This window comes from Cherax quadricarinatus, chromosome 51 (assembly GCF_038502225.1).
Source record: "Cherax quadricarinatus isolate ZL_2023a chromosome 51, ASM3850222v1, whole genome shotgun sequence".
NCBI lineage: Eukaryota > Metazoa > Arthropoda > Malacostraca > Decapoda > Parastacidae > Cherax > Cherax quadricarinatus.
Genome location: NC_091342.1, coordinates 10,725,149 through 10,838,752, shown reverse-complemented (window position 1 = coordinate 10,838,752; position 113,604 = coordinate 10,725,149). Strand labels below are relative to the sequence as shown.

General features: G+C 42.2%; 2 protein-coding genes across 2 annotated transcripts; one reads left to right on the top strand and one right to left on the bottom strand.

Annotated features, from left to right (window-relative positions):
• Positions 1-14,565: 14,565 nt before the first annotated feature.
• On the bottom strand, positions 14,566-41,429 carry LOC128694656 (uncharacterized). The gene is made up of 7 exons (XM_053784842.2): positions 41,281-41,429; positions 19,690-19,772; positions 19,428-19,548; positions 17,492-17,701; positions 17,111-17,308; positions 16,376-16,524; positions 14,566-14,694 (listed from the first exon to the last, which is right to left on the bottom strand). The coding sequence occupies exons 1-7, from the start codon at positions 41,282-41,284 to the stop codon at positions 14,632-14,634; spliced, it is 828 nt and encodes a 275-aa protein (XP_053640817.2). The 5' UTR covers positions 41,285-41,429; the 3' UTR covers positions 14,566-14,631.
• Positions 41,430-42,433: 1,004 nt separating this feature from the next.
• LOC128694654 (reticulon-4-interacting protein 1 homolog, mitochondrial) lies at positions 42,434-106,137 on the top strand. Its single transcript, XM_070095831.1, is given in 15 exon segments — positions 42,434-42,564; positions 92,669-92,861; positions 93,260-93,428; positions 93,774-93,869; positions 95,410-95,549; positions 98,317-98,329; positions 98,332-98,438; positions 98,440-98,514; positions 99,226-99,335; positions 99,880-99,965; positions 99,968-100,023; positions 100,528-100,601; positions 100,603-100,647; position 100,828; positions 105,931-106,137. Coding segments are annotated over 15 exon segments (1,299 nt in total). The 5' UTR covers positions 42,434-42,541; the 3' UTR covers positions 106,042-106,137.
• Positions 106,138-113,604: the final 7,467 nt, after the last annotated feature.

Genomic DNA, 113,604 nt, shown 5'->3' with positions numbered 1-113,604 from the left:
ATTTTGTATAGTAACATATTACGTACATAGATTCTCGAAAACTAAAACCTCCTGACAATGTTTTCGATGAGACTAAATCGTACTCCCCACACCCCATATAACCCAAATACACATCATATTGAACTTTGCATACTCTAGAATAAATGATAAATAAGAAAAAATTTTCTAAGATGTGTGCCTCCTCCCATCACCCACCAGGTACACAGTATGAACAGGTGAAATATACCCTTAATCCGTGTGTATGTTCCTACCTCATTAACTTCCCAACAGGAAGGAATACTGAATAGGGCAATGTACAATGCCCACTCTTGTACACAGAACATCTAACATTGACAAAGTTAAATATACAGGAAATACATGAGCCTGATGCACGCAGGCACCTCGCCCGTACTGCAGTTGTTAAATAGGATAGGAATCCTAACAATAGTCTCTGGGGCAACAAAAACAAACCCCGCATCTTTTACAACACAAATAATTCTTCGCTCATTATTTCCTAAAAAATTTTGTTTGGTTCGTCTTTGAAAAGTATCGAAAGGACGCCTTGGCAAACCCACAGAATCAAGAATATCTTACCAAAAACCTCCACCTCTCTCACAGAAGCCCCATTTCAATAACCGATCACCCCACTCACACACACAGACTCTCACACAGACACGCACACAGACACACACCACACACACACACCACACGCAACAACACACACACTCAACACACACACTCAACACACACACTCAACACACACATACACACACACACACACACACACACACACACACACACACACACACACACACACACAAAGGCCTTCACACAGACAGGCCTTACATCATGTTATCTCACATACACCACTGGAGCATCCACCATCTCTTCTCTTCCTTACTACAATCATCTCCAAGTACTCATCACTCACCTCCGGAAGCCAACCCCTTGCTACCTTTCCCCGGCACCAACTGTAGTAGTCGTGCCACAGTCAGTCCCCGATAACTCTCCGGAAAAAGAGCAACCCACTGACCCCCATATAAGCTCCTATTCCTACCCACCGACCTATAAAAACTCGCCGCTAAGGCCTTGATCCTGACATTACCCCCCACCTCCCTCATTCCCCAAGAAACATACAAAAAATCAACCATTATATACCTTAATGCCCTCGCTACCTCATTAGACACTCCTCCCACGTTTAAAAGTAAAGCCCTAAGGACCCCCACCCTTCCCCCTTCCAATAATCCAAAAACACCCCTCAACCACACCCTTACATTTTCCAAAAAAGGACAAAAGTACACCACATGGAAAGCATTTTCCACGTCGCCACAATGCACACACGAAGCATCACTCACATATCCCATCTGCCTCAACACCTGTTTTGACGCCAATGTCCCCATGAGGAATCTGTAGACCACTTCTCTCACCCTTGCTGGCATTCTTAGCTTTCGAAATTTCTCCCATATTACCCTCCAATTATATGTGGGGAAGACAGCCACCCCTTGCAGCGTCTCCCGATGATACTCTACTCCCACCAGCCTCCCTATTCGCAAATGACGCACATCGCGCACTCTTAACATATACCTCAACATCTCCTCACACACCTCCAGGTCCCTCCCACTCCACCAACAACGTAAGTCCCGCATCACCTCCCCCAACCGCCGCCCCCCGACCCCCCCCCGCACTGAGGTATCTCACCTTGACGTATATTGCCCTCACCCTGGGCCCCAATGCCAACAAACCCAATCCCCCCTGACGCACCCCAGTCATTACTACATCACGTCCCAACCACGCCCTCCCATAACCCCATATATACCTTAATGCCCTCCTCTGTATGTCTGTTACATCACAATTTCTCAAGGGATATACTGCCGCCGCTCCCCAAACCTTACTGTATACCAACGAATTCACAATCACAGCCCTTTGGTGCAACGTAACATCTCTGGCCCGAAGGCCACGTAGCCTACCCACTGCCCTGTCCCTAACTGCCTCTGAATTAATCTTTCTACTTTCCTGCCTGTCCACTGTGTACCAAATCCCACAAATCTTAATCTGTTCTACTACATTCCATCCAAACCCCTGGCCCAATCTCCCGCCTACCCAGGTGCCCACCTCTAACAACATCGACTTGCTTTTGTTTACCCTCATTCCTGTTACGGCCCCAAACTTCTCGATGACTCTACCCACCCTTGAAAAATCCTCCCTTCCACTAAGTAAGATCGTCGTATCATCAACGTAACCCACAACCCCCCTGTCATTCCCCTCAACCCCCTCCCCACACAACTCTCGGTCTACAAACTCATAAAATGGGTTCTGAACGCAAGCAAATAATAGCTGTGAAAGTGGGCAACCCTGCCGCAAACCCCTCTCCATACGAATCCCAGAACCCAACCTACCGTTCACCTGCACATGCATGATCGCCTCCGCATACAATGCATCCACCCACCCTACCACCCTGACACCAAAACCCAAATCACACAAACTCTCACGCAAAAACACCCTGTCCACACAATCATACACATTCTCCCCATCAACCCCTAGAACCCCCCCCCTCCACAGCCCTCTAAGAAAACCCTTATGCGCCCGTGTCCATCCCGCATACTCCTCCCTGGAATCCCAAACTGACCTCTGTGTAAAAGCGCTCCGAGAACTGCCTTCATTCTATTCCCTAGAATCTTTGCGAATACCTTATAGTCTGCGCACATTAAGGAAATTGCCCGGAAAGCACTCAGTGCCCGCGCCCCTTCCTTCTTCGGTACTAATACTACTATGCCTGTACGTTGTGACTCGCCCATTCTCTTTCCATCTAGCATATTTTTCAAAACCCCAACTAAACAATGCCTCATGCACCCCCAATGAGCCCTATAAAAGTCAATAGGCAAACCATCAATGCCTGGTGCCTTACCCGTATTCATGCTGAAGACCACATCTGCCACCTCTGCCTCACTAATATCAGCCTCCAACCCCACCCTATCCTTTTCTCCTATAGCCTTATGAACCCCCCTACCGAAAGACGCCTGCCAGGCGCCCCGCCTCCCACCCTCTCTTCATTTTCTCCTGAGCCATCCACCTGCATAAATGCTCATACTCTCAGTGGAGATGAGGACCTCACCTTCCGGGTAATCCCCCACTCCCGCACTAGTCTCTAACTGCAATAACGTGGTCACTCTCCTACGCTCCCTAAACTTACGCAGCACATACCCAGTCGGTTTATCCCCCCACAACACATCGTCCAATCCTGAACGAAAACGTATCGCGTCAAAACGTTCATTATGAATCTCCTCAATCCTACCTCGAAGCAGTGCTATATCTTCCCCCTCCCCATCTCCCCTCCCATAACATGCCTGCAACTGTCCCTCCAAATAATTCTGCAAACCATATCTCCATCTCGCTTCCTCACGGCCCTTGACTCTATAAAAATTCGCGATCCCAGGTTTCGCCCGCAACTCCCACCATTCTACAAGCTCCATAGCCCGATCCCTATCTCCCCAAAACCCATTCCACCACTCATCAAATCCCATTCCCCCCTTCCCCCCGAGCAGCTGCACATTCAACTTCCAATAGCCAGGGTAAATATGCACGGCACCTTCTCACGACAGATCCACTATCACTGCCCTATGGTCCGAGAAACCCACAACAAAAGTCTGCACCCTCCCGACCTCCAAACCCTTCATGACGTAAATCCTGTCTAGTCTTGCAGCATACCCCTTGTGAATGAACGTGTGCTCCACCATATAACCTCCTCCCCCTGCAACATCTACGACACCCACGTCCCTCAACACATCCCTCAGAACACGTAATACACAACCCGCCCCCCTCGGTTCAACATCCTGGCCCCGAATTACACAATTCCAATCCCCACCAATAATCGTGATGGCAGGCAATCCCCGCAGATGGTACAATAAGTCTTCCCTCACAAAATCCGCTTTTACTCGTGTATTGCTCGACGCCGGCACATACACTCCTATGAAACATGCGTTTCTATCACCCCATACACCATCTACCCACACAACCCTCCCCCCTGCCTCCTCCCAACCCGTGACACGCAAGGGGCTGGTCTCCTTTATCGCTATCACCACCCCCCCCCCTTTCAACTGCCAAGCACAACTAACGTACAACTTATACCCATGCAACAACAACTCACTACCAATCTTATGATTGTGTTCCTGCAAGAAACACACATCCACCTGGAACCTACGTAAGAACCATACTAACCACACAGTTTTGATCTCAGCCTTGAGACCGTTCACATTTAGAGTGACACCTGAAATTTATAAGAACGGCGGCTTCCCTCTATGCCTCTGTGGCTTGCCTACCATCCCTTTTCCTGTGCGTCGACCCGACGCCTCGCCAGACTTTTCCCTGGCTCCCTCCCCACCTTTTACCCTTTCACTACAGAAATCAGGATCCACTAGATCCTTTTGGTCCAGCAACTCCTCATCCTTTGCCCAAGCTTTTTTGCCCGGCCTCTGCCCCGGCGTAAGTACCTCCTCGGCCTCAACCGTGCCAGCAGGCCTTTTCCTGGAGCCACTACCCACACACGTCTTCATCCGACAAATGCTCCTGATGGACCTCCACCTCCACCACTTGCTCTAAGCGAGTTCCACACAATGTTTGTACCACAGACTGCTGTTCCTCCCTCACATCAGCCTCGGCAGCACTTAAGGTGGAGGTCCCCGACCCGTCCAAAAAACCTCTCAACACGTCCTCCAGTAAATCTTCCTGAGGACCATCTTTCCTTCCTGATGGAGTGTAGTGATACTGGTCCTGTGGGGAGCAGCAGCAGGATAATACTGCACCACCTCTTGGGGCCCTTAACAACAACAACAGTTTGGTGTATGTCATGGGCGCCAACACATGGTGTGTGATTCTTTCCTACTATATCCATTTATCAGTGATGCAGATTACATGGTGAGTTTAAATATGTGGCCTGTAGTTATAACTTTTCTCTTGACATATGCAAGACATCACCATCCCTGTAGAAGCCATTATTAGATGTACTAGTCATTATATTTTGTTGTTGCAGAAGTACTATGAAGATTCTATGTTCAATAAAGCCTAGAGATAAGGCCTGTGTTTCTATCACAACAATTTATTGAACATAGAATCCTGGGCTACCTGGTGGTGATCCTGCGCTAGATTACATCACAACATGGAGCGTTTACTGAAACCTGAGAGGCTAGACTGTGACCCCAGCTTATCAACGGCTGTTCAGGAATGGAAGCACTGGTTTAAGACTTTCGAAAACTTCTTGGGAGCCCTTCCTAAAGAAGATCTAGATAAACTAAGTCTGCTCATCAATTTTGTGTCACCTAAGATATACGAGGCTATTTCTGAGTGTAATACCTACGAAGATGCTATCAAAACCCTCAAGTCTCAGTATATTAAACCTACAAATGAAATCTTTGCACGCTATCGCCTTGCAACTCGCCGCCAGCAGATTGATGAATCCTTAGAGGAATACTTTCAAGCACTGAAAATTTTAGGTAAGGACTGTCACTTCCAAGCAGTGACAGCTGCTCAGTATTGTGAAGAGTCCATCAGGGATGCTTTTATCAGTGGCCTGCAATCACCAATAATAAGGCAGCGTTTATTGGAGAATAAAACTCTCGACTTAGCCGCTGCCTTTGACCAGGCAAGAGCTCTAGATTCAGCCCAGAAGAATTCTGAAGTATACAGTACCACTCAGCCTTCTCGAGTGGTAAGTGCTGCAATTCCTCACCAAGACTCTTGCAATGAAGTTACTGTGGAACCTGCCTCAGTGACAGCAGCAGCAGGTACGGTGTGTTTCTTTTGTGGTTTTTCAAGACATCCACGTCCAAAGTGTCCTGCTCGTGAAGCAATGTGCCATAAATGCCACAAGAAAGGTCACTTTGCTAAAGTATGTCGTGCTAATGCATCAACAAGAGCTAGTGCCTCCACACATTCCAGTGATCATGCGACTCTAGCAACAGTGACTTCTGCGGCTACTCCAAATTCACTGTCAAAGGCAGTTGTGAAAGTATTCATCAAAGGAACAGAAGTAGATGGTCTTATTGATAGTGGCAGCTCAGAGAGTTTCATCAACCTTGACTTAGTTAAACGGCTCTCCTTGACTCTACATCACTCATCAGGTACCGTTTCCATGGCATCAACATCTCTCTCTATTCAGACCTTAGGGTTTTGTAAGGTAAATCTCAGAGTTAATGGAAAGGATTATCAAGATGTACATTTAGCTATTCTGCCACAACTGTGCTCTGATGTTATCCTTGGTCAGGACTTTCAGAAGCTGCATGGTAGTGTCACCTTAACATATGGAGGTGAACTGCCTCCTCTCGTTGTCTGTGGACTTAGCACTTTAAGGGTAGACCCACCAAAGCTGTTTGCAAATCTTACCGCGGATTGCCATCCTATATCAGCTAAGTCACGCCGCTATTCTTATGAGGATCGGATGTTCATTGAGAAAGAAACTCAGAGGCTGCTGAAGGAGGGTATTATAGAACCGAGTGATTCCCCTTGGCGTGCACAGGTTGTTGTTGTTAAAGATGGTTATAGGAAACGGAGACTGGCTATCGATTACTCTGAGACAATCAACAAATTTACACTTCTTGATGGGTACCCTCTACCTCGAATTGATGATACAGTGAACAAAATTGCTCAGTACTATGTGTTTAGCACAATCGATCTACAGAGTGCCTATCATCAAGTCCCTATAAGGAATGAAGATAAACCATACACAGCGTTTCAGGCTAGTGATGGCCTGTATCAGTTTACCAGAGTCCCTTTTGGAGTCACCAATGGGGTAGCCTGCTTCCAACGAATTATGGATTCACTCATTCAGGAAGAGCAACTCATGGGAACTTACGCGTATTTAGATAATGTTACCATTTGTGGCAAGACCCAGGAGGAACATGATGCAAACCTTGATAAGTTTTTGGAAGCCGCCAAGAAGAAAAATATCAGTTACAATGAGGAAAAGTGCACTTTTTCAACTAAAAGGCTTAGCATCCTTGGTTATGTAGTGGAAGGAGGTTCAATATTCCCAGACCCTGAACGACTACGACCTCTACGGGAACTTCCAATGCCTCAAGACAAAAAGTCACTCCGAAGAACTCTTGGTCTCTTTGCTTATTACTCACAATGGATCTACAACTATTCAAGTAAAGTCCGCCCATTGAGTGCTACCACATTTCCTGTGACAAAGGAAGCAGAAGCCGCTTTCCATACTCTCAAACAGGACATTGAAAACTCAGTAGTTCAAGCCATTGATGAGTCCCTACCATTCGAAGTGGAAACGGATGCATCTGACATTGCCATTGCTGCAGTCTTATCTCAGGCAGGACGACCAGTAGCCTTCTTTTCGAGAACTTTTCAAGGATCAGAGAAATGTTATGCTGCTGTAGAAAAGGAAGCCCAGGCCATCATAGAAGCAGTTCGCCACTGGAGGCATTATTTAACTGGTAGACATTTCACCATAAGGACTGACCAACGGTCCGTGATGTATATGTTCGACAAGAAGCACAAAAGTAGGATAAAGAATGACAAGATATTACGCTGGAGGATGGAACTATCGTGTTATGACTTTGATATTCTGTACCGACCGGGTCAAGAGAACATCTCACCTGATGCATTCTCTAGGTCCCACTGTGGAGCAGCATGTCATGATTTGCAATCACTCTCAGCTCTCCACAAGGCTTTGTGTCACTCAGGAGTTACACGCCTGTACCATTTTGTCAAATCAAAGAACATGCCCTACTCAGTGGAAGATGTGCGACAAGTGATCAGAGCATGCAGAGTATGTGCAGAGTGCAAGCCAAACTTTCATCAGCCAGAGAAGACTCATCTCATAAAATCCACCCAGCCTTTCGAAAGATTGAATATAGATTTCAAAGGACCTCTACCAAGCACAAATCAGAATAGGTATTTCCTTAACATAGTAGATGAATATTCAAGGTTTCCCTTTGTATTCCCCTGTGCAAATATGGCTGCTTCAACTGTTATTAGTTGTCTTTCACAGTTGTTCTCTATTTTTGGTATGCCAGCTTATATCCATTCAGACAGGGGATCCTCGTTCATGAGTAACGAACTTCAGGAGTTTTTGGCTAGCAAAGGTATTGCCTGCAGCAGAACAACAAGCTACAACCCTCAAGGCAATGGTCAAGTGGAGCGGTTCAATGGTACTATATGGAAGGCAGTTACAATGACATTGAAGTCGCGCAATCTACCTGTTCAACACTGGCAAACTGTCCTTCCTGATGCTCTTCACTCTATTAGATCACTGCTGTGCACAGCTACTAATGCAACCCCTCATGAAAGACTCCTCAACTATTCACGTCGTTCCTCTACGGGAGCCTCCGTGCCCACTTGGTTATGTCATCCTGGACCCGTTCTCCTGAAGAGTCACCGTAGGATGAACAAGACGGATCCTTTAGTGGAAGAGGTAGAGCTCCTGCAAGCTAATCCACATTACGCCCACATTCGCTACCAAAATGGTGAAGAGACTACAGTATCTACAAGACATTTAGCCCCAGTTGAAATCCCTATTAGTGTGGAATCTCAAGATACACCAATAGATGTGAAAGATGCTTCGTTTTCTCCTGGAAAGCCCCTTGAGACTACCCCTATGGAAATAGAGGATTCTGCTCCAGCAGTTAATCAAACCCCGCTGGAAAATATCGAACCTGGTGAAGAGGCTCAAGGGCTACGAAGGTCGGGACGTGTACGTCGCCCACCTAACAGTTTGGGAGATTACTGTCTCTGATATTTTAGAAGGGGGAGATTGTAGTGATACTGGACCTGTGGGGAGCAGCAGCAGGATAATACTGCACCACCTCTTGGGGCCCTTAACAACAACAACAGTTTGGTGTATGTCATGGGCGCCAACACATGGTGTGTGATTCTTTCCTACTATATCCATTTATCAGTGATGCAGATTACATGGTGAGTTTAAATATGTGGCCTGTAGTTATAACTTTTCTCTTGACATATGCAAGACATCACCATCCCTGTAGAAGCCATTATTAGATGTACTAGTCATTATATTTTGTTGTTGCAGAAGTACTATGAAGATTCTATGTTCAATAAAGCCTAGAGATAAGGCCTGTGTTTCTATCACAACATGGAGCCCCCGACGGTCCTGTCTGCTCCCCCGAGCCTACCGGGAGTGTAACACAGGTACCGACCGTCGGTACTTCCCGATCAACCTCTTCACTCCAACGACCACTCGTCCCTGCTTCCTCCTCTCCCAACTCAGGCATCAACTCACAAGGCCGCTGCTCCACTGCCAATGTACCAGGAGCCCTGGTAGGCTGCCTCCTAGGACACTGTGCTACCATATTGTCGTAGGAGCTACATAATCGACAGGTCCTTCTCTGGCCGGCATAGTGTACAAAGACCTGCGTCCTGGAATCCACTAGCATGACGTAGGATGGTATAGGCCTAGCCAACGTCATTTTGAGGGTATAAGAACCCTCAGGTCGTCCCTCATATGGCCCATCTTTCCATACTCCCATCGTAGCTGAATGAACTTTACCATAACTGTTGAAGACCTCCTGTATACTATATGCAGTCGCCTCGAAAGGGACGTTTCTCACCTTCACCCACGTATAGTACCTAGATACGTCGTGCAAGACGACGTCCACTGCCGAATTCACAGTCACCTTCCTCTCCTGGTACTCGTCAACAAGTTTGTCGTAGACGCCGGTACGATTCAGTTTCAGGAATACTCTGGTCATCCCATTTAAGGCAACACCATATACTTCCTCGTTGGGGACACCATAGACGTCTCTGATGATAGCGGGTAGCAATGTATTCATCGTTTCACCAGTAAGCGTGCCACGTACCAGCTGTATACAAACAGTGTTGATCCGCTGACCCACTCGATACGCCATTTTGCCTTCCAGTTGCTAAAGGTCACCACCAGAGGGCAGGTGTAGCTACTAGGCGTGCGTCCTCTCTCCCCGGAGGTCGAGAGACGAAATGATTTCCAGGTTTGCAATTTCGCCTGCCTTCAAAGGGGCCATTAGTGAATACCTGGAGAGGGTTTCGGGGGCCAGCGCCCCTGCGGCCTGGTCTGTGACCAGACCTCATGGTAGATCAGGGCCAGATCAACCAGGCTTTTTCTGTTGGTCGCACGTAAACCGACGTACGAACCACAGCCCGGCTGATCAGGTACTGTCTTTTGGTGTACAGCAATATTCCATTATTATTATTATTATTATAATCAAGGGGGAAGCGCTAAACCCGGAAGATTATACAGCGCCTCGGGGGGGGGGGATGTGGAAGGCATTCAGGCTTAATTCGGGGAACTGGAGCACAGATCCAATTCCCTAAATCAAGAGCCCCTCACCAACATCAAGGAGCCTTCCTTGAGGGGAGCAATATTCCAGCCTAGAGAGAACAAGCGATTTAAAAAGAATCATTGGCCTGGCATCCCTAGTTTTGAATGTTCTCATTATCCATCCTATCATTTTCTTAACAATGCAGTAGAGACGTTGTTGTGATCTTTGAAAGTGAGATTCTCTGATATAATCACTCCCAGGACCTTCACATTAATTTTGTCGCTCTAATGTGGCTGGAATTCGTTTTACATTCTGATTCAGTTTTTATTTCCTCGAGTTTTCTATAGGGCAGTAATTGAAATTTGTCTTCATTGACCTTCATATTATTTTCCGAGGCCTGGCTGAGCTAATATCTTAGAGCTAGGCTTTAAATAAAATATTACAAGGACCCCAATGGAAATTAAGTCACTTCGTCTGACTTTTTTTTTTTTTTTTTTGGGGGGGGGGGGGGGTTATTTACACGTTATGATGTATGATAATTGAAGTCACGTAAATTTGTGTAACTATATGTTCCTGTATCTAAATAAACTTATAGATACCTAGGATAACCCAAAAAAAAAGTCAATGTGGAAATAAGTTACTTTTTATTAAGTTATTCTTGGTAATGTACACACAATACTAAGTCTGATAGTTTGTGTAACTATTTGTGTGTACCTGTACTTAAATAGACTTACTTTAGTTAGGCTCGCAATGTGAAGGACCAGGGTTCTTTGAACCCTGGTCCTTCAACCCTCCCAACCAGGGTTCAAAGAACCCTGGTTGGGGGGTACTTTTTTTTATTCTTTCCACCTAGCGGTAAGATTAGGTAGCTGAACGTTATCTAAATGTTGTGGGTCCCATCTGAATAAAAATTGTTATATGCGAATGTGTTAGAAACTCCAGTCATTTTGGAAATCTCATCTCGGCATAAATGACAATGTTTATCAAAAAGACATTTGAGCAACACAAGTGGAAAATTTTTACTATTTTTTCTAAAGTAGAACATATAAATGAATAACATAATTGCGTATTAAAATGTAATGCTGTTTGGACCCTTCGAGAAACTTTGAGTGACGGGTGTAGAAGAACATTGGAGGGATGCCAGGAGAAACATTTGTAATTTGTGAACATTGGCTGCCGTAGGAAATTCAACTAATTCGGCATCTTCCAAGCCAAATTGGAGTTTTTTGGCCTGAATTTGTAATTGGAACCTGTGTTAATGTCCCATGCAGAAGAATTGGGACAGGAAATTTGTGGTACCTCAAGAATTGTGTAGATGGTGGAAGAAAAGGGATAACCATCACTCACAGGGAAGTGTACCATTAGTCTTGCATTTAGATCTCTAGCTGGCCAGCGTGTTGTGATCCATCTACAGTAATTAAATGGTAAGTGTTAATGCCAATTATATTTTGTGTACCCAGCAAGCCTAATCCTATACAGTCCACAGCTTTAATTACCAGAGTAGCTGGTTTTAATATTATAATTATTTAATGTCAGGTTTAGCTTTTTGAGAGTGGTAGGGAGTGGGCTTCGAAGGAGTGACTATTATTAATATAATCATAAAGCGCTAAACCACAAGGGCTCGAAAGAGTGACAGTTTGGCGACCTACTGTGACAGTCTCTCTTACCTCACCCAAATTACTTGCAGGTAATAATTCAGGTAATGTCCTGTAAATCTCATGCAGGTGATTTGCTCATGATGATTCCCAAGTATTTCTATTCTGGAAACATTTCGCCAGTCAGTGGCTTCATCAGTTTAATGTGCAAGTTCAGCACATGCTGTAGGTATTCAAGCGCTCTAAGAACGTAGTCACACTGCGCTCATCCTCAGATGCTGTGTAACCCTTTTGGGTTTAATGCTTCTCCATAGCTTTCAACACAGGCTGTCTCCCACCAAGGTAGAGGAGGGATGTGCAGCATGGGAAGTAAAGAGCAGGAGTGTACAAAGACGGGTTAGTGGGGCCTAGGGCAGTGTGTAAGAGTAAGAATCTACATCAAAGTTGGCGAAATATATTTTGTTAAAGAGAAGTCTCTGGAAATGAAGAGTAGCTCTAATTTTTAGTCCTTCGCAGGCTTCAAAGCAACTGAAGAATCATAATCAGGTATTTTTTAATGAGGGGGAAAGCACTAAACCCACTGAGGTCATATAACACTTGGAAATGGGAGGCATTCAGGTTCGACTGTCCCAGCCAAGGGGAGGACAGATCCAGTTCCAGATCAAAACCACCTCACTGGCAGAGGGAACAGACTGAGGGGAAACAGCACAGCTTGGTGGAAAAAAAAAATAAAAACAAGATAAAACAATACCAACAAATGTGAAACACTAGATCCAGTATTAGGATGATTAATGAAAATAGTCACCATGAATGGTTTCAGTTCTAGAGTGGTAAAGGTGAAGCATTAAGAGACCAGTATTGCAGAGGCAGGGGAGTGGGGGACCAAGAGGCATGGGGTCTAGGTGATAACTCCCCGTTTATGACGAATTCATCCGACTAAGGATTAATAAAATTGGCCAACAGGGTTGGTAGTTTCAATCAAAATCACTTTCCAGACAGTTCCTTAACGAGTTTGGCCTTTTAAAGGTCACGAGTTGGTCGAGTATTGCAAATGACTGGTATTGTACGAGCCACTTCTGCTCTATGCGTCCGGTGCTCTTACACTTTTCAAAGCCTGTAGATGTTTCTCAAGTTCTGGCAACCTCTGCAAGACATCACGTACACCTAATTTACAATTGGTTGGTCTAACAGTTCTTAGTTTTATTATGGTGAATGCCTTTTTTGCTTTCTTAAAGTCGCTCTTGGCAAACGTTGACGTTGGTAGCTACCCGACTAGCAGAACAATTATCAGAAGATCATTCCTGCCTACTTTAGTTAATAACCAGAAGTGCCTTCCTGAGTGCATTGATAAAAGTGGGACGTGAACTGGAGCTGTGCGGGACTTGGTACTTTACGGTATGAGATGTAAAAATCCTTTATCATACCTCTTGGGCCTGCCATCGTGGTGCAATAAATACAGAAAGCCTTTATGTAGACCTGAAATTTTATCCGTTCCCGAATAGTACATACAGGAATGTTAGCTAGTCTCTTCTTTACGCCAAAATTTTACTCCCGAGGAATAAGATAAACCCTTTATAGATATATTCGGGTGGAGGATAGCTTTCCTTAGTAGCGTCCTCTGCTCTCAAATCGAGGGGTCTAGAATCTATCCATGGCTTGGGCGAAACTGGGCAGCTGTTGCCCCTGTTCAAAAAGCAACAAGTAGGTACCTGGGTGTTAGACGACTGTGGTGGGTTGCACCCTGGGGGATAAAGATTAACCAAAGTTTCCCAAAAAGCTCTGCATAACCCTGGGCTGTATGTATGATGCCACTTTCTGCTAGGTCTAATTTATGCATCTTTACTCTTAGAAATAATTACATTAAATGAAGATTTTTAATCTGGTGTTGCATAACTGGCCTATCACATTGTGATAGGCCAGTTATGCAACACTTCCAGTGAGCAATAGTACTAAAAAATTCAACCGATCACAAGAATTATTACAGAAATCTTTAATCTTTTAGCAGGTGTAGGCCATGACAACTAAAAATCAGGGTCCATACAATGTGGCAGACCGTGGAGGCAGTAAAATTTTAGGCTTTCAAAAAGCATTGAACCATCTATCAATCATTGCAACAATCACAAAGATGGGCAAAACTGCATAAACTAATTCATCATAGAAATGTTAGGATGTGCCAAAGCAGTCTAGATCATACAGCACACAAGTACCAAGGAAAGGGTAGCTCCTATTCCTCTGATTAAGAGGGAGGCATCAAGGAACCTATATAGGGTCAAAACCTGTGGAACAGGGATGAAGTGACTATTTAAACATTTTGCTTCTACTTTTAGTAGAAGTCTATATTATGCACTTTTCCCCAAAAGCGAGCTTCTGTAACTTTTAGAAATGTGCCAAAGTTTCGTGGAAATCTGCTAGTTTTTATACAGGCATCAAGCTAAAGTATCAGTAGAAGTAAATGTGTTTTCCCCGTCACTAGTAACTTCTAAGCTTAACTTAATGAAATCTGGAGGGTATATTAAATGGTAATTATGAAATTTCCTTCCGTTTGGCATTTTAGATACCAATCGTAAATAAAATATAAAAATATACAGCACTTTCCAAACCGAACTAAAGGTTATAGACACCTGCATTTTTTTTTTTACTTTATTACGAAAATGGTATACAATACCCACAAGTAATGCATTGCTAAATTAATGATTTTAATATTTGTTAGGTAAACCATCACAAGCAGAAAATTGCCATTTATTCTTTTATTAAGCTAACGAGACAGATGTGGAGGAAGTTTAATTTCCACTATGGACCTAGTATTCAAACTGCCACTTCCCTGTGGCACCCCAGCCTGTGCAGTAGCCAATGTGAGTCACCTGAAAAAAAAAAAAGTTAAATTTTAAATTTAAAGCAAAAAATTCAGACACCAATACAATATCCTGTAAAATATTACATTGTCAGGCAAGTGCAGTATGTTGCAGAACATTAAATCAATGTGTAAACAAGCTAAAGTATTCCAAAAAATGTTTCAGAGAATCATTAAAAGGCAGTTTATGAAGTTATCTATAACCATTTTCAGTATTAGGCATCTATAGCTGTAGAACTATTTTAGTGCTTTTATTTAAAAGTTTACAAGTCTCTGGCATGGGGATAGAACCCGCGATCAGAGATCGTGGGTTCTATCCCCACCCGTGGTATGGTTTGTTTGCAATATTTAGAGTCATTTAATTTTGTACTTTGGTTCCCAGGCATAAATTTCCAAACAGTAGCAAGAATATTTTCAGGCAGCCATTCAAGAGTGACCAAGAGTTTTGGAAACTGATTAGAGGCACTACTAGGAAGTGATTTTAATGCCATTATTGGAAAAGACTAGGGGTGGTTTTGATAAGGACTTCAGGTTGTTCAACTATATATCTTTGGTTAGACCTCGTTTAGATTATGCTGCACAGTTTTGGTCACCATATTACAGAATGGATATAAATGCGATGGAAAACTTACAAATGAGGATGACAAAGTTGATCCCATGCATCAGAAATCTTCCCTATGAGGATAGGCTGAGGGCCCTGAATCTGCACTCTCGAAGAGGCGTAGAATTAGGGGGGATATGATCGAGGTGTATAAATGGAAAACAGGAATTAATAAAGGGGATGTAAATAGTGTCCTAAAAATATCTAGCATAGACAGGACTCTCAGCAATAGTGTTAGTTTGAAAAATTCAGATTTAGGAAGGATACAGGAAAGTGCTGGTTTGGTAATGGAGTTTTGGACGAGTGGAACAAACTCCCGAGTATCGTCATAGAAGCTAAGACGTCATGTAGTTTTAAAAACAGGTTGGATAAATACACGAGTGGGTGTAGGTGGGAGTTGGACCTGACGAGCTTGTGCTACTAGGTCAGATGCCGTGCTTCTCTAAGTGAATGTAACTGACCTGACTAGGCTAAGGCATTGGCTTAAGCCGGTGGGAGAATTGGACCTGCCTCGCATGGGCCAGTAGCCTGCTGCAGTATTCCTTCACATGTTAACATTTTTGCTCTGATTTTACTTTGCATTTATATTTACAGTGTACAGATAGTGCATCTTCAGCATTCATGAAAATAAAACTTTTCATAAATAAATTTTACTGTATTTTAACCACTGTCTAGTTAAGATTTTTTTTTAAGGGATGTTTTTAAGATACTGGGAAAGGGGAGAGAAGGTTGACAAGACCCATCATGCTGGTAGTCTGGTACTATGGCCTTGGTACTGAATTTCAGTAGTTGAATCTCTAGTTCACTAGCAAAATTCTTGCTAACATGGGTATCCAATGACTAAAGATTCCATTCCGGTAAACTAAACCTTGCTAAATGTATTAGAAATTTATACTTTTAAAAACTTTTTAAAAGTATAAATTCCCAAGTGAAATTAACTTTCAAATTCAATTACAAACAGGTTAAAAAATTATTTAAGCAGTCATTTTCAGTTCCATCAGCTAAATATGAAGTTTTCTCGACCAAGCCAGCATAAAAATAGGAATTAAGGATAAATTCTAATGAAATTCTTTAGTCAAGGAGGTATTACCTTCCAAGGTTCTGGATCTGTCCACTCCATGAAGGGATCCGTGTCCTTGTAGCCAACCCTGATACGACCATTCTTGAAGGACACCCAGAACTTCCGGGCTTCTTCAGCACATACTACGTCAGGGGTATCTGCTTTAATCATGTCTTCTCCTATGGGAAAAGATTACACCAGTTAAACAAGATACTTTAAAAGTTCAATCTTTTATTCAAAACTTCAGTGAAGTTACAAGTAGCAGCTGTCCCAAATTCACGTTCATACTTTTCTTTACCCGCAAATACTAAGTATACTAGAAATCTACCCAAGAAAATTACATTAGCCAGTCTTCAAATAAACATCTTTTAAAATTCAATCACTCGCTGGGTAAAATTTATGGAGAAAAAAAAAAAAAAACCTTGCTGAACCAAACAATATTACAGTTATGTGAACAAATGGGCAAACCAAGAAAATAGCGAGGCAATTTTCGAACCAAGACAATAGGAAGTTATTGGGTGAAAGTCGATAGCTGAAGGTATTTTAACCATCTATATATATAACATTAGTACGAGATAACATCCACTTAAAACTTGGTACCTATAGTGTACCCAACCCTCGTTCTTCTGTAGTATGCATTCAAGAGAGCAAGTTTCCCCTACTTAAATTATTTAGCTACTATACATACTACCCTAGTTATTTTAGCAGGGATGTTAAGAGAAATGCACTTCAGTAGCTTTACAAACAAGAATTCTCAAAATTTACCCTTATTGAGGCGGATGGCAGAGTGTTGGTTCTCCCAGCCACCAATGAATACTTCGTACATGGGTGTAGTATCTTCTGGTCCAGATGTTAATGCTAAATGGGCATCGTTGCTACAGGAAACACTAAATTCAAACGTGTCGCCATATACTGGTATATAGTTGTAGGTAAGGCAATCTTCGGTGGCAAATTTTCTTTCACCTGTGGGCAATTTCAAAAATAAATTTTATGCAACTAGTATAAACTTTCCTGCATACTTCTGTTAATGTACAATATAGTGAATGAAACTCAGTAACTTTAGAACCAAGATGTTATGAGCTGACATGCAATACACTGCTATCTGTAGGAGAAAGTTATACATTAAGAAATAAAGTGGACCCTTACCATGGAACTGCCACCAGCCAATAGCACCCCAGCCAGTGGAGTAGCCATAGTGAGTGATTGAGAAAGGCTCAGGAATAGGGGCCTGCATGAATGGCTCCCACTCACCACCCTTGCCAACACGAACCTCATCGTGGTCAAAAGCAATCCAGAATTCTCTGAATTCCTCCTCGCTCAAGATGTCTGGTGTGTCCACCTTCACCAAGTCGTCAGCTGTGAGGGTCATCAAAATTTAGTATTTCGTGCAACTTATGCCTACAAGAATTTAAATTAATTTTCATCCGTCCGAGTCAAAGATTCCACTTTGGAAGTTATATTTAACTTTCTTTACCAAGGTAAATTTGAATTAAGAATCAGGATTATACCAGATACTGCAAGGTTATTGAAACCTCAAAATACTGTGCCTTAAAAGAACTTATTAAATAAAACAAAAATATTTTCTAGAGCTTAAACTGTCTACCAGTTCACATTAACTATCGATTCAAATATTTTTCACACTATGCAGTCTTATCCACAATTGTGTAATTAAAGTGTTTGCATATGTAAGAAGAACTATTCAAAAGTGTTGTGTCCTGTGGAGTGGCTCCTGCCATGGATACCTCTAAGAAACAACAGTTAAGGTGACCCAATTTGAGGGGTTGGAGAGGTGGGGGGGGGTGAAGGCCTAGATAAACTGATTTAGCAAGTAACCTTTGTAAATATGGCAATTGGTGTTTGTTTTACAAAGCCGAGAGCTTTGACATGTAATATGAGAAGTTTTAAAGCATTTGACTAACACTGTCAAGGCATTTTTTTAATCTAAAGTAAATAGTGTAGTGCTGTATCCGTCTCCGATTAAAAAAAAAAAAGCACTACAATGACTAATTTTATTATGTCAGCGTTAATAATACGAGTCCTGTTAATGCATTCCTCCTGCATTATTTTAGCTTTCTTAATATTGCTCTTCCCAACAGTCACCATCGGAACTTCCATGATAACCTTTGTTTCTGCCAGACTCTGCCATTAATTAGTGACCATATTCCTTCTCAAACCTCTTTCAACTATACCACCACCATCCTCTCAGCTTTCCACCAGACTCCCACCATTATCTTGTATACCGTCTTAGGACTGAAGCCATTTATGGCGAACTTTCCTTATTCGCCTATCATGGCATACATGTGCGCCTACAACTTTTTGGCATCACCATACCACTTCCACCCTAATTACAAACCATTTGACCGACTAGCGTTGGTTGGCCCAGTTCAATAAACAAATTATGAAAGTTACGTTAATATTAGTCTCCTTTATGCCATCAACGATCACCGGCAGTTATTACCGAAATCTCATGTCACCCCTTTTCAATACAACCATATACGGCACATTAAATAAGCTTTTCTTGTACATTTATATTTGAATAACAAGTCAGGTTAGGTTCAGGTGAGGACAGGAAAGTTTTGTCAGGTCACTAACCGAGAACGCCACCTGTATTTACAGTCAGGCTGAGTAACTCGCAGATGGCACGACAATTTACATTTTTTCATCGCCGAATAATTTGCCTACGAGTCTTTCTTGCTGTACAAAAGTTTCACATGATGAAGTGTGCAAAATTCTATCTAGCAGTTGGCAGTTATTACCCAAACCTGCCTGACATTGGCTAGTCTTAATATACGTGTAATTTTTTTTTTTTTTTTTTTTTTTTTTTTTTTAGCTGCTTATGCATTAAGGTAAATGGAATTTTGTTTCATACTTACAGCTATCCACTAGGTTGCATGGAATATTAATGAAAGTGTTAAGGTACATTAATATTTTAATGTATGGCTCAATTTTTTTTTCCAAGCTTAGCCGACTAGTATAAAGGGAAAGTTTTCAACTGCAAAGTGAAACAAAGGATAATAGTACAAGAGTTTCATTAAGAATCTGTCAAAGTTTACATATTTTTGGAGAAAAAAAAAAGGCTCACTTTTCTTGAATCTGATGGCAGAAGCTGCACCTTCCCAGCCACCAATGAACACTTCCAGCATGGGGTCAGTCTCCTCGCTGGCAGAGGTGAAAGCAATGTGGGCATCATGGGCGGCCTTCACCTGTAATAAATGATAGAGCTTCAACAATTTGTAAAAAAAAATGACCAATAGCTACAAAAGTTGCAATTAAGAGTCAAAGTTACATTTAAGAGGTACATTAACCATGTATGCCACGGCACTATTTAAAATAAAACTACTTGCCTGGAAGTGTAGTGTCTTTCCAGAGATGTTCCTGTAGCGGTACTCCTTGTTTTCATCAGTACCATATGAGGGCCAGTCGTCAGCTGTAATTAATGAAATTTGTACATAAATATCAGCAGTCATGTTTAGAGTCGGATAGTTCGAAAGATATTATGAAGGTGATCAATAAAAGTCCAGAAAAATCTGCTGTGGGTATTTGAACATTAGGTTAGTATTAATGTTTTGACCCACCTATTTCAAGTGTTCTTGCTTAAGGGTTATCTTTTAAATAGTTATTACACGTGAATCACTACACTGAATATGCTAGTATGTACCAAATTGTTTAAGCTATCCTGATCATTTGGATTCAATCTAAAAGCTGTAGTTACTGAAAAGTCTGCTAGAATTAGTGTGAAGACAACATTCAGCCCGCCTTCCCTCCTAGTCAAAGGTTTAAAAATATGTATAACCCTGGTAGGTTTAGCGCTTCCTTTTGATTAAAAATATCTATACCTTCCATGCACACTGTGTAGGGCATTTTGTACAAATATTAAACCTAGACCTGAACAAGGAGAGTAGCAAGAGAAAAAATTACAAGTATTCTTTTTGCACCTATCCTGCTCAACCCAAGCAGAATCCCCCTGTACAGAAAAAAAAAAAAAAAAAAAAAAAAGGAACAGTTTTACCTCGTCAATATTAAACACCCAAATATGACGCGAATGTTTGTAAATTGTCATGCATTATTACTCAACCACTATAATTAGACCCAAAATTAATTACCGTTAATTACCCTTCATATTACAAGTATTCTAGTACTTTATTACCTAAGTAATGTAAAAGAGTATTTAAGACCAGGTATTATGCAACTGGTCTAAACTAATTTGGTATACTTTTAAGCCTACTCTTAAGTTTGACTGAAAGGCTATAGTCTTAATTACCGTATTTATATTTCAGTTCTATTATGAAGTCCACAAGGGGACACTGTTTAAACTATTGTACCCATCTCTGCTCTAATTTCCCCTCACGGAAGGTTCCTTGATGTTGGTGAGGAGCTCTTGATTTAGGGAATTGGATCTGTGCTCCAGTTCCCCGAATTAAGCCTGAATGCCTTCCACATCCCCCTAGGCGCTGTATAATCCTACGGGTTTAGCGCTTCCCCCTTCATTATAATAATCTGCTCTAATTCAACTCCATTTTCCTTGGCAGACAGACAGGCCTGTAGAGTAGCGCTCCATGGGTTGAAATTGCGAGTCAAGGCAAAAACCATACACGTATACATTAAAACGAGAACCTAAAATGTCTGAATAGCATTAAAATTAGCAAAACCGACATGGGTAATACATCTCTAAAGTAAATAAATTGAGTGAAGACTAGCAGGCTGACTAACATACAAGGACCAGCCTACATATGTTGATCTTTATAACAAGAGCCTTGATGCATTACATTTAATATACTTTCATGATCTTTGCATTTAATGTGTAACCGCTACTACATTCAAGAGCTCTAAACCCGAAGTCATCGTCGTACAACGTCCTGGAAGAAAAGGCAGGTCCAGTTAGAATTGGACAGCATGTACAATGAAGTTTATTTTTAAACCAGTTACTGGAAGCTTTAAATTAAAAGTTACAAGAAAAATAAAGACTAGAATTTACTATGCAAAATCATGGGAACAAACTAGCTGGATTTATCTAGTGCCAAGGGAACTAGAAGCAAGCGGGTTCAACCCGGTACAAGAGCTCAAATTCCTTTAACAAAAGGACCGTCAGCATAATGTCTATCACTCAAAACTTTCCTTAAAAATCTTAAGTGAATACCTGGTTCAGTCTTAAATCCCTACAAACATTTAGATACCTCAGCGAGAGATTTTTATTTTTTTTTTTTTTTGGGGGGGGGGGGGGCAGTAGTGCACGCGTGAGCGGCTGGGTGTAGCCAGTTAGGGGCGTGGTTTAAGTTTTTATAAAAGACAAGAGGGCACAACATTAACCTCCATTCACTATATATAAAGTACAGAAAAAAAACTACAAACAAGCTTACATTTACGTTGTGAAGAACTGGGCAAAACCTATGACCCTCAAACTAGGGCTCGAGGCTACTGTTTACATGTAGAGTTCTGAAATATTTATTAGCTGCACGATAGTGTCTTGTGGCAATTGAAAACTCATTCAGGTTGCATGCAGAGAGTACGTGGTTAAATCTCCAGCACGAGTGGAAACGTTGGGCAAGTTTTCTTACACTTGTTGCCTTTGTTCACCTAGCAGTAAGTCGGTACCTAGGTGTTAGTAGACTGGTGTAGGTCGCATCCTGGGGGACAAGATCAAAGGACCCCGTTTCAGTCCTATGACAATTGTGGATTTTTTTTTTTTTTTTTTTTTACAATTTCCTAAATATAGAACATGTGAATAATACAAATTATAAAATATGATGCTGTTTGGACTGAGAAATTTCGAGAGGGTGGGTGGAGAATAGCCAGTCGGGACGCTGGGGAGACGCCATTTTGAATAACAAAAAAAGGCACAATACCGTGACTGGAACGATACACAAATAACCCGCACATAAAAGAGAAGCTTACGACGACGTTTCGGTCCGACTTGGACCATTGAACTTGTGAACGCCTGTTGTCGTGGGAACTTTTTAATAAACTGGCGTTCTCCAAGGCCTAATGGGGTGTATCGGCATTAATTCTTAATTTAGAAATTGCTGACTATGTTCCTGCTGAAGAACTGAAACGGGAAATTTATGGAACCTCAAGAATTGTGTGGCGAGGACGGAAAAATAGAGGACTTCAATGAATCCTTCCCAACAATACACCGAAGTGCCTACCCATAATGTACAGTAGTTTTTGTATTGGCCATCGTAAATTCTAGCTGCCAAAGGTTAGGGAGTTTCATAAGCATTAAGTTTTCCAGTAATTAAATGGTAAGCGGTAGTTTTTTTTTTTTTTTTTTTTTTTTTTTTAAACAATAATTTATGTAGGAGAATGCCGGGAACAATGGGTTAGTAACCCCTGTGGAAAATACTGTATATATTTTTCGGAAGTACGGTAATTTATAGGTAAATAGATGCCCTATATTGTATTTTTAATAGTAGTATGTTATCAAAAATGGGAAATCTGCGGCTAGGCAGGACAGTCGCCATTTTGGTTTGAATGAGCCAAGTAAACGTTAGTGTAATGGGAAGAATTTTTCGTGCTCTAGAGGTTAAAATTGGGTTGACATCTCTCAAATAGCAGGCAAAATTGTTGGATGTGCAGTCCTGCATAACTTGAGATATCAGGCGACTGAACAAGACAGCTCCAGGAACCTCAGATAAGTCTTGTTATAACTCTGGCCAGTTATTTTCATGTATAGACAGTGAGGTTTTCCCGAGTACCATACAACTTAATCTCCAGTCAAATTGGCGAGTGTTATGATTAAGATATATTCTCCTTCTGTTATATAAATGTGCGTATATACTATAATCCTTTTTTCATTTTAATATACAGTCCACAAATTTATATATTTACCAGCATTCCTGGTGATGTACATTTCATTTAATTAATAGGTCCAGAGCAACTTGTGGATATGACAGGGGTAGGTATCAAAGGGGGACATTTTTTGCGACCTAGGTGTCCCAAATTCCTACTTGTCTAACTGATAAATAATTATCTATGTTCATTTACTGTTATGTATATAATGATACATTCAGATAAATGCAATTTTCCACAACCCCTTCTGTATAAACTACTAAAAACAAGGAAAAGAAAAAGATTGGGATGTTTTAATGCGTGCAGATAAGAAATGACTGCTAATGTTATGAATGGCAAAACAGTGATGGAGTGAACGATGGACGTTTCTTTTTTGAGCCACCCTGCCTTGGTGGGAAACTGCCGACGTGTTAATAAAAATTGTATTTAGTGTTCCCAGCCGACCTAATCCTATACATGTAGTCCACTAAACTTCAGTGTACCAGAGTAGCAAGTTTTAATTTTATAATCATTAAATTTATGTCAGGTCTAGTTTTCTGTGAAAGTGGTGAAGTGGAGAGTCGAAGGAGTAACAGTTTAGTGACCTACTGTGACAAATCCCACGTGCCTTAACCAAATTACTTTCAGACAATAATTCAGGCAACACCCTGTAAACCTCCTGCAGGTGATTTGGTGGTAATTTTTCACAACACATCCTTGATGCTTAAACCTCAGGGTTAAAAATCAGAATAAAATTCTACCCCCTTTATTAAAACTTCACAACCAGTGATTACCTAGACCCTCTTAACATATCAACGTGCCCAAAATACGGCAAACAAGATTAAATTCTTAAAAATTAAATTTTATATTCATGGGGAGCGCTGTCTAGCATTAGGAACAACATTAGGAGAGAAGTAAATAATGAAAATTGTTATAGGAATGCAGTTAGAAGCCTGAGTAGACCTATAATCCACTATAACATGTACATAGATAAGTATGTTTATGGAGCAACTTGCAATGTGAACAGACTGATTGATGTTGTAGTGACCAGGCTTAGGCTTGGTTACAAGTACTTCTGGCAGTTTGGGAGACACATGATCAAACTAAATGCAAATTGTGATCAGGCATATGGTCAGTATTTAACAATGACTAATTGTCCCCTTATTGAGGAATATAGAGGCAGTATAATAACCTATGTGAAATGTCAAGATCCTGTTACTGAAAATAAGATACCAGATATACTAAGCAAATTTCCTAAATTTGCTTTTAACAAATGAACTGTAGATATGCATGTAGATATAAACCCATATGTACACCTGTTAACTCTTTCGGGGTCTAGTTCCTAGGCCTTTTGTGTATCCATACACTCTTGCACTACCGTCCACAGGATGGATATGGGGGTGCACAAACTAGCCTCTTCGGTGGCAAAATCTAAGATTTAACTCGAAACCCTTAGACGCAGTGGTTCCCAAACTGGGGGTAAATTACCCCCTGGGGGTAATTTAACCATTTCTGGGGGGTAATGGAGGGGTGACAAAAAAAAAGTTATGAATTCTGAAAATCAAGAAAACAATGCGGTACCCGGTATGAGGATTATTGTTAACTTTGTCTTAGTGTATAAAGTTGTAAAGTAAACCTATTATAAGTAAGTAATAAAGTTAAACCAAATAAACATCAAAAACTAATATACAGTATTAGAAAAGAAGAAATATATAGCTAAGTGTGTGGAAACCCAAAAGTATTTTGACAAGTATGCCTCAGGACAAAAGTCCCTCAGTAGCCCAGATCGACCTGTCCAGTATGCGTCACTCACTTCCTGAGGCTGCCTCTATTTCACACTGTCAGTTTGTTGTGAGCATCAGCCGAGGTAGACATAAGCTGGTATGTATGTGTACTGCCCTGTGCAGTATATAGTTAGTATTTACCCACTGTTACTGTGAATTTGTAGCTATTATTAATTTTATATATAATGTATGTGTGGTTCTTACGTTTTCAATGGTTTTGCTAGGATTAGCAGAGTATGCAAGGCTGTATACGTTCACGTTTAGCCATATATATCAATAACAACATTTTGTGAAAGGGGTAACATGCTTTATGTGGCATGTTAAATTGGGTAACAAGCTGAAAAAGTTTGGGAACCACTGCCTTAGAGTATCATACAGCAGTAAGGGTAATGGGAGCCCTTCAGATTCCATCCAAGGAATGGAAACCAGGTCGAATTCCTTAAATAAAGTGTTTTACCGGAACAAAGGATCATCAAGTGGTTAAAAGATTTTTAATTAGAAAATTTAGAGTATCTAGCATCTCGTCTGCGGTAAGGCAGTGTGTAGGAGGCAAGGTCACTCAAGAGTCTTACCATCTGTTCTGGTGAGCTTACCTCATACCTTCACTCCTTCCCTTACCTACTTTTCCTGCCCTGCACGCCTGTACCTAAACACCTAAAGGCCTGCTTCTTACCTCTACTCTCCCCTTCCCTAAAGTAAACAAACACGAGACTTAAGACAGAAATACAGGCTTTACCCCCTCATCAGTAACCCTAAGCGCTCTCCCACTTGGTCTTGTCCCTCCCACAACATCTAAAGTGTTCTAGTGGGTGACGTCAGCAGCATATACACGATAAGTGGTGTAGTGGGTGTGGAGATCTTCACTGGAAGAAATTGGGATATTTGTCAAATCGTACAAGTCTCCACGCCTACATAAAATCCAATCCAATAAATGAACTTTCTAGTGAAGCAACTAAGCTAGACTGGACCAATAATGCACAATAAATTCATGAACACTTAAGGGGTCTTCACTAAAGTAAGAAATTAGACTAATCCTGAACAAACTACTTCCACTTCGTGCTAATATCCATGCAGCATCATTAATATCAATTTATCAAACTTTAATATACAGTATTAGACGAAAGAGGATTGCAAATATGCAGCCATCAATTTTTGCTTTATGTAACTTAATTATAGTTTTAGAAAGTTGAAATTTAAATGCGCAAATATATTCGGGGTTAGTCGAAGAAACCAAGCGAAATGGAGGAGCGTATAAGCGCTAATGCCATAAATACTAGGTTGTCAACTCTACAGATGAACCAAGAAACTTAGGAAACTAACTAAAAAGAAAAACCAAGCCTCCAAGCCTGACATTTAAGAACTTGCAACGCAAGAGACTTGCGTATATGATAATCCTACATCAACATTTTTGGAGGGTGAAGTCATACCTTACCAACACTAGCCTCCCAATCTTGTCCCGCCTCTGGCGGGTTTTGATCATCTCGGGAAGATTGTTTTTCCTTACGCAATTTTTATATACACTTAGAACGCCTGGTCAGATCGACTCAAGTTTCCAAAGTTGGTGCACTAACTTGGGAAAGATTCTCGTGTGCTAGGGGTGGTTAATTGTATGTATACCATCAGACTTTCAAGGCATTAGAGCAACATGGAGGCGGTAAACCAGTAGAGTCTTGTAGCGCATGAGATAAGAGGCATTCAGGTTAGATTTAAGGAAAGGGAGGCTGTCCTGTTCCTTGAACCTAATCCATCAGCATCAAAGCACCAACCTTGAGGGTGTAATATCTAGAGCGTCTTCGCAGAAGCTTGCAATTTTCAGATGTGAATCTTCAGAAGATTGAGATGCAAGTGTAGGCGGCAATTTGCCATTTTTTTTTTAAATGGCCATTTCTTTTATAAGCTTTAACCCGCTTTAACCTTTAAATAGGCGATTACTATGCTGGAATCTGCATTCCGAGCAATAAAGCGCAAGCTCTTCTGATCTACTCCCAAACTAAAGGCTAGTATAGCAGAATTTATATTTTTTTAGCAGTATTAGTATAGAATACCGACAGTGAGACACTTTGAATACCTAGGAATCTATAATGACGCTTCGCCAGCCAGTGGCTTCATTAATTCAGTACAGAAGTTATTTGATGGTGTTGAAACTAGAGACCTCTGTACAGAATTTATAAGCAATTGGCTGGCGAAACTTCATAAAGATACCCAGGTGTTGCTCCCGCGCGTCTTTTATACCATTACTGCTACTATACCTGTGACAATATCGTGGAGTCTATACAGAAGATACCGCCAATTGTTTTTGATACTCTGGTCAAACTTTGTAAGCTACCACATGCTTGCCTATACTTCATTTAAAGACTACGGTGAGCACAGACTTATTATCTCTCCTACTTTGTTTCAGACTTTCATAACCTTTATTTAAATTATAAAACCACTGGCTAGCCTAATTTTATAAGAACGGGTATTGCACACATCCTTTAAATTTTATGTAAATTTGGAACTTTAACACTTGTGATAATTTCAGACTATCATCCAACGTGCTTCAAGCATTAAAGTCAATTTTGAAGTGAAATTTCTGGAGCCGCTTCAAGAAGTGCTGTTGTAGGTAGGCAGATCCATATACGATAACTAAAGAATGCCTCTGGCGGTAGCTTTGAAGCTTCCAAAGCGAATGTCTTAGTGCAATATTCACTTTGTGCAAGTGCCAGTTTCCAATTATGTAAACCAGGATAATCTTTACGGGATAACTTTCAGGTCTTCAGCACTTTTTCCTCTCGTGTCCACTGAAATACAGGCGGGGGGCTGGCATATGGGATACGGATACTTTCAATTGAACAATCACCCAAATATGAAGTTTCCCACAACCTCTGCAGGTAAATTATGGAAAACAGACAAGATTCTTCACACTAAAAGCTAAACTGGTAGGATAAGGGTAGTCAAGTATAGCGTTTACTGTTGTTCATTTAAGTAATGTTAACACTAATACGTAAAGAAAAATAAGCAAAGAAAAAAAAAAAAGAGCCATATATAAAAAAGTATCTGGTGCTATTACCTGGAGAGGATTTCGGGGGTCAGCGCCCCCGCGGCCCGGTCTGAGACCAGACCTCATGGTAGATCAGGGTCTGATCAAGCAGGCTGTTACTGCTGGCTGCACGCAAGCTGACTTACAAACCACAGCCTGTTTGGTCAGGTGCTTACGTGCTTGTCCAGTGCCTGCTTGAAGACAACCAGGGGTCTATTGGTAATCTCCCTTATGTATGCTGGGAGGCAATTGAACAGTCGGGGGCCCCGGACACTTGTGTTATCTCTATGTACTCGTGGCGCCCCTGCTTTTCATCGGGGGAATGTTGCATTTTTTGCCAAGTCTTTAGCTTTCATAGGGAGTGATTTTCGTGTGCAGGTTTGGTACCAATCCCTCCAGGACCTTCCAAGTGTATATCATCATCTCTCGCCTGCGTTAGAGGGAATACAGATTAAGGACCTTCAACCGTTCCCAGTAGTTTAGGCGCCTTATCGTATGTGCCTCGTGAAAGTGTACACTCCAGGTCTGCAATGTCGCCAGCTTTGAAGGGGGCCGTTAGTGTACAGCAGTATTCCAGCCTAGAGAGCACAAGCGATTTGAGAAGAATCATGGGCTTGGTATCCCTAGTTTAGAAGGTTCTCATTATCCATCCTATCATTTTCCTAGCGGATGAGGTAGATACGTTTTTGTGGTCTTTGAAGACTACATCCTCTGACATTATCACTCCCAGGTCCTTCACATTACTTTTCCGCTCTATTGTATGGTTAGAATTTGTCGTATACCCTAATACATTTTTTTTTTTTATTTCGTAAGTTTCCCATATCAGAGTTGAAGTTTCTCCTCGTTGAACTTCATTGTTTTGAATGGCCCATTCGAAGACTTGGTTGATGTCCGCTTGGAGTCTCGTGACGTCTTTGAGGGAGGTCACTGCTGTGGTAATCCGGTGGTCATCCGCAAAGGAAGACAGAACTATGGCTTACATCTCTGTCAGAAATGAAGATGAGGAATAGAATGGAAGCGGGTACCGTGCCTTGTGGTACAGCTTTTTACCATGTCTTCCTGGGACTTTACTGTTTACTATTACCGTGTTCTATTTTTCAAAGTTATAGATCCACCTACCAACTTTTCCCAGTTATTCCTTTATTACGCATTGTGTGCTATTACACCATGGTCACTTGTCGAAAGCTTTTGCAAAGTTGTGTATACTACATCTATTTTGTTTATCCTCCACAGCATCCAGGACCTTGTCATAGTGGTCCAGTAGCTGGGACAGGCAGGAGCGACCTGCTCGAAACCCGTGTTGCCCTGGGTTGTGTAACTGATGGGTATCTAGGTGGTTGGCGATCTTGCTTCTTAGAACTCTCAAAGATTTTTATGAGACGAGATGTTAGTGTTATCGGTCTGTAGTTCTTTGCAATTGCTTTACTGCCACCTTTGTGGAGTGGGGCTATGTCTGTTTTTTTAGTGTGAGAGATGACCCTGTGGCCATTCTCCCTTAACAAAATGCTGAAGGCACACGATAGGGGCTTCTTGCAATTCTTCATGAACACTGAGTTCCACGAGTCTGGGAATAGGGCAGAGTGCATGGGCATGTCATTTATTGCCTCTTCAAAGTCTTGTGGAGTTAGAATAATATCAGATTTTTTAGATTACCAGATTGAGTTTCGTTCATAAAGAATTAATTTGGATTGTCGACCCTTAGTCTGGGCAGTGGGTCGGTGAACAGTCATATTGGGACTTAGCATCTCATTTCTTGGCTGTCATTTGTATGTCCCATCCCGCCTAAGCAGGGGCCCCAATACTGGATGTTTTTGCCTTAGATTTGGCACAAGTATTTTTTTTTTTCGATTTCCATTATGGCTTAGTTCTTTTGATTCTTGTCTCCTGTAAGATCCTTCAGCTTAAGTTCGATATTTGCAATTTCATTGACTAGTGCCTCCCTTTGTATTTCAGATATATTGGCCCCTCTCAGCAGCTCTTTTCGCCTTTATAGGGAACGTTTTTCTAGTTTACATCTTTCTTTTTCTTAATGGAATGTCTTTAGCAGATATCAAGAACCACAGAATTCATTTTTTCATTGCAAATGTTCGGATCCGTGTTTAGGATGTCTTTCCAGCTCGTTTCATTTAGAGCATGGTTTACTTTATCCCATTGTACATTTTTAGAAATTTAATTTTGTGAAGAGATCTTCATGACTGCTCACATTTTGCTGGTCAGGAGCCCTGTGCATACACGTCTGTACCTCTTATGTTGTGGTCCGCGTATTGTTTTTGATAGTTATATTACGTAAAATTAAGTTAAGAACCATGTAGTTAAAAACCTTTCGTTCATAATTTTCTTTAAATCAGAATGCAAATTCAGCAAGTTATTGGGCATCTGTGGAAAATACTATATATTCTCCAAAAATAGTGTATTTTGTATGTAAATTAGTGTAATATATTGTAGGTAATAAAAATTAATTTGTAAATAAAGAACCAGCGATGGGCGAGCGTCGCTGGGGAAGGGTTGAAAAGTTTTGAACTGACCAAGACAAACGTTAGTGAAAATCTAAAGAATTTTCGTCGCTCTTAGGAGTTATATTGGGCTTAAACCTCTCAAATAGGAGCCAAAATTGTTGGATTTGCAGTCCTGCATAATGTGAGCATTAGACGAATGGACAGGATAACTTTGTAGCCCCAGCTAAGTCGTTTCTATTTTGTGTTGAAATTCTGGCCAGCATTTACTTCATAAATTTAGGCAGGGGTTTGAGTATGAGACTCAAATCTCCAGACTAATTGTAGAGTCTCATTATTATAAATTCTCCTTCAATGTATATGTATTCACATTTTAAATATACAGTCCACATTTATAATGTTTTTACCAGAATTCCTGGTGATGTATATTTCATTTGAAATTAATATAGGTCCAGAGTGACTTGTGGAGAGAGATTATCGTAGGAGGACTTTTTTGCGACTTAGGTGTCCTAAAATTCCTAGTCTTTGTAACCTTGATAAAGAATAATTATCTTTGTTACCATTTACTGGTATGCATGTTACGAGTTACATCCAGGCAAATTTAATTTAACACAGCATCAGCACCCGAGGGAGTTTAAGGTAACTAAACCCTGCAGCTGTTGTCTGGATTGCTCCATTTGCATTTACCTAATCTTTTACAATCATTTGCTGCCTGACCACAGTAAAGTGCGGTTGTGCTCTGCACCCCTCTGCTGTTTGTAGGCGAGCTCCCTTGTCAGTTACCTGGCTGCAGTGGTGTGAAGTGGTGCTGTCATGCCTCTAACAATATAGGTGCACTGTGATTGTCAAGATGGCGGTTAGTCCGAGACGCCGGATAAATACTGTAGGCATAAAGCTACTTAGAGGAACGATAACGCCTAGTTCTGCGCAAGCCTTATTGCCAAAGGTCATCCGGGAGACGCATGGCATACAAGATAGTGACTTGTATGGAGTAGCATTAAATAGAGGCCAAAGAATTTTCGTCAAACTGCTATCGGCAACGGTTTATGAATCGTTAGTCACCAGGTTTCAGGATGCAAGTCTTAGCATCACACCAGCTGTCAGTGTAAGAATGATAGATGTTTTATGGCATACGTGGATCAAGTTACGCAACGTTCCCTTTGAGGCAGACGAGGCGGATATAAGGAAAGTTTCGGAGACGTATGGGATGGTGCATTATGCTCAACATGGTACGTGGGGGGCAGGCGCCTATGCTGGTTTTCCAGAGGGTTCTTTCAACCTCAAAATGATGACTGAGGCACCCAATACCGTCCTATGTGTATCTACAAGAATTCAGGATGCAGGCAATGGTAATGTACCCAGGACAACGACGTATGTGCCGCCTATGTGGCGAGTATGATCACATAGCGGCGACCTATGACAAGCAAAGACATGTGCCTGGACCTGTGGTGGACGTCGCAGCCCCTGCTTCAAAGGTGGCAGGTGAGGAACAAACATCAGATGGAGGGCGAGGTGTTTCGTGGAGCGAGATAGTGGATCGGGCACACAGGACTGGTGGAGAGTTGGAGTCCCGCCCCCAGCTGCCTGATCAGGTGTCGTCTCCTTTGGATAAGGAGGAGCAGCAGTTACAGGAGAAGGTTCTTGAGATTGAGGAGGAATTAGTCGAGGTGTTGAAGACTGTCACCACCTGAGAGGGACGTTACATCTGAGCGTGGCGTCATCGGAGAGTCGTTGCTTCCAGACAGTCAGACACATTTTGGGATGTGATGGTGGTTTGGAGTCGTCCGTTGAATCATTAAACCATTCTCAGGTGGAGGTTCATCGAGAGGCAACATCTGACCAAGACATGTGTAACATGACTCACGAGAAAGAGGGTGGCTACATCAAATTCTGATGACGTCCTAATGCCTGCACAAAGGCCTGGGAAACAGACTGAGGTGAAGTGTGAAGGTAGTGGTGTAGGTGGTGGTAGCCATGATAGGAGGCACCGGAAGAAGGGGAAGGGGGAAGAGAGCACTCTGAAGGTGTCAAACTTAAATTCAAGCTCTGGAGTTGTAAAGAGTGATGAGAGGAAGCAGGGGTGGAAACTTTAATAGGCCTTAGGTGTATGTTTGTAAATGTTAATGGGTTATGTAGCGGTATGAAGAGAGATTGGTTTCGTAATTTCCTGAATAAATCTAGAGTGGATGTTGTGTTCCTGCAGGAGCACAATTTTAAAGAGGGTAGGGTGTTGGAGGTGGCAGGATTTCGAGTAGTGACCCTGCCATCTCCCAGTCTAAAAGGTGGTGTGGGAATTTTAATAAGGGAGACGAGCCCATTTGTTTTGCAGAGAAGCGAGAGAGGGGGAGGGAGGGTGTTGCGTGTGGATGGGTGGTGGATGGGTAAGCATTTGTCTTTTGCGAGTGTGTATGTGCTGGCAGAAAATAACATACAGGTAAAGAATGATTTTGTGTGTGAGGATCTTTTGTTTTTCTTAAGTGCACTGCCAGAGGTGGCAATAGTTGGTGGGGACAAATAGTGTAATCAGGGTGGCTGATGTGGACCCAAAAGGGGCTGGATATGTCTGTGGCTCTTAGGGATTTATTAAGGGATGTTAGGTTACGTGATGCCTTGGGGGGGCGGGGGTTGAGACTGAATATACATTTGTTAGTAGTGGATATGCTGCGAGACCAAGATAGAGTACCTTTCAAAGGGAGTGGATGTGAAATCTTTCAGTACTGTTGAGGCTACAATGTCATATCATAGGGCAGTGGTGGTGGAGGTTGGGTGGGGGATGCTCGTGAACATATATAGAAGTTATTGGAAATTAAATATAAGCGTTAGGTGATGAGGAGGGGTTGGAGGGGTTTTCAGTCCTATGGAGGGAGCTTAGTGTGGAAGAACAGGGAGTGGATGACATTGACATGGTGGGATAGTGTTGCAAAGGAAAGTATTAGAAAGTTTTATGCGAGAAGGAAAACGTATTAATTTAAAATATGGACTGGCTAACTATTTAGATGATAGGTTAAGAGGTTGCTATGGGTGGGTGGGAATAATTTTCCTATGTATGAAATAGCTGAAATAAAGGGGAGGTTGAGGGTGTTGCAAAATGAAAGGTTTCAAGCTGTAAGGGTGCAGGCAGGGGTGGAAGAAGTGCTTTGGGGCGACAAGCCATCAGCGTGTGTTTTGCGGCATCAAAAGCAGAGGCAGGCGGTGACAGCTATCCCATGTTTAGAGGTAACCGAGATGGTTGGGAATTATAGAGCAGGGCAGGAGATACGAACCACGGAGGGGATGTGTGCCTATGCGGAGGCTTGGTACGAGAAATACTGGAACAAGGGGGGGGGGCGAAGTGGCGTTAGACAGTGTGTACGTATGAGACGTGTAATTTAGGAAATAGTGATAGAAAGGCTTTAGTGGGAATATTATGGCAGAGGAAATAGAGAATGCGTTAAGGGGAACGAGGAAGGGGAAAGCTCCGGGTACTGATGGTCTCCCGGTAGAATTTTATTTACATCATTGGACGTTAATAAGGGGATTTATAGTTAGGTTATTTAATCGTATGAAGGAGAAGGGCAAGTTGGGGGAGAAGCAGGTAACAGCAGTTGTAGTGTTGGTCCCGAAGGGCAAGGGGCAGCCCACCCTTCGGGAGTACCAAGCCATATCGCTGATGTGTGCAGACTTAAGATTTTTTTTTGCAAAAATTTTAGGTAATAGGTTCAAATGTGTTGTGGGGAGGGTGGTGTCAAAATCTCAGTTTGGGTTGCTGGGAAGGTCGATGATTGAAGGACATGGGATACTGAGAAGTTTTGTGGAAGCTAAGGGTGGGGGTGGAGGGGTGGCTTTGTTGGCTCTAGATTGGCAGGGAGCATATGATAGTGGAAAGGGGAGCTTTGCAGTTTATACTTGGGAGACAGGGTTTTGGGGAGGAAATAGTCGAGTGGGTAAATACGTTGTACAAAGGGGGCAAAAATGAGGATACAGATTAATGGATGTATGGGGAGGGAAATTGCAATGGGTAGAGGCCTTAGACAGGGATGCCCCATGTCCCAAATATTGTTAAGAGTTTCCAGGACCCCTTTTATAGAATGGTTGACCGTAGCTTATGTATTCCAGGCGAGGGAAGTGTGGTGGGTGGGAGGGAGGGAGGGAGGGCCTGGCCGGGTTTAATTGGATATGTTGACACCACTGTTCTCATTCATGAAGGGATGTCAATGGGAGTGTTGGACGAGGTTGTGCAATTATTTGGAAGTGCCACGGGTATGGAGGTAAATAATGCGAAGTCAAGGTGCATGGGGTTGGGTTCTTGGGTGGGGGAGAAGAGAGATGTAATGTTGTTAAAGAATGGGCGTGTCTTTAAAGATTTGTGGTATTATTTATAAGGATGACATGGTTGCAGCGCGAGAGGAAAACTGATAGGTTATTGGAAAGGATCGTGGGGCATCTAGGTGTTCCGAGACCCCAGCACCTAACTCTTATACAGCGAGTGATAGTCAAACATTTTATTGTATAGCAAGGTTTGGCATGTTGCAGCCGTGTTCCCAATTACAGGGACAGCGATTGCGGGGATTCTAAGATGGGTGTACAAATTTTTGTGGAGTTCACGTTGTGATTGGTTAAGGAGGGAAGTTGTAATGTTACCTATAAGTCAGGGTGGGTTGGGGTCGATGGATTTGAGGCGGAGGGCTAAATGTGTGTTTATTAAATGGGAAGTGTTGCATGAGGGTGTGAACGCAGGACAGATGGGAAGGATACAAGACAGGCTGGGTATGTGGTATCGAGGAATGGAGTTGAGGGAATGCGAAATCGTTTTAAGGGCTGTGATGTTGGTTAGGGAACTGAGAAAGGTTTGTATAAGGGATTTGTGTAGGTCACTTGTAGGTAGGTGCGTTGTCCCAGTTGAGGGTTTGTTCCCCCATGTATGCGTGGAAGAGTATTTGGTTTAGATTTAGTAAAATGAAGCTACACCCTCGGGCGCGTGAGGTGATGCTTCGTTTTCTGCATGGGATCCTTCCGTCTGGTGAGATACTACAAAACAAGACAGGTTGTAGAGGATAGGGGGTGTGGTATCTGTGGAGGGGATGAGAGCGTTTCATGTAGTTTACTTTTGTGAAGGGCTAGGAGGAGGTTAGGTGCTGGTTAAGTAGGTTGGTAGAGGGTGGGTGGCCGTGGGGTGTGTTTTGCGTGCTTTAAGTCTAGATATGGGTGGGTTAGACGAGGGTGTCATAAGAGCTTTAGATTATATCATGGTAGATTATATATATATATGTCGTGGGTGATGAGGGGGAGAGGGGATAGTGAGGAGAGAAGGAAGGTTCTTGCAGTAACGTTCTATCGTACGATGTGTCGTAACAGATTTGTATGGGAGGTGGGGGGGGGGGGATCAGGCTTTCTCAAGAGGGGTATAGAATGCTAACGTTAGGGATTCTCTTAAATCTGATAATGAGCGAGTGAAGGGGTTTTCATAGGTTGGAGGGAGTCAGGGGGTCACAGCGGGCTCTCCTCCTTGGGGGGGGGGTCGTGATAGTTGTGAATGTGGGTTTGGAATGGTTTCCTGGTTTTCATTGAGGCTTTATGGCATCCAAGTGCCGATGTAGAGCTCAAGGTCTCGTTATGATCGATATAACACTTTTCAGAATGTAGGTATAATATAGTAGATTTTTTTTTTTATATGTATTATTTTGATGTGTATCAGTCTTATATGACACGATTCTCGAGTAATAAGTTCTTTGCGACATGAAGTGTTTTAGTTTGTATTTATGTTCCGTGCTGGGTTTGTGCATGATGAGACATACTTTTATACCGTTTTGCTTTGTGCATACAGTGCTTCTGACTAATGTGGTTTTGTGAAACATTTTGCGTGTACGCGTGCATGTGTGTGTGTGTGTGTGTGTGTGTGTGTGTGTGTGTGTGTGTGTGTGTGTGTGTGTGTGTGTGTGTGTGTGTGTGTGTGTGTGTGTGTGTGTGTGTGTGTGTGTGTGTGTGTGTGTGTGTGTGTGTGTGTGTGCGCGCGCGCACCTAGTTGAGGTTGCGGGGGTCGAGTCAGAGCTCTTGGCCCCGCCTCTTCACTGATCGCTACTAGGTCACTCCCTGAACCGTGAGCTTTATCATACCTCTGCTTAAAGCTATGTATGGATCCTGCCTCCACTACATCGCTTCCCAAACTATTCCACTTACTGACTACTCTGTGGCTGAAGAAATACTTCCTAACATCCCTGTGATTCATCTGTGTCTTCAACTTCCAACTGTGTCCCCTTGTTACTGTGTCCAATCTCTGGAACATCCTGTCTTTGTCCACCTTGTCAATTCCTCTCAGTATTTTGTATGTCGTTATCATGTTCCCCCATCTTCTGTCCTCCAGTGTCGTCAGGTTGATTTCCCTTAACCTCTCCTCGTAGGACATACCTCTTAGCTCTGGGACTAGTCTTGTTGCAAACCTTTGCACTTTCTCTAGTTTCTTTACGTGCTTGGCTAGGTGTGGGTTCCAAACTGGTGCCGCATACTCCAATATGGGCCTAACGTACACGGTGTACAGGGTCCTGAACGATTCCTTATTAAGATGTCGGAATGCTGTTCTGAGGTTTGCTAGGCGCCCATATGCTGCAGCAGTTATTTGGTTGATGTGCACTTCAGGAGATGTGCCTGGTGTTATACTCACCCCAAGATCTTTTTCCTTGAGTGAGGTTTGTAGTCTCTGGCCCCCTAGACTGTACTCCGTCTGCGGTCTTCTTTGCCCTTCCCCAATCTTCATGACTTTGCACTTGGTGGGATTGAACTCCAGGAGCCAATTGCTGGACCAGGTCTGCAGCCTGTCCAGATCCCTTTGTAGTTCTGCCTGGTCTTCGATCGAGTGAATTCTTCTCATCAACTTCACGTCATCTGCAAACAGGGACACCTCAGTTTATTCCTTCTGTCATGTCGTTCACAAATACCAGAAACAGCACTGTGTGTGTGTGTGTGTGTGTGTGTGTGTGTGTGTGTGTGTGTGTGTGTGTGTGTGTGTGTGTGTGTGTGTGTGTGTGTGTGTGTGTGTGTGTGTGTGTGTGTGTGTGTGTGTGTGTGTGTCCCTATCGTATTGAGCCTTTGTCATGGGTCAGGCGTTATGTAATACTTTATGTATGTACGATTAGATTCTTTTTAAAGTTTATAATTATGGTCTGTACCCTGATACCGGTTTGGTGTCAATGCTAAGTTCTTGATGTTAAGTTTTAGTCTGTATGGTATACAGACATCTAGACCGTTTAGTGACGTAGTCCATTTGTGTAGGAGATTTTGTATATGGGTTTATTGTAACAGTATTGCGCCTTCAGTTTTTGTTCTAAGCTGTATTCTTTTTATGTTCATTCGTATGTTGGTATATGTAAAGCTGTATTGTTAGGGATACATATGTGGAAGTTCTAGCAAGATTATGATGTTAGGTTTTGGTTTTTTGATTAATGCGAAGGATGGGATTTAACTGATAACTTTTGTATATTTTCTGTTCTAGTGTATTGAGCTTTATGTCAGATGTCATGTTATATGTACAATTTATATTTATGTAAGGTTTTGCATCAATGAATGTGTATGTGTGTCACTTCACGACCCTGTGAAAGTTTTTTTTTTGTAGCTATGTTCTTGCCGTAAGTTATTGTTGCACGTTTTGCAGCAATATCTTGCGAGCATATAGATGCAATCCGTTTGTCAGTTAATTTGATTGAGATCCATACAGTTTCTTTATGTTTGTTAAAATGTATTGGTTTTAAATATAATAAAAAAAAACTTTTACAATACAAGGTAGATTTTTACTATTTACTCAAGTCATTCTGGTGAACCCGCGAATGCTCGGACAATAGGCATAACCATGTCCAGACCCTAGTACAGATTCTCGAAACAAAGCACCAGCGCCGAGTTGTGACCAGGATATGGAAATTAGTGCAGTCCTATTTAAGGCAGTGGTGAGCCTAGAAGAGCAGACTGTTCCAGAAGAATTAAGAGTAGGAATCACGCAGCATAAGAGTGGTTTCAGAAAGTCTAAGAAGCAGAGATTGCTTCCTCCATCCTCCTCACCATACTTTCGTCCGCAGCTAAATCAATGGCCGGCAGGCTACCCCATGATCCTTCAAGGTCGCTGTTTAGACTAGTGCAAGAGTTCGCACGAATATTTGGCGAATAACAATTGTTAGTTTGCCAGTGAATACTTGAGGGTGATTATATTAATGGGCAGTACCTAATTCTCAAACTTTAAATTTTTCTACCTTTTGTTCCCTAAAGTGCTAATTACTTTGACCTCAGCCGAAGCTTACGTTAAACCGTTTATGCCTTTGTTAATAACAGCCACAATTCTACCAGTTCTCGAGCGTATCACCTTTCCTCCCTCCGGATAAAAGTAATTACTAGGCAAGGATTCCATACAATTAAAGCATATTCAGGAATGTGCTAAATTTAACAAGTAAAAGTTTTTAAATACATAGCAAGCTGTGTGCTGCAGAATGTGTACGTACACCGCAGATAGTGTATTTAGATTAATATATGGTCCAAAATGATAAAGGCTCCTGCATATGGATGCCTGCATGTGCACCTGTATGAGCACGAGCGTGCAAGTTGTGTATTCGTTGACCAACAAGGTAGTCAGTACACGTTAGTTTCAAGGCGGGGGGGGGGTGCCATATTGAGAAGTGTCATGGGGAGGGGGCAAGCCGAGTGTCAAAAGGGAGAAGGAGAATGTGAGCGCGCACGCTGGTAGCATTCTCACCACATGTGAGGGAGGGGCGTGTACACTGGCGGGTGACCTTGGGCGTGCTCGTCTGGCAGTGGCAGAAATTTATTCCTAGTTTTTTTTCCTCCTTGTCAGTGACCCGAGCACGTCTGAACGTGACAGTTCCGTAGTTTTCTAAACAATTAAGTAGATTATACTTATAATTAACGGTGAATAACTAGGAGCAATACCCCGACGAATACACCGAATAACTCTTAAATATGAAACTGCAGGTTATTAGAGTTATTTGCGAATTAACAGAGGGTTAGTAGCTCAGAATAACCCTTAATGAAGCTACTGTCCTACTTCCACTGGGATCAGTTTTATCCTTTGACCCCAGGACGAGGCTACGTCTCGCTAATATCGCGTAGGATTAAAGCAGTATTTCAAGAACTAACGTCATGGGACCGGTGAATAAAAATAAAATTACAGGAATTTTGCTAAAACACTTCCCGCCATCCTGGCAGGCAATTGACATGCCCACCTACAAGAAAATGAAATCTCTTCAGTGTTCTGGATCATACATGACCTGCAATCACTAAATGATTGCTTGCTCCCTTAACTGACAGGGGAAAGGTGGCAAGTGCTGTTATCCTGAACCAGCCAGATGGTACCAAGATTTATTGGAATCTTTGACTAAGCTTTCGCCATAGTAACGTTCGAACTGTCATACCGCTAAAGTTTAGAAAGTTAAAAGTGGTTTATCACATTCTTATTACTTTCAATAACCCGAGACATGAATGAAACATTCTTGTGCATGAAACCAGTCACAAATTGAGATTAGAGCTAAACTTCTCTGGATTCTTTAGTCCTCCATGAGCATGAAGTCGGACATGCCTGAACTAGCATTAAACTAAGAATACAATTTCTTGAAAATCTATTCTAACTGCCTCGGATCACCAAGATCCGGGGGAGGGGGGGGGGTTAGATCCATGGACGCGAACTGGCCGCGTTGAGTGAAATACCCATATTGTGTATTTTGGCTTTCTAGCAGAGGCAATAACAGATCCGTTGATTAAGGAAAGTCTAGGGGTGGTAGAGGAAAAAGCAGCAGGAAGAGCTATGTTAGGAGGCAAGCTACCAGCATTATGGTGAGTAAAGAGTGGCACTCTGAAGTGGTATACTTTTAGAAGACTGGATTTTATATTAAGTCTTGCTATTTATCTTTAAATTTCTTTCATGAATTGACATTTAAGCCCCCCCCCCCGGTCTAACAGTCTGGCATAACATTTAATTTCCTTTATGAACATTAGATTTTCATTAACAGCAAGTTTACTCCTTTGGATATTTCTTTTTGAATTCTAAAGTATTGTACTTAAAAGTGGTAAGCTAATGGCATTTTATTATTTATCAAGTAGGGTTATTAATAAGTAGGAGGCTCATTCCTTATCCCTGGTTAGGACTAATTATGCCTACATAATTGTACACCTAGTAATAATTAGGTACTGGGGAGTTAGCGTATTTGAGAGTCATCCTGGGAAAGGATCTGCCAGACTGGTATAGTTTTAAATGAATAATTTTGCTGGGTTACCGACCCTCCCGAATAACACTTTCCCCATTCCTAAACTTTTAGAAAGCAAGCAAACCCTACAAGAAATAAGTGGTTTGCCAAAATGCCGAAATCTTTAGACTGCTGTTTTGCATTGGCTAGAAGAATGAGAAGACTTGAAATCTTAATTACTATTTTTTTTAAGGGTTGAGATCATTTTCTTTATCTCCATATTTTGTAATTACCCAAAATGATTATGACTAAACATATGTAAAGACGTAATTAGGTGGTCAAGATTCATTGCGACGAAGCTCAGTGGGTGAGCAAGGGGTGCAAAAACCAGCAGCTCATGTTGCACAATTAAAAGTCTTGGAACGCCCAGGTATCTTTGCTGCTGGGTGAATAGGAGTAACACTGAAGTTTCCATTTATGCTGGGATCGAACCCTGGTCTAATGAAGAGGGCAGAAGGTGCCACCCTAAACTAAACAATCATGTAGTTTTGTCTGCCCACAGTTCGTCAAAATCAGGGGCTTTTCCAAAAATAGTGAAATAATAGCCCGATTTAAGCGAGTAGTTGTCAGTAACTATTACCCCACTTAATTGTGAAAAAAAAAATATTAAAAAATGTCAAAAGCAAAACATACGCAAAGCTCAGATTCCAATTTGTGAAGTATTAGGGCCAGATGAAAACAATAGCATAATTAACCTCACCCATTGTTAAATGTTTGATGGTGATGAAGGCGCAGCTGTTACACACTGACACAAGACACTGTGGAAGCCAGGCAGGGAGCCGCACCCACCCAACCTTATATATACACACCCACTCAGCAGCCAGCTTGCGCGCGCACTTTCACATTAATAGTTTCTCCAGTTGTATCTGCAACTCTTGGTATAGCCCTAATATTTAAATAAATTTATGCATATTCTGGACTATTTGGAGGCTCACTTTACTTGACGACATTTGTAACTCTGTATAAGTTATTCTGTTACAGAAAGCAATCCTGGTATTTTTCGGAGGGAGTTGGCAGCTGAAACTTGACAGCCGGGTACTATTCTTCCTTAATACGGCTTCTCATGTAGTGATGGTGGCCATCTGTCAAACAACAGCTTTATAAATCAAGGTGTCTATGTTGAAACTATGTATATTAGTTCATAACTACCCTAAATAACAGTCTTAAGGAAAAAGTTGGCTGAGCTAAGGGATTACATTGGCTGTGTTCCAACACTTGAGGTGTTACCGTCGTACAAGTACTGCTGCAGCATTCCTGTATGACACATTCCTAGTGTACAAGCGCTCTTCGTGAAACTATAAACACATAGGATTGGGAAATTCAACACAAACTCGCGAGGAACATGACTGTGTTTTCTTTGCGAGGAGGAAGTGTTGAGCATATGGCAACAGAGATCAGACACGGTTGAAGGCCACATCTCTACCAGTGTCTCCTCCACGCCATTACTCAGGCCTAAGCTTGCATCACTATGTATCTTCATGCCATCAGGATATGTATAGATATATAAAACCATATCACTTCACACCACAATGTTAGTAAACTAATGATGTCTAGCGATCTGGGAATATATTAGTGTGTTAGTCTTAATTATGAATGATAATCGCAGACAAATGATTGTAAAATGCAAAACTAGCCACCAGAGGATGGAAAGAGCTAGCTCTAGGCCTTTTGCACGTGCCTCGTCACGAGCTATTATAACCTTGCATTTTGTAACATTGCATTGCTCCTGAAGAAGCACTTGCAATAGTGTAGGAGGCCTTGAGCCAGTTCTCTCCATCCATTGGTGGCTAGTTTTGCCACTAGGGAATGGAACCACGAAAACGATTGGTTTTAAAGCGAACAGTAATGCAGCTGGCCGGGAACCGAACCCAGGACTCATACCAAATTCCTGATGCTCTAGAGTCGACACATCACCACGGTTCATAACGCTAGGCGTCCAGTGAAATCACTGTTTCCTCCTAATGTCAACCGCATTCGCAGGAAGGTAAGCTGTGAAACTAATTTCATTCTCCTTCCGTTTGAATACCATCCTCACGAGCACTGTAAATACTTAGGTAAATATGCAAACAAGTTTTAAAGCAAAGAACGATACAGCAGCTGGCCGGGGGTCACCTAGCACTAGTTGTGAACATGTCTACTGATTTCATTACCTGGAGTTTACCTGGAGAGGGTTTCGGGGGTCAACACCCCCGCGGCCCGGTCTTAGACCAGGTCTCATGGTGGATCAGGGTCTGATCAACCAGGCTGTTACTACTGGCCGCGCGCAAGCTGACGTACGAACCACAGCCCGGGTGGTCAGGTACTGACTTTAGGTGCCTGTCCAGTGCCTTCTTGAAGACAGCCAGGGGTCTATTGGTAATCCCCCTTATGCGTGCTGGGAGGCAATTGTAGGCGCCTAGCGTTATAAAACGTGGTATGTTTAATACCATATGACATATAACATGAACTATTAAAAGGAAGGTTCCATAATGCAGGTGAACTGGTCTTGATCCAAGGAACTGGAACTATCCTCGCTGAATCGAATCTGATTGCCTTCTATATGACATCTACGTATTTAACACTCCCCATAAATTTATTGTATTATTATTACTAGTAGTAGTAGTACTGCATTACTATGTACATTTAACCTAATACTTAAATCCCTTTCCGGATGCTCTTTAATTATGTTAACATTCTCGCATAACCAATAATTAACATTTTTACGGCTGTTTATTAGGGGAAACTGACAGCAAGGCGTTGCCTAGAGTGCTCTGTTTGGTGAGCAACGAGGTATGAGTGTTGGTGGGGCTGCCAGGTGTAAGGTGTGAGTGTTGATGGGGCTGCCATGTTTAAAGTGTGAGTGGTGAGTGTTGATGGGGCTGCCAGGTGTGAGTAGTGAGTGTTGGTGGGGCTGCCAGGCGTGAGTGGTGAGTGTTGGTGGGGCTGCCAGGTGTAAGATGTGGGTGGTGAGCGTTGGTTGGGCTGCCAGGTGTAAGGTGTGGGTGGTGAGCGTTGGTGGGGCTGCCAGGTGTAAGGTGTGGGTGGTAAGCGTTGGTTGGGCTGCCAGGTGTAAGGTGTGGGTGGTGAGCGTTGGTGGGGCTGCCAGGTGTAAGGTGTGGGTGGAGATTGTTGGTGAGGCTGCCAGGTGTAAGGAGTGAGTGTTGATGGGGCTGCTATGTGTAAAGTGTGAGTGGTGAGTGTTGATGGGGCTGCCAGGTGTAAGGTGTGGGTGGTGATTGTTGGTGAGGCTGCCAGGTGTAAGGTGTGAGTGTTGATGGGGCTGCCATGTGTAAAGTGTGAGTGGTGAGTGTTGATGGGGCTGCCAGGTGTAAGGTGTGGGTGGTGATTGTTGGTGAGGCTGCCAGGTGTAAGGTGTGAGTGTTGATGGAGAGGCAGGAGGAGCTTAAAGCTATTAGTGAAATTGAAAGAAATTCCAAATATTTCTTTTCATATGCCAAAAACAAGGCAAATACCACATCTAGTATCGGGCCCTTACTCAGACAGGATGGGACTTACACAGACGACAACAAGGAAATGAGTGAAATATTGAAATCCCAGTACGACTCTGTGTTTAGTGAACCACTAATCGGTCTGAGGATCGACGACCCAAATGATTTCTTCATGAATGAGCCTCAAAACTCCATAAATGTATGCCAGATTTCCGACATTACCCTAACTCCGATAGATTTCGAAAAAGCCATTGACAACATGCCTATGCACTCAGCCCCGGGCCCAGACTCGTGGAACTCTGTTTTCATTAAGAACTGCAAGAAACCCCTCTCGCGTGCCCTAAGTACACTATGGAGGAGGAGCTTGGACATGGGTGAAATTCCACAGTCACTTAAAACAACGGATATAGCCCCGCTCCATAAAGGTGGCAGCAAAGCATTAGCTAAGAACTATAGACCAATAGCTCTGACGTCCCACATCATAAAAATCTTTGAAAGAGTGCTAAGAAGCAGGATTGCAAATCACCTGGATTCCCAAAATCTGCACAATCCAGGGCAACATGGGTTCAGGGCAGGTCGCTCCTGCCTCTCACAACTACTGGATCACTATGACATGGCCTTGGATGCACTGGAAGAAAATCAGAATGCAGATGTAATATACACAGACTTTGCAAAAGCATTTGACAAATGCGATCATGGCGTAATAGCCCATAAAATACGTGCTAAAGGAATAACTGGGAAAGTGGGGAGATGGATCTTCAACTTCCTAACAAATCGAACACAAAGAGTAGTGGTCAACAGAGTTAAATCGGAGGCTGCCATAGTGAAGAGCTCTGTTCCACAAGGCACAGTACTCGCCCCCATCTTATTCCTTATCCTCATATCAGACATAAACAGAGATATACACCACAGCACCGTATCATCCTTTGCGGATGATACTAGGATCTGCATGAGGCTGTCATCTGCTGAGGACGCGGTTAACCTCCAAGAAGATATAAACAAAGTTTTCCAGTGGGCAACGGTAAACAATATGATGTTCAATGAGGACAAATTCCAACTACTCCGTTATGGAAAACTGGAGGAGATAATAACTAGAACAGAGTATACTACTGACTCCGGCCATACAATAGAGCGGAAAAATAATGTAAGGGACCTGGGAGTAGTAATGTCTGAGGATCTCACTTTCAAGGATCACAACAGTGCCACGATCGCACGTGCAAAGAAAATGATAGGATGGATAATGAGAACTTTCAAAACTAGAGATGCCAAGCCCATGATGATCCTTTTCAAATCACTTGTTCTCTCTAGGCTGGAATACTGCTGTACATTAACATCTCCATACAAAGCAGGTGAAATCGCAGATCTAGAGAGTGTACAGAGATCCTTTACTGCACGTATAAGTTCTGTCAAGCACCTTAACTACTGGGAACGCTTGAAAGCACTTGACTTGTACTCGTTGGAACGCAGGAGGGAGAGATATATCATAATCTACACTTGGAAAATCTTGGAAGGAATGGTCCCAAATCTGCACACAGAAATCACTCCCTACGAAAGTAAAAGACTGGGCAGGCGATGCAAAATGCCGCCAATAAAAAGTAGGGGCGCCATTGGTACACTAAGAGAAAACACCATAAGTGTCCGGGGCCCAAAACTGTTCAACAGCCTCCCATCAAGCATTAGGGGAATTGCCAATAAACCCCTGGCTGCCTTCAAGAGAGAGCTGGACAGATACCTAAAGTCAGTGCCGGATCAGCCGGGCTGTGGCTCGTACGTCGGACTGCGTGCGGCCAGCAGTAACAGCCTAGTTGATCAGGCCCTGATCCATCGGGAGGCCTGGTCGTGGACCGGGCCGCGGGGGCGTTGATCCCCGGAATAACCTCCAGGTAACCTCCAGGTAAGGTGTGAGTGGTGAGTGTTGATGGGGCTACCATGTGTAAGGTGTGGGTGGTGAGCGTTGGTGGGGCTGCCAGGTCTAAGGTGTGGGTGGTGAGCATTGGTAGGGCTGCCAGGTGTAAGGTGTGGGTGGTGAGCATTGGTGGGGCTGCCATGTGTAAGAATGTGAGCGGTGAGCGTTGGTGGGGCTGCCATGTGTAAGGTGTGGGTAGTGAGCGTTGGTGGGGCTGCCAGGTGTAAGGTGTGGGTGGTGATTGTTGGTAGGGCTGCCAGGTGTGGGTGGTGTGTTTGTGGGGCTGCCAGGTGCGAGTGGTGAGTGTTGGTGGGGCTGCCATATTAAAGTGTGAGTGGTGAGTGTTGATGAGGCTGCCAGGTGTAAGGTGTGGGTGGTGATTGTTGGTGGGGCTGCCAGGTGTAAGGTGTGGGTGGTGATTGTTGGTGGGGCTGCCAGGTGTGAGTGGTGATTGTTGGTGGGGCTGCCAGGTGTGAGTGGTGAGTGCTGGTGGGGCTGTCAGTTGTAAGGCGTGGGTGGTGATTGTTGGTGGGGCTGCCAGGTGTGAGTGGTGAGTGTTAGTGGGGCTTGCAGGAGTAAAGTGTGAGTGTTGATGGGGCTGCCAGGTGTAAGGTGTGGATGGTGATTGTTGGTTGGGCTGCCAGGTGTAAGGTATGGGTGATGAGCGTTGGTGGGGCTGCCAGGTGTAAGGTGTGGGTGGTGAGCGTTGGTGGGGCTGCCAGGTGTAAAGTGTGAGTGGTGAGCGTTGGTGGGGCTGCCATGTGTAAGGTGTGGGTAGTGAGCGTTGGTGGGGGCTGCCAGGTGTAAGGTGTGGGTGGTGATTGTTGGTAGGGCTGCCAGGTGTGGGTGGTGTGTTGGTGGGGCTGCCAGGTGCGAGTGGTGAGTGTTGGTGGAGCTGCCAGGTGTAAGGTGTGGGTGGTGATTGTTGGCGGGGCTGCCAGGTGTAAGGTGTGGGTGGTGATTGTTGGTGGGGCTGCCAGGTGTGAGTGGTGATTGTTGGTGGGGCTGCCAGGTGTGAGTGGTGAGTGTTGGTGGGGCTGCCAGTTGTAAGGTGTGGGTGATGATTGTTGGTGGGGCTGCCAGTGGTGAGTGTTGGTGGGGCTGCTAGGAGTAAAGTGTGAGTGTTGATGGGGCTGCCATGTGTAAGGTGTGGATGGTGATTGTTGATTGGGCTGCCAGGTGTAAGGTGTGGGTGGTGAGTGTTGGTGGGGCTGCCAGGTGTAAGGTGTGGGTGGTGAGTGTTGGTGGGGCTGCCAGGTGTGTATGTTGATGGGGCTGAAAGGTGTACGGTGTGAGTGGTGATTGTTGATGGGGGCTGCCAGGTGTAAAGTGTGAGTGGTGAGTGTTGATGGGGCTGCTGCTAGGTGTAAATGTTGAGTGTTGATGGAGCTGCTACTAGGTGTAAGGTGTGAGTGGTGAGTGTTGATGGGGCTGCTACTAGGTATAAGGTGTGAGTGATGAGTGTTGATGGGGCTGCTGCTAGATGTAAGGTGTGAGTGATGAGTGTTAATGGGGCTGCTGCTAGGTGTAAGGTGTGAGTGGTGAGTGTTGATGGGGCTGCTACTAGGTGTAAGGTGTGAGTGGCGAGTGTTGATGGAGCTGCTGCTAGGTGTAAGGTGTGAGTGGTGAGTGTTGATGGGGCTGCTGCTAGGTGTAAGGTGTGAGTGGTGAGTGTTGATGGGGCTGCTACTAGGTGTAAGGTGTAAGTGGTGAGTGTTAATGGGGCTGCTACTAGGTGTAAGGTGTGAGTGAGTACTAGTCCTCTGGGGTTTTCCGGGGATATAATCTTATCTCTCCCTCCGGTTCGGGAAAACAGGTTTAAAAACCTAAAGCGCCCCCAGATGAGGTGTTTTATCTCCGTTAGGCCCCGGGGGTTTTTGTACATTTTCTAGGCGCAATTTACCTGCCTTGAAAGGTGCTGTTAGGGGGCAATTTTCCCAGCCTGATAAAAAAGGCCCAAAAGAGTGTCATCATGGCGGCCCCCCCTTTTTTAAAGGGTTTCCCATTATCCATCCTGTCTTTTTCTAGGATGCGATTGATACAATGTTATGGCCCTTTGGGTGGATCCCAACATAATCACTCCCAGGTCTTTGCGTTGGTTTTTCCCCCATTTTTCCCGAATTTTTTTTGTATCGATGAAGTTTTAAATTTTCCCTTTTTTCCCCATATCTGAGAAATTTAAAAATTTTCCCATGTTAACTTCATAGTTTTCTGCAGCCCACTAAAAGATTTGGTTGATGTCCGCCTGGAGCCTTGCAGTGTCTGCAATGGAAACACTGTCATGCGTTCGGGTGTCATCTAAAAAGGAAGACACGGTGCGGGGCTGACATCCTTGTCTATTGGATGGAGGATGAAAAAAAGATGGGAGCTAGTACTGTGCCGGGGAACAGAGTTTTCCGTAGCTGCCTCGGACTTTACTCTTTTGGGCCTTTTGTGTTCTGTTAGTGAAAATTATGATCCTCGACCGACCCTTTATTCCTTTCCCGTTTTGTGCGCTATTCCCCATGGTCACACTTATCAAGGCTTTTGCAAATCTGTATATAACATCTGCATTTTTTTTGTCTTCTAGTCTTTTGGGGCCCTTTTGTCGTTTGACCCCTGTTGAGACAGCAGGGCACCTGTTTCTAAACCCATGTTCCCCGGGTTTTGTAACTGATGGGGTTTTTAGATGGGTGGGGATTTTGCTTAGGGCCCTTTTAAAATTTTATGATATGGGGTTTAGTGCTATTGGTCTGTAGTTCTTTTTGTTGCTTTCTGCCCCTTTGTGGAGTGGGGCTATGTCTGTTTTTTAGTAACTGGGGCGCCCGTGTCCATGCTCCCTCCATACGATGGAAAAGGCTCGGATAGGGCCTCAGTTCTTGATGAACACGACCCGGTCTGGCCCGGGGGAGAGGCATGGGCATGTCATTTTTCGCCTTTGAAGTCGGGTCAGGATAACATCGGGTAGGGGTTTTTTAATCCTTTTTGGGTCTCCAAAAAAATTTATTTTGATCTTCGACTCTCAGTCTGGTTGGGCTTCTAAAACTAGTTATTGGGGCTTAGATTTCCATTTCCTTGTGTCATCTTGTGGGCCCATCTTGTTTAATGGGGCCCCAATACTGAAAATTGTTTCGATTTTTTTTTGGCATAGGAAAAATACTTTGGGTTTCTTTCGATTTCATTTATGGCTTTTGCCCCATTCCTGACTCTAAAGGGGTTTTTTTAGCAAGTTCGATCTTCTATTTCTCTGACCAGTGTCTCCTACATTTCAGATATATTGACCTCTTTTTGCCCCCTCTGTTTTTTTTCCTGCCGAAAGGAGCGCCTGTCTCTTTCTTTTACATCTCCCCTTTTTTTTAGAGGGAAAACCTTTGCAACATCGGGTGAAGTTAATTGCTGTAAGTTGGGGGCTTTTTTTGTTTTCTTCCCCTTATATCGGTTGGGGCGTTTTGGTCCCCCTTTTTTTTTGTTTAGTTTAATTTGGTGAATCTCCTCTGACTAGTCTTTTTGTTTGGGCTCCACGTACATGTCTGAACCTCAATTATGTTGTGATCTGAGTATATTGTTTTTTTAAAGGTGACATTTTTTCAGATCATCATTTTAGTGAAGATGAGGTCATGTATTCTCCAGTCTATGGCTCTAATTTCTGGTTTAAATTTAATTTTTTGAAGTTTAAAACTCGGGGGTGTGGTTTTTATCAACCCCCCTGGGGTTTTTAAACCCCAAAATTATTTCATATTCCTCCATTTTAGGTGTTTAAATTGAAATCCCAGGGGCAAGATGTTGGGTGGAGCTGGAAGATTTTCAGACAGTGGGAAATTTTTTTCAGCTGTTCCTGGAAATTTCTGGATTTGCATCCGAGGCTTAGCACCCAAGTGGTTTGGTTCTCGACCTTTTCGCAAAACTTCCACCACATCATTTGAGGCATTGCAGTTCTGTCAAACAAGGACTTGCAATGTGGCCCCCCCTTTTTCCCGTCCCCTTTTCACATCTGTATAGGTTGTAACCTGGGGTCCATTTTGTTGTCCGGATCCTTTTTCTCGTAAAGCCGCGAACATTGCCTTTGCCTCTGCAAAGTCCACGGATGAAAGGTATTTTTTGTTTTTTGCTGGCAGACTCTGTATTTGCAAAAAAGAATGTTATCGGATGGTGGATTGTTGGTACTGGGGGATTTTTTTTCCCGGGATTAGTATCTGTATCTTTTTGGTTTGGGTGGGGGCCATCGACTGTGGTTCCCCCAGGAATGTGGTTTGGTCGATTTCGCCCTTTCCCCGCCAGTTTTTTTCCTTCCTGGCATAAAAACCTCTCCCCCTTGAGTGGCTTTGGCTCAGGTTTTCCCCCTGGGCCCGGATGTTTTTTATCTTTTTTCCCCCTTTTGATGGTATGCCTGGCAATTTGTTATGCCGTCATTCCTGTACTGAAGAACACAGTTCAGGGGGAAAAGCACAGGAAGGGGTTTGCATTTTCCGTTTTCAATGGGGGGTCATTTTCTAGGGTGGTCATGTTAAAATTCCCCTCTTTTTAATTTCCCCTCCAGCGAAAAGTCATAAATTTCCGGCTTTTCCTTGCCCGGTTTTTTTTCTGATTCCTTTGGCATGTTTCTGTCTTTATTTATCCTCTGCACCAACAATGGGCCCCCACCCGTTGTTTTTGGAAATTTTCCTCCTTTGCTAGATCCTCTTGTTTGCTATTTCTTATTTTTATTTCAAATTGGTTTTATCTTATCTTAAAACCGTTTCCCCCTATGGCCTTCCCCATAATCATTTATTGTTTACCATTTCTAAAAGTGGCAGAGGACGGCGTTCAGGTCAAGCAGTCACGTAGATAGAACATTAAAATATAAGACAATCAGTAAAAAGAATACACAGAAAAGGCTGGAGATACACGGAGTGTAGATCCTCTTTTTCCAATACTTAAACACCTGTTCTTGGTCAGAAAAGTGGCAGATGCAGTTCAATGTAGATAAATGCAAGGTTCTGAAGCTCGGGAGTGTCCATAACCCTAGCACTTATAAGTTAAATGATGTAGAACTTAGCCATACAGATTGTGAAAAGGACTTGGGGGTTATGGTGAGCAGCAACCTTCAACCAAGACAGCAATGCCTAAGCGTACGTAATAAGGCAAATAGATTATTGGGATTTATATCAAGAAGTGTAAGCAACAGAAGTCCAGAGGTGATGAATGTTTTAGAAAACCGACAACACTTATGCAACACATGGGAATGTGTTGCATAAGTGTCTCAATTCTTCAACTTGTCGGTTTTCTAAACCATTCATCACATCTGTCAGACACTGCAACATCATGGGATCTTGGTACAAAGACTTCAACGCTTGCCCAACCTACATAAACGACATAGATGAGGGCATAAAGAGCGACATCGGCAAGTTTGCCGATGACACCAAAATAGGCCGTCGAATTCATTCTGACGAGGACATTCGAGCACTCCAGGAAGATTTGAATAGACTGATGCAGTGGTCGGAGAAGTGGCAGATGCAGTTTAATATAGCCAAATGCAAAGTTCTAAATGTTGGACAGGACAATAACCATGCCACATATAAACTAAATAATGTAGATCTTAATATTACGGATTGCGAAAAAGATTTAGGAGTTCTGGTTAGCAGTAATCTGAAACCAAGACAACAGTGCATAAGTGTTCGCAATAAAGCTAATAGAATCCTTGGCTTCATATCAAGAAGCATAAATAATAGGAGTCCTCAGGTTGTTCTTCAACTCTATACATCCTTGGTTAGGCCTCATTTAGATTATGCTGCACAGTTTTGGTCACCTTATTACAGAATGGATATAAATTCTCTGGAAAATGTACAAAGGAGGATGACAAAGTTGATCCCATGTATCAGAAACCTTCCCTATGAGGATAGACTAAGGGCCCTGAATCTGCACTCTCTAGAAAGACGTAGAATTAGGGGGGATATGATTGAGGTGTATAAATGGAAGACAGGAATAAATAAAGGGGATGTAAATAGTGTGCTGAAAATATCTAGCCTATACAGGACTCGCAGCAATGGTTTTAAGTTGGAAAAATTCAGATTCAGGAAGGATATAGGAAAGTACTGGTTTGGTAATAGAGTTGTGGATGAGTGGAACAAACTCCCAAGTACCGTTATAGAGGCCAGAACGTTGTGTAGCTTTAAAAATAGGTTGGATAAATACATGAGTGGATGTGGGTGGGTGTGAGTTAGACCTGATAGCTTGTGCTACCAGGTCGGTTGCCGTGTTCCTCCCTTAAGTCAATGTGACCTGACCTGACTAGGTTGGGTGCATTGGCTTAAGCCGGTAGGAGACTTGGACCTGCCTCGCATGGGCCAGTAGGCCTTCTGCAGTGTTCCTTCGTTCTTATGTTCTTATGTTCTTACGACCTACTTACACTAGTGGCAGGTCCCACTGTGATCCCGCCTCCTCCTGCTTCACCTCATCTCACTGCACTATATAAGCCACCTCTCTGGCCCTATGCTGCATTTCCTACAAGAGTGATGGACTGAACACATCGATTCCAGGTTGAGGGACTGATTACCTCAAACTTCTCCTCTCCTTACCCATTTCTACTTTGTATTCGACTGATGAAGCCACTGTGTGGCGAAACATTTCTTTAGTAAAGATTCCCATGTGTTGCATAAGTGTTTCAATTCTTCAGAAGTCCATAGGTTATACTGCAGCTTTATACATCATTAGTAAGGCCACACCTAGATTATGCAGCTCAATTCTGGTCTCCATATTACAGAATGGACATAAATTCGTTAGAAAACATTCAGCGTAGAATGACTAAATTAATACATAGCATTAGAAATCTTCCTTATGAAGAAAGATTGAAGACTCATCAATTACATTCACTTGTTAGACGAAGAATGAGGGGAGACATGATCGAGGTGTATAAGTGGAAGATGGGTATTAATAAAGGGAATATAAATAAAGTCTTGAGGATATCACTCCAAGAGAGAACCCGCAGTAATGGATTTAAATTAGATAAGTTTAGATTTAAAAAGGGTGTAGGAGAGTATTGGTTTGGAAATAGGGTAGTTAATGAGTGGAACAGTCTACCTAGTTGGGTTATTGAGGCTAGGACTTTGGGTAGTTTCAAATTTAGGTTGGATAAATGCATGAGTGAGAGGGATTGGATTTGAGTGGGACTTGCATATCCGAGCTTATTTGTTGGGTAGCATTGAAGGTTGGGTTGGGCAAATGTTTTGTTGGTGAGATGAATTGTAAAGGACCTGCCTAGTATGGGCCAACAGGCCTGCTGCAGTGTTCTGTGAAGAAGTGTCTCAACTCTGTGAAGAAGTGTCTTGTGTGCTCCCATGGACTGAACCAAGATGCCCTCCATCGAGCAACTTTACCAGCAGCTTAAGGAAGAATTGAGGGTAGCGAAGATGGAGATACGGCGATTGACCGAGGAAAACAAGAGGATTCGTAGCAGTCCTCCTGTTTCGAGTCCTCAGGTCAAGAAGAGATCGTGGTCAGTGGCTGGACAGCAGGGGACGAAGTTGACGATCAAGAAGACGAATGGAAAGCCAGAAACGATGAAGAAGAAAGACTGCTGTAGAAACTCTTGTGGAAACCTCCAACGCATTCTCGGTGCTACCCGACGAATGTGAGTCGACTACTGGGATCGTCACAACGAACGACAAGGAAGGTAAGAATATTGTTGTTGTTGGGGATAGCCAGGTTAGATACATGGATAGGGCATTCTGCTTGAAGGACAGGAGTAGGAGACAGAGTGTTTGCTTTCCTGGGGCTGGGATGGAGGACATTGTTAGCCGGTTTGACAACATCATGAACGGTAATGGGATCAATCCTATTATTTGCCTCAGTGCTGGAGGCAATGATGTAGGCAAGCGTAGAAGTGAGGATTTAGTTAGAAAGTTCAGGACAGCTATAAACATAATTAGGAAGAAGGGGGGTGCCCTGTTATATGTGGCATTTTGCCAAGAAGAGGTGTTGGTAATGAATGGTTGTCCAGAGCAATTGGTATTAATTGTTGGCTGGATAAACACTGTAAGGATAATGCAGTACCATTCATTGACAACTGGGACAACTTCTATGGCCAAAATGACATGTATGCCAGGGATGGGGTTTACTTATCCAGGGCAGGTGTGGGTTTTCTTGCTAACTCAGTTGAGGGGGTTGTTAGGACTTTAAACTAGGATTAGTTAGAGGTATGGGTTTAGAAATGATAAATAATGAGTATGGATATATTGACTTATGCTCTGATATTAAGAATCTTAATAGTAACTGTCATGGAGTAACTCTGGCTAATGATAATTTCAGAAATTGACTCGTGAATAATCTGGAGATCGCACTGGAGGCTTAAGGCGCAAAAATTTAGTCTGCGATCCATCGCCTTTAGCATTCAAGCAGTCATACAGAAATAATGACTAATGCAGTGAAATGGTATCTGCGGTTTCGTTCTGGCAGTTATAATGAGACTTCAAAAAGAACACCTGTCTAATCTTGGTGGGAATTATCTATAAATGAGTTTCTATTGAATATTAAATGTGTTATAAAAATAGAAACAGATTGTTAGAGGAAGTAAACACATAATAACAACAATTAGGTATCTTTGTTTAAACGTTTTCGCCTACACAGTAAGAAACTTAACTCAATCCAATACAAAAGGTATTAAAAGCAAGAAAAAATGCCCAAAGCAATATATCAATCCATCACCCTTAAAAGAAATTTAGTCGTCAGTCCCTCAGTCTGGAGAAGACATTGTTCCGTTAATACAGAACAATATGAAGTTGAAGTGACAGAATGGGGCCATATATAGTGCCAGGAGGTGAGACGTAGGTTGGTTGGGAGGACCAGGTCCCTCTCAGAAGCCAATAGTTCTCACTAGTAGAGGTTGTCAGGGATTGATGGTGTACCAAGATACCCTTGTGTTGCAGTGTCCACGGTAGAATGAACATTAAAATGTTATAAAAATACCGACAGATTGAAATGGTAATTTTATACCAGCTATGTTCAGAAATTATCGAAGATTGATAAGTCTGTACCAAGATACCCTTGTATTGCAGTGTCCACAACAGAATGAACGATAAAATGGTATAAAATACTCAAACAGTTGTTAGGTAAAGACACCATGTATGCAGCAGTTAGGTATCTTTGTTCAAGTTTGTTCGCCTACACGGTAAGGCTTCTTCAGTCGAGTACAGAAAAGTTGATGAGAAGCAGAGGTAGAAGACGGGCAAAAATGATCTTCTCCTTCTACTCACCACGACACAAAATGACGTGAATTCAGTTATCAGGCTTCTTCGTGCACTCAGAATCTGCAGCAATGAGTTCCTTGAGGAAAATGCACTATAATTGAACAAGTATTTTCTAAACTCCACTATCATCATCATTTCATCAGAGGACTGCAGACGGCGGGCATTAAACACATCTTAGCGCCCACACAGAAGACACTGCCGAGAAGGATGCATAGTCCTCCCAGCTAACTCCATTTGCCAAAACTGTGTTTTCCAACATCTTTGCGAAAACATCATTCAGGCCTCTGCCTCCTGGCCACGACCATCAGGACATACCAGTAATGGGCAGACAGAAAGCCTCCATCCTCTGCGGGAATTATGCAATCCCTTGTAAAGTATGTTTGTTGAGTGAACTTGCCAACAGTTGAACAACTTTGTTCCGAAACGTTTCACTTTGCACGACGACTTCTTCAATCGAATACAGAAAATGAGAGCGGGAACGGTAGAGATGTAGAGCGATGTAATCAGTCATACGCCAGTCGTAGGTGGTTGTCGGTCCCTCGGCCTGGAGAAGTTCAGTTTCCATAGTCAGGAACCTGACTATATGGTTTTCACCTGTTCGGGACAGACTTCTCAGGCCGAAAGAAGACAAACAACCTCAAGTCTGACAGAAACTGTGTTTGTTGCAGTGCTGTATCTGCATTGTGTTCGGCTGAAGCTTACAATGTGAAACGAAGCATTCGGGCAAAGTTGTCTAACATTACATATGTCTTATAACCTGTCGTATTAACCATGCCATTTTTGATATTCAGTCGCGTGTTGACTCGCCCCTACCAAATTGCTGGTGAAACATCAAGAACCTCCAAACACGTATTTTCAGAAGACGCAATATGCAAGCAGGACTGACGATACAGGAGTACGCAACAATACAACATCGCAATTCACACAGCCAGTTAGTGCTGGAAACTCGGACTTATAGCCACAGAAGGCAACACTCATGCAGAAGAATCCTGGAATCCATCAACTCTATCTACAACCAACAATTTCTAACCAGAACAATGGCTTCCTATAACATAGCTGAACCACTCGCCAAAAACTCTTCATCAACTATCCCATAAGAACATTCATCACAAGAACATAGAACACTGCCAGAGGGTCTCACAACTTGTCAATACCCCTGCCAAGCTACCCAGACTCTATAACCCCACCAGTAGATCATCAGATAGCATTCTCCACTGGGCCTCCTTTGTTCTGGAACATGCCTATAAATACCTCGTACCTTCAACCCCAGGTAGATCCGTGTGTGACTTAAGTATTACTGTGTGGTGAAACGTTGTCAATAAAGGATCACATTATACTGTTTGTTTATATTTCCATTGTATCGGTATTTTCTCTGCCATTTTATTTTAAGGTCGATAAATCGCTACAAAGCAGGAATGAGGAGAGATCAGTGAATCGTCAATTTTCCTGCTTTAAGAAGAGATCGGTAAGCGTAGTAAATAACTTTGGTGAATAGGGAACCGTAAGGCACAGAAGTTTCTTGTTGTTCCTGATGTTGATGTTGCGAATGCGATTATGAAGATCACCCAGTGTTTGAGATGTGCTGGACTGTCAGGTGCCCAGGTTTGAGAGGTGTTTTGAGAATTCTAAAGAACTGGTGGGACACTGCCTATTCCATTCCTTGCCAACGATTCATCATTATGTTCAGGCTATTAATGTGACTGCACGTGGTTTCTCTTTCAAATCCACCCCTCTTTCAGACTTTTGGACTACCCATGGGTTCAGCACTCAGTGTGGTCCTGGGAGTCGACTTTCAGGCTGAGGACTGGTTACACTCATACTCCTCCTCCTTCCGCCTTCACCTCTTTGTATTAGACTGAGTGACCACTGTGTGTGAAACGTTTCTGAATAAAGGTTCCCATATACTACCTGTCTCTCAATCTTCCAACATCAGTTTCAAACTCATTCATCATAAATAAGAGACTTATAAGTGCAACTAATACGGCATTTAATGTAGCGACGTTCTACAAACTCGTCATGGAGGACCATTCTATCCATCCTCAGGAGTAGATTGTATTAATAAGTGAAATTAAACACCAACATTACAAACTAGTCAATAACCCTAACCACATCCACAGTAACTTTATAGAAGTACTTAGTATTGATGACAATACATACATACACATACATATATATATACATATACACACACACACACACATACATATATATAAATTAAATTAATATACAACTCAGATCGGTATACAGAAAAAATACATATAGTTTACTTGCATGTCACAAGTACTTGGCTAAACAGGAGCATCATACCTAACACATACACCACAATATTGAAAACCCAACCTTCCACATCCTTACAATACAGAATTTTATAAACAGAGCAAATACAATAATGATTATAGTATAAAATTAAAAACCATACTAGATATTACAAAACCTCTAGTACACAATCCCGGTACATTTTAAGAACCCATAGATCAAGGCCATATTACAACCATATACATAACCCCACAACCATATACATAACCTATAAACCCTCCTTTTATAATAATCATTATTGCCAGTGCAGACACAGCTGACACTTCTACCCCCCCCTCCCCGTATGTACAGTCCCCGTTCTAAATAACATACATTGAATTATCCTAATGAAAGGTCATACCCTGACCTCATCAAAACCTAAAAGTTGGTAGTGCATGAATCAAGACAAAAACACAAAATTTACAGACTAAAACAGATATGAAACATTACATTCCTAGACACATACACTGTAATAAGTAGAAGTATATACACCACCAATATGATATCAAATATTAATGTTAACCATGAATTACAAACATTCAAAACATTTGCATATAGTGTAGTTCACACTCAAAATACAAGATAATACACCACATGCCACATTAGCGGTACAATACTAGACTATGTAAATTATTTAAAGAACCCGAGACTAAAAAAAAAAAAAAAAAACTAGAGTAGTTATAAGGATAAGGCTGCTGTAATGTGCCAGTCCCAAAAGAACTGACACGTATCTCAGAAAAATTTTGTGTTGATACCAACGTGCCAATCTAATTACTTAAAAACGAGATCCTAAGGGCTCGGTATCCTGGCTTTCAAGGAAATTTTAAACCCAGTGAACATAACCATCAGGCTTAGAAATGTAACCCTGGAAACCACACTTATATCTCACTATGACAAACATTCTCGTGAAACATGGCTTACCATCCATACCTAATTCTCACTACCTTCCTCTTACACACTACATCAGTTCCAGATAAACCAAAAACCACCCCCCCCCCTTTACATTCCCCCATAAGGAGACCACTCCTTTGTCCATCCTCAGGGACCCCGCCTAAGGGAACCCACAGTGAGATTCCTATAACCTTCCGGGAAACTTTTTTCCCAAGACGCCCCATAAACCAACTTATTCCTACACTTCGTCCTATAGAATCTGGCCGCCAACGCTTTTATCCTCATATCACCCCTTAATCCCCTCATTCCCCATGAAATGTCCAGATAATCCACTATGATATACATTATAGCCCTTCCAACATCCCTAGGAACTCCCCTTACATCCAGTAGTAAAGCCCTTAAAAGCGGCAAACGACCCCCCCCCAACAGTCTGATAACCCCACCCATCCATGATCTCACCCCCTCCAAGGAAGTACAAAAAAAGACCACATGAAACGCCGTTTCAACATCACCACAAAACTGACAAAAAGCCTCTTCCACAAACCCCATACTACGTAACACTTCCTTGGAAGCCAGAATCCCCATGATAAACCTATATACTAATTCTCTTACTCTAGCCGGTATCCGAAGCTTACTAAAATCTTTCCAAATAACCCCCCAATCATACGTTGGATACACGGCTACCCCTTGCATAATTCCTTGACCTTTCACTACCCTCACCAACCGTTTCACTTTGATTTTATCCACCTGTTGCACTGTCAATAAAAATCTCAACATATCTTCACAAACCCTCAATTCCTTCCCACTCCACCATTTACGTGCCTCCTCCATAACTCTTCCTACTTTAGCGCCCCTCACACCCCCTTCCCTCATATACCTCCACTTGATATATACAGCCATTACTCTCAGTCCTAAAGGCAACAAACCTAAACCCCCTCTCCGAACATCCGTCATAACTACCTCCTTACTTAACCATGCCCTCCCAAATCCCCACACAAACTTCAGCACCCTCCTCTGCATTTCCACAATATCTCGTACCTCTAAGGGAAAAACCTCTGCCACCCCCCATACCTTGCTATAGACAAGTGAATTTACCACCACTACCCTCTGATGTAAAGCTAAGTCCCTCGCACTTAAACCTCCTAGTCTACTTAAAACCTTACCCGTGACAGACTCCGAATTTACCCTTCTGCATGCCTGCACTTCCGCCAAATACCATATCCCACATACCTTGATTCTGTCAACCACTGTCCATCCTAACCCTATCCCCAAGCCCCCCCCTATCCAATTACCGACCTCTAGTAACCTTGATTTCACCGTATTAACTCTCATTCCGGTATTCATACCAAACATCTGAATCACTCTACCCACCCTCCTTAACTCCTCCTTACCCCTTAGCAAAACAGTAGTATCATCCACATACCCAACGATGCCCCCTTTGCACCCCCCTTCCATCTCCTGACTGTTCATTACCCTCTCAACAGACTCATAAAAAGGATTCTGCACACACGCAAAGAGCAGCTGTGACATCGGACAGCCCTGTCTCAAACCTCTCTCCATTGGTACACTTTCACCCAACCTCCCATTAACCTGTACCCTCACCTCTGCCCCATCATACAGGGTGTTCACCCACCTCACTACCCCCTCCTGAAACCCCAACCTCTCTAAGCAAACCCCTAAGAAATCTCTGTCCACGCAATCATAAGCATTCACCCAATCTAAACCTAGTATTCCCCCTCCCGTACATCTCTCTAGAAAATCCCTAATCAAACCATGTCCATCCCTCATCCTTCTTCCTGGAATTCCCAACTGTCCCCTATGTAACACTAAACCCAACACTTTCCTCATTCTGTTGCCCAAAACCTTAGCAAAAATTTTGTAATCCGAGCACATTAACGTAATCGCACGGTAATCATTCAAAACTCGGCATTCCTTCTTTTTGGGCACTAAAACCGTGACACCCGTTCTTTGTGATTTCCCCATCCTCCCACTACTTAACATACAATTCAAAACCCCCACCAGACAATGCCGTACACTCCCCCAATGATACCTATAAAAATCGTTTGGTATTCCGTCTATGCCTGGGGTTTTACCCTGGCACATCCCAAAAACTGCCTCCTCCACCTCCTCTACATTAATACTACCCTCGATTCTGTCACTGTCCTGCTCACTTAATACTCTATTAAACCCTTCATCCCCAAACCGTCCCTCACCCACTCCCCTGCCAACCCTCCTCCACTTCTCCCTAAACCAAAAATCTGCATACAAACTAATATTTTCCGTTGTGGATAGGCCTTGACCCTCCTCAAAGCCACCCCCCCCTGTACCTGCCACAATATACGCCAAGGTGGTCTTCGCCTGCCGTTCCTTAAACCTCCTTAATACAAAACCCGATGGCCTATCTCCCCTTAAGACATCCTCCAACCCTGCCCTAACTCGAATTGCCTCAAATTTTTCATTGTGAATTTCCGCCAACCTATTTCGCAAACGTTCCATATCCTCACTCCGCCCCACACGTTCCTCTGCATAACAGTCATTTAACTGACCCTCAAGATAATTTTGTAGGCCATAGCTCCACCTAGCCATCTCCTTACCCCGTACTTTAAAAAATTTTCCAATTTCAACTTTAGCCCTCATTTCCCACCAATCCAGCAAATCCATTTCCATATTCCTAGTCTCCCACAAGGATTTCCACCAATCTTCAAACCCCGTAGGGTCACCCTCTTCCCTAAGTAGCCTCACATTTAATTTCCAATATCCTGCATAAACCCTCACTATGCCATCTACCCTCAAATCTGCTATAACAGCACGATGATCAGAAAAACCCACATCGATAGTCCTCACCCTCTCCACACCTATGCCCTGCCTAACATAAATCCTATCTAACCGTGCCTCATATCCCCTACGAATAAAAGTGTGCTCCACTCCATATCCCCTACTTCCCACCACATCTACTGCTCCAACATCTCGCAAAACATCCCGCAGAACCCCCAAAAACACAACCCGCCCCCCTCGGAACCACATCACCCTTCCTAATGACACAATTCCAATCCCCACCAATCACCGTAAAAGCAGGTAAACCTCTCAAGTGATATACCAGAACCTCGCGTACAAAATCCACCTTCACTCTAGTGTTACTAGTTGCTGGCATGTACACACCTACAAAACTAACCCTCCTGGCCCCCCAAAACCCATCCACCCTGACAACCCTCCCACCCCCCCCTCCTCCCAACCCAGGATACGCAAAGGACTGGTCTCCTTTACCGCCACAGCCACACCTCCTTTCAACCTCAAAGCATCACATGTAAACAACCTATAACCTTTCAACAACAACTCACATCCTAACCTATGGTTATGTTCCTGCAAAAAACAGACATCAATACTAAATCTCCTCAAAACCCACTCTAACCATACCCTCTTGACCTCGTTTTTAAGACCGTTTACATTGAAAGTTACACACCTGAATTTTACAAGAATGGCGGCTTACCCCTGTGCCGCTGAGGCTTACTTGGTCCTCCTTTCATAGGTCTCGGTTCTTCTCTATCAATCCCTCGTTCCTGCCCTCCAACCCCTCCCTGTCCCTTCCCACCTAGCTTCCCATTGCCCCCCCCCCCCCGCCTCCCTGACTTGCCTTTGCAACCACAGCTGCCCACATCTTCTTCCCAGGCCTCTGCGCTGGTGTGAGGACCTCGTCCATGTCTGATGCCCCCGCTGATCTCTTGCGGGAGCTACCCTCTACATACATTTCTTCTGCAACCACATCTTCTTGATGGACCTCCACCACCACATTGCTCTCCTTTCGAACCTCACTCAAGTCTTCCTTACCCTGCTTCTGTTCATCCATCACCTTGTCATCACCTGACCTCACATCACTTTCCACACCAATCTCCGACTCTTCCAAAAAATCCTTCAGCACAGCCTCCAAAATCCCGTCCTGAGCTGACTCTGCATTATCTAACGGCCTGTCTGACGGCGATATTCCCTCCCCCCCCGTTTCCACTGGTAGTGTAACACACGTCTCCAAAACCACCTCTGCCCTGTCGACCTCCTCACTCCATAGGCCTGTACCCCGGCTTTCCACTTCACCCGTCATAACATCCGTGGCTTCTAATGGCGTATCCACAGAGGCTGTCTCCTGACGCCTTGGCTCCTGTCTCCTGGGGCATTGTGCCACCATGTGCTCATAAGAGTCACATAAACGGCACGTCTTCCTCTGCCCCGCATAGTGTACAAAAACCTGTGTTCTATGGTTACGCAATGTAACATATGATGGTATCGGTCTCCTCAGGGTCATTTTCAGTGTGCAGGATCCTTCCGGCATCCCCTCATAAGGGCCGTCCCTCCACATTCCCATGCTCGTCGAGTGTACAGTTCCATAACCACTGAATACTTCTTGTAAGCTGTATGCTGTTGCCTCAAAAGGTACATTCCTTACCTTCACCCAAGTAAAATACTTAGACACATCATGCAAGCATACTTCCACTGCCGAATTGATGCTCATCCGTCGTTCTTGAAATTCATCTACGATGGTAGAGTAGAAGTCAGCCCTCATGAACTTCACGAAGACCCTTGACATTCCATTCAATGCCACACCATACAGCTCTTCATTGGGGATGCCATAACAGTCCCTGATAATGCTTGGCAGGAGAACGTTCATCGTGTCGTTGCTTAAAGATCCTCTAACCAGCTGAATGCAGACTGTATTTATGCGTCGGTACAGTCGGTCCGCCATCTTGGTGCTAATACTATGTTTTCCTCACCAGGTGGCGTGCAAGAGAACCAGTAGAAGCGTCCTCTCTCCCCGCAGGTCGAGAGACGAATGATATGCAACAGTTAGACAACTTTATTCCGAAACGTTTCGCCTACACAGTAGGCTTCTTCAGTCGAATACAGAAAGTAGGCAGGAACAGTAGAGATGTGAAGACGATGTAATCAGTCCATCACCCTTAAAGTCGTAGAATTTGAGGTTGTCAGTCCCTCGGCCTGGAGAAGTTCAGTTCCATAGGGCGAAACGTAGTCAGTAAAGGATCACATTATACTGCATATGTGTTTATATTTCCATTGTGTCGGTATTTTATACCATTTATTTGTTGTTAGGTAAGACACATATTCCAGAGTTGTAGATGCGTGGAACAGTCTTCCCAGTGGGGTGATAGAGGCTAGGACCTTGGGTAGCTTTAAGAAGAGACTGGACAAATATATGAGTGGGAGGGGCTGGGTTTGATTGGTGTCATGGGGTACGGGAGTTATTTCTTGGGTAGCTCTAGGTAGAGGTCGTTTTGATAAGGACCTGCCTCGTATGGGCCAGTAGGTCTTCTGCAGTGTTCCTACATTCTTATGTTCTTATGTAACAGGGCTGGGTTTTTTATTCCCCAAAATGCGACCCGTAACGTTCACTTAACATGAGGTCGCATAGTTGTCGAAACACATCTAGTTGTGATAATAATAACAGTTAATAACAATAATAATTTTCGAGAATCGTCACACAGTCGATTGTTGGTTGACAATCCTAATGACCTCATTATACGGTGAATTAGCACCAGTTGTCCAGTCATATACGAATCTTGCGCCACACCACGCAGGATGTCCCTAATCTTTCTCGTAAACATGTATGATGACAGGCATTTCTTAGAATTTTCTATTTACATACATTATACACTCATATTTAATTTTCTTTGTTTTGAGTAAATCATTATTATTAGGGACCTGGAGGTGTGTGAGGACATGTTGAGGTACATCTTACGAGTTAGTGATGTACGTCGTCTGAGAATAAGGAGGCTAGTAGGAGTGGAGCATCGTCGGGACACGCTGCAAGGGGTGGCTCTCTTCACATATGAATGGAAGGTAATATGGGAGGAATTTCGAAAGCTAAGAATTCCCACCAGGGTGAGAGAAGTGGTGTACAGATTCATCATGGGAATATTGGCGTCAAAAGAGGTATGTATGTATAATGTTCGCCAAGACCATAGTCCTGGCACGGGTCCCAATCTTGCGATGACCCGTCTCTGGCTCCCGATGGAGAAAGGTTTCCACAATGATGCGACGCATGCCGCTCAAGCGCCCCTCTGGTCAGTTCAACTGGTGCATCTCATAAGCGACACCATATGTAACTATGGACACTAGCGAGGAGGAGGATATGTCATTATTACAGGTAACAGCTTGTCTGGTTCGTTGACCCCATGGTACACTAGCATGGCCGCAGTCATCTCTGGGTCCTCTTCGGGAGGGAATATCACCCCTAGTTGCCTGCGGAGTGTCTCAGTAGTCAAAAGAGGTGTTGAGGCAGATGGGATATGTGAGAGATGCGTCTTGTGCGCATTGTGGAGACATGAAAACGGCCTTCCATGCGGTGTATTTTTGTCCTTTTTTGGAAAATGTACGATTGTGGTTGAGGGGTGTTTTTGGGATATTGGGGGATGGGAGGGTGGTCCTCAGGGCTTTACTTTTAGACGTGGGAGGGGTGTCATGTGAGGTAGCGAGGGCGTTAAGGTATATTATGGTGGATTTTTTGTATGTTTCTTGGGGTATGAGGGAGGTGGGGGGTAATGTCAGAATCAAGGCGTTAGCGGCGAGTTTTTATAGGTCGGTGGGTAGGAATAGAAGCTCATATGGGGGCAAGTGGGTTACTTCTTTTCCGGAGAGTTATAGGGGTCTGACGGTGGCACGACTGCTACGGTTGGTGCCAGGGTAGGATGGCAAGGGGTTGGTATCCTATGGTGAGTGACTGAGTGCTTGGGGAATGGAAGTAGTAGAGTAGTGCGGCGATGGTGGCTTACAGAGTGGTGTGGAGACGTGAAATAACTTTTGTTTTAGTGTTTCTTGTGTGAAGTTTTGGAATACCTCAGGGATTGCTTGAAATCTGTGACGAGAGTGTGCATCATGTTCCAGGATGAGGCCGATGCTAGATGTCCTCGAGGCTAGTATACTGGCGGAGGAGATGGGGGCTTGTGTTCATCCACAGTTTTCTGGGGGTTCTAGTTTTCTCCTGCTTTAGTTGTACCGTGCCTGGTAATCGATACATGTATTAACGGGCACTTATTCATAGTGTGGGAAGTGTGTGGCCTCTAGTGTTTCGTGGCTGGTCACGTTTGGTACAAGCATGCACATGATTATAGTGTGGTGGTTTTTATTTGGTTTTGGGGTATTGCCTTGAGGCGGATTATTTAGAATCTTGTATGTTCAGGCAAAGGATCCCAGTGTATTGCTCCTGTTGGTGGCTACAGAGTCAGTCCAGAGTGTATGGTTCTGGGTTTAGGCTGGGGTAATATCGAAAAAAAAAGTCTCTTGTAAACATATATGATGACAGGCATTTCTTAGAAGCTTCTATTTACATACATTATACACTCATATTTAATTTCCTTTGTTTTGAGTAAATCATTATTCTTGTTCTAGTTCCCTCTTAATTTAAGAAGCTTGGTTGGAACCGTGGGGGACGATTATCCCTGCAACCATTAAGATATGTACCCCAGAGCTTCCTTTTGGTATGACAGGGTCCATGAGGCTAGGAGGAAGTAAACTGGCAAGTGGCAGAAGGCAGGGAGAGGAACTGAGACTCGCACATTTGTCAATAGTGTGTGTGTGTCTTTGACAACTAGTAACTAACACAACAGACCAAGTATATCGACAAGTATTTTGACAGCTAGTAACTAACACCACACTCGACTCCTGCGACCACAATGAGGTGAGTACACACAGTGCCGCATGTGACAGAGTTCCTTAATGGCTGGTACCCTTCACTTGTACATCATCGGTTGATTAATTGATACCCAGAACCAGTACACCATCACTTGAAAACGAAAAGCCTCATAAGACATTTTCCTGACGTTCAAAACAAGAGATGCCAAGCCAATGAAGATCCTTTTTCAAATCGCTTGTTCTCTCTAGGCTGTAATACTGCTGTGCATTAACATCTCCGTTCAAAGCAGGTGAAATTGCCGTTCTAGAAATTGTACAGAGAGCCTTTACTGCACATATAAGTTCCATCAAACACCTCAACTACTGGGAACGCTTGGAAGCACTTGACTTTTACTCTCTGGAACGCAGGCGAGAGAGATGTATTATAATCTACATTTGGAAAATCCTAGAAGGAATGGTCCCGAATCTGCACACAGAAATCACTCTCTACGAAAGTAAAAGACTGGGCAGGCGGTGCAAAATACCCCGAATGAAAAGTAGGGGCGCCATTGGTACACTAAGAGAAAACGCAATAAGTGTCCCGGGCCCATAAGGGGAATTGCCAATAGGCCCCTGGCTGCCTTCAAGAGGGAGTTGGACAGATACTTAAAGTCGGTGCTGGTTAAAGTCGGTGCTGGATCAGCCGGGCTGTAGTTTGTACGATGGACTACGTGCGGCCAGCAATAACAGCCTGATTGATCAGGCCCTGATCCATCGGGAGGCCTGGTCGTGGACCGGGCCGCGGGGGCGTTGATCCCCGGAATACCCCCCAGGTAGACTCCAGGTAGACGAACAAAATACCACTTGTGAATGTTAAAGGTAAATGATTACTTCATCATGTGTGTTTCTGTTCTGCCACATCTGTATGATTTTATTTTGTCTATGTTGTTTGTATTCATTCTAACTGTCAAGTCTTGTTTTTAAGGTAAGTTTTTAATTAGGAATTGCAGAGCAAACATAAAATTTTCAATGATCATGGAGGCGTATACCTTATGGGCACTGGTGTTATGGGCACTGGTGTTATGGGCACTGGTGTTATGGGCACTGGTGTTATGGGCACAGGATATCCCTCCAAAAAAGCCAAAGATCGTGAATAAAGGCCATGTTAAGAACCATATACATATTTAGAACACAGACCGGACCGCGGGGGCATTGACCCCCGGAACTCTCTCCAGGTAAACTCCAGAACATAGCAAGAAACAAATGCAATGAACTACAAGCCTAAGAGTATCCAAGCAAAGGCTCATTAAAAATTTCGTAAATTAGTTTCATCATCTTGATATGACATTAATAGTTACGTTATGTATTAGCAATATAAACACTTGTCATTTAGGCCATAACCCTATGGCGAAAATCCCTAGGGAGGTGCCTTAATTGCTGGTAAAATGCTCATGATATGTTACTTATGTCAGTAGGAGACCGTTACTAGTGTCACGGCTTAGGAACGTGACGGTCAGCTTAAGTCACTGACTAGGTCACACTGCTGACCTGTGAACAAGTTCAAACTTCAGCAAGCCCACGGGCATAGCCAGTCAGGATGTAGACACCACGTTGATAGAATTACAGCTGGCAGACATCACCACCTTTCTGCTTAATAAACACCGGGCAGAGCAATTGTATATTTCTCCAGCGCCTTCACAATGATACCTCGAACCCATCTACTGTAACCCTGTGGCTTATCTAAGGATCTAAGGAACTGCAACTGCCCTCCCTTCCTTGGATCAGTGTAATAATAATAATAATAATAATAATAATAATAATAATAATAATTTAATCATTGGTGGATGACTTTTTCTTGTCAAAGAGCTGAATGAGCATATAAATCAGAGCGGTGGTAGACAGTGGTGTAAAACCACAGTAGATAGTTTGGAGACTCTCAAAAGAGGGAGTTTGACAGCTTTGCTATGCAGCCTATAGAGATCCTGAGAGCGGTAGTCACCCCCAAGCCCATCTTTTGTGCGGTAATCAAAGGATTACAGAAGTGCATAATGAGTCCAGGGACTGGGCCCTAACGTTTGTATTTACTAAGCAAGTTACGCTGATACTGAACTATTTATCGAGTTTTGAACAATATCCCAGTAATGTGTTTACTGAGTCATGAATTCAGTCACCAAACATAACAATATAGTTATGAGACTAAGAGCCATTTACATTAAACAAAATCAGTATTTTCTCAGAATGACTGGTAATGTCACTGTGGATAAAATACTTTGACATTTCTTCAACATTTGCAAGTTGTCTGAATTCGATTTTTTTTTCGCTTTTCAGCACAATGACGCTGGCTGTGTCGATAGTTCCTCTGGCAAAGTTTACATTTGGCTGTCTACATCAGCTGGTGGAGTAAATTCTCAGAGGTACAGAGTGTGGGGTAAATTATTATATTCTTCAATATACGAGCAGTTTGCTTAAAGGTTCCAATAATAATAAAATATTTACACTCAGCAAGCAACTGCAAGACAACAGATGTCAGTGAAGCAACTCAGCGAGAGTCGCTTCATTCCTCTTGTTGACTACACGAGTTGTGATGTGAAGTGACTGGTTGACTACACGAGTTGTGATGTGAAGTGACTGGTTGACTACACAAGTTGTGAAGTGACTGGTTGACTACACAAGTTGTGATGTGAAGTGACTTGTTGACTACACAAGTTGTGATGTGAAGTGACTGGTTGACTACACGAGTTGTGATGTGAAGTGACTGGTTGACTACACGAGTTGTGATGTGAAGTGACTGGTTGACTACACGAGTTGTGATGTGAAGTGACTGGTTGACTACATGAGTTGTGATGTGAAGTGACTGGTTGACTACACGAGTTGTGAAGTGACTGGTTGACTACACGAGTTGTGATGTGAAGTGACTGGTTGACTACACGAGTTGTGAAGTGACTGGTTGACTACACAAGTTGTGATGTGAAGTGACTGGTTGACTACACAAGTTGTGATGTGAAGTGACTGGTTGACTACACAAGTTGTGATGTGAAGTGACTAGTTGACTACACGAGTTGTGAAGTGACTGGCTGACTACACAAGTTGTGATGTGAAGTGACTTGCTGTGTTGGTTCACTGAAATCTATTGTCTTACAGTTGCATGTGGTTCCTCTTGCCTCTGCGGAGTGGAAGTACTTTATTATCGTTGGTGTTTAGATATTGCCCATTTGGTTGTTAGTGAGAATATTAGATATTTCCCAGTTGGTTGTTAGTGAGATTTGGACTAGTGTGTTAGCTATATTCTGTTTTATATGTAGTAGAATGATTTTATTAATGGTGAAGCGCAAGGCCCGTAAGGGTCATTCAGATCCTTGGAAGTGGGAGGCAATCGGGTTTGATCCGAGGAAGGGAACGGTAGCTCAATTTTTTTAGATACAGAGCCCTCTACCGATATTAAGGTATCCCCGTTGCAGGGATCACACAGGAAATACAGAGCAGGTAAACGTCAAAAGACTGAAGGGCTCTAGATCCAGAGATCTGGGGCTACCCCCATATTTTTTGGCTCAAACCTAATTCTCGCCCACTACCCAGGAGCTGTGTAACCTCTGCGTGTTTAGCGCTTACCTATAAGTATAACTGGTGTAAAATCAATAGGTCGGTCATGGCTTCCAGACAGGTAATCTAGGGAGGCTAAAGGTCGAGATACACTGCTGTAGGCACGCTGACAGCGCTGACAACACATGGGTAAACAGACATCACGTACAGATAGACAGCACAAATAGAGACTCAGCACTAACTTTCAGATAAATACAGACACACACACACACACACACACACACACACACACACACACACACACACACACACACACACACACACACACACACACACACACAAGAGGAACTTTCTGAACGGGGTTCAGTGGGACAGAGAACTGGCAGGGAAGCCAGTTAATGAGATGATGGAATATGTAACAACAATGTGCAAGGAGGCTGAGGAGAGGTTTGTACCCAAGGGTAACAAGAATAATGAAAAAGCCAGGATGAGCCCATAGCTCACCCAAAGGTGCAGGGAGGCAAAAACCAAGTGTGCTAGGGACTGGAAGAAATATAGAAGGCAAAGGACCCAGGAGAATAAGGAGAGCAGGGAGGCCCAACGACAATATGAAAACGACATAGCAGCGAAAGCCAAATCTGACCTGAAGCTGTTATACAGCCACACCAGGAGGAAAACAACAGTTAAGGACCAGGTAATCAGGCTAAGGAAGGAAGGAGGAGAAACAACAAGAAATGACCATGAAGTATGTGAGGAACTCAACAAGAGATTCAAAGAAGTGTTCACAGAGGAGACAGAAGGGGCTCCAGAAAGACGGAGAGGTGGGGTACATCACCAAGTGCTGGACACAGTACACACAACCGAGGAAGAAGTGAAGAGGCTTTTGAGTGAGCTAGATACCTCAAAGGCAATGGGGCCGGATAACATCTCTCCATGGGTCCTGAGAGAGGGAGCAGAGGCGCTATGTGTACCCCTAGCAACAATATTCAATACATCTATCGAAACGGGGAGATTGCCTGAGGCATGGAAGACAGCAAATGTAGTCCCAATCTTTAAAAAAGGAGACAGACATGAAGCACTAAACTACAGACCAGTGTCACTGACATGTATAGTATGCAAAGTCATGGAGAAGATTATCAGGAGAAGAGTGGTGGAACACCTAGAAAGGAATGATCTCATCAACAGCAGCCAACATGGTTTCAGGGACGGGAAATCCTGTGTCACAAACCTACTGGAGTTCTATGACATGGTGACAGCAGTAAGACAAGAGAGAGAGGGGTGGGTGGATTGCATTTTCTTGGACTGCAAGAAGGCGTTTGACACAGTTCCACACAAGAGATTAGTGCAAAAACTGGAGGACCAAGCAGGTATAACAGGGAAGGCACTACAACGTTTCAGGGAATACTTGTCAGGAAGACAGCAGCGAGTCATGGTACGTGGTGAGGTGTCAGAGTGGGCACCTGTGACCAGCGGGGTCCCACAGGGGTCATTCCTAGGACTAGTGCTGTTTCTGGTATTTGTGAACGACATGACGGAAGGAATAGACTCCGAAGTGTCCCTGTTTGCAGATGACGTGAACTTGATGAGAAGAATTCATTCGATCGAAGACCAGGCAGAACTACAAAGGGATCTGGACAGGCTGCAGACTTGGTCCAGCAATTGGCTCCTGGAGTTCAACCCCACCAAGTGCAAAGTCATGAAGATTGGAGAAGGACAAAGAAGACCACAAACGGAGTACAGTCTAGGGGGGGCCAGAGATTACAAACCTCACTCAAGGAAAAATATCTTAGGGTGAGTATAACACCAGGCACAGCTCCTGAAGCGCACATCAACCAAATAACTGCTTCAGCATATGGGCGCCTAGCAAACCTCAGAACAGCATTCCGACATCTTAATAAGGAATCGTTCAGGACCCTGCACACCGTGTACGTTAGGCCCATATTGGAGTATGCGGCACCAGTTTGGAACCCACACCTAGCCAAGCACGTAAAAAATCTAGAGAAAGTGCAAAGGTTTGCAACAAGACTAGTCCCAGAGCTAAGAGGTATGTCCTACGAGGAGAGGTTAAGGGAAATCGACCTGACGACACTGGAGGACAGGAGAGATATGGAGGACATGATAACGACATACAAAATACTGAGAGGAATTGACAAGGTGGACAAAGACATGATGTTCCAGAGATGGGACACAGCAACAAGGGGACACAGTTGGAAGTTGAAGACACAGATGAATCACAGGGATGTTAGGAAGTATTTCTTCAGCCAGAGTAGTCAGGAAGTGGAATAGTCTGGGAAGCGATGTACTGGGGGCAGGATCCATACATAGCTTTAAGCAGAGGTATGATAAAGCTCACGGTTCAAGGAGAGTGACCGCAACCTCAACTAGGTGAGTACACACACACACACAGCCAGACATACGCGGTCCGGTCCATTTCCCATTAGTCATGGGAGTGAGTACTTATTGCTACACGCTCACCAGGTATGTGGTTACCGTCCCATGTAAGTAAGTTTATTCAGGTTTATAAAACACGTTAGATTTTTTTAACAATTATCTTGCATAGTAACATATGAGTAAATTACTAAGGATAACCCAACAAAGTCAAAGTGACTTATTGCAGTTGGCTGATAGATAGCAACCATCTAGGAAGGTACTACTGCCCTATAAATTGGGTGTGAAATGAAAGCCAGTTATCTTTTTTTTTTTTTTTTTGCACTCTGATAGGATTCATAAGAACATAAGAACATAAGAACGAAGGAACACTGCAGAAGGCCTACTGGCCCATGCGAGGCAGGTCCAAGTCCCTACCGGCTTAAGCCAATGCACCCAACCTAGTCAGGTCAGGTCACATTGACTTAAGGGAGGAACACGGCAACCGACCTGTTAGCACAAGCTATCAGGTCCAACTCACACCCACCCACATCTACTCATGTATTTATCCAACCTATTTTTAAAGCTACACAACGTTCTGGCCTCTATAACGGTACTTGGGAGTTTGTTCCACTCATCCACAACTCTATTACCAAACCAGTACTTTCCTATATCCCTCCTGAATCTGAATTTTTCCAACTTAAAACCATTGCTGCGAGTCCTGTCTAGGCTAGATATTTTCAGCACACTATTTACATCCCCTTTATTTATTCCTGTCTTCCACTTATAAACCTCAATCATATCCCCCCTAATTCTACGTCTTTCTAGAGAGTGCAGTTTCAGGGCCCTTAGTCTATCCTCATAGGGAAGGTTTCTGATACATGGGATCATCTTTGTCATCCTCCTTTGTACATTTTCCAGAGAATTTATATCCATTCTGTAATACGGTGACCAAAACTGTGCAGCATAATCTAAATGAGGCCTAACCAAGGATGTATAGAGTTGAAGAACAACCTGAGGACTCCTATTATTTATGCTTCTTGATATGAAGCCAAGGATTCTATTAGCTTTATTGCGAACACTTATGCACTGTTGTCTTGGTTTCAGATTACTGCTAACCAGAACTCCTAAATCTTTTTCGCAATCCGTAATATTAAGATCTACATTATTTAGTTTATATGTGGCATGGTTATTGTCCTGTCCAACATTTAGAACTTTGCATTTGTCTATATTAAACTGCATCTGCCACTTCTCCGACCACTGCATCAGTCTATTCAAATCCTCCTGGAGTGCTCGAATGTCCTCGTCAGAATGAATTCGACGGCCTATTTTGGTGTCATCGGCAAACTTGCCGATGTCGCTCTTTATGCCCTCATCTATGTCGTTTATGTAGATTGTGAACAGCAGGGGGCCCAACACTGACCCCTGTGGAACACCGCTCGTGACGCTTCCCCACTCTGATTTCTCCCCATTTATGCAAACTCTCTGCTGCCTATTTGTCAACCATGCCTCTATCCAGGAAAAAATTTCTCCTCCTATTCCATGTGCTTTAATTTTCCTCAATAGTCTCTGATGTGGGACCCTGTCAAAAGCCTTACTGAAGTCCATATACACAATATCATATTCATTACCATGATCTACCTCCTCAAATACCTTAGTGAAAAAAGTTAATAAATTCGTAAGGCAGGAACGCCCCTTTGTAAAACCATGCTGAGATTCGTTGATTAATTTATGCTTTTCAAGGTGGCTACGAACTGCCTCGGCAATTATTGATTCCATAAATTTTCCCACTATGGAGGTTAGGCTTATTGGTCTATAGTTCGAAGCTAAGGACCTGTCACCTGTTTTGAAAATAGGTATCACATTTGCCATTTTCCACTTATCTGGCACCATGCCAGTTTGTAGTGATATGTTGAAAAGATTAGCCAAAGGTGTGCTAAGCTCCTCTTTACATTCCTTTAGAACCCTTGCATACAGTTCATCAGGGCCTGGGGATTTGTTAGGTTTTAATTTATCTATTTGCCTAAGGACCATGTCACTTGTGACCCTAATAGTGCACAGTTTATTATCGTCCTGTTCTACATAATTTATCATTACTGGAATATCGCTGGTATCCTCCTGTGTAAAAACTGAGAGGAAGTATGTGTTAAAAATTCTACACATTTCCTTATCACTGTCAGTGAGCTGACCCGAGGAACTTTTGAGTGGGCCTATCTTGTCCCTGATCTTACTTCTGTATACCTGAAAGAATCCTTTTGGGTTAGTCTTCGATTCTCTTGCAACTTTAACCTCATAATCTCTATTTGCTTTTCTAATTCCCTTTTTTATTTCTCTCTTTAACTGAATATATCGATTTCTTAATTGCCCCTCTCCTCTTTTGATTTGCCTATATATGCCTCTCTTTTGACCAATCAGATATTTTAATCTATTGTTCATCCATTTAGGATCATTTTTGTTTGATCTGATTTCCCTATTTGGAACATAATTTGACTGAGCAGCTAGAACTATGCCCTGGAAAGCATCATATCGGCAACCATCACCACCTACCTGACCCCTAGTCAGGTCATTCCAGTTCAGCCCACCTAAGTAATTTTTCAGTCCTATGAAATCAGCCAAGCGAAAGTCAGGGACGGAGACTTGATTGCCATTATTAGGGGAATTCCATGATATGTTAAAACTGAGTGATTTGTGATCACTCTCCCCAAGCTCATCATTAACCTCAAGATTATTAATTAGTGTTTCCCTACTGGCAAGAACCAAGTCAAGGAGGTTATTTCCCCTAGTTGGCTCTGTCACAAACTGTTTTAAAAAACAATCCTGGATCGTATCAAGAAAGTCACCCGACTCTAAATTTCCTGTCAAATTGCTCCAGTCAATCTGTCTATAGTTGAAATCTCCCATTAGCACAACATTTTCGTATGTAGATGCCTTACGAATTTCGTCCCATAGAAGTTTACTGCACTCCCTATCAAGATTTGGGGCCCTGTAAATCACACCCAAAATTAGTTTTTCTCGGCCCTCGAGAAGCTGTAACCAAACAGATTCAGTGGCTGACGCTTCTAATTTAATATCTTGTCTAACACAACAATTTAAATTGTCTCTGACATACATCGCTACTCCACCACCTTTCCTGTTGACCCTGTCAGTGTGGAATAATTTATAGCCTTGTATGTGACATTCAGAGGGCATCTCTCTATCTTTCAGATTGAGCCAGGTCTCTGTTATAGCAATAATATCTATGTTTCCTGCACTTGCAATTAATCTTAGCTCATCTATCTTATTTCTAACACTCCTGCTATTAGTATAGTAAACCTTAAGGGAGCTAGTCCCTTGCTGCCCTCTGCTGTCCCCCTTTGTTTGCTGACCTGTTCTATTGTCTTTATTTATAACTTCATGCTGAATGCCTTTTATACATTTACTGTTTCCAACCCTAGTGTTGCAACCTGCTTGTTTCCCACACACACCCATACCTCTATCTTCCATCAGTTTAAAATCATAGGCATTTCACCAATGGCCTTCTCAATCGAGTCTGCAAGTGCTACCACCCCTGCCCCAGAGAGATGAACCCCATCCCTTGCATACATATCATGTTTGCCATAAAAGTTGTTCCAGTTGTCAATGAATGGGATTGCAAGTTCCTTGCAGTATCTGTCTAGCCAGCAATTTACACCAATTGCCCTAGACAACCATTCATTTCCTACTCCCCTTCTAGGCAAGATGCTACATATGATTGGGATCCCTCCCTTAGACTTAATGAAATCTATAGCTGACCTGTACTTATCTAGCAGCTCTTCTCTCCTACCCTTCCCAATATCATTTCCACCAGCACTGAGACAGATAATGGGCTTGTTCCCATTACCTGACATGATATTATCCAGTCTGTTGACAATGTCCCCAACACCAGCTCCAGGGAAGCACACTCTATCTCTCATCTTCTTATTCCTATTACAAAAAGCACGATCAACATATCTTACCTGAGAGTCACCAACCACAAGAATGCGCTTACCTTCATTAGCAGGGGCAGTAGTACCCTTACCTTCACTGGCCACTGAAGTACATTCATCCTGGAGAACAGAGAAGCGATTTCCTACCTTCAGATCTGCACTCTTAACTTTCCTTACTCTGATGCGCCTCCCATTACTGTGAACAACTCGCCACTTGTAGCAGGTGCTGGGCTGCACCTCACTGCTGGTAGCCGTTGCTACCACCCCACCTACAGCCTCCTCACAGTGAGAGACAGACTGCACCTCACTGCTAGAAGCCTCATTCCCCACATCTCCAACCACCTCACACTCTCTCCCAGGCCCATTGAGGTGGACCTTCAGCCTCCTAATCTCCTCCTGGAGAAGCAAGACCTCCTCCTTCAACTCTCCAACCTCAGCTTTTAAAACACTGTAGAAGCAAGCCATGCTTTGTAACCGTCCACGCTAATCCCCAAGCAGCTCAGGGTCTGTGACCTCACGTGACGACTGACCACTGAACACTGACGACTGACCACTGAACACTGACGACTGACCACTGAACACTCAGACCTGGCCTCCTGGTTGCTGGATTAATCAGTCAGGCTGTTGGTTCCCGTCACCCGCAGCCCAATGCATGCATCACAGCCCGGCTGATCAGGAACTCATTCGAGGAACTTATCGAGTTTCCTCTTGCAGACAGCTAAACTCATGAGGACGTTACGGTCCGACTTGGTCCATTAACTAGTCACACACTAACACATAAAGGTAAGGGAGGGAAGGACGGGACAAAGAGAGGAGAAAGTAATGGTAGAGGTAATGATGGTAAGTACGGGGAGTAATGGCAGTAACTTAAGAGACAAGAGTGTGTAATGAATTAGGTATATGTGCAGTGTCAAGCTGTTTCATTCTAAATCGAGAAAATGATAATTCTCACTATCGAAATCCCTGTGTAGATATAGAGGAGCTGTTATTTATTAGATATAATGATAAGAGGGGTACAAGTCACTAAAGGTGAGGCAGCAGACACTAACAAGAAAACAGGAAAGAGTTATTGAACTCGAGAGAGGAAGAAACCTGCAGTGTGATCGACCGAGGGGGCCAACACGGGGAAGGAGGAGGAGGAGTAGGAGGAGGATGAGGAGGAGGAGGAGGAGGAGGAGGATGAGGAGGAGGATGAGGAGGAGGATGAGGAGGAGGAGGAGGATGAGGAGGAGGAGGAGGAGGAGGATGAGGAGGATGAGGAGGAGGAGGAGGAGGATGATGAGGAGGAGGAGGAGGATGAGGAGGAGGAGGAGGAGGAGGAGGAGGAGGAGGGGGAGTTTTTTTTAGTTTAATATCTTTATTATGCACCCCATACCCATCCTGTGGGCGGTAGTCAAAAGATTACAAAGGTACATAATGGGTCCAGTGACTGGACCCCAAAGTTATGATAGTTGAACTAGTTACAAAGGTAATGAACTCCAGGTAGATCTGGTCACAATCATGGCAAGTTACAGAGGTAATGAATCAGCTTCACTCCTATACATGGTTACAGTCATGAACAAATTACAAGTAATGAGCCACTGATACATCCACACCTGGTCACAATTGTAATGAGTTATAAATACAAATATTAAGTGGGTCATACACCCACACGAGCGCGCGCACACACATACACGAGGGCGCACGCAGACACATGCACATGAGCGTACTAATATATGCATAAACACAAGCACGCACACCCACACCCACACACACACACACACACGTGGTGGAGGAGGCCAACACTGTCTTGGGGATTAGGGATATGCCTATATATCATCTTGGGGGAGGGGTGGAAGAGGCCTGCAATGTCTTGATTCCCTCCACCACCTCACACACCTGCAGTGTGATCGACCATGAGGGAAGGGACCTACAAAATCCAATATCAACAAATAGACATTCACAAACTTGTCTTACGCTAGATGACAAACACACGTACATATGCGCGTACACACACACCCACACACAGGGCAGGAGCTGTAACTTGACCCCTGCAACCACAATTAGGTGAGTATATACACAGGAAGAGGCAAAAAAAAAAAAAAAAAAAACTTTGGATGAGGCTGGATACATCAAAATCAATGGATCCCGACAAGGTATCACCACGATTTCCGAGAGAGGGGACAAAAGTATTTTCTGAATCACTAGCTAAGATCTATTGATCAATAAGAAGTCAGGAGGTGTTGAACTACTGACCAGCATAACTGACATACAAACCATGCAAGGTAGCGAAGAAGTCACAAAGAAAATGATAGAGCACTTAGAAGTGCTTTCATAAACAATAACCAGCACAGGTTCAGAGATGGTAAATCTTGTCTTAATACCCTGTGGGAATTCTATGATAAAGTAAAGAAAGTGAGACGGGAGAGAGAGAGAGAGAGAGAGAGAGGGATGAGTGGACAATATTTTCTTAAACTGCGAGAAGGAGTTTTATACTGTATCCCAAAACTGTTTGGGGCAAAATCTTAAGGTGCGGGTAGGAATATGAGGATGGTACTCCTGTGGCCGCAGCCGCAGCCGCAGCCGCAGCCGCAGCAAGCAGCAACAAGGCTGCTCCTATATCTTGCCGTCCCCTGGGCCTATCCGAACTCCAGTGATGGCCAAATTGGCAAGTACTGCTGCAACAACATGCAAGGAACCTATAGTGACATAAAAACTGACGGTGACGACAACGAAATGGACTAAATATGACAAAAGAGGGACCCGCATTCAAGTACCAGACCTGCTGCCAGACGTGAACCAGACATGAGACGTTTTCCACTACAATGAAATAACTGACATCTATATCAACTGCACCAGTGTTTAACGGGAAGACAACATGGCAGAAAACCTGATCAACCAAATCTCCAAGGAAATGACAGGTCTGTAGGACTTTTTTCTTCAGTGCCAAACGAGGGAAAGAATTGAGCATTTAAACATGGCTGACCGGCATCCAAACAGCCGCTACTGCCAGACGTACAACTAGCGAAGTGAAATTCTCATCTTTACTGACGTTCATCTGTTGACAGTAGCATCATATCTGTACCACCATCATATCACCTGTACCAGTGCTAACGAGAGGGAAACACAGGAGACATCGTCAAATCAACAGCACAAAACTCCAAGGTTATAGGTTGGATATCCCTCAGTGCCAGTAGTGAGAAAGAAGTGAATAGTTAAACAGTCAAGGTTAATGTTTTAGTAGCTGACCTATATTCAGCTGACCAGTGTACAGTGAGAGAATCATAGCAGAAAACGCCAAATATATCTATAAACTCAAGAAAAGTCAGGTTGTAGGTGGCGTTACTCCCCTCAGTGTTTTAAAAATGGCTGAGTCAGCAGAACAGGTCAGGCAGTCAACAACACCACACAACCCCCGATAAATGGAATTGAGGGGGATTTGGAAGGATAAAACCATGGATTAAACCTTTCTGATCTACCAGAATGGAAAGGAGTTAGAAGTTAATTGGGGAAGCCAGACTGTGAAGTGAGATGGGAAGGGGAGTGTGTAATAAGGGGTTAACTGTAAGGGGTTTGTGAAGTTAAGGGAAAAGTGAGCAGTGAAGAGGGTTTTGAAGAGGAAATTTTACTAGTAATTCAGTGGTGATTGCTAAAGCAGATACTAAGTGTACTAGGGACTGGAAAAGAGAAATAAATATTATTGTATATGAGTAAAAGAGCGAAGAGTGAAAATGGCAGGCATTAGGGGGGTACAGGCTGTCATAATTATATTTATAATTCTTCTTCAATTCCATGAAGAAAGAAATCAGTCATGGGGGCTGGAAAAGGTGAATGGAGTAACAGCGCCCTGGACAGTAAAAGTCCAACAGTTGCCATCCTACCAGAAAAGTAAATGTCACTATCGCTGCAAGGTATGGCAACACCGCATACCCAAACAAAAACAGTGGCACACAGCTCTTATTGTAGCGCTCTTAAGTGGTGATATCCAAATTAATCCAGGACCTCAAACTATTGTGCAGAGGCAAAACAGACAGATAAATGACGGTGATAATGACGGTCTAGGCCCATATTGGAGTATGCGGCACCAGTTTGGAACCCACACCTAGCCAAGCATGTAAAGAAACTAGAGAAAGTGCAAAGGTTTGCAACAAGACTAGTCCCAGATCTAAGAGGTATGTCCTATGAGGAGAGGTTAAGGGAAATCAACCTGACGACACTGGAGGACAGGAGAGATAGGGGGGACATGATAACGACTTACAAAATACTGAGAGGAATTGACAAGGTGGACAAAGACAGGATGTTCCAGAGACTGGACACAGCAACAAGGGGACACAGTTGGAAGCTGAAGACACAGATGACTCACAGGGATGTTAGGAAGTATTTCTTCAGCCACAGAGTAGTCAGGAAGTGGAATAGTTTGGGAAGAGATGTAGTGGAGGCAGGATCCATACATAGTTTTAAGCAGAGGTACGATGAAGCTCATGGTTCAGGGAGAGTGACCTAGTGGCGACCAGTGAAGAGGCGGGGCCAGGAGCTTGGACTCGACCCCTGCAACCTCAGCTAGATGAGTACAACTAGGTGAGTACACACACACACACACACACACACACACACACACACACACACACACACACACACACACACACACACACAGAGTTAAGTTACAAGGTGTTCCTGGAGTTTACCTGGAGAGAGTTCCGGGGGTCAACGCCCCCGCGGCCCGGTCTGTGACCAGGCCTCCTGGTGGATCAGAGCCTGATCAACCAGGCTGTTGCTGCTGGCTGCACGCAAACCAACGTACGAGCCACAGCCCGGCTGGTCAGGAACCGATTTTAGGTGCTTGTCCAGTGCCAGCTTGAAGACTGCCAGGGGTCTGTTGGTAATCCCACTTATGTATGCTGGGAGGCAATTGAACAGTCTCGGGCCCCTGACACTTATTGTATGGTCTCTTAACGTGTTAGTGACACCCCTGCTTTTCATTGGGGGGATGTTGCATCGTCTGCCAAGTCATTTGCTTTCGTAGTGAGTGATTTTCGTGTGCAAGTTCGGTACTAGTCCCTCTAGGATTTTCCAGGTGTATATAATCATGTATCTCTCCCGCCTGCGTTCCAGGGAATACAGGTTTAGGAACCTCAAGCGCTCCCAGTAATTGAGGTGTTTTATCTCCGTTATGTGCGCCGTGAAGGTTCTCTGTACATTTTCTAGGTCAGCAATTTCACCTGACTTGAAAGGTGCTGTTAGTGTGCAGCAATACTCTAGCCTAGATAGGACAAGTGACCTGAAGAGTGTCATCATGGGCTTGGCCTCCCTAGTTTTGAAGGTTCTCATTATCCATCCTGTTATTTTTCTAGCAGATGCGATTGATACAATGTTATGGTCCTTGAAGGTGAGATCCTCCGACATGATCACTCCCAGGTCTTTGACGTTGGTGTTTCGCTCTATTTTGTGGCCAGAATTTGTTTTGTACTCTGATGAAGATTTAATTTCCTCGTGTTTACCATATCTGAGTAATTGAAATTTCTCATCGTTGAACTTCATATTGTTTTCTGCAGCCCACTGAAAAATTTGGTTGATGTCCGCCTGGAGCCTAGCAGTGTCTGCAATGGAAGACACTGTCATGCAGATTCGGGTGTCATCTGCAAAGGAAGACACGGTGCTATGGCTGACATCCTTGTCTATGTCGGATATGAGGATGAGGAACAAGATGGGAGCGAGTACTGTGCCTTGTGGAACAGAGCTTTTCACCGTAGCTGCCTCGGACTTTACTCTGTTGACGACTACTCTCTGTGTTATGTTAGTGAGGAAATTATAGATCCATCGACCGACTTTTCCTGTTATTCCTTTAGCACGCATTTTGTGCGCTATTACGCCATGGTCACACTTATCGAAGGCTTTTGCAAAGTCTGTATATATTACATCTGCATTCTTTTTGTCTTCTAGTGCATTTAGGACCTTGTCGTAGTGATCCAATAGTTGAGACAGACAGGAGCGACCTGTTCTAAACCCATGTTGCCCTGGGTTGTGTAACTATGGGTTTCTAGATGGGTGGTGATCTTGCTTCTTAGGACCCTTTCAAAGATTTTTATGATATGGGATGTTAGTGCTATCGGTCTGTAGTTCTTTGCTGTTGCTTTACTGCCCCCTTTGTGGAGTGGGGCTATGTCTGTTGTTTTTAGTAACTGTGGGACGACCCCCGTGTCCATGCTCCCTCTCCATAGGATGGAAAAGGCTCGTGATAAGGGCTTCTTGCAGTTCTTGATGAACACGGAGTTCCATGAGTCTGGCCCTGGGGCAGAGTGCATGGGCATGTCATTCATCGCCTGTTCGAAGTCATTTGGCGTCAGGATAACATCGGAAAGGCTTGTGTTAACCAAATTTTGTGGCTCTCTCATAAAAAATTCATTTTGATCTTCGACTCTCAGTCTGGTTAGCGGCTTGCTAAAAACTGAGTCATATTGGGACTTGAGTAGCTCACTCATTTCCTTGCTGTCATCTGTGTAGGACCCATCTTGTTTAAGTAGGGGCCCAATACTGGACGTTGTTCTCGACTTTGATTTGGCATAGGAGAAGAAATAATTTGGGTTTCTTTCGATTTCATTTATGGCTTTTAGTTCTTCCCGCGATTCCTGACTCCTATAAGATTTCTTTAGCTTAAGTTCGATGCTTGCTATGTCTCTGACCAGTGTCTCCCTACGCATTTCAGATATATTGACCTCTTTTAGCCGTTCTCTTATTCTTTTCCGTCGCCTGTAAAGGGAGCGCCTGTCTCTTTCTAGTTTACATCTACTCCTCCTTTTTCTTAGAGGAATAAGCCTTGTGCATACATCGAGTGCCACCAAGTTAATCTGTTCTAGGCATAAGTTGGGGTCTGTGTTGCTTAGTATATCTTCCCAGCTTATATCGGTTAGGACTTGGTTTACTTGGTCCCACTTTATGTCTTTGTTATTGAAGTTGAATTTAGTGAATGCTCCCTCGTGACTAGTCTCATTATGTCGGTCTGGGGCTCCACGCATACATGTCTGAACCTCAATTATGTTGTGATCTGAGTACATTGTTTTTGATATGGTGACATTTCTTATCAGATCATCATTGTTAGTGAAGATGAGGTCTAGTGTATTCTCCAGTCTAGTAGGCTCTATTATTTGTTGGTTTAAACTGAATTTTGTGCAGAGATTTAAAAGCTCGTGTGAGTGTGAGTTTTCATCAGAGCTGCCTCCTGGTGTTATTACTGCAACAATATTATTTGCTATATTCCTCCATTTTAGGTGCCTTAAGTTGAAATCCCCCAGGAGCAAAATGTTGGGTGCAGGAGCTGGAAGATTTTCCAGACAGTGGTCAATTTTTAACAGCTGTTCCTGGAATTGCTGGGATGTTGCATCCGGAGGCTTGTAGACTACCACAATGACTAGGTTTTGGTTCTCGACCTTTACTGCTAAAACTTCCACTACATCATTTGAGGCATTAAGCAGTTCTGTGCAAACAAGTGACTCTGCAATGTACAGGCCAACCCCCCCCCCCTTTTGCCTGTTCACTCTGTCACATCTGTATAGGTTGTAACCTGGGATCCATATTTCGTTGTCCAAGTGATCCTTTATGTGGGTCTCAGTGAAAGCCGTGAACATTGCCTTCGCCTCTGCAAGCAGTCCACGGATGAAAGGCATTTTGTTGTTTGTTGCTGGCTTTAGACCCTGTATATTTGCAAAGAAGAATGTCATCGGACTGGTGGTATTGTTGGTACTGGGGGGGGGGATTTTTTTTCCGGCATTAGCATCTGTATCTGTTGGTTTGGAGTGGAGGCCATCGACTGTGGTTCCACTGTTCACTTAGAGATTCAAGAAGAGTTTATTACTCAGGTAGTCTGAGGGTTAGGCAGTTACCGGAAGGAATAATTGAGGCTGGAATATTGCTGCACTCTAACAGCACCTTTCAAGGCAGGTGAAATTGCCGACCTAGAAAATGTACAGAGAACTTTCACGGCGCGCATAACGGAGATAAAACACCTCAATTACTGGGAGCGCTTGAGGTTTCTAAACCTGTATTCCCTGGAACGCAGGAGGGAGAGATACATGATTATATACACCTGGAAAATCCTAGAGGGACTAGTACCGAACTTGCACACGAAAATCACTCACTACGAAAGCAAAAGACTTGGCAGACGATGCACCATCCCCCCAATGAAAAGCAGGGGTGTCACTAGCACGTTAAGAGACCATACAATAAGTGTCAGGGGCCCGAGACTGTTCAACTGCCTCCCAGCACACATAAGGGGGATTACCAACAGATCCCTGGCAGTCTTCAAGCTGGCACTGGACAAGCACCTAAAGTCAGTTCCTGATCAGCCGGGCTGTGGCTCGTACGTTGGTTTGCGTGCAGCCAGCAGCAACAGCCTGGTTGATCAGGCGCTGATCCACCAGGAGGCCTGGTCACAGACCGGGCCGCGGAGGCGTTGACCCCCGAAACTCTCTCCAGGTAAACTCCAGGTAAGCTCTATAAGTATAGCCAGATAAGTGTGAAGTAGTACTGAAGTATGGAAAAAGAAATTAAACAAGTAAATTTTTGGTAGAAATGGGAGAGCAGTGACTAGAAGGGCTATTGAGTTAAATGTTTAAAACCGAATGATTTTCGACGAATTATTTTAGCGAAAAGTTAAAATGGAATATTAAAGGGATTGGAGAGTTGGGCAGTGTAGTAAAATAACTGAAAATGCAAGAGAAGCATAGAGAAGAGAACAAGAGGACCAAAACAAGCCGAAGACAAGAAGAGGGCTTAAGGTTGAAGTAACTTAGTAACTGCTATGATCGTGGGCGGCATCTGTGTGTGTGAGAGAGAGAGAGAGAGATAGTTGAGAGGATGAGGAATCGTAGGTGGCAGTGGTAAATTTATTACCCAGGTAGAAGTCAGTATATATATGTACCCATAACATCTGTCTGCCTTTAAGACCACTGCAAAAATTAAACATGTATGAATCCTAAATAAAAAAAAATATCTACAACCCTCCCAGTGTCGTAACTAAAGTCTTACAAAAAGAATAATACATCGAGTAAATGGAGTGACAGATGGACGACGAAATTTAATGTCGATAAGAGCCATGCTTTGAAAATAGGAAAAAGTGATAGTCACAGAGAAAACGTCTATAATTCATCAAGAAAAAATGCTAAAAAAAAAGACGTTCACGATGTATGCTAGACCACAATTGAAATAGGCACTAAAAGATAGAAAAGACAGAGAAAAGTCCATTAGCAGCCAAAAATATGGCTCGCAAATTAACAAAAGAAAAAGGATTTTATGAAAGTACAATTAATATATATCTTATGACGTCAGGTTTATTTATGGGGTTGACTGGTAAGCCAGAGGACAGCAGAGGAAGGCCCTGGTCAAGTCAAAAGACCATTAGCTCCAGTGTTCGGTCACCTTGACTATGATCCTCGCCAGAGAGAGATTCCCACCTCTCCTGACGAACAAAACACACCCATCTCTCGAAATACCGTTAACGAGAAGAACAAGAGGACAATTATACATATAAAAAAAACAGTACCGAAAAGATCAAGTTTCTTCTTTACATAATGGTAGTACAAAGAAAGAGGCTACAACTGTTGGAAATTAAAATGCGCGAGCGCGCGTGCACACACACACACACACACACACACACACACACACACACACACACAGCTCTGCTCTGCTCTGCTCTGACAAGAAGTAGGAAATTAAAGAAACGTCGACATGGTGAGACAACAGACGTGAGAGGACATGATGTTAGTGCAAGTGCCAGAACCGAGCTGAGTCATTTCCACGAACCCTCTCTCTTCAACACGAAATATATATATATATATATATATATATATATATATATATATATATATATATGTATATATATATATATATATATATATATATATATATATATATATATATATATATATATATATATATATATATAGAGAGAGAGAGAGAGAGAGAGAGTCACTTTAGCTGACTTTTATGTGACACTGTGTATGATAATTGTGATCACCTAAAACTTTTGTAATTCTACTTATGCATAATTGTACCTAAGTAAAGTCACTTAGAAGGGATGCAGTGTGTGAAGCGTCAGCATGCAAATAAACTGTTCTCTTTTAAGATTCTTGCCAGAACGTAGAGAAGAGGAGGAGGAGGAGAGGGATACAGTGGATAGTGGAATGGGAGGGCCGCTGTTACGAGGTATGAATCATGGATGAGATACTTTAATAAATTTAGAACTGGATATTTCCTGGGTGGGTTGGGTTAGGGAGGTTAGGAGCAGTGACCCTTAACCTTCACCCCGCCTCTCCCAAATATGAATGAGGATTGGTTAATTTGTTAGGTTTAAGCCTGCAGCTCATCTCTACACTAACAAGAATATTTTAATCCTAAAAACAGGGATTAAGGTCAACTCTCGGTGTGTATACACTGAGAGATGTGCACCCCTTGGTGCAAAGTCATGGAGAAAATTATCAGGAGAGTGGTGGAACACCTCGAACGGAACAAGATTATAAATGAAAACCAGCATGGATTCATGGAGGGCAAATCCTGTGTCACAAACCTTCTGGAGTTTTATGACAAGGTAACAGAAGTAAGACACGAGAGAGAGGGGTGGGTTGATTGCATTTTCCTGGACTGCAGGAAGGCCTTTGACACAGTTCCTCACAAGAGATTAGTGCAGAAGCTGGAGGATCAGGCGCATATAACAGGGAGGGCACTGCAATGGATCAGGGAATACCTGACAGGGAGGCAACAACGAGTCATGGTACGTGAAGAGGTATCACAGTGGGCGCCTGTGACGAGCGGGATCCCACAGGGGTCCGTTCTAGGACCAGTGCTATTTTTGATATATGCGAACGACATGATGGAAGGAATAGACCCTGAAGTGTCCCTATTCGCAGATGATGTGAAGCTGATGAGAAGAATTAAATCGGATGAGGATGAGGCAGGACTGCAAAGAGACCTGGACAGGCTGGACACGTGGTCCAGAAACTGGCTTCTCGAATTCAACCCTGCCAAATGCAAAGCCATGAAGATTGGGGAGGGGCAAAGAAGACCGCAGACAGAGTATAGGCTAGGTGGACAAAGACTACAGACCTCACTCAGGGAGAAAGATGTTGGGGTGACCATAACACCGAGCACTTCACCGGAGGCACACATCAACCAAATAACTGCTGCAGCATACGGGCGCCTGGCAAACCTGAGAATAGCGTTCCGATACCTTAATAAGGAATCGTTCAAGACACTGTACACTGTGTATGTTAGGCCCATACTAGAGTATGCAGCACCAGTCTGGAACCCACACCTGCTTACAATACCAGGTACACGAATGTTATTTATACAAAAAATAACTCTCCTCCCTTTCTGTAGCTTCATTCATTATGTATCTTTCAACTTTCTTTTTTAACTGGCTCATGCTAGGACAGGCCTTGACATATGCAAGCAATCCGGTCCACTCGTTTATTGCTGTACAATGAAAGGTGTTTGAAGCCTGGCCACCTACTGCAGGTACTACAAATTGTGTTCACTTCCCCTAGTACCATACTAGTTTTTGGTTCCAAACCTTGACAAACTTGGCAGCAAGGTTTTCTTAACACTGCTTCTGAACAATTTTATATACATGTCGGTAAGTAAATAAGTAAGTTCATTTAGACACAGTTACACATAAGTATAATTATCATACATAGTTTAAATTACCTAGGATAATTCCCAGAAAGTCAAAGTGACTTGTTTTCATTGTGAGCCTTGAAATTCTTGCGATGGCTGGGAAGCATTTCCCGTGATTTAACTTGAGTTACTTTACCCTGTCTTCAACATTCAGCATTGGTACAAATATACACAGATTATTAGGAATGGGATCACAGTTAGAGTTTTGGGAATTTCCTCTCACATAGGCCTCCAGAAACATGACAAAGTTGACGAATTGGCTAAACAATCATTAAATAAAGAGAATGTTGAGTAGTTAGTTTAATATGTTTATTATGCACCCCATACCCATCCTGTGGGCGGTAGTCAAAAGATTACAGAGGTACATAATTGGTCCAGGGACTGGACTCCAAAGTTTTGATAGCTGAGCAAGTTACAGAGGTAATGAACTCACAATTTACAAAGGTAATGAACTCCAGGTAGGTCTGGTCACAATCATGACAAGTTACAAAGGTATTTACAGATTACAGAGGTACGTAATGGGTCCAGGGACTGGGCCCCCAAAGTTTTGATAGCTGAACTAGGTACAAAGGTAATGAGCTCACAAGTTACAAAGGTAATGAATTCTGTAAGAATGGTTACTTACGTTTATACATGGCTACAATCATGAACAAATTATAGTGTAATGAGCAATTCACACTTCCACACCCGGTCACAACTGTAGTGAGTTATTGGTGCAAATATTGATTGTTGAGTCACATATACACACACACACACACACACACACACACACACACACACACACACACACACACACACACACACACACACACACACACACACACACACACACACCGAGACTGACACTGACACTGACACACACATACACACACACACACACACACACACACACACACACACACACACACACACACACACACACACACACACACACACACACATATACACACACACACTCACCCACGCACACACACACACACACACACACACACACACACACACACACACACACACACACACACACACACACACACACACACACACACACACACAAACTAACACTCACACTCACACTGACACACACATACACACACACACACACACTCACCCACGCACACACACACACACACACACACACACACACTCACACTGACACACACACACACACACACATGGTAATGCATTATTTACAGCTAGCAAAGTCAGGGTATTTCTCCAGAATGGTCTGTAATATACCACTGTGGATAAAATACTTTGCCATTTCTTGAACATTTCTGAGCGAGTTGTCTCTAAATTCATTAATTTGATCACACTCCAGTACATAATGATGCAAGGTGTGACAATAGTCCATCTGGCAAAGTTTACATTTCGTTTGGTCTACATCTGGTGGTGGTGATTTAACCTGCGATAGATACTTGTAACCCAGCCGGAGCCGGGCGGTAGTGACATCCAAGAGTCTGCTTATCTTGTTGGATGCACCATAGACATGTGACTCCTCCTGCATGATGGAATGATGATAGATGGACTGACTTGTGTCAATCTCCCTAAGTCTTAAGTCAATAAAGTTCATTTGAAGTTCTTTTCGTATTATTGTTCTCAAACTGCTAACTGACAACCCAAGATTGTAATCTACCCCCTCTTTGAAAGCATACAGCTTAGCCAGTTTATCTGTTCTATCATGCATCTGAAGACCAATGTGAGATGGAATCCACAGCATGTGCACTCTGACTCCACTGTCCACAATCTTACCATACCTATGTCTGGCTTCTGACACAAGCATGCCACAATTTATACTTAATGAGTTGAGAGCATTTATGGATGACAGAGAATCAGTTACAATTAAAGTGTCAACCTTAGATACATGGACACATTTGAGTGCAAGGAGTATGGCAAACAGTTCTGTTTGAAGGGTAGAGGCCCAGTTATTGATGCGTGCTCCAATTTCTTTATGAGAGCCATCACTCTGTGTGACAACAGCAGCACTACCAGCTGCACCAGTGGACTGGTGAACAGAACCATCGACGTAAATAATTTGTGAAAGAGTGTTCTGTGTGACTAAGTTATCAATACAGCTTAAGGCATCATGTTTGGCTTCAAGACGAAGCTTTGGTTGTGATTTAAGAAGAGTTTTTTGGGGGAAATGGAGGAATGGTAGTTTGGAATGGGGTAATATCCCATGGAGCAGGGAAATGTCTCTGTTGTCTAACTTGATATAGATCATGTAGCTGGTTCATGGGGAGGTCGATTCCAGTTTTTTCGATCCATCTGGAAGGATGTTCATCAGTGCTGAGGAAAGTTTGGAGGGCTTCTGTGCAGGGGTTTGAATGGGCTAGCCTAAGCGTATTGACCCCAATAAGGATATTTCTTTCAGTAACACGATCTCTAATGCTTGGAATATTAAGTTCTTTCCGCATATTTAAAATTTTGGCAGTACGAGGGCATCCTAGGATGATTCTCATTGCTTCGTTTTGCAGTTTTTCCAGCCCTCCAAGCTTCCAGTTAGACACGAGTGCAAGTAGTGGTGCCGCTTAATCAACCAATGATGTAATATAAGCAAGATACATCATTTTCACAATTTTAACATTAGCTCCATACCTGGGATGAAAACCTGCCACAACTCTAAGTGCTCTCAGCCTTTCTTTGTATTGGCGACAAAGTCTCGTTACAACAGGTCCAAGTAGTGGAACCTCAAAGCCTAGATATCTGTATCTGCTTACATATTCTAGAAGAGACCCATCATGCAACTGGATCTGACGAACTGTGCCTCTCTGTCGAGGAGGACGCCTGTTGAGTATCTTTGTTTTATCCCCTGAGAATATTAACCCTAGGTCCTGACACGAGGCTAGTACATGATTAAGAATGTTTTGGGTGTTGGAGAATCCGGTGGTGTGAATCATTATGTCATCAGCAAAACTAACCATATAATGATGGGGCTGGCTAGGCATGGCATTAAATAAGGCATTAATCAAAATGTTGAAAAGGGTGGGACTAAGCACACCTCCCTGTGGGGTTCCTAATTCAAAATCTTTAGTTACACTTCTATGTCCCTGGAACAACACAGACGACTTTCTGTTGGACAGGTAACCTTTAATCCAGCGGAGAAGCCATCCTCCAATATCCATTCTGGCAAGTTCACTAATGATTACATGTCGGTTGGCTACATCAAAAGCGGATTTAAGGTCAAGGAAGGTAGTGTATGAGCTGTCAGTGTGCAGAGTGAGAAAGGTGGTAATGCAATGATGCACACTCCTTCCATGCATGAAGCCATGCAACCGGGGAGACAAGAATTCCTTAATTCTGTGCATAAGACGATTAAGAATAATCCTTTCAAATGTTTTACACAAGCAGCTAGTAAGGGATATTGGGCGAAATGAGTTTTGCTGATTGGGCTTCGGAATGGGAATAATGAGGCTGTTGGTTCATGATTTAGGGAGCTCCCCAGTGACATAATTCATGTTATATAATTCAAGTAAAGGATTACCTGGTACTCGACACAGCAATCTGAGTATGTTGTAAGTAATACCATCCTCACCAGGCGACGTGGAGTTGCCCTTAGTTAGTGCTGCATCAAGTTCATAATTAGTGAAAGGAATGTTGCAGTCATCTGCCTTGCTGAGCATAAAGCAAACAAGTCTCTCCCTTGCATCATATTTGTCCATTAATTTCGCCTGTGTGGTACTGGGAAGACTGTCATAGCTAGATGTAGCAGCCCAAGCACTGACTAACTCATTCGCCCTATGCAAGGGATGAGGGTGCGCGATCTGCCCAGTTCTGTTACAATTAATTCTATTTATGTCCCTCCATATCCGGCTAAGTGGGGTGTGAGCATTGAGACCATTGACAAATTGTTCCCAGTCTGTTTGCCGCAGCTCTGTCATACGCTCTCTGGCAGCAGCAAGGGCAGTTAGTAAGTAAGTAAGTAAGTAAGTTTATTCAGGTATACACAAATACAGTTACATAGAATTATCATACATAGCAGCATATGTGTAGAGAACCTAGGATAACCCAAAAAAGCCTCAGGAAGAGGCTCAGCATTTCAGGGGTACGATGGTTTCTATAGGCTAGGCCTAGTCTGCGAGCAGTATGTTTCAATGTTCGAAGTTTAGAATCATTGTAATAGGTATGGTTTTTATAAGACTTATGATTATTATGGAAGTCATTTGGATTTAGAGTAGTAGGAGGTTATAACTTCACATTGTCCCCGGACACCGGAAGGCGGTGCTCGATACGGTGTTAAGCTGTCAGTGGCCCTAAAAAACCCAACACGAAGAGGAAAACCTACATTTTTAATTTTTAGTTAGTTTCTGTTATAATTAATAATAATTGACCCACTATTTCTATACGTTTCAAAGATAATGTAATCTTATGTATAATTTCGGTCGAATAAACGCGTGTCTTATCTATTGTCACTGATAAATTTATCGACTAACACAGTTCACCCTACCAGAGGTGTTCCTTGATGTAGGCGAGGTGCTCTTGGTTTAAGGAATTGGACCAGTGATCCCTTACCTTGGATCGATCTTCAATGACTCCCACTTTCCCAGGTGCTATATGACTCCAACGGGTTTAGCACTTTCTCCCCCCACGAATGTAATAGACAATTTCAGAAATATTGGTAGACCCAGCCAGTGTTATTTTTTGTTTCTCTTAGCAAATAGAAGTATATATTGTGTCTGTATCATTCATTTTTTATTATTTATAGTCACTCTGTTCTTGGAAAATGTTTTTAATCTTGAAGACTGGGTTACTTTAAGAAAGGTATATTATTGTTAATGCAATCTTATAAGACTGGTGAATGTTGTACCGTAATGTGTTTTTGAAAATATAAATTATAACAGAAACTGCATTTAAATCTTTAATTAATCGTGGATGTTATATTAATTGCAAATATTTTATAGAAAAAAATCGTTTTTATATTTTAGGTCCCCTCAAAAGAGGTTCTTTGATACTGGTGAGGTGCTTTTGATCCAAGGAATTGGCCTTATTCTCCTGATTGCATTCTATATTCCCCAGGTGCATTATGACCCCTACTGATTTAGCACTTTCCCTAAATATTCTACTACTATCTCACCATTACCTTGACATTTACTCTTACCTTTGCCTTTCCCTTTACCTTACTACAGTACTACTGTTCTTCTGTTTCCTCTTCTTTTTCTTTTTCTTCTTTCCTTTTTCCCTCTTTTAAAATAAGTACATATTTTAGATTCGCATCTAATCATATAAACTTCTAATTATGAGAATAACTTTATTCCTTAACTAGTTTCATGTTCTGGACAACATACATAAAAATGGTTGGAGTGCAGCAAGTAAGGCAACTACATATACTGGGCAAGTGCGTTGTTACTTCTAGTCTTGGCTCCGTCCCCAGTGGCTTGAAAAAGATGTCATGCAGGATATTATCTTCAGTACGAGGCTTCTCGCTGTCTTGTCATAAATCCACTTCTGTGGCTGAGGTTTGTTATATTTGTGCTTATTAAAGACATTACCAGATATTAATGAAAGGTTTTACAAAAGGAAGGCACAGAACTATACAGTGTTACTTAGTCATTCGTCAGAATGCATTAATATGTACTGTAACTAGTATTTATCACTCAATGTCCAAAGAAGAATACGTATTACTATCCATTGTAGGGTCACTTCCAGCAATGATGAACATAATACTTTATGTACAGATTAACTTGCTTTGATGTGTTGCTGTACCTCACAATTTCCTCTAATTTTAACCTATCACTGACTATAATCAGGTTCTAGGATGCATGAGCTGCCAAATAATTACAACTACTGTAAGTTATTGACAGGATTTATGTGTTAAGTATTTTCTAGGACATAGAAGTTTCCATGTTTGCACTAGGCTGAGTCGGCAAGTGGGCTGAGGATGAGAGCTTGGCAGGTATCTAATTATGATGGGGTTGATGGGTTGTCACTTTGCTCTGTGAGGACGCCACCAGTTCTTCAACCTGGGGATCTGCTTGTACGAGTTCATGCTGCCTCTGTAAATCCAATTGACACGGCTATTATCAGTAATTATTAATGTTTTGTTCATTTACTTTGTATGAAGACTGTGGCTTTAGTAATGTCATCTTTCTTCATTTTGGTCATAAATATAAACTAATGCATATTAGGGATTCTCTGGTACAAAATAATAAAAATTAATATAGCCATTAAGTAAAAGGTATATATACATTACAGTATATCATTGCACAAGATATAGAATAACAGCGTACACCATGTGTTATTAGCAGAAAAACCCAATTATGCAATAATCAGTAAAAGTAGGAAATAATGTAATATTAGGGTAATGAATGAAATGGAGTATTTTGGCATGATTCAATGATTGTACAATCACAGTAAATGAATAATTTCAGGAGGTTATGGTGGTAGAGTCCTCAATACCATGCGTGCAATGGGACGATTTAAGCAAGGTGTTTTTGATGAAAACCAAGTGGAATTCCCATTAACAGGTCAGTATCTAGGAGTTTTATATATATATGATCAGTAACAGGTCAGTACTGTATCTAGAATTTTAATAAATATGATCATTATCTTGAACCTGAAATAAATCTTAGATGATTCAGACATTATAATGAAAATAGTGTAGTTATTTTCTTGTTTAATTTTAATTTTTTAACTGATGCAATATTTTGAAAAGGGAGAGGGTAAGAGAGGGGCTGTAAGTATGGATTCATAATATTTTTGCTATATAAAAACTGACATTAACCCTTTCAGGGTTTCGGCCGTACTAGTACGGCTTACGCATCAGGGTTTTTGACGTACTAGTACGCCTAAATTCTAGCGCCCTCAAATCTAGTGAGAGAAAGCTGGTAGGCCTACATATGAAAGAATGGGTCTATGTGGTCAGTGTGCGCAGTATAAAAAAAATCCTGCAGCACACAGTGCGTAATGAGAAAAAAAAAAATTTTGACCGTGTTTTTGGATTAAAACAGCGACTTTGCACTGTATTTTCGTATGGTATTTATTGTTGTGTTCTAGTTTTCCTGGTCTCATTGTATAGAATGGAAGACATGTTACAGGAATTGAGATGATTTTGACTGATTTTACAATGAAAAGTACCTTGAAATTGAGCTCAAAGTATCAGAAATGTTCGATTTTTACCAAAGTTCAAAAGTAAACAAATCATGCTAAGCATCCAATACACGTCAACTGGTGAGTTTAATATTCTTTCGCAAGTGCACTGATATTATTTATACCATTTTTTACACTAATGCAGTAGTCTGCATAACAGTAAATCTATTTTTTGTGAGAATAAAAATTCAAAGTGGAAAGCAAAAGAATGTGAGAGGGGTGTTGGGACATGACTAATGAACAGAGGAAATGTCATTTTAGTGCCATGGAATGTCTTTCTTGTTTATTCTGGACCCTATTTGGAAATTGGCATGTTTTGAAATTTGTGTGAAATTGGCAAAATTGCTAAATTCCGACCACTGTATTGGATAGTTGAAATCGGTAAATGGGTGATTTCTTGCACTCATTCGATAGAAAAAATGGAGTTCTAGCGAAATATTCATGATTTTTGTCGACGAGTACAGTGGAATTGGCCGAAAATAGGGCTCAAAGTGGGCAAAATCGCCGATGCATAAACATCGTCGAGACCGCTAACTTCGCGAGAGCATAATTCCGTAAGTTTTCCATCAAATTTCATACTTTTGGTGTCATTATGATCGGGAAAAGATTCTCTATCTTTTCATGAAATTTTTTTTTTTTTTTTTTTAAATATGGGCGACCCTGAGAACAAGTCTCTGAGAGGGCCTGTCAACCCTGAAAGGGTTAAGGACGAGTTATCTTTGACTCCAGTTGTCCTACTTCCCATCAAGGAAATGAATGCCTTGATGCTGGTGAAGAGCTCTTGATTCAAGGAATTGCAGTCATCTTTCCTTTGGTTGGATTAAACCTGATTTCTTTCCAATCCCCACTGTATAACCTCTACAAGCTTATATATTCCCCATGAATATATTTACTGTAGACATGTTCTGAATTTTTCAGCTGGGCGAGACTTTGCAGGAGAGGTGGTGTATGTGGGTCAGGGAGTGAAGACTGTGAAAATTGGGGATAAAGTGTTTGGTGTGGTCAGCCCACAAAATCAAGGCTCACATGCAGAGTATGTTGTGACTTCAGCATGTAATGTAAGGAGAAAAGCAGTTCAATTATCATTTTAGTAAAATATCTATAGGAAAATCTTTGAACCTTCAAGATTTTTTTTTGTGTGTATAATTACATATTTGCTTGTGGCATTGTGTCTTCTGTTATAACTTTGTTGTATACACTTTATAAAATTTCCAATGGATAGATGGGCTAATGAGAGCATAGACAATGGGGTCGAAGAGGTATGGGGTAGGTTTAAAAATGTAGTGTTAGTGTTCAGCAGAAGTTTGTGGTTACAGGAAAGTGGGTGCGGGAGGGAAGAGGAGCGATTGGTGGAATGATGATGTAAAGAGAGTAGTAAGGGAGAAAAAGTTAGCATATGAGAAGTTTTTACAAAGTAGAAGTGATGTAGCAGATGAACAAAGGGTTTTAAAAGGAAAAGGGTGGGGGGTGTTTGGACCAGGTTTTGATGAAACAATTTTTAAAGTGAACAGTATTTAGATAAGGCTAAAGGGTCTTTGTGGCATTTTAAAGGTTTGGAAAGAGGCGTATGACAGGGTGGATGGGGCAATGTGGCAGATGTTGCAGAGTGTTGGTGTGGGGGGTGGGTTTCTGAAAACATTTAAAAAGGTTTTTTACGAGGGTTTGGCTCAAAATTGATTGTAGGAAAGGAAATTTTTTCCCCCGTAAAAATGGAACCCTTGACAAAAGGGTGTGTGATGTCCCCGTGGTTTTTTTAATATATTTTGAAGGGGTTTTAAAAGTAAATCCGGGGTCTTGGCAAAACGGTGGAGTTTAAAAAAATGAATCCCCACAAAGTGGGGGTTTGTTACAACTGCTCTTTGTGATTTCCAACCCTTTTTGGGAGATTCTGAAAAACAGAGATTGGTGGATAATTTGGTAGGGTGTACGAAGAAAATTAAAAAAGGGGAATAAAAGGAAAAATAAATTTTGAGGGGGAAAAAAAAAGGTTAGGGGATTTAAAAATTGAATATCAGGTTGGGGGGGAAAGGGATGGGGGGAAGGGGAATGTATTCCCGATATTTGGGGGTGGAGCGTGTCAGCGGTGGGTCTTGAAGATAAAAGGGGGAAACATAGAAAATTTATGAGGGAAAAGGGAAATGGGACTTAGGACCCGTGGGGACAAAAGGAAAATTTGTCCTTAGGTAAAGGGGAAGTATGAAATGTTTTTCCAACGCTCTTTATGGGTTTTCCCTTGGGTGATGAATGTTGCAGTGAGAAAAGGCTGGGGCAGTGGAAAATGCCCCTTTCTTGGGGCAATGTGGTTGAATAAAATAAAGGGGGAATTCTTTTTGGGAAAGTTGGGGGAGGTGCAGGATTAAAACTGTTGTCAGAGGGCTAAAGGAAAAGGGCTTTGGGTGGATTGGCCCTTTTAAAAAAAGAAGGGAGGGCGGTGACCCCCAAGAATGTATCAGTCTTGAAATGGAAGGGAAAGGCGGTGGAAATTGGGCCTAAAAAGGGTTGGGAGGGTGGGGGTTTTTTGTGTGGGGGCGGACTTCCAGCAGGCATGTGGGCGTTTTTGATAGGAGTGAATGGGGGACAAGGGGTTTTTTAATATTTACGTGCTTTTGGGAGGGGAGCAAAGTAACATTTATAAAGGGGATTCGAAATTTGGGGCCCGGACTTGATTTGGAGAGGGGGAATCAGTCCCTGCACTCTGAAGGGGGGGTGTTAATGTTAGTTTAAAAAACTGTAGTATCCCTTTTCCTTAAGAACGGGGTTTGGATGAATGATGGGGGGGGGTTTTTTTTTTAGACCCCACTCCCCCGGGGGGGTCCCAGGGTGAAAAAAAAAAAAAAAATTTACCCCTTGTAAAATTTTTTTAATACCTTTTTCCATTGCACTGTAGTTTAACTTTTTGATCTTTGTTGTTATAGATGGCATGGGGAAGTCCCCCCCATCACCTATTTTAAATTTATGAAATTGTACAATTTTTCCTGTCTTAAAGGGCATTTCTATTACCTCTGTATATTTCTTGGTAAGCCTTTGGTGATAAGTTCAGCCCTGTTTCTTTAGAAAAATTTTTTTCTTCCTCACTTTTTATTCACAGCTTGAAAAAGGTCTTCTCTAGTTAACATACCTCAGTAACATTGTTGTTTTTCTTATGCCCCCTGATTCCATAGCAGTTCTTCCTGAGTGGTGATAATTTGCCATGGCTGTTTGTTTAACTTTCTTTTAGGCAGTGGTATACTGTATATATTTTATTCTGTGAAAGCTACAATGCTACCCTTATGGTTTGCAAAAACCCCATAAATCAAGTATAGTACTCTAATGACAGGTCTGTCAAAAAAAAAAAAAAAAATGGGGCCACTCTTCCCTTACTTTTTATTTCCTCTGATTCAGGAATCAGAAGGTGACTTAGCTAGTGAAACATTGCACAACTAGTGAACCATTGTAACAGCTAGTGAAACATTGTAACAAGCTAGTGAAACTGTAAATTCTAATTGATGTTAAAATTCGTACCATTAAATATTCTCATTTTAAATGTATGTTACTATGTCTGGAAAAAATTGATTTTTAAATATGAATAATTATATACATAATTTGTCCCATGCGAATTAAAAAGAATTGATCAACACTACACAAAATAAAATGCCTATTTTTTTTTTTACAAAAAAATTTAAAAATAACTAGTATTATAAATTCATTAAAATATTTTTCAAAATTGATTTTCCGTAACTGGGATTAATTTCTATTTCAAGCTATAGAATTTTTTAACTAAATAAGGATATGAATCTGTAAGTACCTGATGGTTGATTAATTATAAGCATTTGTTTATGCTGACAGGTTTGTCTAGTGCCAAAAATGTTAGTGCTGAAGAGGCTGCATCCATCCCATACACTGGGCTGGTGGCATGGAGTGCTGTGACGGTGTCTGGCATGCTGACAGCCGGTGCACACCACGAGTCCACGTGTCTTGGTTATTGGGGCCTCAGGTGGTGTGGGCACCTTCCTCTGTCAGCTTCTTTCAGTATGGGAAACTCAGGTATTCTTAATTTTTTTTTATTTTTGCAAATCTTACAATATAAAGGATATTGCTGTACATAGTACAGTATAAAAATGTTATCAGTGTCTTATTATATTATGCTGTAATTGTTACTTCTGCATTAATAAACTACTGTAGTACTTAACATAAAGATACTGTATCTTTTATTTTTAGAATTACTATACTATCTTTTATTTTTAGAATTACTATACAGTGAGTACGTCAAGTTTCAAACAGTTCCCAACTCGAACAATTATGTAAGTGTATTTTGAGGTCTGAAACTGACTAACCTAATTTACATTATTCCTCATGGGAACAAAGTCGTTCAGTATCGGCACTCAAACAGCCTTCCGGAAAGAATTAAGTTTGTAACTGAGGTACCACTGTACTATACAGCAGTTTTTAAGCAAGAGTACCTTGTTAAATTGGACACTTTAGTGGGTAGAAATTGTGGGAGCTGTTGATTACTTTCCTTGATGGTGAGAGGCTCTTAATTCAAAGAATTGGATTTGTCCTCCCTTTCTTGGATCAGTCATGATTGTCTCCCATTTCCTTGGCACTTGTGACCCCTACAGGTTTAGCTATTTCTCAAAATATAATAATAATTATAATGCTGGATTCGTCTTGATATACATGGTAGCTGCTAGAGTTCAGCTAAAAATGCATATTTTATAGTAATTCTTCTAAAAGTGTTTGCATTGTGTATTATAGGTTGTTGGCCTCTGTCGGTCAGATGCACAAGAAATGGTGGCAAGTTTTGGTGTAGAAGCTTTGGATTACAGAGATCCAGCTACCAAGGATATGCTTATTGCAGATGGAGGGTGAGGAAAAATACTTTGTGTAAGCTTTTATAAATTCTTGGGATTGAGTCAGACATGCCATACATAGAGGCAAGGTAGTTTTGGATGTTATTCCTATACATAAAGATATGAAAGGAAAAATTAGTAGTACATACATGCATGAACAAGGTCTGAACAGTACTGGTGATTGGTTTCAAGAGTTATTCTACTCTTAGAGTCTAGCATTACACCAGGCGTCATTGTTGACTTGAGTGGTAAAACCAGTCTTGCTACCAAGTTGTGTCGAGTAGTAAGAATACCTAGCACTCACATTACATTTTGTACTTAGTTTGTTTTGATGTTAGTTTTGTATCTGACTGTTTCCCTTTGCCAGTAATGCAATATTTTAGTGAGTATCTAATTCAGGTTTGAAAATAAAAATGGCCCATGCAAATTAATGATCCTGCATTGTTCAGGGCAACAATGTGGTCATTTATCAAGACTAGTTGCTAGTATAAATGTGAGACTTCAAAAGATGAGCCATGTTATTGTGTTAAGTGTATCATAATATTTCTTCTTTTAACAGTTTTGATCTTGTGATTAATGCCTCTGGTGTAAATGACATAGACTACATGAAAGCATTGAAGCCCTGGATGGGAGCTTCCTATGTTTCCCCTCTCCCCCTTATTCAAATATAGATGACATGGGAATGGTGAATAGCCTCTTTAAGGTATTTCTTCATCTGTGTTTGGTATATATCAAGTGAGATTTATTGTGTGCTAATATTATGCTTTGTCTTGTTATATTATCACTACTACTTGCCTAATTGTGGTTGCAGGGGTCGAGACTCAGCTCCTGTCCCTGCCTCTTCACTGAGTAGCTACTAGGTCCTCTCTCTCCCCCTGCTCCATGAGCTTTATCATACCTCATCTTAAAACTATGTATGGTTCCTGCCTCCACTACATCACTTGAGACTATCCACTTTCTGACAACTCTTTAACTGAAGAAATACTTCCTAACATCCCTTTGAGTCATCTGAGTCTTCAACTTCCAACTGTGACCCTTGTTTCTGTGTCCCTTCTCTAATGTCATTACCCAGGATTGTCAATACATATTGATATCGTATAAAACTCTCTATAAACAGCAGGTTATTGACATAAAACTTTTGTATAATTAAAACACCTCCTGCATTCATTGAAATAATCAGTTCATGCTTCTTGTCAACATTTCAGAGTGCAAAGACCTCTTGTGCAAGAATGCAGCCGCCTTGTCAGAAAGGTCGAACTACAGATGGTGTTTCTTTATGCCAACCAAATCCCCTAAAACAAATCACAGAAATGTTAGCCAGCCAAAGGTAAGATCCGTGTCTCCATTATCAGTTTGGGATTTTGGGTTTTGTTTAACTGAAATAATTTGAGTATTTGTTTAAAGTTAATTGTTTTTTTCTTTATGAAATTGCTCTTATGCCTTATTTTTTTAAGAAGCTATTATCCATGTTAATTTGAGCCTCAGTGAGTTATAAAATTAATTAAAGAGTAAGGTTTGTAGTTTAGGTAGTAGGGGTAGAGGTTGGTAGACAGCATTCACACAGGAGGTACTACGTCCTGCCAAATGAGTGTAAAACAGAAGCCTGTAATTACTTTACATGATGGTAGGATTGTTGGTGTCTTTCTTTTCTGTTTCATAAACATGAAAGATTTTATGTACATCTTGGTACTTCTGCTACACTTACCTTCCAAGTTGTCCTTTTTTTGCTCCATCTCTCTAAATGACCAAACTACCTCCTAAGCCCTCTGAATAATATTTTCAGTAACTCCACACCCTAATTTCTGCACTATGAATTCTCTGAAATATTTATGCCACACATTGCCCATGGACACAACATCTCCATTGTGTCTAGCCTCCTTCTTGCTGCAACATTCATAACCCACACTTCACCCATATAAGAGTGTTGTACCACTGTACTCTCATACATTCTCTGCTTTGACTCCATGGATAATGTTCTTTGTCTCCACAGATGCCTCAGTACACCATCCACCTTTTTGCTTTGTCAGTTCTATTGTTTACCTCATCCTTCATATACAGATTTATCTCTAAAACAGGCTGCAGCAAAGTATAAGTGTTCACTTCATAATGCAAGTGCTGAAGATATAAAAAAATAATTATTATACAAAAGATATTTGCAGACATTTCTTAAAGTAATGAACATACAAATATCAGGAAAGAAGTTGGATGTAGGATCTGTGTATGTGTGTGCATGCATGCACAACTGAAGAAGCACTCGTGATGTTTGCAGACATGTGACTTTCCCAAGCAAAATTTATCTTCATTATTCATCACTATCTGTGGATCTAAGACACTCCATGAGTGTCTTGAGTTCCCAAGTGTCTTAGATGATAATGGTAAATGATATTAAACCAATGTCCTTAATACCTAGCTTTCCATGTATTATACCAAGAGTTTGGCAGTGATTAAAATGTGACTCTTCCACACTGTGATACATTGTCACAGGAAAATATGCAATCTAAGTGAGCCACTGAAAGAACTAATGTATTTTGATTGCTGAAAAATGTATCCTGTAGTATTCAAAAGTCAGACCCTTTTCCTTAATGGTTCCCCACACACACACACAAATAGTACAGATACATCTCATGGAAACTAATATCCTAATTTCTTCAAAAAATGGCAAATTGGCACCTACATAGAAAAACTCAATATCATGTCCTGGTATATAGAGGATGCCTAGAATTTTCTTGTCAAAAGTACAACATAGATTGAAAGCTAGTTTTAGCAATATATGTAGTTCTTACATTGAGCTGCAGAATTAACTGCTCAACTAACTTCCAGTACAGTTGTTATTATATATAGTCATTTACCTGTTTAATATAAGTAAAAGTGCCTGCACTCTGAAAGAGGGTTTGGGATTTTTTTCTGTTTAGAGGATATCTGAACTGTGTATTTGCATGCTTCTGGTAAGACAGTGATATGTGAATGATTGTGAAGTGAACATAAGAACATAAGAATGTAGGAACACTGCAGAAGGCCTACTGGCCCATACGAGGCAGGTCCTTATCAAAACGACATCTACCTAAAGCTACTCAAGAAATAACTCCCGTACCCCTTGACACCAATCAAACCCAGCCCCTCCCACTCATATATTTGTCCAGTCTCTTCTTAAAGCTACCCAAGGTCCTAGCCTCTATCACCCCACTGGGAAGACTGTTCCACGCATCTACAACTCTGTTAGAAAACCAGTACTTACCTATGTCCTTTCTAAATCTAAATTTATCCAACTTAAATCCATTATTCCTGGTTCTTACCTGGTTCGACACCCTCAGTACTTTATTAATGTCTCCCTTGTTTATGCCCGTCATCCACTTATACACTTCAATGATATCTCCCCTCATTCTACGCCTCTCCAGAGAGTGGAGATTTAAGGCTTTAAGTCTATCTTCATACGGGAGGTTCCTTACACAGTAAATCATTTTAGTCATTCTTCTCTGTATGTTCTCTAATGAGTCTATGTCCATCCTGTAGTAAGGGGACCAAAACTGAGCAGCATAATCTAAATGAGGCCTCACTAGTGATGTATAGAGCTGTAAAATAACTTTTGGACTTCTGTTACTTATACTTCTTGAGATAAATCCAAGTAATCTGTTGGCCTTGTTGCGCACACTAAGGCACTGCTGTCTTGGCTTTAGATTTCTGCTTACCATGACTCCCAAGTCTTTTTCACATTCTGTATGACCAAGCTCTACTTCACCTAGATTATAGCTTCGAGGGTTATTTTCATTACCAAGGGCAAGTACCTTACACTTATCCACATTAAACTTCATCTGCCATTTCTCAGACCAAGACATTAATTTGTTCAAATCGTCCTGGAGTTCATTGATATCCTCCTCAGAGTGAATTATACGGCCTATCCTTGTATCATCAGCAAACTTACTCATGTCACTAGTAATCCCTTCATCAAGGTCATTAATGTAAATTATGAACAAGAGAGGGCCTAAAACTGATCCTTGTGGAACGCCACTAGTGACTAATCCCCATTCAGATTTCACTCCATTAATGGTAACTCTCTGCTTTCTATTGGTAAGCCATGCCTCAATCCATGCTAGAACTTTACCTCCTATACCATGAGCTGCCACTTTTCTTAAGAGTCTCTTGTGAGGTACTCTGTCGAAGGCTTTACTAAAATCCAAATAAACAATATCATATTCCTTATCACTGTCAACTGCCTCAAATGTTCTATTGAAGAACGTCAGTAAGTTTGTCAGGCAGGAACGACCTCTCGTGAATCCATGCTGAGATTCATTTATCAAGTTATGCTCTTCAAGGTGACTTCTGATAATGTCAGCTATAATTGATTCTAATAACTTGCCCACTATAGATGTCAGGCTTATTGGACGGTAATTTGAAGGAGTGGACTTATCCCCTGATTTGAATATAGGAACCACATTAGCCATCTTCCACATCTCTGGCACAACACTGGTAAGGATGGACGCATTGAATACACTCGTTAATGGCTGACTAAGCTCCATCTTGCATTCCTTAAGTACCCTTGAAAACAACTCATCGGGTCCCGGGGATTTATTTTGTTTCAGTTTGTCTATCTGTTTAATAACCATGTCCCTCGTGACAGTAATATTAGTTAACTTAAATTCATCAGGAACTAAATAATTGTTAATTACTGGAATCTCATTTACATCTTCCTGTGTAAAAACTGACAAAAAATAGTCATTAAATAAGGAACACATTTCCAGTTCATTATCCGTCAGCTGTCCATTCCCAGATTTCAGAGGTCCTACTTTTTCCTTCACCTTCGTCCTATACACTTGAAAGAACCCCTTTGGATTAGTCTTTGATTCATTAGCGACTCTAATTTCATAGTCACGTTTAGCCTTTCTAATCGCCCTTTTTACTTCTCTTTTAAGCTGAACATATTGGTCAGTAAGGTTAAACTCTCCTCTTCTGATGCGCCTATAAATTCCCCTTTTCTCCCCTAATAGATGCTTTAGCATCCTGTTAATCCATTTGGGATCGTTATTATTAGACCTAATTTCTCTCTGGGGAATGTATATACTCTGGGCACTGTGTACATTATTAAGAAAACAATCATAAAAGCAGATCCCTTCATATTCATAAGTATGATTATCGTCAATAAAATCATTAGCTAGATAACCCCAATCAAGATTAGACAGATGTTCCCTAAGTCCATTATAATCGGCAGAACGAAAATCGGGGATTTTTACTGTATTATCATTATTCTTGCATTCCCAATTAATGCTAAAGGTGATGGATTTGTGATCACTTGCGCCAAGCTCTTCAGTGATCTCCAGATTATTCACGAGTGTTTCCTTATTTGACAAGACTAGGTCTAGCAAATTATTACCCCTGTAGGTTCAGTTACACTCTGTTTCAGAAAACAGTCCTGAACTGTTTCCATGAAGTCACTGGACTCTAGATTACCTGTCAAAGAATTCCAGTCAATTTGGCTAAAGTTAAAGTCCCCTACTATGACTACGTTACTGTGTCCAGAAGCCCTAACAATTTCGTCCCAAAGAAGTCTCCCTCTATCGTGATCCAAGCCTGGAGGTCGGTATATTACACCTAGAATTAGTTTTTCTTGACCCTCCACGAACTCTACCCAAACAGACTCTGTTACTGCTCCATCTATTTTTATACCTGTTTTTATGCAACAATTAATATTTTCTCGAACATACAATGCAACTCCTCCCCCCTTCCCATTACATCTATCCACATTGAATAACATAAATCCCTGAATATTACACTCAGCAGTCATATCCCGACTCTTTAAATCATACCACGTTTCAGTTAATGCAATGATATCAAAGTTCCCAGCACATGCTACCAAACGTAGTTCATTAATTTTATTTCTTGCACTTCGACTGTTAGCATAAAATACCATCATATGTTTTTTCTTCTGCACATTTTCCTATTCATCTTTGTTTTTACACAATTTCTGAAATTATCATTACCCAGAGTTACTACATGACAGTTACTATTAAGATTCTTAATATCAGAGCATAAGTCAATATATCCATACTCATTATTAATCATTTCTAAACCCATACCTCTAACTAATCCTAGTTTAAAGTCCTAACAACCCCCTCAACTGAGTTAGCAAGAAAACCCACACCTGCCCTGGATAAGTGAACCCCATCCCTGGCATACATGTCATTTCGGCCATAGAAGTTGTCCCAGTTGTCAATGAATGGTACTGCATTATCCTTACTGTGTTTATCCAGCCAACAATTAATACCAATTGCTCTGGACAACCATTCATTACCAACACCTCTTCTTGGCAAAATGCCACATATAACAGGGCGCCCCCCCTTCTTCCTAATCATGTCTATAGCTGTCCTGAACTTTCTAACTAAATCCTCACTTCTATGCTTGCCTACATCATTGCCTCCAGCACTGAGGCAAATAATAGGATTGATCCCATTACCGTTCATGATGTTGTCAAGCCGGCTAACAATGTCCTCCATCCCAGCCCCAGGAAAGCATACCCTTTGTCTCCTACTCCTGTCCTTCAAGCAGAATGCCCTATCCATGTATCTAACCTGGCTATCCCCAACAACAACAATATTCTTACTGTTTCTCTTCGTTTCAGATTCGACCAGTGATTGATAAAGTCTTCCCATTTGGTGAAACACCAGAAGCATATCATTATGTCATTAATGGTCATGCTAGAGGAAAGACCATCATCAGCATGTCTTGTTGAAAGGGCTAGGTGATTAGCAGTTAATTAACATACGATTACCTAGAATTTCTGAATAAAGTTGAAGATGTTGACACTTGAAGTAAATACCTACCATATTGTTTTGTGTCTGTAATCCTCAGAAAGTTATTGTAAAAAGTAAGAAGAGTGATCATATTGATTTGATACTACTGTGAACCTATACCAATCACTGGATCAGTGGCTGAGCTATGACTGTAGTCTAAGCAAGTTGCAGCAGTAACAATTTGTTACAAATCATTACTGCTGTAACCATAAAAACAGTGATAGTGAAGACTTATCAAAATTTGAATATTTACAATGTTACATATTTTTCTTTGAAATTTGCAATCATACCCATACTTTAGGCAGTAGTTAGTAGGCTACAGATGCATCAGTGGTTCAAGGACTGGGTTGTTTACAGGGTTGTTTAGTACTTTGTTGTTTATATTATGCAAAAATATTGTGTAATTAAGACACTTATGCAACACTAGAACATTTGATATTACAACCCAGGAGTCCCAAAGGCCTGTTATCCTGGGTGTAAAGGAGCAAAATAAACACAGCAGAAAAACTTTTGGCTTGTATCCTTCATCAATTTAGAACAGAAGTCTGTACACTATAACACTATGTATAACAATAGGTATTAGTGCACTCCACAGTAAGCAAGGCAGAATAGAAGCCACTAGAGAGCAGACTGTGCTTCAACCAGCTCTAGAATGGGAATGACAGGGCAGGCAGGTGAGTGGTACCCACATCACCTCTGCGATTGCCAAAACCATCTCATTGGCTGGAACCTGGGTACTGATTGAACACGGGGCCCCATCTCAGCCCTAGCCCTGGTTGCTGGTTAGGGAGATAGCCTGTCAATGAGGGTGTACATGTGCCGAATAAAGGTTATGTACTCTTTGATGCCACAATTTGACTACTTTCAAAGGCCTAATTAGGGTGGCTTCTACACCATTAGAATCCAGTGCGGGGTTTACACCATCTCATGTGGCGACTGTGATAAAGTATATACAAGAGAAATGACAATCTCAAACAAAACCTTAAGAGCATAAATATCCCTGTAGCAAGGATGAGTTGAACAATGCATGCATGATTCACCATAGTTCACATGGGAGAAGCCAGGCTTGTTATCAAAACCTGATTTGTAGAAAGACATAGCTTTGAATCAGCATTAATTGCCATTTCCGACAAATCTGGTAGTTCAGCATTTCAGGTGTGCTGTGCCAACTAGGTGCTATCCTAACAAAACACTACAATCAGATGCCTAACCAACATATACAGATTCTATTAGTAATTCCATATTTGGAATATGTATTCTCCACATGTGCTTGGTGCAGCTCACAAAGCATGCTAAGTCTTTATCATGCAGAATTAGAATTTATTGCCTGATTGAGCTGTATAGCCCTTGTGGCTTAGCTTCTTTTGATTATAATAATAATTGCCTGATTGAGCTCAGTGTAGCTGCCAAGGTCCTAGAATGCATGTACAGCATAAAATGAGATACACCTGTATGCTATTTTTCTGATTCCTTGTATTGGATTGATCAAAGCTTCCACTGAATGAAATGTCTCCTAATAAAATGTTCTAGTGTTGCTCAAGTGTTTTTACAGTATGTATACAATTCTGTAGGTATACATATACCAAATTCCGTAACCAAAATTAGGGTGCTTTCAAGAAATTTTGGTAATACTGCTACACCCTGATTTAATGGACTTCAGTATCATGGGTAAAAAATTAGCTGAGTCAGTGATTCAGAAACAGTATACATGTACAGTCAGATGGTTACAAAATTGTCCATTATTATTATGATCACAACAAACAATTTAATTTCTATCCACCATATTACCATTACCAAGCCACCTCTGCTTCCCTTCACTTCCCCATTAGTTCATTAAATCAAGGACTTACTGCTTGTCAGTTCATATAAAAATATTTGAACATTTCTTGAATTTTGTGAGTTATTTATATTTAAATTATAGGATTGTTTTTGTTCCTTGTCCAAATACTGTATCTAATCTTCAGAATGTACTCGACTGACCTAACCTCAAGTCACTTGATTGAACTTTTAGCTTTCTTTCCTTTTCTCTCTCTCTTAATGATCCAGGCCAGAATGAGACATCATCTTATTTCATCTCCAGTTGTGGGTTAGCTATGAACTGTTCTAAACACAGTTCTTGCACTGATAATTACATTCAGTTACATCTACCTTGCCTGATGTTCCACACTCCCAGAACTCTTTGTAGCCATTGCAAAACTAGGGTGCCAATTAAGAGAAGACAAAATGGGCTGTAGTGACAACTGAGCCTAATGATATTGTTGGATAAGCCATGGCTTGTGGCTGTTGTAAGTTCAGTTGTAATTTTTGGATATTTTCATCAGACTGTTGGTAGGCAGCCCTAAGAGACATATGCTTCCTAACTGTGTTTTTTATTATGGATCTGAAGGATAATGAACTCAGAGTTTAACTCCATTATAAGTTTGCAACACTTGTGCCTTCTGTTACGAAAACATTAAAAACATTGAAGGGGTGGAGGTTTCAGTGGAGAGGAAAAAATGGGATTAGGTCAGGGTTTCAAATGAGTTAGAGCTAAAGAAGGGTAGCAATAATGTTGAAGGAAAAGCTTTTGGCAGGAAAAAGGGACTATAAATGTATTAATTCAGGTTATGTGCAGTAAAAATAAAGACTGGATGTGAAAAGTGGGTTATAATAAGCGTGTATGCCCTGGAGAAGAAGTGAGAGGGAGAGAGAGATTTTGGAAAATGTTGAGTGAATGCTGGGAGTTTTGAATCAAGTGTGAGAGTAATGGTGGTTGGGGTTTCAATGCTAAAGTGGGTAAAATGTTATGGAAGGAATGTAAGGTAAATTTGGGGTGCAGGGGTAAATGTAAATGGGGGCCTTAATTGAGCTATGTGTAGAAAGAATTTGGTAATAAGTAATACATATTTTTTTGAAAAAGGATAAATAAATATAAAAGGTATGATGTAGTCGTAATGAAAGTAGTTTATTAGATTATGTATTGGTGGAAAAAAGGTTGATGGGTAGGCCCCAGGATTACATGTTTATAGAGGGAAACTGATATTCGGATCATTATTTGGTGTAGCTACAGTTAGGTAAGAGGTAGATGGGAAAGAGGAAGGTGGCAACAACAAATAAGAGGAGGTGAAAGTGTATAAACAAAGGGGAGGAGGAAGTTGGGTGAGATATAGCGTCTATTGGCAGAAAGGTGGGCTAGTGCAAAGATGAGTAGTGGGGGTTGAAGAGGGTTGGAATAGTTTTAAAAATGCAGTATTAGAATGTGGGGCAGAAGTTTGTGGGTTATAGGAGGGTGGGGGCAGGGGGAAAAGAGAGTGATTGGTGGAATGATGAAGTAAAGGGTGTGATAAAAGAAAAGGTAGCTTATGAGGGTTTTTACAAGCAGAAGTGTTATAAGAAGAAGAGTATATGGAGTAAAGAAGGTAAAAGTGGTGAGAGAGTGCAAAGGAGAGCAGATGATAGAGTGGAGAGGCACTGTAAAGAAATTTTAATGAAAATAAGAAAAAATTTTGGAGTGGAGTTAAACAAGTTAAAAGCCTGGGGAAAATATGGATTTGTCAGTTAAAAACAGAGTAGGGGAGTTAGTAGATGGGGAGATGGAGTTTGGGTAGATGGCAGAATATTTGAGAACTTTTAAATGTTAAGGAAGAAACAGAGCAGTAATTTCATGCACTGTCAGGAGGTATACCATCTTTTAGGAGTGAAGAAGGCAGAATGTAAGTGTGGGGGAAATTCGTGAGGCATTCGTAAAAATAAAAGGGGTAAAGCAGCTGGACTGGTGGGATCTTTACAGAAATGTTAAAAGCAGGGGATATAGTGTTGGAGTGGTTGGTACTTTTGTTTTTAAAAAATGTATGAAAGGGAAGGTACCTAGGGATTGGCAAGAGCATGTATAGTCCCTTTATATAAAGGAAAGGGACAAAGAGACTGTAAAATTTTAGAGGAATAAACACGGTATACCAGGAAAAGTGTGCGGGAGGGTTATAATTGAAAAAAATTAAAAGGGAAGACAGGGAAAGTAGTTGCGGATGAGCAAGGAGGTTTTAAGTGGGTAGGGGATGTAGATCAGGTGTTTTTCATTGAGCATATATGTAGAAAAGTATTTAGATAAAGATAGGGAAGTTTTATTGCATTTATGGTTTAGAAAAGGCATATGATAGAGTGGATGAGGGCAATGTGGCAGATGTTGCAGAGTATTGGAATGGTTTGGGTATTAAAGCTGTAAAGGTTTTTATGAGGATAGTGAGGCTCAGGTTGGGTGTGTAGAAGAGGGGGACTACTTCCCGGTAAAGTGGAGTCTTAGACAGGGATTGTAATGTCACCATGGTTGTTTAATATATTTATAGATGGGGGTTTTAAAGGAAGTAAATGCTAGGGTGTTTGGGAGGGGTGGGATTAAATTATGGGAATCAAATTCAAAAGAGATTGACAAGTTTACTTTGCTGATGATACTGGCTTATGGAATTCTAAGAAAAATTGCAAAGGTTAGTGGATGAGTTTGGGAATGTGTGTAAAAGGGAGAAAGTTGAAAATGAACATGAGAAAAGTAAAGGTGATGAGGTGTCAAATGATTTAGATAAAGAAAAATTGGATATCAAATTGGGAGGAGGGTATGGAAAAGTGAATGTTTTCAGATACTTGGGAGTTACGTGTGGCGGATGGATTTATGAAGGATGAGGTTAATCATGAATTGATGAGGAAAAAAAGGGGGTTGTGCGTTGAGGTATATGTGGAGTCAAAAAACTTATCTATGGAGGCAAAGAAGGAATGTAGAAAATATAGTAGTAACACTCTTTTGGATGTGAAGCTTGGGGGGTAAATGCAGCAAGGGCGGTTGGAGGCAGTGGAGATGTCCTGTTTAAGGGCAATTGTGGTGTAAATATTATGCAGAAAATTCGGTGTGGAAATTGGAAGTGTGGAGTTAATAAAGTATTAGTAGGGCAGAAGAGGGGTTGTTGAGGTGGTTTGGTCATTTAGAAGAATGGATCAAAGTAGAGATGACATGGAAAAATATAAATCTATGGGAAGGGAAGAGGCGGGGTAGGTCGTCCTCGAAAGGGTTGGAGAGAGGGGGTAAGGAGGGTTTTTTGGGTAAGGGCTTGGACTTCCAGCAGCGTCGTGGCGTGTTAGATAGGAGTGAATGGAGCCGAATGATACTTGGGACCTGACGATCTGTTGGAGTGTGAGCAGGGTAATTTAGTGAAGATTCAGGAGCAGTTATTTTCATATAGTCGGACTTGAGTCCTGGAAATGGAAGTAATGCCTGCACTTTAAAGGGGGGTTTGGGATATTGGCAGTTTGGAGGGATATGTTTTTATCTTTATTTTATGCTTCTAGACTGTTGTATTCAGGCACCTCTGCAAAAACAGTGATAATGTCAGGTGGTAAAAGTGTTGAATGATGAAAAGTATTTTTTTTTTGGGGTTTTTCTTTTTTTTTTGGGTCCCCCCTGCCTCGGGGGGACGCCGACTTGTTAAAAAAAAAAAAAAACTCGGGGGGAAAAGTTGTTCAGATGCTTGGTGATTAAACCATTTCTCTCTCAATATAACTCTATATTCCTTCTTCCAAAGACTGGGCTGTATCTCCCTTTTGCAGTTAAAAAGGGGTGTACTCGTTTTGTATTCACTCATTTGTGGTTGGGGGGTCATTGTCAGATCCTGGCCCCCCCTTTTCTTTCCACTCTTTGCCTGCCTCCCCCTCCGGATCATTCCATTCAGGAAAGAAATCCTTTTAATTCCCCTGGGCACATCTGTGACTTTAACTTCCAGTGGTGCCCCAATTTCCCCATTTCTCCCTCTCAAACATCTACCTTCTCCATCAATTTAATTTTTGTATGTTTTATCATGTCTCCGGGTTTTCTTCTTCCATTGTCTTTGGGCCCTCCCCTTGTAGATCATCCCCCTTAACTTTGCTGTAAAAATGTTTTTTGTTTAAAATTTTTAAACAACCCTTTCTATCTATATATAAAATGGAAGGGCGGGTGCTGTCTTAGTCTTTCGGGACAAGCTTACATTCTAATTCCTTGTTAACTTTACTGGGGTCCCATTCTTTTTTTTTTTCTTTTATTGTTCTGAAAAAGTATTTGCATTTTAAAAAAAAAAAACTAACAATCTTTCCTTTTTATATTGCTGTTGTATTTTTGTTAATATTTTTTTAACACTCCTCTCTCACTAGGAAAATTAACCCCTTCACTCTTCCTGTTTGTCAGGGCATGCAGATATTCATTTCGATGCCCCCAAACCCCAAATATCCCACCCCCTCCTTCAAAGTGCAGGCACTGTCTTTTACCTCAGAACTCAAACCTGCCCCGTTTCCCCCGAATACTTTCACCCAAAAAGTTACTTTACATAACCCCAACAGCCCTCAAGTCCCAAAAAACCCTTTTTCCCACCTATCTGCTCCCCACATATGCTGGATGTCCAAACCCCTTCCCCAAACCTCCTGTACCCCCTCCCCCCAACCTTTCCGGTCCCTCTATCTTCCCTTCCCCGATTTTCCTTCAAGCCATCCCATTTTTTCTCCATTCTCTCCCCAAAATTTAAAAACCCCCAACAACCCCCAGCCATGGTGTAAAAGCCCAAAAAGCATCAAAAAATAAAAGGGAAAATTGTGAGTGGATCTACAACTTCCCGAAAATGGAACACAAAGTAAAGTAAACAGGTAAAAAATCCCCGGGAGCCCGGTAAAGCTCTGTTCCACAAGGCCAAATCTAACCCATTCTTTCCTCATCCCATTTTCTGATATAGACAAAAGGGAAGCCTAGCTCGAGTCTTCCTTTTGGGGGCCCTGGATTAATGGGAGTACCTCCCGAAGACACTCGAGACTCCAAAACGAAAACACAAATCTTGAATGGGCCCTCAAAACAATATGAAGGTCAACGAGGAGAAATTTCAACTCTCAGATTTGGAAAAATTAAGAAATTAAAAAAGTGTCAGGGTATACAACAAATTTAACTGTAAAAGAGTGGAAAAATAATGTGAAGGACCGGGTGAAATGTCAGAGGATCTTGCCTTCAAAAAACAACAACAATGCATCTACCTCATCCACTAGGAAAGGATGGATGGATAATGAGAACCTTCAAAACTAGGGACACCAAGCCCATGATGATTCTCTTCAAATCACTTGTGCTCTCTAGACTGGAATACTGTTGTACACTAACGGCCCCCTTCAAGGCTGGCGACATTGCAGACCTGGAGAGTGTACAAATAACTTTCATGGCACACATAAGTACAATAAAGCACCTAAACTACTGGGAACGGTTGAAGGTCTTGATCTGTATTCTCTCGAGTGCAGGCGAGAGAGATACATGATAATATACACTTGGAAGGTCCTGGAGGATTGGTACCAAACCTGCACACGAAAATCACTCCCTGAAAGCAAGACTCAGCAGGAGATGCAACATTCCCCGATGAAAGCAGGGGTGCCAGAGTACATTGAGAGACAACACGGTAAGTGTCCAGGCCCAAGACTCAGTTGCCTCCCAGCATACATAGGAGATTACCAATGCCCTGGCTGTCTTCAAGAAG

Excerpts from the sequence above, each read along its gene's own strand:
- LOC128694656 (XM_053784842.2), bottom strand. Across the intron at positions 19,549-19,689 it reads GAAAGACACTACACTTCCAG|GTGAAGGCCGCCCATGATGC; the intron begins GCAAGTAGTTTT and ends CATTTATTACAG. Across the intron at positions 14,695-16,375 it reads CAGATCCAGAACCTTGGAAG|GTGACTCACATTGGCTACTG; the intron begins GTAATACCTCCT and ends TTTTTTTTTCAG.